Raw genomic sequence first — 144,179 nt, forward strand, 5'->3', positions numbered from 1 at the left:
ATTGGGACTATCTTAGGGGTTATAAAAAGGACAAGTTAGACCGAACGGCATGTTTTCATGCTGTAAACCTCTATGACTCTATTTGATAGCTAAGGAGTGGCATGTGTGAGGAAGTCATCAGTTTGCAGAGACTTTGGGGTGAGTCAACAACTTTCTGACAAGTTCTGTGCAGTTCCAGATACGTGGTTGACCACCGTGAAGGGGCAGACCAGTTCCAGGCCTCAATCTCAATGCTTCGGAGACAGTATTGTGCTGCTAGAGCCACATACCATCCTGTGTCATTGAGCCAGATCAGTAGAGTCTGGCATTGGCCGATACAGGGCTCTCCACCTCACTTGTGTAAATCACAGTGGGAATCAGGGGGTTTGCTGAGAGGAGGAGGGGCAGGTTGCTGAGGGGCCGGGAACTGTTGAGGGAAATGGTTACTGAGGGAGGATTACTTTTTTTAATTTCTAGGACATGGGCATGCTTGCTGGCCAGCATTTATTGCCCATCCCTAATTGCCCTTGAGAGGGTGGTGGTGAGCATTCAGAGGACCGTTAAGAATCAACCACTGTGGCTCTGGAGTCATGTGTGGGCCACACCAAGTAGGGATGGCGATATCCTTCTCTAAAGAATATTAGTGAATCAGATAGGTTTTTCCCACAATCGACAATGGTTTCATGGTCATCAGTAGATTCTTAATTCCAGACAGTTTTATTGAACTCAAATTCCGCCAATTATCATGCCCTCTCCCGTGACCATTCCCCCCTCCCCCAAAAAAAAGCTGTATTTCTAGGTTAATGGGTTAGCGATCATACCACTTGGCCATCACCTTCCACTAGTTGCTGAGGGAGGGTTGCTGAGTAGAGTTACTGCAGGGAAGGGCTGAGGAGAGGTGGAATTGGAGGGATAGGGTTGCTGGGTGGGCGGTTACTGAAGGGTGTTATAGTTGGGGGTTGTTGAGAGGGGATTGCTGAGCGGTGGGTGCATGCTGGGGGGGGGGGGGATGGTGTAGGGCTTAGGGTTACCAAGGGGTGCATATATGCAGAGGAAGGTGTGGGGGGCATTTAGGGTTGCCACAAATGGCTGGATGTGGGGTGGGAGTAACTCAGGGGGGATTACTGAGGATGGAGTGGGGGGTTTCTGAAAGCTAGGTTTGCTGAGATGGCTGTTATTGAGGGGCAGGTGGAAATAGGAGGGAGTTTGCTGAGAGGGATGGATGTGGCTGGGAGGGCTGTTTCTGAAGGGTAGGGTTGCTGAGCAGATGGTTACTGAGGGGCAGATGGGTATGAGAAGAGGGTAAGGCATTGTGTAGGTACAGATGGGGCGATTGCCAAGGGGTGGGGGGGGGGGATTATTCAGAGGATGCCAAACCAATTCTGAGTGTAAGGACAGTGGCATTGCTGGTCAAAACCTCGCCCACAGCAAATGAACCAATTTAAATGGACGAGTTGCATCCAACACCCCGACTGGCACTGGCCACCATTAGGCCCAAATTGAAATGATATTTGAACTTTGACCAGTGTCACCTGGACTCAAAACGTCAGCTATTTTCTCTCCTTACAAATGCTGCCAGACCCGCTGAGATTTTCCAGCATTTTCTCTTTCGGTTTCGGATTCCAGCATTCGCAATAATTTGCTTTTATCGAAATGATGTTAAGCGCTCGCGCTTTCTACTGGGCATGCCCAAACTGCTGCTGCCGGCCATCTTGCGTTGGTAACAGTAACAGCAACAATGACGGCGCAGTGTCGGGCGCCTTCCGTGCCGCGCCGGCGCAGTGTCGGGCGCCTTCCGTGCAGCAAAGTTGGGTGTTTATGTGCGAGCGGTGCTATGAATAACGGTAAGAAATAATTAGAGTTCCAGTATTAAATAGAGATTGTTAGTGCACATTGTGTGGTACTTTATACTGTTAATGTACTGTGAGCATTTTATGGCGAAAATAAGTGGGTTCTAGAAAATGGCGTATTTGTTTTAAAATGGGGGCAGTCAAACACGGAAGTCGGATCGACTCGGATTGGGAACTGCGTGCTTTCCAAATGAAAACAGTTAAACTTCCCTGAGAACAGCGGAGGCAAAAATCATTCAATATTTTTAAGGCCGAGTTAGACAGAAAGCAGCCAGCATAATTAAGGACCCCACGCACACCGGACATTCTCTCTTCCAGCTTCCTCCTTCGGGGGGGAAAAAAATACAAACGCCTGAAGTCACCTACCAACTGACTCAAGAAGGTGGCGTGGGAAGGATGCGTTTGGGTGGGGGACTAGGGTTCCCACGGGCGAGTGGATGTGAGGGGAGTAGTTGAGGGGGATTGCTGAGGGTGGAGTGGGGGGTTTCTGAGCAGGTGGTTACTGAGGGGCTGGTGGATACGAGAGGAGAATTTGCTAACGGGGCGGTGGCTGTGGGATATGGGCTTTCTGAGGGGTAGCAATTAGATCTGACACTGAGGTAAATTTCTACAGGAGTTGGAAGGTCTGACAGGATGCCTGTGATGTGGAGATGCTGGCGTTGGACTAGGGTAAGCGCAGTATGAAATCTTATAACACTAAGTTAAAGTCCAACAGTTCATTGGGTAACACAAGCCACAAGCTTTCAGAGCACTGCTCCTTCATCAGGTGAGTGGGAGTTCTGTTCACAAACAGGGCATATAAAGACACAAACTCAATTTACAAAATAGTTGGAATGCACGTCTTTACAGGTAATCGAGTCTTAAACATACAGACAATGTGAATGGAGAGAGGGTTAAGCACAGGTTAAAGAGATATACATTGTCTCCAGCCAGGACAGTTAGTGAGATTTTGCAAGCCCAGCCAAGTAGTGGGCATTACAGGTAGTGTGACATGAACCCAAGATCCCCGTTCCCCAATGTACCATGCCTCTTGCAACTCAGCCAACGTTGTCTACCTGATACACTGCAGGAAAGGATGTCCTGGGGCATATTACTTTGGGGAGACCATGCAGATGCTACAACAACAGATGAATGGACACCGCTCGACAGATGTCAGGCAGGAGTATTCCCTTCCTGTCGGGGAACACTTCAGCAGTCACATGTATTCAAGCGGCCTTCACGACACACAACGCAGAATTGCTGAGCAGAAACTGATAGCCAAGTTCCGCACACATGAGAACGGCCTCAACCGGGATCTTGGGTTCATGTCGTATTATCTGTAACCCCCACGACTTGCCTGGGCTTGCAAAATCTCACTAACTGCCCTGGCTGGAGACAATACACATCTCTTTAACCTGTGTTTAACCCTCTCTCCACTCATATTGTCTGCACCTTTAAGACTTGATTACCTGTAAAGATGTGCATTCCAACTATTTTGTAAATTGAGTTTGTGTCTTTATGTGCCCTTTTGTGAACAGAACTCCCAATCAGCTGATGAAGGAGCAGTGCTCTGAAAGCTTGTGGCTTGTGCTATTAAATAAATCTGTTGGACTTTAATCTGGGTGGCACAGTAGCACAGTGGTTAGCACTTCAGCTTCACAGCTGCAGGGTCCTGGGTTTGATTGCCGGCTCGGGCCACTGTCTGTGGAGTTTATATGTTCTCCTCATGTCTGTGTGGGTTTCCTCCCACAGTCCAAAGATGTGCAGGTTAGGTTGATTGGCCATGCTAAGAAATTGCCCCTTAGTGTCCAGGGATGCGTGGGCTAACATACTGGCAACAAAAATTATTCTCAAACAGCACACACATAGACAAGGAAACTATAGAGCTTTTAAACCGGTTAAGGCAGTAAAACAGTCAGTCTGCACAATATCGCCATGCTGTCACTGGGAATCCACAAAGTGGTATAATATGTAGGGATATGGGGATAGGGCCTGGGTGGGATTGTGTTTGGCGCAGACTCGATGGACCGAAGGGCTTCTTTCTGCACTGTAGGGTTCTATGATTCTATGATGTTGAGAGACTTCTTATTAAGGATACCAGTGGGCAGCTGTTTTGATAAGCATTCATGAGATACAAATGAATGCAAGTTGACTTTTGAGAGTTACAATGGGATTTTACATTCAGGGTTTCTGACTTTTTGGCTCCATCCAGACTTAGCTATGCCCGCATGCCACCAAATCCACCCTGGGCTGGTTGGGAGAATTCCACCATTTGTTTCTCTCTGGCTCACAATTCTTCTCTCTGGCTCCATCATCTGTATCCTTCACTCTCTCCATCTCTATGTCTCTTTAACCTCAGCCACATCTACCCATCTGTCTCTATCACTGTATCAATCCTCCATCTGTGCCCCTCTACTTTGCATGCTATTTCATGTCCTCCACGCACTACCTTGTCTTCTCACTCCATGCTGACTCATAGCGCCACAGTGCTTAGCACTGCTATCTCACAGCAGTGGAGACCTGGGTTCAATTCCAGCCATGGGTGACTGTTTGGAGTTTGCAGTGTTCGCCCTGTATCGGTTTCCTCCCACACTCCACAGTTATGCAGGTTAGGTTGATTGGCCATGATAAATTGCCTCTTAGTGTCAGGGGTTTAGCTGGCTAAATATGTGAGGGAGCGGCCTGGGTGGAATTGTTGGTGTGCGCTCAATGAGCTGAGCAGCCTCCTTTTCCACTCTAGGAGTTCTGTGACACTTTCAAACCAATTCACTAACGCACAATAGCATTCATGGCACTGCTTCAAAACACACATTCATATTTTTATTTTCAGCCACATTGCTGCTGATACAACTCCATGAAGGTATCAAACAAACTGACCATTAAATATCAAATACAGATCTGTGAACACTTTACACCTTTTTATCTTATGCAAATAAACATTGCACCATTAACCAGATCACAAAAAAAGCTTCTTATAAGATCATAAAGCTGTCAATCAGGGAAGGTTTTGCCCTCTCCCCGACTTGTTAAAGAGAGGTGATGCTTTTTGTGGAATCTTGGCTCTCAGCCAAGCACACACAAGGTTACCTGTCTCACTAGTGAAAATCCCACCCAATAAGTTGGAAAAGGGATATCGATAAGTTGTGTTAGTGGCAAAACATTTGGTAGATGTGGGGAAAATGTGAAGTTTTCTAATTTGCCAGACTAACTGGAAAAGCAAAATTTTACTTAAATGGGGAAAGAATGCAGATTTTTGTAGGACAGAGGAATTGGATGTCCACATACCTGGATCACAAAGCATTAGCGAGCAGGTACAGCAAGTAATTAGTAAGGCAAATGGAAGATTGGCCTTTATTGCAAGGGAGGTGGATTATTAAAGTTGTGAAATCTTGTTGCAACTGTGTAGTGCATTAATGAGACCATACTGAGTTCTAGGTTCACTCGGCTGATTCCTGGGATTTTGGTCGCCACACTTAAGGATATTTTGTCCTTGGAGGGAGTGCAGAGGAGGTTTACTAGGCTGATACCGGAGTTGAGGGGGTTGAGCTATGAGGAGAGGCTGAATAAACTAGGCTTGTACTCGTTAGAGTTTAGAAGAATGAGAGGAGATCTCATTGAGATGTATAAGATGATGAATGGGATGGATAGGATAGAGGTGGAGAGACTCTTCCCGCTCAGAAAGGACAGTAGGACTAGGGGGCACAGCCTCAAGATAAAGGGGGGGCGGTTTAGAACGGAGTTGAGGAGGAACTTCTTCACTCAAAGGGTGGTGAATCTCTGGAATTCTCTGCCCGTTGAGGTGGTGGAGGCTGCCTCGCTAAATATTTTTAAGACGCGGGTTGATGGGTTTTTGATAAGCGAGGGGATTAAGGGTTATGGGGAAAGGGCGGGAATGTGGAACTGAGCCACGACAGATCAGCCATGATCTTATTGAATGGCGGGGCAGGCTCGAGGGGCTAGATGGCCTACTCCTGCTCCTATTTCTTAAGTTCTTATGTTTCCCAACACTGAAGTGCAGCTATTCTGTGAGATGCAGTCAAACCATAATTGAGGCTAGTTCACTTTACGTTGGGGAATTTGAGAGTAAAGTACCCTTTTGTCCTCCACTAGTTGCCCACAGAACAATTTGGAGTGTTATTGCAGAAGAGAAAATAGTACACAAACTCTTGGGATCAACACATTCTGTATCAAAGGCCCTTATTCCTATTTTCAAACTTACAGTACAGGCACCGGGCTTGAGAACCTGTATTTTAACATTTGCATCAGTCGCTAACCTTCAATTGTCCTCTTTACTCAGGGCAGAAAGGTTTAATTCATTCACGCTGGTCTATTCTCTTCAAATGTCCTGGAAAATCAGCATCTGGTTAGCTGCTACTAGACTGAAAGTGATTCCGGTACAAACTAGGAGCAACTTCTAAAGTAAAACCTGTCTCCAATTCATGAAAATCAATTAATCATTTTTTAACATGGTATTGTCACTTTAATTTACCATGTGAATTAGCCTGGAATAGATGATGCTCAAATAATTTCAGGCCAATTATTGATTAACTTTGCAAAATCAAAACACACACAGTTCTTCTTACAGTGTAAGAGTGGATTTTCTTTTTAGATTTTTGAGAAATGTTATCTTATTTTGTAAAGAAGGCTCTGAGTTGTTGTTAATGGTACCGTGGGGACTAAAGCATGTTAGTCGTGGCATAATTGAATTGTTGTCCAGCCTTGAAACGGTTACTCTGTCCGCTTGCCACAGATGCTGTCGGACCAACGTTTTCTGTTTCTGTTTCTTATTCCAGCATCTGCAGTAATTTGCTTTTATATTAAAAACAACAAAACTAGGGCAAGAGTAGACCATTTGGCCTTTCGAGCCTGTACGACCATTGAGTATGATCGTGGCTGATAATGTGTGAGTATCCCAATCCCTCTTTCTCGCCATATCCCCTGAGCCCTTTAACCACAAGGGCCACGTCCAGCTCCCTCTTTAACATATTTAACAAAGCGGCCCCAACAACTTTCTGTGATAGAAAATTCCACAGCTTTACAACTCTGAGTGATGAAGTTTTTCCTATCTCAGTCCTGGATTGCATACCCCGTATTTTTAGACTGTGATCCCTAGTTCTGGACTTCCCCAACATTGGGAGAATTCTTCCTATGTCAGCCTGTCCAGTCCCATCAGGATTTTATATGTTTCTATGAGATCCCTTCTCATTCTTCTGAATTCCAGTGAGTGCAAGCCTATTCAATCCAGTTTCTCTTCATATGTCAGTCCTGCGATTCCGGGAATCAGTGGTGAACCTTTAGTGTAATTTGTCCAATGCAAATTCCTGACCAATAAGGATTTCTTTTAGTTCTTCCGTCATGCTAGATCTTCTGTCCCTCATATTCCTGGAAGGTTATTTGTGTCCTCCTTAGTGAAGATAGATCCAAAGTATTTGTTCAACTGGTCTGCATCTCTTTGTGGCCCATTTATGAATTCACCTGATGTAAGGTGTAAGGGACCTACATTTGATTTCATCAGTCTTTTTCTCTTCACACATCTATAGAAGCTTTTGCAGCCAAGTTTTATGTTTTCTGCAAGCCTTGTATTCTATTTTCTTCTTCTGAATTAAAACCCTTGTCGTCCTCCTCTGCTGAAATTTCAATTCCTCCAAGTCCTCAGGTTTGCTGCTTTTTCTGGTCAATTTATATGCCTCCTCTTGGCTTTAACATTATCCCTGATTTCCCTTGTTAACCATAGATGATCATCCTTCCCCATTTTACTCTTACGCAGAAAGGGATATAGAGTTATTGAAGTTCCTCCACGTGTCTTTAAATGTCTGCCATTGCACATCCACTGTCAACCCCCTCAAGGATCTTTTGCCAGATTCTCCTAGCCAATGCACATCTCATACCATCAAAGTTAGCTTCCCTCAAGTTCAGGGCCCCAGTCTCAGAATTAACTGTGTCCCTCTCCATCTTGATGAAAAATCCCACCCTACAATGGTAACTTTTCCCCAAAGGATCTCACACCACAAGGTTGTGAATTAACCTCTCTCATTACATAGTACGCAGTCTAGGATGGCTGATTCTGCAGTGGATTCCTTGACATATTGATTGAGAAACCATCGCTAAAACATTCCAAGAAATCCTTCTCCATCGCGTTATTACCAGTTTGGTGAGCCCAATTAATATACAAATTGAGGTCACTCATGGTAACTGCTGTACCCTTACTGCAGAATGTGTTAATTGGAGAACAAAGATCAGTGCTCAGTGGAAGAAAAGCTGAACAACACGGAGAGGCGGCAACATGGGGGAGGACTGGGGTTGTATTGGGACAAGTCAAGGGAACCAAACAAAACAAAAGATTCTTCAAGGTGGAGGGAAATGTTTGCAGTTTACACTTTTTGTCTTTTGGTCGCTTGGCTTGCACAAATACAACGCTACCACACTCTCACGTGGCCCCTTTTCAGTTTTACTTTTAAAATCAGAAGTGTTGTTGGTTTTGCTGCTGAGAATATATAAAATATATATCCCTATTTTCAGAATTTAAGAAAAGGACATGGTCCAGTAAGCCAAGTTTACCTCAGGCATCTGGTTTGCTCAGCTGGCCATGCTAAATTGATCCCAGTGTCGGGGGATTAGCAACATAAATGTGTAGGGTTGTGGAAATAGAGCCTGGGTGGGATTGTAGTGATATAGATTTGTTGGGCAGAATGGCCTCCTTCAGTAGGGATTCTGTGATGCTGTGGTACAGGTTTAAGACTAAACACTTCATATGCACAAGAGAATCCTGATTTTTTTTTGTCTTAATATAATTAACTACCGATAGCCAAGTTGTTCCATTGGTAGTGTCATGTAACTTGCCCTTTCGTTTAACTCTGTTCATGATTTTTTTACTCCAATCTTAACCTCATCCTATTGCATCAGTCCAGTCATGCTTCCATGTGTGTGGAGGGCAGCAGGGAGGGCACTCTGTGCCTATGTGTGTGATTGTGGCTGGGGTGTGCACGTGTAGGCGGTGCATGTGTGGGTGGGGTGTGCGCGCATGCTGGGTGGGGGCATGCATGTGTGTGGGGGGTGGGCGCGTGCACGCACATGGGGGTTATCTACGTTGTTCATGCAGTACTCATCCTTTTTCTGTTTTGGCTTCCATGTTTTTTCAATGTTTAAACTGCTGTTGATTTTATGTTTATTACACTTGTCATGCAAGCCCAGCAGGAGCTAACTGATTTTTTTACAAGGTCTTAGTCTTGGTTATCAATTAAAGCAGTTGAATAACTTCAACTGTAGTTCATAGAAACACAGACAATAGGAGCAGGACAAGACCATTTGACCCCTGCGCCTGCTGTGACGTTCATTATGATCATGGATGATCATCCAACTCAATAACCTCATCTCACTTTGCCCTCAAACCCTATGATCCCCTTTGCCCCAAGAACTGTATCTAATTCCTTCTTGAAAACATAGTGTCTTGGCCTCAGGTGCTTTCTGTGGTAGTGAATTCCACAGGCTGGCCGCTCTCTGGGTAAAGAGATTTCTCCTCATCTCAGTCCACAAAGTTTTACCGCTTATTCTTAGGTTATGACACCCCCCCCCCGTTCTGAACACCCCCTTAATTAGGAACATCCAGTCTACATCTCCCCTGTCTGATTAAATTTTATAGGTTTCTATGAGATTCCTTCATGCTTCTAAACTCCAGCTAATATAACCCTAAACAACTCAATTTCTCCTCACACGTCAGTCTCACCATCCTAGGAATCAGTCTGTTAAACCTTCTTCACACTCCCTCTAGAGTAAGCATATCCTTCCTTAGATGAGGAGACCAAAACTGCACACAGTTTTCCGGGTGTGGCCTTGCTGAAGCCATTTATAAATCCAACAAGACATCCCTGCTCCTGTACTTGAATCCTCTTGCTGTGAAGGCCAATGTACCATTTGCCCTTTTTAGCACTTGTTGCACTTGCATGCTTACCTTCACCTGGTGTACACGGACACCCATGCCTTGTTTCACATTTGCTTCTCTTAATTTATAGCCATTCCGATAATAATCTCTGTCCCTGTTTTTGATACCAAGTTGGATAAACTCACATTTATCCACCTGATTTTGCATCTGCCATGAAATTTCCCACTCGCTCAGCTTTTCCAAATCACACTGAAAAATCTCTACATCCCTCTGAAAGCTCACCCTCCTGCCCAGCTTCGTCACCTGCAAATTTGGAGATAGTAAATTTAGTGCTCTCATCTAAAATATTAATATACACTCTGCCACTCAGAAAATGAGAAATTTATTCCTCTTCTTTGTTTCCTGTCTCCTAACCAGTTTTCTACCCATCTCAACATTCCAAATCCCTTGCACTTTAATTTTACATTCTAATCTCTTATGTGTGGCTTCGTCAAAAGCTTTCTACAAGTCCAAATAAGCCATATCCACCGGCTCCCCTTTATCAAGTCTACTAGTTACATTCTCGACGAATTCCAGTAGATTTGTCAAGCATGATTTCCCCTCCATTCCATAAATTCATGCTGGCTGTGTCCAATTTTACTGTTGCTAATCAAATGTTCTACTTTGTAATCTTGATAATGGACTTACAAATTTTTTTCTCAATATCGATGTCGGGCTGACTGGTCTAAAATTCCCTCTGTTCTCTCTACCCACCTTTTTAAATAGTTGGATTACATAAGCTAACCACCAATCTGTAGGAACTGTTCCAAAACTTTTCGAACCAATACATCCACTATTTCTGGGACCAGTTCCTTGACTACTCGGAATGGCCTTCAATCCAATCAATTTCCCCAACACCAGTTCCCTACCAATGTGGATTTTCTTCTATCCATCTGTCTCACTAAATTCTGTGTTCCCCAGCAATTTTGATATGTAATTTGTGTGCTCCTATGTGAAGGCAGAAGCAATATATGGATTTGGTTGTTTAGCCATTTCTTTGTTCCAATTATAAATTCCCTTGTTTCTTACTGTCAGGACCTATATTTGTCTTCAATCTTCTTCCCTTACGCACTTAAAGAAGCTTTTAGTTAGGTTATATGTTCCTCACTCTGGTACTCCATTTTCCCCATTTTAATCAGTTCTGTGGTTGTCCTTCGCAAATTCCAAACTGCTCCCAAACCTCAGGTCTGTTGTTTTTTTTCTGGCTAATTTGTATGCCTCTCATTGGATCTAATGCTATTCTAATTTACCTTGTGTGTTTTCGTTTGGCCACCTTCCAATTTTACTTTTGTGCCAGAAAGGAAGAAGCAATTGTTGCAGTTCACCCTGAATAGTGGTAAATGTCCTAAGCTCCTATATTGTTCTTTGGTTAGGTGTTGATACCATGTGAAATATGGCAAATTTTTTCAAATGGAACTTAGCAGGTTGCATCATCTTAGACACAAAGACAATGTGACTGTCTATAGACTCCGCAGGGTTGACACCTGGTCATATATTGTGCATGTTGATCAGTATTATGTTCCTCATATGATGTTATCGGAACTTAAGATTAACGTAACAAATCGACAATTTAAAAATGTTAAACACAAATCTGAATGAACGTAATAGCAAGTCATTGGATTGTTTAACAGAATGAAGGCTCATCAGTGATCATCCACTCCAAGTTTACCTGCCGAACATTTTCCATTTGGGAATAATTTCAATGTTGGCCACGATTGCGTGAATAAATCCTACCAGTATACTTTTCTGGTACGGAGTTCCTGCCAAAGGAGCATATCTCAAGCTGGATTGTGGAGATCAGCAGGACTCGCTGAATTCACTGGGCAGCTGTTCTGTCACACTGACTATAGAGTTGATCTTAACATTCAGAAAATGCTCGATTTCAGAGCTAACAGCTGGTGTATTAATCGGGAGAGGAACTAATGTTTAACAACTAAATTATCCTTTTCAAGCTAATATTTCACCTAAATCTCCTGTCCATTTAATATTTGTTACAGAGCATACTTATTTGAGACACCTGTCAACATCATGGCTGAAGGTCAAACTATAGAAGATGATCCAACATCTACAGGTAGTTTCGTAAAATCCTTTCAAATATAATTCATTTCCTGATTTTGTAATGTTACTACCGAGCAAAGATGTTTTGAAATCATAAAAGATGAAATCACTTGGCAAATACAGCACATGAAAAACAAAAAGTGTGATGCACGGAGGAATTGAAGCTGGTGTTGAATGTTATGTATATCAATGTACAAAACATTCCAAATGTATTTGGCAAGTCAGGAGCATATTAAATTTAATGTAGCATCAGTGGGATGGGTCTGGTTGTTGTCACAATCAGAAAAATAATTCTGGAAACCAGTATTATTGAAGGCTTTATGAGAGATGTAGGATTCTCAGGGGGCTTAACAGATGAGAGGTTGTTTCCTGAGCCTTGTCGAAGAGTCTAGGACAAGAGGGCATAATTTCAGAGTAGGAGCGGCTCATTTAAGGTAGAGATGAGGAATCTGGAATTTTTGACTGCAGAGGACTGTCAAGACTAGTCGTTACATATGTTCAAGGCTTAGACAAACTTTTAGTTAATAATGGAATCAAAGGTGGGGATAAGGTGGGAAAGTGGAGTTCAGGATTATCATATCAGATCAGTCATGATCTCGACGAATGCTGGAGCAAATTTGATATGTTGAATGGACTATTTCTGCTCCTGTATCATCTTGTATTTTGTTTCCATGACAACATTATAAAAACAACCACAAACTTGTATTTATGATGTAACATTTTTAATACAGAAGTGCAGATTGACACTGAGCCACATAAAGACGTCAGAGCATCTGAATAAAGGTTTGGTGGCAAAAGTAAGCTTAAGTTAAAAGAAAGATACAGTGATGCGAGGAGCTTTAGAACATAAAGATGTTCCAGGGAGCTATGCTAAAGTCGAATTCTTGTGTATACATCAATGGAAAGAAAACAGCACAATTGTTGATTGGCTTTGCAGTCCAGCAAATCGTGGAAGATGGAGGAGGAAGTTGTGGAAACAAGTACTGGAAGATGATTACTTGCAAAGATACCAAAGATGCAGATAGCAGTTCAGCATCCTCTTCTCAAATGCAACTAGGGGTGGACAATGAATGTTAGCATACCCAGTGATGCAACATCCTACAACTGAATTTAAAAAACATCTTCAGCTTCCATAAGTGATGATGGAAGTGACTGTTGATGTACTGTGCAGTTACTGAGTCCATAATTAGCAGTCACTGTAAAGAGACAATGAAGAGTTGATCAAAAATAGCTCAGATGGATATGTTACTGAGTCTGATGATGGTGCATTCAAAGCTGTTAATTTTTCACCAGAGTCTGACTTAATTTATCAATTCATGTTTAACATTAAAAACAACTGAAATAATAATATTTTTAGCATAGACAAAAACAATCAACTAATAACTGGGGAACTTCTAATATATCTGTTGTGGGGAAATCCCTCCACCCTTAATTCAGATTAATTAAGCAGGCATTTAGTGATAGTTGCGTCTAAGGGCAGATTGGAATTGTTGTCTGTTAACAAATTGTATTTGACAATCCAATTGCAACTGTACAGGGTACTGGTGAGGCCGCAGCTGGAGCACTGTGTGCAGTTTTGGTCGCCGCACTTGCACAAGGTTATTTTGGCCTTGAAGGGAGTGCAGAGGAGGTTCACTAGGCTGATACTGGAGATGAGGGGGTTGGAGTATGAAGAGAGACTAAATAGACTGGGTCTGTACTCGTTGGAGTTTAGAAGGATGAGGGGTGGTCTTATAGAGACGTATAAGATAATGAAGGGATGGATAGGGTAGAGGTAGAGAGATTCTTCCCGCTTAGAAAGGATAGCAGGACTAGAGGGCACAGCCTCAAGATAAGGAGGGGGGTGCAGTTTAGAACGGAGTTGAAGAGGAACTTCTTCACTCAAAGGGTGGTGAATCTCTGGAATTCTCTGCCCGTTGAAGTGGTGGAGGCTACCTCGCTAAATATATTTAAGTCACGGGTAGATAGGTTTTTGACAGACAAGAGAATTAAGGGTTATGGGGAGAAAGCGGGAAAGTGGAACTGATCCACTTCAGATCAGCCATGATCTTATTGAATGGCGGGGCAGGCTCGAAGGGTTAGACGGCGTACTCCTGCTACTATTTCTTAGGTTCTTATGTTCAATGATCGTAAGAGCATTGGACAGATAAATACTCTGTGGTCAATCTTTCCTGTGCTATATAATTATAGTTGAGTTGCCTAACCACGGCACTGTGGTACAGGAAGTCATTGCAAGCGGGGGAACACATAAGAATAACTGGCAGTAGGGGAAGTGTCATGAGTGGGATTGACACAGTTCTTTGTAGCAAGGAGTGAGAGTCCAGATGTTTGCATTGCCCACCCACTGTCAGGGTTCAGAAGATCTCTGGACTGGAGAGGAAATTTCAGTGGAAAGGGGATTCGTGTAAGTTCATATAAGGACCATTAACAGAGGTGGTCCAAAGAAAAGTTCTGCATCGAGTGTTTGTGGTGCCAGGCACTAACTTAAGCCACAAGTCCTCCAAGATTATAATCTCTGGATTATTACCTTAGCAGTGTGCAAATTGATACAGGGTACATAAAACTAGAACGAGAAATGCATGGTTCAAAGACTGGTGTAGGAAAAGTGGATTTTGATTTGTTAGTCACTGGCACCAGTACTAAGCAAAGCGGATTTTGTAATGTTGGGACAGCCTACATCTGAAGGGTGTTGGGAACAGTCTCTCTACAAATCCTAAGACTGAAGTAGAGAGGGCTTTAGACTAAATAGAGAGGGGGAGGAGGGGTTCTGCAGAGGGGATGTCTAGGCTTACAAAACAAAAAGATATGGCAGCATTACAAGACAACTATTTAGGTAATGATACCCAGAGTGTTACAGAAGGGATAGTGCGCAAATGTTAAAAAAACAAAAAATAGGAAAATAATGACAAAGCAAAAGTAATTGCTCTTTATTTAAATGCACTTAGTATTCAGCACAAAATAGAACAATATGTTGTGGATTCCACCAGCGATCAGGCTATTTTGGAAATGGTAATGTGCATTGAGGCAGGTTTAATAAACTCATAGTAGAAGAACCCTTTGGAAACAGTGACCATAGTATTGCAGAATTTAGCATTCGGTAAGAGACTGAGAAACATGGACCAGAAACAACTGTACAACACTTAAGGGTATTTATAAAGTAATGAGGGCAGAATTGGGAAAGAAGTCCAGCAGGAAAGATGGTTGATCAGCAATGGCAGATGTTTGTGAAAATAGTTTATGGCTCATAACAAAGATATATCCCAGCAAGGCAGGAAGAGGATAAATCAAACATAGTTTACAAAGAAAGTCAAGGACAGTATTAAACTGAAAGAAACAAAAATGTAGTGCAGCAAAAAAGTAGTGGTAGGCCAGAGGATTGGGAAAGTTTTGGAAATAACAAAAGATGACCAAAAGAAGTGATGAGGGAGAATATAAAGTATGAGGGTAAACTAGCAATTAATATAAAAATGGATAGCAAGAGCTTAAATATATATAAAATGGAAGAGAATGGACAAAGGAACACATGCCTATGAGAGAAGGAAAGTGACAAATAATAATTGGGAATCAGGAATTGGAACAGGAGTTAAACAAATACTTTGTGTCATTCTTCACAATAGAAGATACTAATATTTATAATAACTATATCTGGAGGAAAAGTTACTAGGGAAACTAACAGGGCTAAAGCCTAATTAGTCCCAGGATGTTAAAGAAAGTAGCTACCGAGATAGTAGATAGACTGGTAGTAATATTTCAATAATTCTTAAATTCTGGAAAAGTCTCAACAGATTAAGAAACTGCTGATGAGCACCCTTACTCAAAAGGGCAGAGAGACAAAAAAACAGGCAACTGTCAGGCAATTAGCTTAACTTCTGTCATTGGGAAAATGTTAACATCCTTTATAAAGGATGTAATAGGAAAGCGTTTGAAAACGCAAAATGGAATCAAGCTGAGTCAGCATGGCTTCGTGAAGGGGAACTCATGCCGGACAAATGTATTAGAATTCTTTGAAATGGCAATGAGCAGGATGGATGACTGGGGACCAGTAGATCTAATATACTTGGATTGCAAAAAAAGCATTTCATTAGGTACTGCACAAAAGTGTACTTAATATGAGTAGAGTCTATAGTATTGGGAGAGTGGGTGCTGATTCAGTGAGCAGAATGGCCTCCCTCACTGCAGTTATTCTTTGATTCTATGACCTTCTTGAGACATACAAGATGCTCAGAGGTGTTGACAGGGTAGCTGCTGAGAGGTCATTTCCCCCTGGGGAGAGTTGAGGACCAGAGGGCATAATCTCAGAGAAGGGGGTCACCTATTTGAGACAGATGAGGATGAACTTCCTCTCTCAGAGGGTAATGTATGTGGATAATTTGCTGCAGAGAGCTGTGGAGGCTGGATCATTTTATGTTCAAGGCTGAAATGGGCAGATTTTTAATCAAGAGGGGGATTAAGGATAAAGGGGATAAGGCGGGCATGTGAAGTTGAGAATTCTCAGCGCAGTCATGATCTCATTGAATGGTGGAGTAGACTTGATGGGCTGAATGACCTAATCCTGTTCTTTCATCTTTTGGTCTGACACATTATCCACTCCACACAAAACCATCTAACCATTTTGGAGGGACAAAGCTTGAAACAAAAGTATAAGTAGATCAATTTGGGGAATATAAATTCTTCTCTGATCTGTGATCAAAGCTTAATCCGTGAAATCACACTTGCCCCTGATTTATCTACTTTTTTTAATCAGTGGTGATGTTCTTCCCCGCTCTCGCTTGAAGGGTGTCAGTGACAATTGTACAACGTTTCCGCCTTTTCCAGAGTTTTATTATTCACTGGATAATGAACCATTTCCTGATATCAGACCTTACACAGCTTAGAATTGTAGTCCCCCTTCTTCCCGATGACACATTTTATGGGGAAAAAGATTTTGCTGCAACTCGCTCCTCCCTGCATCATTTTATAACATCATTCAGATCATTTAGGCTTTTTTGCAGTAGAGTCCCAACTTGACCAGATTTGATTATTATTATTTTGATTATTGATTAAAGTTTTGATGCTTTTTTTGGAAATTAGCCATGCTTCCCTCCTCTGCATCCTTTCCAAAGTCTGTGTTCGTCGCCAGAGTTAAAGACAAAGATTAAACACAGTTTTTCAAGTGAGGATGACCAGTGTATTGTACAGGACAAAATGGTATGTCTCAAAATCAGTTATCCCATGAATACACCCGAATGACTCTGGTGCTTCATGGCTTTCTCTATGTGCTCTTATAGATGTACACACCAGTATTCTGACTAGTAGTATTGTATAGTAATAAATGATTGTAATGCTTTTCCCTAACAGTATATAAATCTCAAGTATTCATCCATAACGCTTCACTTATCCAAAGCCAAAACATTGTATGTTTTCATGCAGATGTTAGATATAATTCTTGGGACTACAGTGATCAAGGTATATGGGGGGTGGAAAGCAGGAACAAGTTATTGAGTTGAATGATCAGTCATGGTTTTGATGAATAGCGGAGCAATATCAAATGGCTTACTCCAGCTCCCATTTTCCAAGTTTCTGTAATTTCCAATTATAAGCCCAATCTACCAACACAAGATGAAACATTGTGAAGATGAAAATAAATAGATTGACAAAGTGGATTGCTGCACGTGTTTATATGGATTTTCAGAGCGTTTGATAAATTTATGGATTTTCAAAATGTTTGTTGTATACGGATTTTCAGAGTGTTTGATAATGTAGCCTACAGATATCATTTCGTATAAGGGGAATGGAGCAGCCTGATTAGAAAATAAAACATTTTGTTTTGTGCATTTTATCTCAGATCAAATCTTTCCAGACACTGAACTCTTGGCAAAGTACAATGAATCCCAGCTGTACCAGTTTACAAAGTTGTACCGGGACAGACTGGAACAGGCCATTGAAGAAAGGGTGGATGGAATCAGCTCGTTGTTAACAAAGGAGAAGTATATGAGTGAACAAGAGCATCAGGTATGTTGTGGCGCAGAGAATGAGTTTTGATTATTTAGTTTGTGGTTTTCCTAGAAAGCCATGGTTGGGAAACTCACCCCAGGTTCAGAGAGCTGTCCCGCACATATTTGAAACTTAAAAGAACGGTAACTTGCTTGAGCAAGGTTTGCTGTGTCCATTAGGAGAGGGATTCCTGTCTGAGTTTTTCTGGTTAATCAGATGGCTGGCTGTAGCAGGTCTCTGGTCCCAGTCATCCAAAGAATTGTGGATAGAAATCTTTTTGGTAGCTTTAAAAAGTGGCAGGGGACTAAACTTCAGGAATAATCGAGGAACAATGGATTGGAGCTTCAGAAGAGGCTTGCAACATCGTTATGTGATGAACTGTCCAAAATAGAAGAATTTGATTTTTGAAATTGAATTATTATTATTAAATTATTATTCAATTATTCACAGTTGAAAACTGTGCTGGGTGGTTGTACTGCAGGCTTGCGGTGGACTGAAGAGATTGAGTATGTGGACATTAACAAAGAGGATGTGTTGGAAGTTTTGAATAGCATCAAGATAGATGGGGAGGGGAGGTGGCGTTGGCAGGGATTCAGAAAGGAAGTGGGAGTGTACAGTTACAACATGTTCCCTATAGGGAGAAATGTAGTAGCAATACGTTCACAGAAGTCTGGATGTCTAAGGCAATTCAGGATTTGATGTGGAAGAGGATGAAGGCCAAATGGAGCAATTCAGCTGTGGCCCTGGAGGAATATAGGAAGTGCAAGAAGGAACTTAAAACAATTAGGAGAGCAAAAAAAAGGGCATCAAAAAAGACTCGCAGACGATATTAGGGAGAAGCCTAAGATATTCATAAATACACTAAGGTGAACAGATTAACCAGGGAAAGACTAGAGCCCACTGGAGACCCATGAGGCAATCTGTGCATGAAGCTGCAGGACATTGAAAGGGTGTTAACATTTTTCATTGGCCTTCACTCAGGAAAATGTGAAATTAGATACAGAATTCAGGAAATGGGATTGTGAGGACCTCGAATAGTTTGAGGTAGGAAGTGAAGAGATGTTGGAGGCTTTGGCTTCAAATGGAGCCTTCAACATGTCATCGATGAAGGCGGACCTCTCACCAAGGCCATCCCTCCACCCCTACTTCTGGCCTTCAAACGACCGCACAACTTCAAACAGACCATTGTCTGCAGCAAACTACCCAGCCTTCAGGAGAACAGTGGCCAGGACACCACACGACCCTGCTACAGCAACTTCTGCAAGACGTGCTGGATCATCGATATGGACACCATCATCTCACGTGAGAACTCCATCCACCCACTACACCGTACATAATTTTACAACTCAGCCAATATTATCTACCTGATTCGCTGCAGGAAAGGATGTCTTGAGGCATGGTACATTGGGGACACCATGCAGACACTGCAACAATGGATGAATGAACACTGCTTGACAATCACCAAGCAGGAGCGTTTGTTCTCTTCCTGTCAGTGAACATTTTAGCAATCACAGGCATTCAGCCTTTGACCTTCAGGTAAGCGTTTAGCAAGGTGGCCTTCACGACACACGACAACGCAGAATTGCTGAGCAGAAACTGATAGCCAAGTTCTGCACACATGAGGACAATCTCAAACAGGATCTTGCGTTCACGTCACACTATCTGGGCTTGCAAAATCTCACTAACTGTCCTGGCTGGAGACAATACACATCTCTTTAATCTGTGCTTAACCCTCTCTCCACCTCACGTTCTCTGTACCTTTAAGACTTGATTACCTGTAAAGACTCGCATTCCAACCATTATCTTGTAAATGGACTTTGTGTCTTTATATGCCCTGTTTGTGAACATGGCTCCCACTCACCCTGGTGAAGGAGCAGCACTCTGAAAGTTTGTGGCTTGTGCTACAAATAAACCTGTTGGACTTTAACCCGATGTTGTGACTGTGCTTACCCGAGTCCAATGCCGGCATCTCCACATCATTAGTAGTAGAACACAAGGACTGGTGGTAGAAGGCAATTTGAGTAACTGGAGGCTGGTATCTGGCCGTGTACCACAAGGTTATGTTATGTCATCATATGTTAAATGATAACGTGGGTGGAGTGAATACCAAGTTTGCAGATGACAGCAAGATTGGTGGGGTGGTTAGTAATATAGAAGGTCATAGGTTACAGGAAGATAGAGATGGGCAGAGCAGTGGCAGATAATATTTAACCATGATAAGTGTGAGGCGATGCATTTGAATGACATAACAGGATGAGGGAGTATTTAATGAATGACAGGATACTAGAAAGTTCAGAGGAACAGGTGACTCTCGGGGGTACTTATTCACAGATCTCTGAAGGCAGCAGGTGAATATGGCAGTTAAGAAGGTACGTGGGATACTTGTTTTTATCAGCCATGGCACAGAGTGTAATCTGCATAACAGGTTTGAGGTTCTTGCTTCCACTCTGGAAGAGGACGAGGCAGGTGAGGTTGGTGAGCAAACTGCACACGGTACAGTGATGCAGCAGGACATAGGCAAAGAGAAGGGGAAAAGGAACGTAGTAGTGATTGGGGATAGTGGGATGAAGGGTATTGACACTGTCCTTTGTCACAATGACAAAGTGCACAGAAGGGCGTGTTGTCTGCCTGGTGCTCGGGTACAGGATGTCGCAGCTGGGCTGCAGAGGAATCTGGAGTGGGAGGGTGAGAACCCGGTCGTTGTAGTACATGTGGGTGCCGGCGACGTAGGCAAAGTGCGGACTGAGGATCTGGGGAGGGAGTATGAGAAGCTGGGAATGGAATTAAAAAGTAGAACCGACAAGGTGGTCGTCTCTGGGCTACTGCCTGAACCGAGTGCAGACGGGCGTAGGGTTGACAGGATAAAGGAAGTGAATGGGTGGCTCAGGGATTGGTGTGGGAGGAATGGGTTCGAATTTATGGGGCATTGGCACCAGTATTGGGGTAGGTGGGACTTGTTCGGGCGGGATGGGGTTGGTCTGAACCGTGCTGGGACCAGAGTGCTGGCGAATCGAGTAAAGAGGACTGTAGACAGGGCTTTAAACTAATTGGGGGGGGAGGGTGCGAGCGTGGGTGACGTTACGAGGTCTAAAGTTAAGGATAGGGTACAGGTAAGGGAAGAGGCCGAGGATGTCCCAATTGGTGGCGTTACGGCAAATAGGGTCCAGGTGAAGGCTGGGATGAAAGCGCTTTATCTGAATGCACGATGCATTCGGAATAAAGTGGATGAGCTGGTGGCGCAGATCGACACAAATGGATACGATCTGGTGGCCATTACAGAGACGTGGCTGCAAGGTGACAGGGACTGGGAGATGAATGTACAGGGCTATCAAGTGTTTAGGAAGGATAGGCAGGAGGAAAGAGGGGGTGGCGTAGCTCTGCTGATTAAGGATAGTATCAAGGTGGTAGCAAGGGATGATATCGGAGCCAAAGAGCAGAAAGTGGAATCGTTGTGGGTGGAGATTAGGAACAGCAAAGGGAGGAAGACGCTGGTGGGTGTCGTCTATAGGCCCCCCAATAATGATCTGGAGGTGGGGCGGGCTGTTAACGCGCAAATAAGTGCGGCGTGCAGGAATGGGACGGCAGTAGTTATGGGGGATTTCAATCTGCATATTGATTGGTCGACCCATGTTGGACGAGGTGGGCTCGAGGAGGAGTTCTTGGAATGCTGCCGGGATAATTTCCTTGAACAGTGTGTGTTGGAGCCGACGAGGGAGCGAGCTATCTTGGATCTGGTGCTATGTAATGAGGCGGGTAGAATTAGGGACCTTGAGGTGAAGGATCCTCTTGGAGAGAGTGATCATTGTATGGTGGAGTTTCTGTTGCAGATGGGGGAGGAGAAAGTGGGTTCCCGGACACGCTTCCTTTGTTTGAATAGAGGGGAGTATGGTAGGATGAGAGAAGAATTGACGAATGTTGACTGGGGGAGCGCGTTGGAAGGTAGGTCTGCTGAGGAGCAGTGGAGGATCTTTAAGGAGATCTTTCTTGGTGCTCAGCAGAAATTTATTCCGATGGTCAAAAAGGACCGTAGGAGGAGAGGTAATAAGCCGTGGATAACGAAGGAGGTGAAGGAAAGTGTTAAATTAAAAGCGGAGGAATTTAGAGTAGCTAAGAGCAGGGGGCGAGAAGAGGATTGGGAGAGGTTTAAATGTCAACAAAGATTGACAAAGAAGTTGATAAAGGAGGGTAGGAGAAGCTATGAAGCTGGGCTAGCACTTAATATAAAAAAGGATAGCAAGAGTTTTTATAAATATATAAAAAAAGAAGAGGCTGGCTAGGGTGAACGTTGGTCCTTTAGAGGATGAGAAAGGGGACCTAGTGGTAGGGGATGGGGATATGGGTAAGGTATTGAATAACTTTTTTTTGTTTCTGTCTTCACGGAGGAGGACGTGAATAATTTGCCGGGTGTTAGCGATGGAAAGGTGGTAGGACTGGAGGGTCTTAATGACATTACTGTTACTAGAGAGGTGGTGCTCGACAGACTGGAGGGGCTGATTGTGGACAAGTCCCCAGGACCGGATGGAATGCATCCGAGGGTTCTGAAAGAAATGGCGGAGGTGATAGTGGATGCCTTGGTGGTTATTTTCCAGACGTCGCTGGATTCCGGGGAAGTGCCGGAAGATTGGAAAACGGCTAATGTTACGCCGTTGTTTAAGAAGGGTGCCAGGAAAAAGGCGGGGAATTATAGGCCGGTTAGTTTAATGTCTGTGGTAGGTAAAATGTTAGAATCCGTCATTAAGGAGGAAATTGCGAGGCATCTTGAAGGGAATTGCTTGATAGGGCAGACGCAACACGGTTTCGTTAAAGGGAAGTCGTGTCTGACAAATTTACTTGAGTTCTATGAGGGTGTGTCTAGGGCAGTGGATAGAGGAGAGCCGGTGGATGTGGTCTTTCTGGATTTTCAGAAGGCGTTTGACAAGGTACCTCACAAGAGGTTATTGCAGAAGGTCAGGGGACATGGAGTTGGGGGTAGGGTGTTAGCGTGGATAGAGGATTGGTTGTCAAATAGGAGGCAGAGAGTGGGGGTCAATGGGTGCTATTCGGATTGGCGGTTGGTGACTAGTGGGGTGCCCCAGGGGTCGGTGCTGGGGCTTCAGCTATTTACCATTTATATAGATGATCTGGAGGAGGGAACCGAGTGTAGGGTGTCGAAATTTGCTGATGACACCAAGATTGGGGGAAAGGCAAATTGTGCGGAGGGTGTGGAGAGTCTGCAGAAGGATCTAGATAGGCTGGGCGAATGGGCCAGGAAATGGCAAATGGAATTTAATGTTGGCAAGTGTGAGGTGGTCCACTTTGGTAGGAAGAATGGTAGGAAGGACTATTACTTACTTGGCGAAAAACTGCAGCAGGCGACGGTGCAGAGGGACCTCGGGGTCCTTGTGCATGAGTCGCAAAAACCCAGCTTGCAGGTGCAGCAGGTGGTCAGGAAGGCGAATGGGATGCTGGCCTTCATAGCGAGGGGGATTGAATATAAAAGTAGGGAGGTCTTGCTGCAGCTGTATAGGGCATTGGTGAGGCCGCAGCTGGAGTACTGTGTGCAGTTTTGGGCGCCGCACCTGCGCAAGGATATTTTGGCCTTGGAGGGAGTGCAGAGGAGGTTTACTAGGCTGATACCGGAGTTGAGGGGGTTGAGCTATGAGGAGAGGCTGAATAAACTGGGCTTGTACTCGTTAGAGTTTAGAAGAATGAGAGGAGATCTCATTGAGACGTATAAGATGATGAATGGGATGGATAGGATAGAGGTGGAGAGACTCTTCCCGCTCAAAAAAGACAGTAGGACTCGGGGGCACAGCCTCAAGATAAAGGGGGGGCGGTTTAGAACGGAGTTGAGGAGGAACTTCTTCACTCAAAGGGTGGTGAATCTCTGGAATTCTCTGCCTGTTGAAGTGGTGGAGGCTGCCTCGCTAAATATTTTTAAGAAGCGGGTTGATGGGTTCTTGATAAGAGAGGGGATTAAGGGTTATGGGGAGAGGGCGGGAAAGTGGAACTGAGCCACGACAGATCAGCCATGATCTTATTGAATGGCGGGGCAGGCTCGAAGGGCTGGATGGCCTACTCCTGCTCCTAATTCTTATGTTCTTATGTTCTTAAGAAGCTTATGTTGGAACTGTACAGAACGTTGACTAGACCACAGCTGGAATAATGTGTGCAGTTCTGGTCACCTCACTATAGGAAGGATGAGATTGCACTAGAGGGGGTTCAGAGGAGATTCACCAGGATGTTGCCTGGGATAGAGCATTTGAGATATAAGAAGAGACCAGTCTGATTGAGTTAGCCTTTGATTGTTTTCTTTAGAGCAGAGATTGAGGAGTATGGACAAAGAGAATACGAAGCAAATTTCCTCTTAAGAGGTCAGTAATGAGGGAGCATAGTTTTAGCACGAGGGTCAAGGGATACAAGGGGATTTCAGAGAAAAAAAAAATCACTTGGAGGGTGGCAAGAACCCAGAATGCACTGATGTTTCGAGTCCAGATGACCCTTTGTCAAAGCTAAAAGGCATAGAAAGTGGCAGATATTTATACTGCAGCGTGAGGGAATGAACAATGAGTCATAGCCACAGAAACCAGCGTAAAGGGCTGTCAATTGCAATCCACAGAGAGAATAAAGGATGTGAATAGCCAAATGGCAGAGAAGATGAAATAAGAGGATAAGCTGTGACAGATGAATGTATGGGGGTGGGGTGGGGGGGGAGTGGTGTTGGTAGGGAAAGGGTAGAAGAGGTAAAATTAGAAAAAGGGGGAGAAAGGGTGAGGAAAAGGGGGAGGGGGATAAAGCAGGTGAAAGAGTATGGGGGTGCAGAAAAATGAAGAAAAACTAAAGAAGTAAAAGGTCAAGAACAGTAAAAATAAGTAAAATGAAAGCAAAGGGATCAAGGTGGGGTGGAGCTAATTGCCATTAAGAGTGCCATTAGCAGCCCATTACCCTGGTTGTTGTGGCTTTGACTAACCTTTCATTCCCTCACGCTGCAGTATAAATATCTCCCACTTTCTATGCCTTTTAGCTTTGACAAAGGGTCATCTGGACTCAAAATGTCAGCTCTTTTCTCTCCTTACTGATGCTGCCGGAACTGCTGAGATTTTCCAGCATTTTCTCTTTTGGTTTTGGATTCCAGCATCCATAGTAATTTGCTTTTATCTGGAATGCACTGCCTGGAAAGGGCTTGGAGGATGTAAACCTTACAACCTTCAAAACATTTGGCAGAGCACTTGAAATATAACATTCGTGGATATGGAACAAGTTCTGAAAATGGGATTAGCGCAACTTTAGTGGTAGTTATTGTTGGTGCAGATTTGATGGACCAAAGGGCTTTTCTGTGCTATGAAAACAAGGGAGGAACTTAAGGTTGGAAACTAGGCTTTGGTGATCTTTTAAAAAAAAGAAATAGAGTTAGACGTTAAGCAGAATAAGTCGAAAGTGAGTGACTCCACCAGTCTTATTTAGAAAACAATGTTAACACCCCAAGTAATTGGGGTAGGGCTTCACAAAAATAGAATCATACATCCAAGGAAGAAATAGACTAATTAGATATTTGAATTCGGACTACACCTGTTACTAGTTTATTTAAAATTTACTTGCGGGGTGTGGGTGTCACTGGTTAGGCAACCATTTATTGCACGCTTGGGCAATCCAGAAGATATAGGACTTATGGTTGTTAGCTGTGTTTTCCAGATGGATATTCGGAGTTTATCGTGGAAATAATGAATGATAAATGTGTCCTTTAGCCTGGAAAGTGAAGAAAGTTAAAAAATAATTAAAAGCCCCTCAGCTGCTGAAAAACTGCTGTTAGCGCGAGCGGGCGAAACGACCACTACAGACGCGGTGAAGTTCAGTAACGGCACAGCTTTATTTTCTTTTACTTCGATGGAGAAGCGCAGTCAGGACATCCAATCGGACTGTCCCAAAAGCGCTCTAACGGTCCCTGGCAGCAGGCTATAGTTATACCTGAACTTCGGTGCAGTGTGCGATTCAAATGCTAATACTTTATTTACAGTATTCGACCTTAGCCACCCTGTCTCGATGTTTTCAAGTGTTGAGGAAATTGTTTTAAGTGTGTGTTAATCATTTTGTCTGGTTATTAATGGTCTAGAATCTCTGAGGTTTGAACTATAGGTGTGTCATTGATCTCAAAAGAGGTTTGAGGGACCAGGAGCGTTTCCTTAGCTATGCTAATTTTAGGTGTTTCCATGGGTTGTTTGACTGTTTTAGAAGTGCTGATTTTGATGGGGTGGGGATTTAGTTCCTGTAGGTGCCCCCTTGTCCAGCTTCCCCTGTGTGCTAGCCCTCATTTGCATTCTAAAAGCGTGCTCTTGCCTGCTACTCTGTGTCTGTTACTTTGTGATTTTTAGTGGAGAGGCTCTGAGTGTAACTTTAGTCTGCTTCCATATTGTGTGGCCAACTTCATAAAATCTGTTGTCCGATAACACTGCTATACTGAAGGAAATACTACACAAGGGGAAATGTGAGAAATGTTTCCTCTTAGAATGCTATATGGAAAACCATTCTCTTTGGGATGGTAAGTGTTCCTTTGACAAAGGATGTCACTGAGAAAAGGTTGAGAATTGACCTTCGTAGTATGAAAGAAATGATGCAGAGATCTGTAAGATAAAATTGGTGGATGGCAGTCGTCAATTGTCACACTGGTTTACAAAAAGAAGTGCTTGCTCAAGAAATCGTTAGATATACGGGAAGAGGGATTTCCTATGCTGTAATGAGTTGTTTCTTTGCAATTGGTTTGAAAGATTGTTAGTGATTTTGTAAAATGTTTTAATCCAAAAGAAAGGGAAATCTGTCAATTGCTTATTGATTCCATTGTTATGGTTTAATTGCAATGACATCATCTAAACAATTAATGAGTATTTGTACAGCCAAAAATGGAAATAGCTGGGACACTGGAGAATGTTATCTAAATCAATAAACTCCAGTAAAAAAGTAGTTTTAACTCCACCAAACAATGTGGATCTGATTCATAGTCTAGGTCTTGTTGCACATGGTTAAAGATGGTTGATCCTAGAAAGTGACCTAAAGTAAAATCGCTGTAGTCCTAGATGACCAATCGCTCTCTGCTTTGAGGACAAGAGTGGACTAGTGGTGACTTAACCTGAGGATCACCACACTTCAGGCGAGTGCAAATATAAGAAGGTGGGCCTTCTTGAATAACCTTAGTTGGTATGGGAATTGATCCCATGCTGTTGGCAACACTCCACACCAGCCATCCAGCCAAATGAAGTAATCAATCATGCAACCTCAAGGAAGTCTTTCTGTGCTGGCTTCTAGCTGAGATATCTGCCCTCTTAAATAACAACCATGTTCCTTTGCGTAGGGAATGAGTCTCAACAAGTGAAGCATTTCTTTGAAGAAGGGCCATTAAGTCTGAAGGGCAGAATAGGCTGTAGGGTTTGAATAGCATTCTTCTGTTCCCTATCTGAAGTTTGCTGAATATTCAGCTAATAGTCAGAATAGTTAAGTGCAGTCCATTGATTACTTTGTGTTCAAAACAAGTGGGAAATCGCATCACTGATCAGATCCTTTCTTTCTCATTCTCAGTGTTTATCGTTTACTCTGCTCCTCAATATATTCATAATTATTCTTCACAGGAAGTCTATGAGCTCATGGAGAAGGGAAACCGGGCCGCAAGTTCCAAACTCCTCCTAAATCTGGTGATGGAGAAAGGATCTCGGGCCCGAAGGGTGATGTGGGAATCCTTTCTGAAAATGCGCCATGAGTTGCCAAAGCTGGATAAAATACTGAAAGAAATAGAGGAAATCGGTATGATAAAATGACAGAGATTTCTATTTCACATTTAAACACTGCAGACTTTATAATGATAAACAGTTCTGATTTCACAAAATCTAAACTTATTTGAACAGGACCTGAATCACTGAATCACATGAGCATTTTCCGAAGATTCACTGAAACCCCCAGTGAGCTGAAAGGTAAGAGATGACATGGAGATTTTGCACTATTTAATATCACTTCTGAGAATCAGAATGTTTGACTGTAACTATTTGAGTTGCCAAATCTGGGAATCAGAGGCTGGAGGCACAATTCAAAATTATTTGGATTCAGAAATGTCATTGCTAGCAGAGAAACTATAGCAACCTGCAGTGCAGAAGGGGGCTATTCGGCCCATTGAGACTGCGCCAACAACAATTCCGCCGAGGCCCTATCCCCATGACCCCGCATATTTACTCCGCTAATCCCTCTAACCAACTCATCTCAGTATACTAAGGGGCAATTTAGCATGGCCAATGCACCTAACCTGCACATCCTTGGAGTGTGGGAGGAAACTGGAGCACATGGAAGAAATCCACACAGACATGGGGAGAACGTGCAAACTCCACACACACCAAGCTGGGAATCGAACCCGAGTACCTGGCACTGTGAGGTAGCAGTGCTAACCACTGTGCCACCATGCCATCCCATATTCATGTTCATATTCATTCCTCAAGTATTTTGCATCATTTCAACTTAGAAGTCGTACAACTTCTATACGTTCTGTAAATGTCCAAATGTTCCATTATTTGACTGAATCAAAATGCTGATTGCGAGTGCTTACGAATGTTGCGCACAGGCTCCTGATATACTGTGAAACCCCTTACACGCTTGGCAGGATCATTGTACACTGAAACTGGAGCAGTTACTAGAGTCCATTCTTAAGGATTTCATTGATCAGCATTTGGAAAACAGTAGTATATTCACACAAAGTGAGCGTGGATTTACAGACAGGAAATTATGCTTGTCAAATCTATTGGAATTCTTTGAGGATGTAACTAGTAGAGTTTACCAAGGAAAACCAGTGGATGTAGTTTATTTAGATTTCCAGAAGATTTTAGACAAGATCTCACATTGCAGATTACTATGTAAAGTTGTAGGAGCGTTTTTCAGAGACCATGCATCATGCTGGCTTTCAATGATTAACAACTCAGCTAATACAAATAGCTCACGAAACAGTAATTCTGACTGAAGACACACTTTATCACCCAGGCCTGATCCATGCATGTAAGAGAGCAATTTGAGGCAGCCCACATTACTCAAAATTGCATTGCTTTTGATAATTATAATTATATGATTTGCAAAAATCATTTACCCATCCCCCTCTGCTCATCCTGCCAGACGGGAGCCAATTGTTATGTTTATAGGACATTTATCTTGACACTCTACTTTCTGATGACATGGGAATACATAAATAAAATTATTTCCCTCTGTCTCCTTGCAATTCTTTATTGGGAAGTATTGCTCTATTCATTCTCCTGTCTGGAATAGTTTGGACTGTCTGCAAACCACACTGATGAAGACTCTTTTGCTCCTCTCAGTAACTATATTGTTTTCAAGAAATGTGTTTCTTCTCACTTAGCTATATCCCGTCATGCTTAGAGCAGCACATAATTGGCCAAGATGTCATCTTTTAATAAAGACTATAAAGGTTCAAAAAATACATATTTAAATTCTCTAACAGTGGTTATATGTGCTTCTATGAAGCAATGCCTTTAACTTTGTACTTTTAGTACGGTATATTCACTCTAAATTAACCTATTCTGAGCTATTAGTCTTTTATCCCAAATTATCCCAAATCCCCTTGAACAAAAACTAAAGCACATGGGACTGCGAGTAGTGTCTTCAGGTAGACAGAAAGTTGGTTAGCAAAAAGGAAATGGAGTTTGCAGAAATGGGTCTTCTCCTGATTAGCAGGCAGGGACTAGTAGGTATGAGGGATCTGTTTCCGGCCTCCCAACTAGTCACATATATGGAAGTGGGAACTAATTGTTTTATCTCCATATTTGTAGATGATACCAAATTGGGTGAGAGGGTGAGCAATGAGGAGGATGGACAGGTGCCTCAGCATGATTTGGACAGGCTAAGTGAATAGGCATATAAATGGCAGCTGCAGTACAATGTGGGTAAATGTGAGGTTAGCCACTTTGATAGCAATAATTCAAAAGCAGATTATTATTTGAGTGGGTTTAAATGGTGAGAGGTGAATAAGAATATAAGAAATAGGAGCAAGAGTAGGTCATCTAGCCCTTCGAGTCTGCCCCACCGTTCAATAAGATCACAGCTGATCTGAATAAGAATACTGAGCGGGACCTTGGTGTCCTCATACATCAGTCAGTGAAAATAAGCACGCAGGTTCAGCAGGAATTAAAGAAGGCAAATGATATGTTGGGCTTCATAGTGAGAGGATTTGAGTAAAGGAATAGGAATGTTTTACTCCAGTTGTATGGGGCATTGGTGAGGTCACATCTGGAGTATTGTGTGCTGTCTTTACCTGTCCTTATCTTAGGAAGATTGTCCTTGCTATAGAAGGAGTGCATCGAAGGTTTGCCAGACTGGTTCGTAGGATGGCAGGTTTGTAATATGGAGAGACTAAGTCGGTTAGGATTATATCCACTGGAGTTTATAAAAGTGAAGGGAGATCTTCTGGAAACGTGTACCATTCTAACAAGGCTAGACAGGGTAGATTTAGATTTCAGGAATAAATTAAATGTAGCTGTTGGGGCTAAATGGATCTAAAGCAATGGGGTGAAGGCAGGATTTGGAATTTGAATTTGATGATCACCATTGATCACCAAATAATGAATGGTGGAACAGACTCGAATGGCCTCCTCAGCTTCTTTCTTTGTCCTAATGTAATTTGAGTTTGTTTACTTGTTTTGACCCGAAAGACACCTCCAGCTTCTATTTTATATGCTTCTATGAAACTCCATATGCACCTGCCAGGATTGTGATACATTTAACACACCAGTCCAAGTGATGAACAGATATACAATTTCAGCAACTGCATTGTAGCGAACCCAGAGCAAAATTTAACATGAGAATGACTGGAGGAAGCATTCTACTTTAGAAGTCATAGTGAGTGAAGTGTGCAGTTAATTTATTTTTTAATCTAACGAATAAGACGAAAGGACAGTTGCATCACCACATTTATTTGTTGTATGCATGATAGAACTGATGCATACGACTGTTGAGAAAATTGAATATGTGGAGAATGTTGCAGGACAGGAAAAAATCTTATTTTCCTAAGCAGATCTGTGCTGTCGCAGTGAAGAACTAATCTAGCCCAACAAACGGGTTCATTTCTAGAAACATATTCCAAAACAATATTTGTTTTGAATTTATGTTTTAAGTTGGCTTGAAGACAGAAAACAGAGTGTGGTTGTAAAGTGTTGTTTTTCAAATTGGAGGCCTGTGCCCAGCAATGTGCCTCAGGGATTGGTGTCGTGTACACTGTTATTTGTCTTTTATATTAATGATTTGGATGAGAATTTAGGAGGCATGGTTCATAAGTTTGCAGATGGCACCAAAATTGGTGGCATAGTGGACAATGAAGAAGGTTATCTAGGATTGCCACGGGATATTGATCAAATGGGCAGTGGACTGATGAATGGCAGATGGAGTTTAATTTAGATAAATGTGAGCTGATGTATTTTAGTAGATTGAATCAGACAGGACCTACTCAGTTAATGGTAGGGCATTGGGAAGAGTTATGGAACAAAGAGATCTCAGAGTACATGTTCAAAGCTCCTTGAAAGTGGAGTCACAGGTTGGCAGGGTGGTGAAGGGATCATTCAGCATGCTTGGTTTTGTTGACTCTTCATGTTGATGTTAGTTGGGAAGGCCCCTCAATGCTGTGTCACTGAGTAAATGAAGCCATTGGTTCCCAGAACAAACAAGCAATTCCCTCTCTTTCCCCACCCACTCCAGGGCTCAAGTGCCAGCGTGCATGAGGAGCCCAAATAAGAGTCAGAATAGTTTGTACCAGGGCATCGTCGTAAGTTTTTATTTATTTATTAGTGTCATAAGTAGGTTTACATTAATACTGCAATTACGTCACTATAAAAATTATCTAGTCGCCATACCCCAGCGCTTGTTCAGATACAGTGAGGAAGAATTTAGCACGGTCAGTACGTCTAAGCAGCACATCTTTCAGACTATGAGAGGAAGCCGGACTACCCGTAGGAAACACACACACACACACACACACACACACACACACACACACACACACACACAGGGAGAACATGCAGACTTTGCACAGACCGTGACCCAAGCTGGGAATTGAACCTGGGTTCCTGGTGCTGAGATGCAGCAGTGTTAACTACTGGGCCACAATTGTACTTAGCGAGTTGTCATCGCCAATGTGCCTGACAAAGAAATGTGCTAACACAGCATACCCAGGCCCATCATGTCTGGTGTAACAATGTTGCAGGAGATAGTCAGATTTCAGGGGTGGGGGGGGATGGAACCCAGGTGCACAGACACAGGCCACTAGTAAGCGAAGTGCCTGGTGATCAGGGCTTCACTTGGTGCCGTCGCATGTCACATTCTTGCTACCAGCCCTCCAGTGCCTGGGTGGTGGTGTTTGGTGTGTTCTTCATTCTCACCCTCCTCTCCAGTGACAGCTGGCTGGTTGGCCTCCACATCCACCACTTCCTCAAAAACTGTCCTGTCTGCTGTACCAGCTTGTGAAGGGCATAGCGCATCGCCACAATGCAGGAAGAAATTAGGATTGTCTATTGTAGGGCCTCATCAGAGTGGTCCAGGCATCTGAACCACAGCCCTGTGCAGACTTATAGAGCTGGTGGCAATGTGGGTCTCTGCCTCAATCACAGGCCTCCACACAGGCGTCATCAGCTGAGTCTGAATTGGGTACCCACTGTCACCCATGAGCCATCACTGCAGCCTGGGCTCCTCCTCAAAGATTTCCAGGATGTCTGAGCACCTCTGAATAAAACTATCTGGGGTGGCTGGGGCAGACATGATGTTCATCTTGTGGTCACAAATCAACTGGACATTTAGGGAGTGAAACCCCTTTTTATTGACAAATCTTCATGGATTCTGAAGTGGTGCTTTGAGGGTGATAACCCTCTGCACATTAGGCATCCTGTCAATGGCTGTGAATCCTGCAGCCCGAGCTTCCTGCTGGGCCTAGTACAGGTGAAATTTGATGTACTGCCCAGCCCCAGCATACAGGGCATCTGTGACGAGCTTCGCACAGGCGTGGACAGCTGACTGTGAAATGACACATACATCTCTGCTGAGGTCCTGGAAGGAGCCAGTAGCATAGAAATTCAGAGTGGCCATCAATTTATAGCCACCGAGAGTGCCCCCACGTGCCAAGTTGTGCAACAAGTGGCATAGGTGTTGCACTCTCTCTGTTCGGAGCTGGAGCCATCACATGATGTCTGACATTTGTTCAAACGACACTCATGCAGAATTGCTGGGGTTTCCATTTTCTCCTCCTGCAAACTCCCGTCTGGGCGAATGGTGGCCACTTCCTGCTTCCAGTGTCCATCTCCCTTTACTCCTGCAAGCGGTAAGGCTTCCTCTGCCGCAATTCATCTTCCTGTTCCTCCTCCTCAGTTCCAGCAACAACCAAAAGAATAGCATGATAAATCTGTTGCATCGCAAAAGCCATCTCGTCAATCTGAAGGAGGGCAGTGTGGGATTTGGAGAAGGGGAGAAACACGTGGAGAGGTTAAGGAATGCTGCTTGTTGCCAGCCCAGCAATGCACACTGCCCATAGGCCCCCCACCAACACAACTGTCCCATCCCCCACCCCCCAGCAACAAATACCCAGAATGTATGCAGTAGTGAGTATAGGCACTGCCGCTTCAAAGGTTCTGAGGCTGCAGCAGTGCAATTTCAAAGGGCTTTGGGCACATACTTCAGCTGGAAGAGTGCTGTGTGCACTTGGACCCAGCAGCCTCTCCAGGACACAAGGTCAGATCCATGTAGCAAACTAATTGTCAGACACCCTGCTGAGAACAGCCCCTCCACCCCCTTCATACACTTGCAGAGCTCTCTCAACTCGAAATGGAACATGGCTGCCATGTAAGGATCCCTGCAGCACGGAGCCATCCGGTATGGACTTACCCCTTCATGGAATGCCCAAATCGGACTTTTATCAAGCATGTCTTTCCAGGCTGATTCTGGATTGGGCGAATGCTGTGGTAAAGACAGACGTGCTGGTGAAGTGGAACTTGCAACTCATTAATGTGGATTAAAATATGTACAAAAGTATTTAAATTGACATCACAGCCATCTTGGGTGGGTTCCCAATCGTGGCCATTTTCGGACTTTGCTATTATGAGAATTGGCAGATTGCATGACTTTTCTCCTTCTCAATTTTTACCAAATGTTCATACTTGAAAACGCGATGGTAAAATTGTATCTTGAGATTTTTTTCCCCTAGAGAGTAGGAGGCTTAAGGATGATCTTACAGAGGTCTATAAGATAATGAGGGGCATCGATGAAGTAGCTAGTCAACATTGTTTCCCAAAAGTAAGAGAGTCTAAAACTAGAGAGCATAGTTTTAAGGTGAGAGGGGAGAGATACAAAAGGGTCCAGAGGGGCATTTTTTTTTCATGCAGAGGGTAGGAATGTCTGGAATGAGCTGCCAGAGGCAGTAGTTGAGGCAGATACAATTTTGTCCTTTAAAAAGCATTTAGATAGTTTCATGGGTAGCATCAGTTTAGAGGGATATGGGCAAATTAGGACTAGTTTATTCGTTAAAAACTTGGTATTGTGGACAAGTTGGGGCCAAAAGGCCTATTTTCCTGTTGTAAAGCGCTATGTTCAATTGACTCCACTTGCCCTGACCATTTATCATAGAATCCCGAAAGTGCAGAAAGAGGCTATTCACTCATTGAGTTTGCACTAACGTGAGAAACAGCTGACCTTCCACCTGATCCCATTTACCAGCACTTAGCCCATAGCCTTGAATGTAATGATGTGCCAAGTGCTCACTCACGGTACTTTTTAAAGGATGTGAGGCAACACCTTTGCCACCCTCACAGGCAGTGAATTCTAGTCTGAAACTAACTTTTGGGAAAAATGTTTTTCCTCATATCCCCCTAAACTTCCTGCTGTCATCTTGAACTTGTGATACCTCTTGATTGACCCTTCAGCAGCTAATGCTTACCCACTCTGTCCATGTCCCTCAATCTTGTTCATCTCAATCAGGACACCCCTCAGTCTTTTCTGCTCCAACTAAAACAACCAAAGCCTATCCAGCCTCTCTTCAGAACTTAAATGTTCCATTCTAGGCAGCATCATGATGAATCTCCTTTGCACTCCCCAATGCAGTCACACCCTTTCTATGATGTGGCGACCAGAACTGCACGCATAGCTATGGCCTCAGCAAAGTTCTGTACAACTCCAATATGACTTCCCTACTTTTGTAACGTATGCTTCGATTGATAAATGCAAATGTCCCGTGTGCGTTTTTCACCACACTACTAACATGCCCTTCCATCTTCAGACATCCATGGACAAACATGCCAAGGTCCCTTTGCTCCATAGAACTTCAGGGTGTCTTTACATCCATTTAGTAATTCTTTTTCAAATTACTCCTTCCAAAGTGTATCACCTCACACCTTTCAGGGTTAAATTCCATGTGCCACGTATCTGCCTATTTCACCTCCCATCTATATCATCTTGTAGCCTAAGATACTCAACCTCTTTGTTTACCACCTAGCAAATCTTTGTGTCATTCACAAATTTACTAATACTAGCCCCTACATAATCATACATGTCATTTATATAAATAACAAATAATAGGAGACCCGGCACAGATCCCTGTGGTACACCACTGTACACTGGCTTCCAGTCACTAAAGCAGGCTCCACCCATAGAATGCTTCCTTCGTCCCTAAGAGGCCCTATTCTTTGTCTGGTTATCCTCTTCCCATCGATATATTTATATATCTTGAGATATTCCCGAGGTTTACCGACCAGAGCTTTCTCATATTCCCCTTTGCTTTCCTGATTACTTTCTTAAGCTTCACCCTGCACTCTATGTACTTCACTAACCTCTCTGCTGATTTGCTCCCCTTGTACCTGCTAAAAAGGCTTTTTTTTAGCCTTTTCGTTGCATCCTGACTATCTCTGGTAATCCATGCCTCTGTAGGCTTGTTACTCCTTACTGTCATCCTAGAGGGTTCTACCTAATGTTGGGGAATACCCTCCCAATTTCCCTCCCCCACCACTGCTGTTCTGTAGATTTTCCCACTAGTCAGTGTTTCAGTCTACCTTGGCCAGATCCTGCCTTATTTTACCAAACTCCCCTCTCCAGTACAAAACATATTTTTGCACCTTTCTCCATAAATTGTACCAGGTTATGATCGCTATCACTAAAATGCTGCTGCTGCCACCCCGCCGCCGCCGCCCCCCCCCCCCCCCCCCCCCAGCCGCTTACATAATGGCCAATTTCTCCTGTACACATTTCAAAAATCCATTGTGTCCAAAGCCTTAACCTATATTTAGCTGAACTAATGTTAGGATAGTTGACATCTATAATTATTTTTACATAAGTCTGCACATTGTGCATATATTTGCTCCTTAATTTCCCATACACTATCCTGGGCTCTAAAATAAACATCTACTAATGTCGCTGCCCGTTTTGTTTTCTTCCTAAGCTCAAACCACAAAGATTAATTCAATTCCCCATCCTTCCTAATGTATGGTGCCCAAATCTGCTTAGAGTATTCCATATGGAGCCTAACTTTGCATTCTTATACTCCAGTCCTCTAGATATAAAGGCCAGCGTACCACTAGTTTTCTTAATTATTTTCTGCACTTAGTGTTGGCATTTTAAAGATCTGTGGACCTGAGCCCCCAAATCTTTTTGGACATCTGCTGTGTTCACATTACCATTGAGAAAGTACTCTGTGTTATCTCTTTGGTGCAGACTGCATAACCTCAAATTTGCTTGGGTTATAATCCATGTTCCACAGTTTTGTTCATTCACCTCATCTATCAATATCACTTTGTAATTTTATGTTATCATCCACACTGCTTATATTGTGTCATCTGAAAATTTAGATATGACTTTCTATACCATTATCCACGTCATTAATAAATCATGTGAACAAATGAGCCACAAAATAGCCTTGTGGAAACCATTAGTTCTATCCAGCCAATTTGAGTACCTACCCACTTTCTGTTGCCTGCCACTCAATCAATTCTCCAGCCATATTAGTAATTTGCCATCAATTCCATGAGTTTCTACCTTACTTAGTAGTCTCTCATGTGGGACTTTATCAAAGGCCTTTGTCAGTCCATCCAAACAATATCCATAGACATTGCCCTGTCCACTCCTTAGTCAGGTATTCAAAAAAAAAAGCAATGAAGTTTGTCAGACATTATCTACCTGTCATAGATCCATCTTGGCTCTTTCTGATTAACTGAAAATTTTTGAGATGTTCCATTCCCTTATCATTCATTATAGACTTCCAACAATTTCCTCACCACACTGAGCTACACAAAACCCTGGTTAGGCCAAATGGTCTGCAAATCCTGGGTGTTCTCTTTCTGCCGTCTTAAAAAACGGAATTACACGAGCAATTGTTCAGTCCAAGAGGACGATTCTTGAATCTAGGGAGCTAGTTAAGACATAAACGGTGACTGGGATTGTCAAAGTTGTGCAAAAGCTGAAGTAAATCCTGCTGTTTTTTTTTTCAGCGGGGGTTTTCAAAATTAATCTCCCACACTCGGTCCACTGCAGAGTGTATTACTTTGAATCTCATTAAAACTTTTCGGGAAGGGTCCTATATCCACTAGAGAGGCCAGGAGCATAGCACTGAGCACGCCACTGCACATGCGCCAAACTGTCAACACCGAGATCGGTGCACACGCAGTAGTCCCGCACTGCCAACCACCTGCTTGATGGCCAGCTCGATTGCTGACTGACACCTTCTCCCCCCACGTACTCACAAACCGATCGCTGGCCCCCTGGTGTGTCCAGGAAGCCCCACCCCCTCCTGCCTGGCAGTCCTGATCTCCTGACCACCCCGCCATCCAATCGCCTCCTTCCCTCCCTCCCTCCTTCCCTCCCTCCCTCTGTCACTGATCACAGTTCAGAGTTGCAGTGAGACCCCCCCCAGCCCTCAGAGGCCCTCGCCCCATCTGACCTCGTTCATTTGGCACTGCCTGATAGACAGTACGAAGGTACCTCTTGGACATTGCCAGGTGTCAGACTGGTGCTGACAAGTGCATGGCGGCCATCTCTTTCCCCCTCCTTATCTCTGCGCCCCTTGGGGGCCTGCGTGGACCCCCTTCACTCTAGCAATGTCGGGCCACCAGCTCCCCATAAGTAGGAAGCAACTGTAAACGCCGCTGGAGTGAAACACTCCTGGTGGGCGGAAGGGGGAGGGAGTGATGACGCTTGGGGGCCCAAAGACTTGAGTCTCAAGCCTGCTAATTACGAGCATATCCTGATTTGAATTAACTATACAGCTCCGCGCCGATTTCTAATGCAGAGCTGATGACACAGGAAATCCGGTGGCCGGAGACGTACGGAGGTAGTGGCGTCCAGCGGGAATTTCACAACACGCTTTCTGCTTGAGTCTCCTGGCCTGCTGCCAGCAGGCTGGGAGAACCGCCCCCACTGTGCTGTCCTACTTCCTTTAACTCCCTCAGATGGAAGCTGTCAGGTCCTGGAGATTTGTTGCACTTCAGTTCATTTAATTTCCTCATTATCAGTGATTAACTTGCATGAATTGTATTTATTCCCTGTTCACAATCCACTGTTAATTTCCTTGGGACACGCGGCAAGCTATCCCCCTCTTCTACTGTTAATACTGAGGCAAAGTAATCATTTAACATGTCATCATTTTCCCATAATGATATCCCAATTTCAGTCTTTTTAGTGGGCCAACATTACTCTTGACCACCTGTTTTCCCTTCATGTAACTATGAAATTTATTCTCATTGATCTTGATGTCCCTTGCAAGTCTCTCGTCATAATTCCTTTTAGAAATTCTTATGAGCCGCTTTGTGACCCTTTGTTGGTCTTTGTATCTTCTCTTTTCGTAGGATTTGTGCTGCTTTTTACTTTTTTGTAGCCCCTTTGTAGTTTAATGCTGTCCATTATCTCTTTAATTGTCCAGGGCTTTTTTTTTTGGTGAGGTAGAACATTTCCTTTTCAGAAGTATAAACTGGTTCTGTATTGCATTAAATGTTTCTTTAAACATCGTCCACTGTTTTTCTGTTGTTTTGCTCATTCACTGATTTTTGCCAGTTTCTGTCTCGCCACATTAAAGTCAGCAATACCAAAATCTAAAATGCTAGCAGTTGATTCATGCCTTTCGCTTTCAAATGCTACATTAAACTTGATCATGTATGACACTATTTGATAAATGGTCCCGCATAACTGTGTTACCAACTAAATCAGGCTCGTTATTAAAAAATCCAATATTGTTTGTCCCCTTGTTGCGTCCAGGACATAACACTTGGGAAAATGTCTCAGACGTATTTCAGAAGTTCACTTCTATTTTGACAGCTGCTTGCCTGCCTCTCCAAACTATATTAAAATTAAAGTTCCCCCATTATTACTGCTCTGTCTTTGTAACTCAAAGAACAACACAGCGCAGGAAACAGGCCCTTCGGCCCAACGAGCCTATGCCGCCGTTTTAACATTGTGAGTGCCCTGTTCTATCTATGACCTTTGTCTACACCTATTGGACTCTACAATAACAGAACCATAACCAGATTGAGGGTCGACTAATTTAGGGACAATTTTTTAGCTCCAATCAGCCTAAGAGCACGTTTTTGGGGTGTGGGAGGAAACCAGAGCACCCGGAGAAAGCCCACGCAAGTACGGGGAGAATGTGCAAACTCCCACAGACACTGGCCCAAATCCATATATCTGCACAACAAACAGTGATAGTCACTGAGCTGTTGCCCGTCAGCTGGTCCAGTTTAAGCGTACACTTAACGACGTGAAGCACTAGGCAACTCTCGAAGCAACATCCAACAGCAGCTCTCACACGACCCACCGCGTGTATGCCCCTTTTTGGACAACAAGGCGGACCGAATCACCTGTGGATCAAAAGAAAAGACATCAATAAACATGCACAACTTATACAGACATTCACAGAATCCCCAGAAGCTCAGAAGTAAGACAAGTGAGCCATAAAATATGTTGGAAGGTCCATAGGAATCAGTTGATTCCCAGGAACGTCCCGAGGCTCATGGTCCTTATTTAGAACAGTCTCCTGTATCCCTCCATCTCTAGTCCACTCATGTGCCTATCTAAGTAAACCTTAAACAACTCTAGCGTGCCTGCCTCCACAACCCTCACTTGCCTAATTTCTGCATTTAACAATCTAGCACTTCAGAATTGCTCCCGAGAGAGACAGCACCTATTACAGTTTCAAATAGAAAAGAGTAAGAATTTTTGATGCGTTTTCAGGTGAATTTTCTTGATCAGTATGTTCCCTGCCAATTAATGTTGGATCGAATCCTGGGAAATAAACTAGATCAATTCCATACATCCAAAATTGTGTATGAAAAATTTCAATGAGGTATGTAGAGAATAAGGCCGATTGTGTTTAAAATTAGAGAATTTAAGACTTTTTGTAGAAAGCTCTACATTCAGTAAATACTAGAATCAAGTGAAAATTTGCATTTTTTCTCATCTATTATTCATTTTTGAGTGACTGTTCCATTAACTGAAGCTTAAATTTATGTGAGCCTCTCTTGAAGCTGTGAAATCTATTTGATAACATACATCGAGACAGGATGTAGAGGTTCTATTTATTCCAGTACAACTGACATTGAAAACCACTTTCTATCTGTTTGAATTGAAGATGTTCAACAGAAACACAAGGATATACTCCAGAAAGAAACAAAAACACTGAAAATGAACACTATCCTAATGAAGAAGCAGGTTAAGCATTTCCCATTGGTTGATCGATACGCTGAGCTAACAATCATTTCTAATGTTCGAGATCGGACACTTGTAGAACATGAACTGCTGGCAAGAGGCCGAGACCATGAAGAGTGGAGAAAGAAACATCTCCGGAGAGAACTGGAAAAAATCCGTGCGGATCAGTTGTTCCAGAGTAGCTTTTCTTGGATAGGCTTTTTGTTCCAGAAAGTAAAGAGTTTATTTTGGCAATCCAACTCCGGAAGTTCTGCAACAGTGAGTGGAGTCCCAGGAATTGGAAAAACAACAATGGTACAAAAGATTGTTTATGACTGGGCCAGTGGGAAAATATACTCGCACTTCCAATTTGTTTTCAGTTTCAGGTTCCGGGATTTGAACATTATTAATTCTAGAATAAACCTGAGGAATCTGATACTTGATCAATATCCTCACTTTGACAATGTTCTGGGAGAGCTCTGGAAGAACCCAGAGGGATTACTTTTTATATTCGATGGTTTGGATGAATTCAAGGACAGGATTGATTTTGCTGACAGTCGGAGAAATACAGAACCTCAGTATATGTGCACAGATCCCGAACACTGGTGTGAAGTGTCTGACATTGTGTACAGTTTAATACAGCACAAGCTGCTCCCAGGATGTTCAGTGCTAGTGACCAGCCGTCCCACTGCATTACATTTATTGGAAAAGGCTGAGATCAGTGTCTGGGCTGAAATCCTGGGATTTGTTGGTAATGAACGAAAGGAATATTTCTACAAGTTTTTTGAAGATCAGACAGTGGCAGCAGCAGTCATCAAATATGTGGAAGAAAACGAGATTCTTTACACCATGTGCTATAACCCTTCTTGCTGTTGGATCCTCGGTCTGTCACTGGGCCCCTTCTTTAAACACGCCGACAGGAAAGAGGAGAAAGTTCCTAAGACCGTCACCCAATTATATTCTTACTATATTTACAACATTATGAAAAACCATAGCCCAGAGATTGAAAACCCCCGTGATGTGTTGCTGAGGCTAGGTGAAATGGCCTTCACAGGCATCTCCGAGAAGAAGATTGTGTTTAGCAATGAAGATTTAATCAAATACCATCTGCAACCTACCCAGTTCCTGTCTGGGTTCCTGGTGGAACTTTTGGAGAGAGATGATTCTGACCAGAGCGTGGTTTACACATTTCCACATCTCACCATGCAAGAGTTTGTAGCTGCACTCGCACAATTTCTGATGACAGATACTGGGGACATCCCGAAACTCCTCAGTGAATACCACAATGAAGAAGATGGGCGATTTGAGATATTTCTCCGTTTTGTTGCTGGTCTCTCCTCCCCACACGCAGCTCAGCCCCTGGAGAAGTTTCTGGGTCAGTTTTCGCATCAAACAACCTGCCAAGTGATTGACTGGGTGAAGAAGCAGGTTGAAGGACAGATTGGAAACACAGAGCGTGAAGCTGATAAAACAAACCTCCTGAACACATTCCACTACCTGTTTGAGTCTCAGAATAAAGTACTGGCTCAGACCACGGTGGGATCTGTGGAAAAGCTTACATTTAGTGAACTGCGACTGACCCCGATTGACTGCACAGTTCTGTCTCATGTTATTGGACTCTGTGATACAATAAAACACCTTGATCTGCAGAACTGTTACATTGAGCGTGAAGGACTTCAACGGCTAGAACCTGTACTGCACAAATGTGTTGTGTTGAGGTAATTTTTTTTTGTCTTTAACTTTTTAGGCTATTGTGGAAAAGTCATGGATTGAATTATTTTGCTGGGTAAAAGTAAATCCGAGAGAAATGGATTCAGAAATTGGATTGGTGATTGTGGTGAATCTAAAATGAATCCTGTAAACAATATTACAGTATATTCAATAAAACCTGAGTTCCTCGAATGTTAGCTTCCCATTCAAGGGTGGTTTTGACTCTCAATACACTCAACTGGATTAAGAAACTCTTTAAAGGTTCACACAGACTGTACTTCAGTTAAAAAAGGCAAAATTTTCTGTCAGTCTCAATATATTGGGAGTCAAATACAGTGACATTGTCAATGATAGAAAAACTTGATCATTAACTTCTAACATCTTTTCAATGCATTTGATAACCTCAGAGAGAGATCTTAGCCAGAGATTTATTCAATTTGTTTCTCAATTTGTTTGTATTCAGATTAGGGATTAATGAGCTGCACGATTCAGGAGTGAAGCAACTGTTAGCAGCTTTGTGCAATCCGGTCTGTAGAATACAGGAATTGGGGTAAGTAACAAACTGTATGTGAGGTTTTTTTCTTAAAATCTGGGGCATCACATGATGTAAGCATGGGAGTGGCTGTATTTTTGAGAGCTCTGGAGCTACTCATCTTTTAACCTTTTATTTAACAACACGGAATTATTTGACAGGGAGCCGAGTTTAACTAAAGAAAATTGTTTGAGGCAGTCAGAGACAGTTGGCAAGGAGCCCAGTTTGCAGTGGCTGTTTCATGTGTGAGCGGGCCTTTGCTTTGGCTGTACTGTAGGCATCAAAATGATGGCTGCCATTGTGAATGAAGTTATGGACAATGGTCTTGATGCCCCAGCATAGATTATTGGTGCTCACTTTGATAAGATGCAAGATATCTGGATGTGAACGGATAAAGCAGAGAAAAGAATCCTATCAGTCGATGGGGCATTTTTGTCGGAAGGAGCTCATGATCAGTCCTTGTCAATCCTGCTGCAAGGTATGTCAATATCCTGGTTGATTCGGGTATTTGGGGCTGAAGAAGGAGTATCCATGTTCTGAGTCTCCAGACCAGAGCTCTAGGTGAATTCCCAGTTGACTTTGAGCACTGGCTGTTAGGCTTTATAATGTCAAGTTGAGACTGAGCCTTTTGAGGTTGATAGAGCACTTGCTATTTGATTTTTGATACCTGGGGTCAGTCAAAGACTCCGACCTCTGTTCCCATGTTGTCTTATCCTCTATCAATTCAACGGAATCTCGACAGTGCAGAAGGGGGCCATTTAGCCCACTGAGTCTGCACTAACTCTCTGAAAAAGTGCTCTGTCTAGGCCCACTCCCCCACCCTATCTCTGTAACCCTGTTCATTGATCACGGTTAACTCACCCCACGCAGTCAGCCAAAGTTGGAATTGAACCCGAAACCCTGGTACTGAGGCAGCAGTGCTAACCACTGTGCCACCAAGAAGAGCTGGAGGTGACTGGACATGACGAGTCTTTGCCACCCACTGGGGCCTAGGTTTCTTTTTACCAGAGCTTCAGGGCAATGATGTGGTAGAGATCTGCAGGCTTTGCTGAAATTCTGGATGGGTCCTGGATATTCGTCCATGAGCTTGTCACACATTTAGGAGGGAACCGAGTGTAGGGTGTTGAAATTTGCTGATGACACCAAGATTGGGGGAAAGGCAAATTGTGCGGAGGGTGTGGAGAGTCTGCAGAAGGATCTAGATAGGCTGGGTGAATGGGCCAGGAAATGGCAAATGGAATTTAATGTTGGCAAGTGTGAGGTGGTCCACTTTGGTAGGAAGAATGGTAGGAAGGACTATTACTTACGTGGCGAAAAACTGCAGCAGGCGACGGTGCAGAGGGACCTCGGGGTCCTTGTGCATGAGTCGCAAAAACCCAGCCTGCAGGTGCAGCAGGTGGTCAGGAAGGCGAATGGGATGCTGGCCTTCATAGCGAGGGGGATTGAATATAAAAGTAGGGAGGTCTTGCTGCAGCTGTATAGGGCATTGGTGAGGCCGCAGCTGGAGTACTGTGTGCAGTTTTGGGCGCCGCACCTGCGCAAGGATATTTTGGCCTTGGAGGGAGTGTAGAGGAGGTTTACTAGGCTGATACCGGAGTTGAGGGGGTTGAGCTATGAGGAGAGGCTGAATAAACTAGGCTTGTACTCGTTAGAGTTTAGAAGAATGAGGGGAGATCTCATTGAGACGTATAAGATGATGAATGGGATGGATAGGATAGAGGTGGAGAGACTCTTCCCGCTCAAAAAAGACAGTAGGACTAGGGGGCACAGCCTCAAGATAAAGGGGGGGCGGTTTAGAACGGAGTTGAGGAGGAACTTCTTCACTCAAAGGGTGGTGAATATCTGGAATTCTCTGCCCGTTGAAGTGGTGGAGGCTGCCTCGCTAAATATTTTTAAGAAGCGGGTTGATGGGTTTTTGATAAGAGAGGGGATTAAGGGTTATGGGGAGAGGGCGGGAAAGTGGAACTGAGCCACGACAGATCAGCCATGATCTTATTGAATGGCGGGGCAGGCTCGAAGGGCCAGATGGCCTACTCCTGCTCCTATTTCTTATGTTCTTATGTTTCCAAGCTCCATTGATCGTTGTATTATCCTGTAGTTCGTCATTAACCCTTTTCATTGTACCGCTGATTTTTTTTGTTATTGCGTTTTATCCTGACAAAGGTGTATGAACAAAGAAAACTACACCGCATGATCAGCCCTGTTGGCCCCCCAAGCCTGCACCGACCACGCTGCCCAACTTAACTAAAACCGTCTACGCATCCAGGGACCATATCCCTCTATTCTCATCCTATTCGTTTATTTGTCAAGATGCCCTTTAAAAGCCACTACTGTATTTGCTTCCACTACTCCCCTGGTAGTGAGTTCCAGGCACTCACCACTTCTGTGTAAAACATCTGCCTCATACATCTCCTTTAAATCTTACCCCTCGCACCTTAAACCTGTCCTCCGAGTAATTGACACTTGCACCTTGGGAATAAGCTTCTGACTATCCACTCTGTCCATGCCTGTCATAATCTTGTAAACTTCTATCAGGTCACCCCTCAACCTCCGTCATTCCAGTGAGAACAAACCAAGTTTCTCCAACCCCTCTTCATAGTTAATGCCCGCCATACCAGGCATCATCCTGGTAAATCTTTTCTGTACCCTCTCCAGCCTCCAATTATTTCTGGTAGTGTGGCAACCAGAATTGAACACTCTATTCCAAGTGCAGCCTAACTAAGGTTCGATAAAGCTGCAACATGAGTTGCCAATTTTTTAATTCAGTGCCCTGGCCTATGAAGGCAAGCATGCTGTACGCCGCCTTAACTATTTTCTCCACCTGCATTGCCAGTTTCAGTGACCTGTGTACCTGTACACCCAGATCCCTTTGCTTTAAGAACATAACATAAGAAATAGGAGCAGGAGTAGGCCATCTAGTCCCTCGAGCCTGTCCCGCCATTCAATAAGATCATGGCTGATCTGTCGTGGCTCAGTTCCACATTCTCGCCCTCTCCCCATAACCCTTAATCCCCTTGCCTATCAAAAACCTATCAACCCACGTCTTAAAAATATTGAGCGAGGCAGCCTCCACCACTTCAACGGGCAGAGAATTCCAGAGGTTCACTACTCTTTGAGTGAAGAAGTTCCTCCTCAACTCTGTTCTAAACCGCCCCCCCTTTATCTTGAGGCTGTGCCCTCTAGTCCTACTGTCCTTTCTAAGCGGGAAGAGCCTCTCCACCTCTATCCTATCCATCCCACCTCTATCCTATCCATCCCATTCAACATCTTATATGTCTCAATGAGACCTCCCCTCATTCTTCTAAACTCTAATGAGTACAAGCCTAGTTTATTCAGCCTCTCCTCATAGTTCAACCCCCTCAACTCCAGAATCAGCCTAGTAAACCTCCTCTGCACTCCCTCCAACGCCAAAATATCCTTGCGTAAGTGCGGCGACCAAAACTGCACACAGTACTCCAGCTGCGGCCTCACCAGTGCCCTATACAGCTGCAGCAAGACCTCCCTACTTTTATCTTCAATCCCTCTCGCGATGAAGGCCAGCATCCCATTCGCCTTCCTGACCACCTGCTGCACCTGTAGGCTGGGTTTTTGCGACTCATGCACAAGGACCCCGAGGTCCCTCTGCACCGTCGCATGCTGCAGTTTTTCGCCACGTAAGTAATAGTCCTTCCTACCATTATTCCTACCAAAGTGGACAACCTCACATTTGCCAACATTAAATTCCATTTGCCAGTTCCTGGCCTATTCGCCCAGCCTATCTAGATCCTTCTGCAGACTCTCCATGCCTTCCGCACAATTTGCCGTTCCACCAACCTTGGTGTCATCAGCAAATTTCGACACCATACACTCGGTTCCCTCCTCCAGATCATCTATATAAATGGTAAGTAGCTGAGGCCCGGGCACTCCACTAGTCACCAACCGCCAATCCGAATAGCACCCATTGACCCCCACTCTCTGCCTCCTATTTGACAGCCAATCCTCTATCCACGCTAACACCCTACCCCCAACTCCATGTCCCCTGACCTTCTGCAATAACCTCTTGTGAGGCACCTTGTCAAACGCCTTTTAAGGGTTCTGTCATTTACTATATATTTCCTATCTGTATTAGGCCTTCTAAAATGCATTACCTCACAATTGTCTAGGTTAAACTCCATCTGCCATCTCTCCACCCAAGTTTCTATATCCTTCTGTATCCTCTGATGGTCCTCATCACTATCTGCAAATCCACCAATCTTTGTGTCATCCGCAAACTTACTAATTAAACCAGTTACATTTTCCTCCAAATCATTTTCTATATTACAAATGGCAAAGGTCCTAGCACTGAACCCTGAGGAATGCCACTTGTCACAGCCCTCCATTCAGAAATGCACCATTCTACTGCTACCCTCTTCTTTGACAGAGCCAGTTTTGTATCCACCTTGCCAGCTCACCTCTGATCCATGAGACTTCACCTTCTGCAGCACTCTGCATGAGGGACCTTGTCAAAGGCCTTACTGAAGTCCATGTTAACAGCATCCACTGCCCTACCCTCATCAATCATCTTCATCAAAAAACTCTTTCAAGTTAGTGAGACACGACCTCTCCTTCACAAAACCATTTTACCTCTTACTTCCAAGTGGGAATAAATCCTGTCCCGAAGAATCCTCTCCTATAATTTCCCTACCACTGATGCAAGAAGGCTCACTGACCTGTAATTACCTGCATTATTCTTGCTACCCTTCTTAAAAAAAGGAACAATATATGTATTATATGATATATGAACTCAGAGACATTTGTTGCCTACCACCCTGAAAATCAGGATTGCCCTTTTTTTCTCTCTGATCTCATCCACTGGTATGCTCTGACAGTGGAGCAAGGAAGGCCTTAGTTTACTGTGCATTATCATTTGCATTCAACGTTGATATTGATGTGTGGTGCTGGGGGAGCAGGGTGGGTAAGGGATCTGCCCACTCTGTTTCTGGCCCTGAGGTAATTTCTCATCCTTGGAATTCAATGTTTGCAAATCAAGATATTTTGTTTTGGGGGTTGTTGTTGGCCTTCATTCTAATCAGGAGAATGCTAAATTAGTCGTATGATATGAGGGTTGACTGATATTTACCTGGTCTTTTTTATGTGCTGTAAGCATTGTGGGAGTATTTTATAGATGATACCAGTTGCACCACAGCAGGGTGGCAGGTTGGTGGTCGGTATGCAGCTGGTTGTATGGCCTATAAGTACTGATGGGGGAAGGAGGGAAAGTCTGTTGCAGCTATTGGTGTTGCTTTTTATGTACTTTTGTTATTTTGGGATTAGGTGTTTTAGGGTTTTATAATCTCTGAATAGCTCCTTTTATGGTTCAGACAGACTATACATCCTGGGAAAAGATGTTATATTTTGGCTTTAACACCTTCAAGGTGGCTGGAATGGGGAAGCATTCTTTAGTGCTTGCCCAAGTATGGCTTAAAACTCCCTGGTGGTCTAACTGTCATTTCACCCTTGTTAATATCCTGAATTTTTTGTGGTTGAATAGTGGCAGTAGCTAATTTGAAGTAGGCTTTTTCAAAGTGGGAGCCATGATCTGCATATGGGCTGTGTGCAGGTGCTAAAAGGATCGTGGCGTTCCCCAAAGATCATTTAACTGAGGTGCCAAGAACCACACACTACTCTAAATGCAGCCAAACCCTCATTTTTTTTCCTCCATTGGAAACTATGCACCAAACAGGGGATGTATAGAGTGAAGCACTGAGACCATTAGCAGCTTGTCTCAAGTAGAAGAGATTTTGTCTCATGTTCTGGCTGGAGAAGCTGACTGCTGTACACTGAGAGCTGAAATAAACATAATTAATAGTAGTCTCCGACTCTGAAACACAACAGTTGAGGTGGTCAGCATGCCCTGCACATACATGTGGAGCCAAGTGCCCTGAATGTGTGTGCTTTTGACATAGATTCACTTGGAGGCAAGCTTCTTTCATGAGCCGCACAAGGACTGTGAACATGGATCATTGGAAACGACCAAAGATAGTGTACCAATCGACAAGGATCCCACATCAGAATCTACTGCAGAGAGTTGCTTTACAGAGTCCACAACAGGACAGAACAGTGCTACTGTTAGCACTGTACAGAACACCAGGGCCTCTGGAGATGAACATCTACAAAGAAAAAATTAAAAGCAAAAAAAAAAGCAGTGTAAAAATAATTTCTTGAGGTATGGTTTTGATAGTTGTGCAAAATTAGGATGCAAAGCCATAGAATCGTCGAGATTTCAAGCAGAGAAACAGGCCCTTCTGTCCAACTTGTCCATGCCACCCTTTCTTTAAACATTAAGTTAGTCTCAATTGTCTGCATTTGGCCCATATATCTGTGTATCCATGTAAAAGTCTAAATGCTTTTTAAAAGACAAAATTTTACTCTACTACTACCTCTGGCAGCTTGTACTCACCACCATCTGTGTGAAAAAAATGCCCTTTGGACCCTTTTTTAACTCTTCCCTCTCACCTCAAACCTATGATCTCGTGTTAGACTTCCTTTGGGAAAAGATGTTGACTGTCCAACTGATCCATGCCCCTCATTATTTTATAGACTGCTATAAGATCACCCGTATGTCTCCTATGCTCCAGGGAAAAAGTTTCAATCTATTCAACCTCTCCTTATAACTCAAAACGTCAAGTTCCAGTAGCATCCCAGTAAATTTTTTCTGCACTTTTTCTAGTTTAATAATATCCTTTCTATAATGGCATGACCAGCACTGTCCAAAGTATTCCAAATGTGGCCATACAATCAAAAAGTTGTACAAGACACAAATGTGTCTTGTACAACTTCAAGTTGTCCCAACTCCTGTATTCAGTGTTCTGAACAATGAAACCATGCGTGCCGAGTGCCTTCTTCACAACCTTGTCCAGCTTTGATTCCACTTTCAAGGAGCTATGTACCTGTACACCTAGACCTCTCTCTTCTATAACTCTCCCCAGCATCATACTATTAACTGAGCATATCCTGCCCTGGTTCGATCAACCAAAATGCATTACCTCACATTTATCAAAATTAAACTCTATCTGCCATTCATCAGTCCACTGGCCCAATTGATCAAGATCCTGTTGCAATCCTAAATAACAGTCTTCACTTGTCCATTGTGCCACTAATCTTGGTGTCACCTGCAAACTTACTAACCTTGCCTCTTAAATTCTCTTCCAAATCAATAATATAAATGACAAATAACAGTGGATCCAGCACCGATCCCTGAGACACACCGCTGGTCTCAGGCCTCTGTCTTCTTCATCAAGCCAATTTTGTATCAATTTGGCTACCTATCCCTGGATCCTGTGCAGTTTGACCTTATGCAACAACCTGCCATGAAGTACTTTGTCAACGGTCTTGCTTAAGTTCATGTAAACAACATCAACTGCTCCGCCTTCATCTTCCTTCTTGGTTAGCCCTTCAAAAAACTCTATCAAATTTGTGAGACATGATTTTCCACTCTCAAAGCCTTGCTGACTCTCCCTAATCAGTCCTTGCACCTCCTAAATGCCTGTAGATCCTCTCAGAATACCTTCTAACAACTTAGCCACTACAGATGTGAAGCTGACTGGCCTGTAGTTCTCAGGCTTTTCCCTGCAGCCCTTCTTAAACAAAGGGAAAATGTTTGCCACCCTCCAGTCTTCACGCATATCACCTCTGTCTATTGATGATTCAAATATCTTTGCAATTTCCTCCCTAGCAGTAGGTGTTATAGGTAGGAAAATACTGGCGTATAGCAAAATCCTCAAAACTGCAAAAACATCTGAAGACTAAGCATGGAGATCTAGGAAACAAATCCTTGTTTTTTTTTAAATAAGGTGCGCCAATAACTGAAATCATCAGCTCAAATTCATAGCAGAAATTTAACACCGAATGACAAAGAACAATTAGTCTTGTACATGGTAGCTTACCACATACCTAAAGAGAACGTGCCCCATGCTGTTGCAGGGAGATTAATTCTCCCTGCAGCATTAGACATGACTCTCACAATCCTAGGTTTTTCAGCTGACCTCACATCTAAATGCATCCCACTTAGTGATAACAGTGGCTCAGCAAATTAGTGATATAGGTGAGAATTTAGAAATATAGCTTATTTCTCATTTAAAGCCAGCACAGTCCTTCTTAATACAACTGTGGGAAAGGACAGACGTTACAGATTGTGCAGTGTTGCTAGTTTACATTAGATATGTTCGGCACAAGTTTTTGATATGCTGTGCTATTTGGCATTACCAACAAACACATTTGCCACACAACTCTTTGAAGCATTGAGTAGTTGTGGTTGGAAACTGAGTGCTTTACTGGGTTAATTGTCGAGGAATCACAAGCGATTGGGTTGCCAATGTGACTGGGCAAAAAAGTGGAGTTATAAGGATGAAGGGAGCAGCTGGTGAGGGCATTGTCTGGAAGCATTCCTTCATTCGTTGCGAAGCATTGGCTTGAAAAGGAATTCCATCCAATCTTGAAGTGGAGTTGAAAGGAACTATGGAAGTTGTGAATTTCATTAAACGCAGCGCACTCTATACCACGCTTTTTGAGTCTTTGTGTTCCGAAATAGGGGTCGAGCACGCACACTTATTGTTCCACACTGAGGTACGTTGGCTGTCAAGGGGTCAGCTGCTTGGCAGAATTTATAAACTGAGCTAAGAAATCCACACTTTCCTCCTCAAGAAATTATCCCCTCAGATTGATTCATTTGCTGAGGAAAGTTAGATGCTAACTCACCTTGCAGACGTCTTTTCAATTCTAAATGAACTGAACCTAAAGTTGCAAGGGAAGGATGATTACTTTTGGCACTGGGAAAAAAATAGATGCTTTCCAGAAGTCATTGAAAGTTTTGCAAGTGCAAGTAAAAAGCCAAAACTGCTGCATGTTCCACACAACGCTACGGCACATTGAAGTAAACAGTTTAGTAAGGGAACTGTCAATAGACTAACAGGTTGTTTTCAGTCACGTCTGACAGTGCCGAGCGAAAGTTTTTGTTGCTACTTTCCAGAGAAGAAGTTTCAGATTTTGAAAGCAGAGGTGGGTGGAAAATCCCTTTGCATTTGAGACCACAGAATCAATTATCATCTTGCAACTGATTGCAGGTAAGGAGTCTGAACTGTTCCACCTGACCTGTGACAGCGCATTAAAAACATGCCACAAATCCATGAGGTCATCAGCATTCTGGATTACTATCTCCCAGAAGTCAAGTGCTGAGTAAAACAAGCATCATGTTGCTATTGCTGTACATAATGTCCTACATGTGTAAGTTGCAATTTTCTATTCTCACAAAAGTGAAGACTGCACAGAGGAACTGAGCTCTGCACCTAAGATGTGTGTTGCCCTCTCATTTTATGAACCTGATTTGAGAGTGATTGTGCAAACCAAACAGACTCATCTGTCTCATTAAATGTAGGTGAACGTGGCGCGAGTCCCGAAGGTTGGACATTTGGCAAAAGTGGGCCCCGAGGAAAACAGTTTGAAAAACGTGACTTTAAAGATTTGCTCCGAGGATGTACGCCTAAAGATTTTCCATGAGTTCTGTAACACTGTTGCAGTTATCCTGTCTGGTTGTTTACCACTGAGCCAATTGTGGCCAGGCCCTGAAGGACTCAGCTGCTGGACTGGGACTGTGGCGGGTGATGAGGCGACCAACAAGAGGGGAAAAACATACTTGACCTCATCCTTATAAATCTGCCGGCTACAGATGTTACCCTGATTTCTCTCATCCTATAATGTATCCTTTCATTACTTGTATGATGGGAGCTGCTGGACGCGAGGAATAATCCAAACCATCTGAGTTTTTTTTATTCTGTCTCTTCCTACACATACATCTTTGAAAATGATCTTGCTGAACTATACCTATCTTTGAGAGTTTGCATTATTTTTTTCAAAATTAAAATATTCAATAAAATATTTTCACAAAATCTGAAAACCTAATGTGGTACTTAGTAGCAGTACATTTAAAATTGAGTAGTTACCCTCATTAATGCTATTTGTTCTCCACCTCCTCCATCATCCCAACCGTCACTTTATCTCCTTTCATCTTCAGACTGGAGGAAAACATTCTCTCAGATTGTGGTGCCAAGGACCTGGCCTCTGCTCTCAATACAAACCGGTCATTGACATCTCTGAATTTGAACAATAATAAATTGGGAGATTCAGGAGTGAAACTATTGTCTGAGGCTCTGATAAATCCAGATTGTAAAGTACAAAAATTGTGGTAAGTTACCAGATTTTGTTTATAATTTCTGGATATCTGACACTCGTTCATATCAGTAATAATGTTATTCACAAATAATCGGATGTATCCAGATTCTTACTGCCTCTGATTTGCAGGCTGGCTGATTGCGGTCTCACAGCGTCTTGTGCCAAGGATCTTGCCTTTACTGTCAGCAAAAATCAGTCATTGATTGAGCTGAACCTTAGTAGCAACAAACTGGGAGATTCAGGAGTGAAACAACTGTTTGCAGCACTGGCAAGTCCGGACTGTAAAATACAGAATCTGGTGTAAGTACCTGATTGTGAGAGATTGTGTTTATTAACTGGAAGTCTAATATTTCTTTACAATTGAATCGTAACTAACGTTGATAAATTACAATATCAGTGAGTGCTATGAATAAACAAATAGTAGCTTGGTAGCGGAATACTTGAGTATTACCCTGGGACACCTCAACATCAACTCTGGGTCCCATGAAATCTCATGGCATCAGGTCACACATGGGCAAGGAAACCACCTGCTGATGACCAGGCATTGTCCCCTTCAGCTGATAAATCCTCCTTGTTCAACACCACTTGAAGAAAACACTGAAGGTGGCAAGGGCACAGAATGTACTCTGGGTGTAGGGACTTCAAAGTCCATCACCAACAGGGGTTCAGTAGTACCACCACAGGACGAGCTGGCCAGGTGCTAAAGGACATAGCTGCGAGACTGACTGTGGCAGATGTTGAGAGAATCAACAAGAGGGAAAAACATATTTGGCCTCATCCTTACAAATCTATCGGCTGCAGATTCATCAGTCATGATGTATCGGTGAGTGTGACCACTGCATAGTCCATGTGGAGACAAAGTCCCATCTTCATATTGAGGATATCCTTCAATGTGTTGTGAGGCACTTCCAATGTGCTAAATAGACATGGCAACTTAAGACTGGGCATCTATTTGGCTCTGTGGGCCATGAGTAGCAGCAGAATTATACTCAATTGCACGTTGTAATCTCACGACCTGGTATTTCCCAATTTACCATTACTGACAAGTGGACGGATTAGACATGATTGAATCAAGAGTGCAGGAGGGCGTGCCAGGAGCAGCACCAGGATAGCTAAGAAGTGTCCACCTGGTGAAGCCACAACATAGGACTACTTGTGTGCTAAACAACATAAGAGTCCCTCAGCTCCTGACTTCATTACTGCCTAATTCAAACATGGTATAAGGACTGAATTGGGGAGGTGAGAGTGACAGCCCTTGACATCAAGGCTGCACTTGACCTAGTGTGGCATCAACTAGCCCTAGCAAAACTGGAGTTAAGAGGATCCAGGGATAAAAACCTTCTTGGTTGCGGTCATACCTGACAGAAAGGAAAATGGTTGTAGTGGTTGGAGTTCAGTCATCGCAGCTGCAGGACATTACTGCAGGAATCCCCTAGGGTAGTGTCCTAGGCTCAATCCTCTTCAGTTGTTTCATCAACGACCTTCCTTCCATCGTAAGGTCAGAAGTGGGATGTTTGCAGATGACTGCACAATGTTCAGTACCATTTGTAACGCCTCAGATTCTGAAGCAATCCATGTCCAAATACAGCAAGACCTGGACAATATCCAGACTTGGGCTGACAAGTGGCAAGTAACATTCACACCACACAAGACCCAGGCAATAACTATTTCCACCAAGAGAGGAGTTAACCAGTAGCCCTTTACATTCCATGACATTCCCATTGCTGAATCCCCCACTATCAGTATCCTGGGGGTTACCATTGACGAGAACTCAACAGATCTTGCCATATAAATAAAAGAAAGTCGGTAGTCCCAAATAAATGGCAGGATGTGATTCAACCTAAATCACATTAGGTTAAATGCGGGGAGCAAGGTTGAGAAGACTTGCTTTCGTGAATGACCTTGGCCGGTATGGGATTTAAACCCATGCTGTTAGCATTGCTTTACATTATAAAACAGCCAACTGAGCTAAGCAACTCCCCAGCCATATAAGTAATGTGAGACGAGAAACTAGGAATCCTATAACTCACCTGACTCTCAAAGACTGCCCGCTACACAGGACATAAGCCAGGAGAGTGATGGCATACTCTCCACTTGCCTGGATAAGTGCAGCTGTCATAACACTCATTACCATCCACAACAAAGCAATTCATTTGATTGACATCCCTCCACAAACATGCACTCCCTCCACCAATGATTCAGTGATATCTGTGTAGCATCTTCAAGCAAAACATAGAAATAGAAACATAGTACAGTACAGCACAGTACAAGCCCTTCGGCCCTCAATGTTGTGCCGAGCTATGTCTAAACCCAAGATCAAGCTGTCCCACTCCCTATAATTCTGGTGTGTTCCATGTGCCTATCCAATAACCGCTTGAAAGTTCCTAAAGTTCCAACTCGACTATCACAGCAGGCAGTGTATTCCACATCCCAACCACTCAGAGTGAAGAATCCACCTTGGATATCCGTCCTCTCTCTACCCCCATGAATCTTATAGTTATGCCCCCGAGTAACAGCTACATCCACTAGAGGAAATAGTCTCTGCACATCCATTTTATCTATCCCCCTCATCGTCTCATAAACCTCTATTAAGTTGCCTCTCATCCTCCTCTGCTTGAAAGAGAAAAATCCCAGCTTCCTCAACCATTCCTCATAAGACCTACCCTCCAAACCAGGCAGCGTCCTGATAAATCTCCTCTGAGCTCTGTCCAATGCTTTCACTTCCTTCTTAGAGTGAGGTGACCAGAACTGAACACAATATTCCAAATGTGGTCTCACCAACGTCCGGTAAAGTTGCAGCATAACCCCACGGCTCTTAAACTCAAACCCCCTGTTAATAAACGCTAATACACTATAAGCCTTCTTCACGGTTCTATCCACTTGAGTGACAATCTTCAGAGATCTGTGAATATGAACCCCAAGATCTCTCTGTTCCTCCACGCTCCTCAGAACCCTGCTGTTGACCCTGTAATCCACATTCAAGTTTGTCCTACCAAAATGAATCGCCTCACACTTATCAGGGTTCAACTCCATCTGCCATTTTTCGGCCCAGCTCTGCATCCTATCAGTGTCTCTTTGCAGCCTGCAAGAGCCCTCCACCTCATCCACTACTCCACCAATCTTTGTGTCATCTGCAAATTTACTAACCCATCCTTCAGCCCCCTCTTCCAAGTCATTGATGAAAATCACAAATAGCAGAGGACCCAGCACTGACCCCTGTGGTATACTGCTGGTAACTGGCCTCCAGTCTGAAAATTTTCCTTCCACCACCACCACCACCCTCTATCTTCTATGAGACAGCCAGTTACTTATCCAGTCAGCCAAATTTCCTTCTAGCCCATACCTCCTTATCTTGTTCCTGGGCCTACCATAGGGAACCTTATCAAACACCTTACTAAAATCCATGTATATGACATCAACTGCTCTGCCTTCATCTACATGCTTATTTACCTCCTCAAAGAATTCAATCAAATTTGTGGGGCAGAATTTACCCCTCACGAAACCTTGTTGACTATCCTGGATTAAACTACATCTTTCCAAATAGTCATAAATCCTAACTCTCAGGAGCCCTTTCCATTAACTTACCGACCACGAAAGTAAGACTAACTGGCCTATAATTACTAGGGTCATTCCTATTTCCTTCCTTGAAGAGAGGAACAACGTTCACCACTCTCCAGTCCTCTGGCACAATCCCCATATACAGTAAGGACCCAAAGATCAAAGTTAAAGGCTCCGCAATCTCATCACCTGCCTCCCAAAGTATCCTAGGATGTATCCCATCTGGCCCAGGGGACTTATCAACCCTCGGGTTTTTAAAAATTGTTAATACATCTTCCCTCCAGAATATCTAACTCCTCCATCCTATCAGCCTCTATCACACACTCATCCCCAAAATCATGGCTCCTCTCCTTAGTGAACACTGAAGAAAAGTATTCATTTAACGCCTCACTATCTCTTCTGACTCCATGCACAAGTTCCCACTACTATCCTTGACTGGCCCTAACCTCACCCTGGTCATTCTATTTCTCACACAAGAGTAAAAAGCTTTGGGGTTTTCTTTTATCCGACCGCCAAGGACTTTTCATGCCCCCTCCTGGCTCTCCCTTCTTTAACTCATTCCTAGCTACCTTGTAACCCTCAAGTGACCCAACTGAACCTTGTTTTTTCATCCTTACATACCCTTCCTTTTTCTTCTTAACAAGACGTTCAACCACCTTTGTGAACCATTAGGCCAGACTAGTACTTGAAACCAGGATCCTCAGATTAATAATCTGAAGCGCTACTGACTGAGCTACCCAAGCACTGCTAAAATTCATTAAAGTTTATTTACTAGTCACAAGGAAGCTTGCATTAACACTGCAATGAAGTACTGTGAAATTCCCCTAGTTGCCACACACTGGTGCCCGTTCAGGTCAATGCACCTAACCACATCTTTCACAATCTGGGAGGAAAGCCATGCAGAGATGGGGAGAAGTGGCCATCTCCACAGACAGTGGCCCAAGCCTGGAATAAAAACGAGTCCCTGGCACTGTGAAGCTAAGCGTTATGTGAAGCAGCAGTGCTAACCACTGCTACAATACACTACAGGAACACAGGCTTCTTGTACAATAAATGCTGGCCTGGGTCCCATGAGTGAATAACGTAAAAAAAATTGCAAGTCCAACTGATCATCTGGAATTTGTTGTTAGTATAATTCTGAGTTTGCCAAGAATTGCACTAACAACCAATTTGTGATTCTCAGACAGACTTGCAAGGTTCCTTACTTAGATTTGTTAGAAGCTAAATGTTCATATAAGAGCCAAGTCCTCTTCAGATAAAAGGAATTTATCCAGCAATTACACTTTTTAATTTTAACTCAGGCTTTGTGGTCTCTGTTCCTGAGTGCATTATCCATGGCAACACCTTGACCAATCGGAGTCCACTTGCCATCCGACCATCAGTTTTTCATGCGCTATAGATTTTTCTTCACTTCAAAACTGGTGATCTTGCGCACCTGTCCTCAGGAATGCAAGACCAAATGCTTTGACACATATTTTTTGTTTTGAGAAAAATTAATAAACATTACAATATTAGCAATAGCTGTCTTAATAAACACTCTCCATTATTACTAGCGTTATCAATCTTGATTGATGCTAATCATGATCATGATCAATTGATGCTAATAAATCATAATGGTGTTATTAAGCACTGGGGCTTATCCAAATTTGAATTATCTATGTTTTTCATCTTCAGACTGAGTGAAGTGGGTCTCACATCTTCTTGCGCCGAGGATTTAGTTTCAATGTTGAATGCAAACCGAGTCCTGATGTATCTTAACCTGGGTTATAATAAACTGGGCAATTCAGGAGTGAAACAATTGTTTGTGGCTCTGAGTAAACCGGACTGTAAAATCCAGAGATTGCAGTAAGTACCAGAATTTGTAAGATTGTTTTGGTGATGTTTGACAATAACCATTTATTGATATTATCAGTAAGAATGGCATTTTATTGGTATAAATATGTTTAATAGCACAATTAATTATGATGGTGTAAATGATGTGATTGCACTGGAGAGGGTACAGAAGAGATTCACCAGGATGCTGCGTGGAATGGAACATTTAAGTTATGCTGAGAGCTTGGGTAGGCTTGGGTTGTTTTCACTGGAGCAGAGAAGACTGAGGGTGACCTGATCGAGGTATACAAGATTATCAGGAACATGGTCAGAATGAATAGGGAGTCGCTGTTCCCCAGAGTTAAAGGGTCAGTCACGATGGAACATAGATTCACGGTAAGGGGCAGAGAAGTTTAAGGGGGATGTGAGGGAAACATTTTTACCCAGACAGTGGTGAAGGTCTGGGATGTGCTGCTTGGGATGGTGATAGAGGTGAATTGCCTCACATTCTTTTATAAAGTACCTGGATGATGAACTGTTTTGGATGAACCTTTCGGGGGAAAACAGCAACAGCCAGATCCATTGCACCATCGTTGATTCTGCTGCAGAGGGGAGGATTAAAAAGTGTGGGAATGCAATAGTTATAGGGGATGCAATTGTAAGGGGAACAGATAGGTGTTTCTGTGCCCGCAAACGAGACTCCAGGATGGTCCCTATTGCAAGGCTGAAGGATGTCTCGGAGCTGTTGCAAGACATTCTGAAGGGGGATGGCGAATATGCAGTGGTTGTAGTACACGTCAGTACAAATTACCTGCATTAAGAAAAGGGATGAGGCCCTAAAAGCAGAATATAGGGAGCTAGGAAGCAAGCTGAGAAGTAGGACCTCAAAGATGGTGATCACAGGATTACTACCCTTGCCACATGCTAGTCAGAGTAGAAATAGTAGGATACATAGGATGAATACATGGGCTGAAAAGATGGTGTGAGGGGGAGGTTTTCATACTCCTAGGGCATTGGGATCAGTTCTGGGGGTAGGTGGGACATGTACAAATTGGGCAGGTTACACCTAAGCAGCATCGGGACTGCTGTCCTTGGGGATACTTGCTAGAGTGGTTCGGGAGGGTTAAAATGGATATGGCAGAGGGATGTGAGCATTTGCAAGAATTGAGAGCAGGGGGAATTCAGAACAAGAGGAAAAGACAGTATGGAGAAAAAGAAAGTGATAGGCAGAGAACTCAAGGGCCAGACTCAGATAAGGACTGAGTAAAAAATAGTAGGAAAGGGAAAATAAACATTAAAAGTGCCCACCTCAAAGTCTTGTACCTAAATGCTCGGAGCGATCGAAACAAAATGGATGAATTAGTGCACAGATAGATATAAAGGGGTATGATAGAGTTGGCGTTATGGAGATGTGGCTCCAAGTTGAGCAAGGATGGGAACTAAACAGTAAGGTCTATTCAGTGTTTAAGGAAGGGCAGATGGAAAGGAAAAGGTGGAGTTGCACTGTTGATTAAAGATGATATTGATGCGATATTGAGGAATGGTATTAGCATAGATGATGTGGAATCCTTACAGGCCGAGTTAAGAAACAACAGGGGGGGGGAAGAACATTGGTGGGGGTGGTATACAAAGCACCAAACTAGTGGTAATGTTGGACAAAACATTAGACAGGAAATCAGAGACGCATGTGTTAAAGGAACATCTGTGACTTTAGGTGACTTTAATTTGCACATAGATTGGGAGAGTTAAAATAGTCACAGTACAATCGAGGAGAAATTTCTGGAGTGCATATGGGATGGTTTTCTCGAGCAATACGTTGAGGAACCAACAAGAGAGCAGGCCGCCTTGGACTGGTGTTGTGCAATTAGAATTAGTTGGCAATCTTGTTGTGAGAGAACCCTTGGTGACAAGTGACCATAATACAGTAGAAGGTAGATAATGATGTTGTTGATTTTGAGACCAGGGTCCTGAATAAACGTAGCTATAATAGTATGAGACATGAATTGGCCATGAAGGACTGGGAAACTGTACTGAAAGGAAAGACAGTGGACAAGTAATGGCAGGCATTTAAAGAACAAATAGGTGATCTCCAGAAGTTGTTTATTCCTGTTTGGCACAAGAGTGGCAAGGGAATTTTTATAAATATATAAAAAGGAAGAGGCTGACTAGGGTGAACGTTGGACCCTTATAGGATGAGAGGGGGGACTTAGTGGTAGGGGATGGGGAAATGGCTGAGGCCTTGAATAACTTTTTTGTATCGGTCTTCACGGAGGAGGACGTGAATAATTTGCCGGGTGTTAGCAATGGAAAGATGGTAGAAGTGGAGGGCCTGAATGACATTATTGTTACTAGAGAGGCGGTGCTCGAAAGACAGGAGGGACTGATGGTGGACAAGTCCCCAGGACCGGATGGAATGCATCCAAGGGTTCTGAAAGAAATGGCGGAGGTGATAGTGGATGCCTTGGTGATTATTTTCCAAACGTCGCTGGATTCCGGGGAAGTGCCGGAAGATTGGAAAACGGCTAATGTTACGCCGTTGTTTAAGAAGGGTGGCAGGCAAAAGGCAGGGAATTATAGGCTGGTTAGTTTAACGTCTGTTGTAGGTAAAATGTTAGAATCCGTGATCAAGGAGACAATAGCGAGGCATCTTGAGGAGAATTGTTTAATAGAGCAGACGCAGCACGGTTTCGTTAAGGGGAAGTCGTGTCTGACGAATTTACTGAAGTTCTATGAGGATGTATCTAGGGCGGTGGATAGAGGAGAGCCGGTGGATGTGGTGTTTCTTGATTTTCAGAAGGTGTTTGATAAGGTGCCGCACAAGAGGTTATTACAGAAGGTCAGGGGGCATGGAGTTGGGGGTAGGGTGTTAACGTGGATAGGGGATTGGTTGTCAAATAGGAGGCAGAGAGTGGGGGTCAATGGGTGCTATTCAGATTGGCGGTTGGTGACTAGTAGAGTGCCCCAGGGGTCGGTGCTGGGGCCTCAGCTATTTACCATTTATATAGATGATCTGGAGGAGGGAACTGAGTGTATGGTGGAAGATTGGTGGAACGGCAAATTGTGCGGAGGGTGTGGAAAGTCTGCAGAGGGATCTAGATAGGCTGGGCGAATAGGCCAGGAACTGGCAAATGGAATTTAATGTTGGCAAGTGTGAAGTTGTCCACTTTGGTAGGAATAATGGTAGGAAGGACTATTACTTACATGGCGAAAAACTACAGCATGCGACGGTGCAGAGGGACCGTGGAGTCCTTGTGCATGAGTCGCAAAAACCCAGCCTGCAGGTGCAGCAGGTGGTCAGGAAGGCGAATGGGATGCTGGCGTTCATCGTGAGGGGGATTGAATATAAAAGTAGGGAGGTCTTGCTGCAACTGTACAGGGCACTGGTGAGGCCACAGCTGGAGTACTGTGTGCAGTTTTGGTCGCCGCACTTACGCAAGGATATTTTGGCCTTGGACGGAGTGCAGAGGAGGTTTACTAGGCTGATACCGGAGTTGAGGGGGTTGAGCTATGAGGAGAGGCTGAATAAACTAGGCTTGTACTCATTAGAGTTTAGAAGAATGAGGGGAGATCTCATTGAGACGTATAAGATGATGAATGGGATGGATAGGATAGAGGTGGAGAGGCTCTTCCCGCTCAGAAAGGACCGTAGGACTAGAGGGCACAGCCTCAAGATAAAGGGGGGGCAGTTTAGAACAGAGTTGAGGAGGAACTTCTTCACTCAAAGGATGGTGAATCTCTGGAATTCTCTGCCCGTTGAAGTGGTGGTGGCTGCCTCGCTAAATATATTTAAGACGCGGGTTGATAGGTTTTTGATAGGCAAGGGGATTAAGGGTTATGGGGAGAGGGCGGGAAAGTGGAACTGAGCCACGACAGATCAGCCATGATCTTATTGAATGGCGGGGCAGGCTCGAAGGGCTAGATGGCCTACTCCTGCTCCTATTTCTTATAAGAACATAAGAACATAAGAAATAGGAGCAGGAGTAGGCCATCTAGCCCTTCGAGCCTGCCCCGCCATTCAATAAGATCATGGCTGATCTGTCGCTGCTCAGTTCCACTTTCCCGCCCTCTCCCCATAACCCTTAATCCCCTCTCCTATCAAAAACCCATCAACCCGTGTCTTAAAAATATTTAGCGAGGCAGCCTCCACCACTTCAACGGGCAGAGAATTCCAGAGATTCACCACCCTTTGAGTGAAGAAGTTCCTCCTCAACTCTGTTCTAAACCGCCCCCCTTTTATCTTGAGGCTGTGCCCCTTAGTCCTATTGTCTTTTTTGAGCGGGAAGAGTCTTTCCACCTCTATCCTATCCATCCCATTCATCATCTTATACGTCTCAATGAGATCTCCTCTCATTCTTCTAAACTCTAACGAGTACAAGCCCAGTTTATTCAGCCTCTCCTCATAGCTCAACCCCCTCAACTCCGGTATCAGCCTAGTAAACCTCCTCTGCACTCCCTCCAAGGCCAAAATATCTTTGCGCAGGTGCGGCGCCCAAAAATGCACACAGTACTCCAGTTGCGGCCTCACCAATGCCCTATACAGCTGCAGCAAGACCTCCCTACTTTTATATTCAATCCCCTTCGCTATGAAGGCCAGCATCCCATTCGCCTTCCTGACCACCTGCTGCACCTGCAAGCTGGGTTTTTGCGACTCATGCACAAGGACCCCGAGGTCCCTCTGCACCGTCGCCTGCTGCAGTTTTTCGCCTCGTAAGTAATAGTCCTTCCTACCATTTTTCCTACCAAAGTGGACCACCTCACACTTGCCAACATTAAATTCCATTTGCCATTTCCTGGCCCATTCGCCCAGCCTATCTAGATCCTTCTGCAGACTCTCCACACCCTCCGCACAATTTGCCGTTCCCCCAATCTTGGTGTCATCAGCAAATTTCGACACTCTACACTCGGTTCCCTCCTCCAGATCATCTATATAAATGGTAAAAAGCTGAGGCCCCAGCACCGACCCCTGGGGCACTCCACTAGTCACCATCCGCCAATCCGAATAGCACCCGTTGACCCCCACTCTCTGCCTCCTATTTGACAACCAATCTTCTATCCACGCTAACACCTTACCCCCAACTCCATGTCCCTCGACCTTCTGCAATAACCTCTTGTGAGGCACTTTGTCAAACGCTTTCTGAAAATCTAGAAAGACCACATCCACCGGCTCTCCTCTATCCACTGCCCTAGACACATCCTCATAGAACTCCAGTAAATTTGTCAGACACGACTTCCCTTTAATGAAACCGTGCTGCGTCTGCTCTATCAAGCAATTCCCTTCAATGTTCTTATGAATTGTGGCCAAACCATAGCTTACAAGGGAAAATAGAAATTATCAGATTCAAGGAAGAAGCAAACAAATTGGCAAGAAAAAGCAATGGGCCTGAGGATTGGGAGCAATTTAAAATTCAGCAAAGGAGGACCAAAGGATTGACTACTCAGGAAAGAATAAAGTATGAAAGTAAACTTGAAGGGAACATAAAAACTGAGAGTAAATGTTTCTGTGGATACGTAAAGAGAAAAGGATAGACAAAAACGAATGTGGCCCCCTTATAGTCAGAAATGGGAGAATACATAACGGGGAATAAAGAAATGGCTGAGTAATTAAATTTGTACTTTATATCAGTCTTCACAAAGGAAGACGTGAATAAGGTACCAGAAGTGCTGAAAGAAACATGTTTTAGTGAGCAGCTGAAGGAAATCAGCATTCGTAGAGAAATGGTTTTGGGGAAATTGGATTGAAGATGGATAAATCTCCAGCTTCTTTAATTTCCACCCCAGAGCACTTAAGGAAAAGGCCCTGGAAGTGGTAGGTCCATTGGTGGTTATTTTCTAAAATTATTTGAACTCTGGAATGGTTCCTACAGATTGAAGGGTAGCTAATGTAAGCCCACTATTCAAAAAAGGGAGGTAGAGAGAAAACAGGGAACTATAGACCAGTGAGCCTAACGTTGGTACTGGGGAAGTTGCTTGAATCTGTTATCAAGCATTTCATAATTCAGCATTTGGAAGGCAGTGGCGTAATCAGACAAAATCAGCATGGATTTGCAAAAAAGGAAATCATGCTTGACAAATCTGTTCGAATTTTTTGAGGATATAACCACTAGAGTTACATAAGAACATAAGAACATAAGAAATAGGAGCAGGAGTAGGCCATCTAGCCCTTCGAGCCTGCCCCGCCATTCAATAAGATCATGGCTGATCTGTCGTGGCTCAGTTCCACTTTCCCGCCCTCTCCCCATAACCCTTAATCCCCTCTCTTATCAAGAACCCATCAACCCGCTTCTTAAAAATATTTAGCGAGGCAGCCTCCACCACTTCAACGGGCAGAGAATTCCAGAGATTCACCACCCTTTGAGTGAAGAAGTTCCTCTTCAACTCCGTTCTAAACCGCCTCCCCTTTATCTTGAGGCTGTGCCCCCTAGTCCTACTGTCTTTTTTGAGCGGGAAGAGTCTCTCCACCTCTATCCTATCCATCCCATTCATCATCTTATACGTCTCAATGAGATCTCCCCTCATTCTTCTAAACTCTAACGAGTACAAGCCTAGTTTATTCAGCCTCTCCTCATAGCTCAATCCCCTCAACTCCGGTATCAGCCTAGTAAACCTCCTTGACCAAGGAGAACCAGTGGATGCGGTTTATTTCGACTTCCAGAAGGGATTGGAGGTAATGCCTTGAAATGGATAGAAAGTTGGTTAGTAGATAGGAAGCAAAGATTTGGCATAAATGTTTTTTTTCTGATTGGCAGTCAGTGATGAGTGGAGTTCCACAGGGGTTTGTACTTAAGGCCCAATTGTTCATGTTATATATAAATTATTTAGAAGAGGGAACTGAATGTATCATTTCCAAATTTGCAGATGACAAAGTTGGATGGGAGAATGAGCTGTGCAAAAGGTGCAGGGATGCTTCAGCATGATTTGGGCAGGCTGAGTGTGGGCACCTGCATCACAGATGCAGTATAATGTGGATAACTGAGAGGTTATCCACTTTGGTAGCAATATTCAGAAGGCAGATTATTACTTGAATGGGTGTAAATTGAGGAAGATGGATGCTTAACGAGACATTGGAGTCCTCATGCATCAGTCGCTGAAAGTAAACGTGCAGGTACAGCAGGCAGTTAAGAAAGCAAATGGTATGTTGACCTTCATAGTGAGAGGATTTGAGGATAGGGATGTTTTGCTGCAATTGTATAGAGCATTGGAGAGGCCACACCTGGAGTTTTGTGTGCAGTTTTGGTGTTCCAATCTGAGGACAGATGCCCTTGCTATAGAGGGAGTACAGCAAAGGTTTATCAGGCTGATTCCTGAGGTGTCAGGTCTGTCATATGAGGAGAGACTAAGTCGGTTAGGATTATATTCACTGAAGTTTGGAAGATTGAGAGGAGATCTCATAGAAACTTTTAAAATTCTAACAGGGTAGATTCAGAAAGAATGTTCCCAATGGTAGGGGAGTCCAGAACTGGGGTTAGGGGTCCATAATTTGAGAATAAGGGGCAAACCTTTTAGAACTGAGGTAAGAAGAAATTTCTTCACCCAGGGGATGGTGAATGTGTGAAATTCACTACCACAGAATATAGCTGAAACCAAAATGTTGTCTTATTTCAGGATGAAATTAGATACAGCTGTTTGGGCTAAAGTGATCAAGGCATTTGGGAGGAAGGCAGGCGGCATCAGGATATTGAATTTGATCAGTGATGATCAAAATGAATGGTGGAACATGCTCCAAGGGCCGAATGGCCTACTCCTGCTTCTAGTTTCTATGAGCACTTGTCACATCATAGCCTTCAAGGCTGTGGGCCAAGTGCTGGTAGATGGGTTAGGTGGGAATTCAAACGTTTCCCATGTGCTGGTGCAGTTGACCGTTCCGTGTTGCCACTTGTGAGGTAGTGGTACAGTGGTATTGTCACTGGACATGGAATGAAAAGTCTAACAATGACTATGAAATTATTCTTCATTGTTGTAAAAGCCCATCTGGTTCAGTAATGTCCTGTCTGGTCTACATGTAACTCCAGACCCACAGCAATTTGGTTGACTGTCATTCAAGGGCAATAAATGCTGACCCAACCAGCAATGTCCGGATCCACGAATGAATGCTTTAAAAAAAAGCATATGTTGGGGTAAGGATCCCAGAAGAAAGGTCCTGCTCAGTGTACATTGATGACACAAATACGAATCTTGATAATCACTTTAGAATTATAGAATCATACAGTGCAGCAGAGACCTTCAGCCCATCGTGTATGCACCAATTCTCTGACAAACTATCTTACCCAGGCCCTCCACCATGCCCTAAACTTATAACCCCACACATTTACCCCTGTAATCCACTGAACATACATACCTTGGGACATTAAGGGGCAATTTAGCACAGGAAGTCCACCTAACCTGCACAACTTTGGACTGTGAAAGGAAACCCGAGCACCTGGAGGAAACCCAGGAAGACATGGGGAGAATGTGCAAACTCCACATAGACAGTCGCCCAAGGCCAGAATTGAACTAAGGCCCCTGGGGCTGAGAGAGAGCAATGCTAACCACTGTGCCATCATGCCACTCCTGACATACTGGAAATGATTTAGAAGAGGCGCCCAATTAAGTGGCTGCTTCCAGGAGCGCAGACAATTAATGACAGCAGTCGGGCAATTGAGTCTGTAGAACCAATAGGAAATCTTTGAGTATCGACAACATTGGCTGCCTCACCATCAGGGGTGAGAGCAGTCGGTGCATGTAATGGAGGTGCTCACTGAAGATTTAAAAAAAAGTATAGAAAGTGACCATAACTGCCAGATTATCATTGTGGAGGTGAAATTCCTTTGCAGTGTCGTCTGTGGCAGTGGCAGAATCCATGGGTCACACACGGGTGAGGGAGGGGCAGACTGGTGAATGGAGTGTTGTCCTATGCCTCGTACTAACCAGCCCTTCCCCTGCCATCCTTCCACTCACGTCTGTTGCTGAAATGATGACTCCGTTCATTGGCTGGGTTATGACCACGAAGGAGGCCACAATTACAACTGTGAGAGAGGGGCCTCAGTGAGCCATTTCAGAGGTATTATTAACTACTTGCTGTTTCTGAGTGAGTAGTGGCCACCACCCCTATTCCAGTTGCAACAAAAAAAAGTCTGGCGGTGAGACCATGATGGTTAACTGCTGCTGGCCAGTAGCAGGAGTTTGTGGCCTCCACCCAACTTTCCTTCAGCTTTTGAATTCAAGATTGATCCCAATTGTACACCATACATCAGTAATAGTTTTATTACTAATTACGTCATTTTTACTGTCTCTCTCCACGTGTATGTCTTTCCTTATTGCTGTCTTCTATCTAGGCTTTGTGATAATGGTGTCTCAGCTGAAAGTATGAAAGATCTCGCCTCCGCTTTCAGTACAAACCAGCTGCTGACAGAATTGGACCTGGGTCATAACAAGTTAAAGGATTTAGGACTGAAACTGCTGTCTGCAGGTCTGAAGAACCCAGATTGCAAAATACAGAAACTGCGGTGAGCACGTGACTATGTAATTGTGTTTGTCTGGTTCTGTACACTATAGTCTAATTAATAAAATGCAAGTGATGCGAGGACCAGGGCTGGCACTCTTGCTGCTGAGTCAGAATCTTGTGGGTTCAAGTGTTACTTCAGAGATTTGAATACAGAATCTAGACTGGCACTCCCGTGCAGTATTGAGGGAGCACAGCATGGTCATAACTGTTCTTTCAGCAGCGACTTTAAACAGAGTCTCTATGTGCTTTCGGGTGAATGTAACTGATACAGTGGAACCCCTTTAGAGACTAGCAGGAAAATTACCCCCACCCCACCCCACTGCTAACCACTCGCTTAATCCTGGCTGCTCGCTCCCAGCCTCCCTCTGTCGCTTGCTCCCAATCTCATATTTGCCATGGCAGTGTTACGTGGTGAATAATTTTGTGATACAAGAACCATTACAGAGATATGTTAGCAAAGCAAACCATAGCTAGGATCTGGATATTCAAGGGTATTTGACATGTCAAAAGGACAGGTAGCAAAGAAAAGGAGGTGAGGTAGCTCTGTTAATAAACAATGAAACCAAAAGAGTACTGAAACATTATCCTAGTTTGAAGGAACAAAAAGTAGAATCAGTTTAGGTGGAGATTAGTAATAGCAAAAGAAATAAGTCATTGGTTTATAGGCCCTCTAACAATAGCTTAATATTAGGACAAAGTATAAATCAAGAAGTAAGGGTGGCTTATAAGCAAGATATCGCAATAATCAAAGGTGATTTTAATGTTCAGTTAAATTAGACAGATGAAATAGGTAAAACTAGCCTGGAGGATGAGTTCACTGTATGCATTCAAGACAGTGTCTTAAAATAACTCACTCTGGAACCAAAAAAGAAATTTGTCATTGATTTCATAGCAAAGGTTCCTCTAGATAAGAATAGTCATAACATTCAGTTAGAGGATGAGAATTGTGGGGCTGAAAAAGTAGCATCCTGATCTCAATTAAAAGCAATTGCAAGGGAATGAAGACATTAGGAAAACACTAAAAGAGAAGATAGTGAAAAACAGTTCAGAGAGTTATGGAGCTATGTTGTAACTCTCTCAGTAAATATATATTATATTGAGAAAGAAAGAAACTGAGGAGGATGTGCATCATCAGTGGTGAATGAAAGAAGTTAAGGATTTTGTCAATTTGAAAGGAAGGATGGACAATGCTGCAAAAAAAATAGTGGAGGCCACATTATTGGAATATTTTTTAAGAAACCAGCAAAGGATGACTAAATGAATCAGCAAAGAACAACACAGCATGGGAAACAGGCCCTTCAGCCCAATGAGCCCACTCCGCCATTTTAACATTGAGTGCCCTTGTCTACACTTATTGGGGAGATTGAGGGAAGACTAATTTAGGGACAATTTGTTACACCAATCAGCCTAAGAGCATGTTTTTGGGATGTGGGAGGAAACTGGAGCACCCGGAGAAAACCCACACAATCACCTGGAGAATGTGCAAACTCCCGCGGACACCGGCCCAAATCCATGTATCTGCACAGCAAATGGTGAAGATCACTGAGCTGTCATGTTGCCCATCAGGTGGTCCAGTTTAAGCGTACACTAACGATGTGAAGCACTAGGCAACTCTCGAAGCAACATCCAAGAGCAGCCATCGCACGACCCACCACGTGTATGCCCCTTGTTGGTCAACAAGGCTGACCAAATCACCTGTGAAGTAAAAGAAAAGACATCAATAAACATGCAAAACTTAGACATTTACGGAATCCCCAGAAGCGCAGAAATAAAGCAAGTGAGCCATGAAATATGTTGGAAGATCCATAGGAATCAGTTGATTCCCAGGGACGTCCCAAAGCTCTTGATCTTTATTTAGAAAAGTCTCCTGTATCCCTCCATCTCTAGTCCGCTCATGTGCCTGTCTAAGTAAGCCTTAAACAACCCTAGCGCGCCTGCCTCCACCGCCCTACTTGGCAGTGCATTCCAGGCCCCCACCACCCTCTGTGTGAGAAACCTCCCTCTAACATCTGAGTTATACCTCGCCCCCCTCACCCTAAACCCGTGGCTCCTCGTAATTATTTTGTGTCCAACCTAGGAAAAAGCTTACCACTGTTCACTTTATCTATACCCTTCATAATCTTATACACCTCTATTAGATCTCCCCTCATTCTCTGCCTTTCTAAGGAGAACAGCCCCAATTTGCCCAATCTTTCCTTGTAGCTCAGACCTTCCATACCAGGCAACATCCTGGTAAGCCTCCTCTGCACTCTCTCCAGGGTCTCCACATCCTTCCGATACTAAGGCAACCAGAACTGGACGCAGTACTCCAAATGCGGACGAACCAACGTTCTATACAACTGCAACATTATACGCCAGCTTTTATACTCTATACCCCTCCATATAAAGGCAAGCATACCATAAGTCTTCTTCATCACCTTCTCCACCTATACTGCCACCTTCAAGGACTTGTGTACTTGCACCCCCAGGTCCCTCTGCGTTTTTATACTCTTAATAGGCCTACCATTTATCGTGCCCCCTTTTCGCCCTCCCCGTTTGAGCTCTCTCCTACTCTCTATATTCCCCTATGCTCTCTCCGTTCCCAGTTGTAGACATTGACATGGTAAAAGTTCGAGAAGTATATAAAAAGGAAACAAATTCCCAAAGTAAACATTTGTTCTTTAGCAGGTGAGAGTGGAATTTTAATAATGGAGAGAAAGGAATTGGCAGTTTTGAGAAGTATTTTGTATCTGTCTGCACAATCGAAGATGCATTAAAAAATCTCAAGGACAGTAGAAACGCGGACAGCAGAAGAGAGAAGGAACTTAAAACAATCATGAAAATGTATTAGAAAAGCTAATGAGACCGAAGAAAGACAAGTCTCCTGAACCTGATGGCCTGCATCCTCTTGAAGGAAGTAGCTCAGATGGTAATCTAGAATTGTTGCCTATGTTCTGATTTTTAAATCAGTCCCTGGCTGCTGATCAGAGCCTCTTTTGCTTCGTGATTGGTAGCCAGGCGGACTACAATAATTGAATTCTTCCTCTCCCGCTCCCAAGTTCCTTTCCAGCCCTGAGGGGTCTTAACCCTGACAGATAGCAGACAACACACCCTTTGGGATTCATACAGTTGACTGGAGAGAGCAGTTTAGCACCCGCACTCCCCCTAATTAAACTGTTTCCTTTTAGAGCTATATTCCTATTTTATTCACACACCCGCCTGAATGCCCCATGCAATGTAGTGTTGTGGTCAGTGTAGCCACCCTCATCCAACAAAGTGCAAGAACATGGAAACTGTTGGATAATTTCAAGGGCTCCTACATTACTGCCTTCTGGGTCCCCCTATATGCTTCTATTTCTGTTGCATCCTCTGCTTAATTACATGTGAAGTGCCGAGTCTAAGGGGTGTGACTGTCTCCTGAAACAAAATGTCCTGGTAACTTTCCCCCTAATGCAACACAGTGTCTGAAGTTCAAAGTCAGCTCATCAATTCTGAGCTGACATGCAGAAAATTAATACGGATGTGGTTGCCACAGGTCACACAGGTGCCCACCACCTCGCGTGTTACAGCTACAACACACCAGCTGTCTTACTCCATTGATTTAACTAATTAGGTGTCGTGTCTAGAAATTTCGAGCAATTTTCTGTACTTACTAACTAGTTCAGTTACAAATGTAATATAATGCGTTATATTATGCTTATTTTTCCCTACCGCTAGTTAAAATTATTGCCCCAGTTTATAGAGAGAGAAACTCCCCAACCAGTCAACTTTCAAATTAACTTATGTTTTTAACTGTCTTTTAACTCTGTCCTTTGACATTTGACACTCTCTTGGACCATTCCATTTTCAAAAGCCCAGAACAGCACTACTTCCGTCTCTTTTCCAAATTCTGAGTTTAGAATTCAGTCTCAACCTGCTAGCTTCATGCAACTTACATTGTGCATCTCCTTATCTTGCTCTATTATACCAGCTGAAATTCCCATGACTTCAATCAGCCACTGTTTGCTGAGGAATCAGTTTGAATTGGCTAATTAACAAATGCATCTGCCTTTAGCAATTAATTTATCATTTACTGGGACTGAAATAAACTTAAGTTTATTGTTACAGTCAAGTTAAATGCTAAGTGCATATTTCACCAGATTATAAAGAGATCAACCCTTAAAATTTCCTCACGTACAAAATAATTCCCCGACTCAAACATTCTTTCTCACAACTTTGAGCTGCCAGTTTTGTGCAGCTTACTGTGCCTTTGTGTGATACTAAGAACACAACATAAGAAATAGGAGCAGGAGTAGGCCATCTAGCCCTTCGAGCCTGCCCCGCCATTCAATAAGATCACGGCTGATCTGTCGCTGCTCAGTTCCACTTTCCCGCCTTCTCCCCATAACCCTTAATCCCCTCTCTTATCAAAAACCCATCAACCCGCGTCTTAAAAATATTTAGCGAGGCAGCCTCCACCACTTCAACGGGCAGAGAATTTGATTTTTGATTTTGAATATTGAATTTGATATTGAAGAAAGGCAGTGTGGAGATTTGGGGGTGGGGGGGGGGGAGCGAATGCACAGTTGTGGGGGCAAGGTTGGATTGTATACTTAAACTGGACCAACTGATGGGCACCACGACAGCTCAGTGACTATCACTGTTTGCTTTGCAGATCCATGGATTTGGGCCAGTATCTGTGGGAGTTTGCGCATTCTCCCTGTGCTTGCATGGGTTTTCTCCAGGTGCTTCCGTTTCCTCCCACACCACAAAGATCTGCTGTTAGGCTGATTGGTGTAACAAATTGTCCCTAAATTAGTCTCCCCTCAATCTGGTTTCCAGTGTGGAGTGCTATAAGTGTAGACAAGGGTCATGGGTGGAAGTGGGAACTAACAATGTTAAAATGGCGGTGCGGGCTCGTTGGGCCGAAGGGTCTGTTTCCCATGCTGTGTTGTTCTTTGTTCTTCGTTATTAAGCAGGAGCAAGGAATTCAGCCATGACACGTTATATTGGAGTGGTACGGTGGACAGTGGTTAGCACTGCTGCCTTAGTGCCAGAGACTGGTGTTCAACTCCTGTTTGGGTCAATATCCTTATACAGTTTGTACATTATCCCTATGTCTGCGTGGGTTTCCACCAGATGCTTCAGTTTCCTCCCACAATCCAAAGGTGTGCAGGTTAAGTTGATTGGCCATGCTAAATTGCCCCTTAGTGTCAGGAGACTAACTAGGATAAATGTGTGGGATTATGGGGATAGGACCTGGGTGGGATAGTGGTCAGTGCAGACTCAATGGGCTGAATGCCCTCCTTCTGCACTAGGACTCTATATTGCAATGACGTTTTAGATCAATAAGAATGGAACAGGTGAAAGCAGTTCCAACCAGCTGTAACCTGGAGAGTTCCAGGGGTGAATAGTGTGGTCAGCAATGTCAAAGACTGCAGTCAAATCAAGAAGAACAAGAAGGAAGATTTATTTTTGCATAATCAAATCGGATACCATTTGTAATTTTGAAAATAACTTTGTTGACATTGTGGCTCAACTGAAAACCTACCGGGAAGCAATTTGTTAGTCAACAATGTGTTCACTGAAGTTAGTGTGTGTAGGAGTTTTTCAAACACCTATGTATTTTGCTGGCTTTGTGCAGGAGATTTATCTTTATCAGTACATCTCAGCAAATACAAATAACTCTGAGACAGTAAATTCTGATTGAAGACATACTTTATTGCCCAGAAATGGAGGGAGAGCATTTTGTAACAGCTCAAATTACTTTCATTACATTATCAAGATGTTCTGTAATGACACTTTTTTTCAGAAATTATCTGCCCGCATACTCTGTCCATCTTAATAGGATGGACCAATCATGTTAATATGGATTTATTGCCTTGGCCAATTACACTCTTCTCTGGTAGCATGAGAATTTGTTGGTCCATGAAATCTGGAAGCTCCCACCCTCTTGTCTCTTAGCAACTTCAATTGCGTAGGTGACAGAATTCAAAGATACCTTTCCCAATCTCTCAATTGTGTAGTTCGTAGTGTTCAGAAATTCCCATTCCTCCTATCTGTTAAACGTTTTTTTATCAGTAGAAATTGAATTGCCCCATTCATGTTAATGTATGGGAACTATAATAACTGAGCTCTGGCTGTATTGTTCTTAAAAAGTGTGGTTCATCTCACTTAGCTTCCATCCAATTATGCCTTGGGGCAGCCTGCATTTGGCCAAGGTGTACAGAATATTTTCAAAAACACCCATTTAAAATTTCTAACGACGGTTATCTGTTTCTATGCAATGATGTCTTTGTAATTCCAGGTACATCATACTTCTTTCTGTACTATATTCATTTCTAAATTAGTTCATCCTGATTTATTTGTCTTTTAGCCCCACACTATCTATATTTCTTCTAACAGAGTAGTAAGGGAGGTTGGAGATAAATTAGTGACTTGCAAGGTCAGGGCTTCATAGAATTGTTTTAGGAACTGTGATGATGGCAGATTTAAAGGGGAGGGAATATGTACAATATCAGCTAACATAGGGATCAGGAGATGGAAGTTGGGTGATCAGTTTAGTGGGATTAGTATCACAGGAATAGCACATGGTTTGAATGGACTAGATTAACTCAGAACTGAGATCAGAAAGTTCTGAGGTAGAGCAGGGAGGAGCACTGAATTAAGTTTCTCTAGTTGGGCTAATGGAAGGGAGAGACACGAAATAGACAGCTGATAGTATGGTCTCGATCTTAATGACAAAAACATCCATGACTATCTCATACTTTTTATTGGAGGAGATAGGTGGGAGGGTGTAATAATTCCACAGAGGTGAAAGTCCCGTCACCAAGTCACTTTATTTACACTATACATCTATACACAGCCAGTTCTCCAGTTGCTCCCTGCTGAATGCAAGTTGGGAGACTGACACACCTGCTTTAAATAAGGAGCATGAGGCTCCTTGAGTTAACCATCAATTAGGACTCATCAGATGGTTCAAATTCTAACAAGCCAATCTCATTAGCTTGGCTGAAGTCATCACATTCCTCTTTCCGAAAGTCTGAGCAATATCCTCGCTTTGCTTCCCCAGGGATATTTTCCTCTGCTTGACCACCGAGTCAGGATACTGCAACCCGGCCTCTAATGTCAGCAGTGTGTAATGGATAGGCGCCCATCTCTCCCACCGCAAACACTGGAAGTCTGGCTCCTCGTCCAATTCAGGTGGTAGGGGAATCGCTGCAGCTTCAACCTTTGTGTCCATTTTGGACCCTCAGGTCCCAATCAAGGGTGCAGGGGAGGCAGTGCTGGCTTGTCGAGGGGGGACTCTGCTCGTGCCTATGGCAGAAAGAAATCTCATGACACCAGCTTAAAGTCCAACAAATTTCAACTGTTTTACCCCAGTCCAGTGCCGGCATATCCACATCATCCCAAGGGCTGCAGGGTGGACTTGGCTCTGGAATGGGTGGAGAGCTTTGAGGCCCGGACCTGGTCCAGATGTTTCCTCACCGCTGCCTCGCCTACACATCCTTGTAGGGTACTGGTCTGGTCCTGGACTCAACTGTTCTGGTTACCCAGGTGGGCCAATTTGCATAATTCCTGACCCAAACACACTCCGCCACTTCAATGCGCCTCTTTCGGCAAGTGTTGTTATGGCCCCTGCATTGGGCTCCCTCGTGTCTTTCTACTTTCCTCCCAAGTTTGGCAACAACAGGCTTAGTCTGGTGCAGGGCCGTCTGCCCATCAGTAATTCTGCTGGTGCAGTTCCTGTGGTCGCGTGTGGAATGGCCTTATAACAATCTTGGAGAGTTTTGTCTCTAATGAGGCTGCTGGCTGAACCCAGCCTTTAACATCTGGACTGCTCTCTCCGCTCACCCATTTGATGCCAGATGACAAGGTGTCGTCTTGATGTGCCAGATCCAATTGATTTCATAAGTTTTGTGAATTCTAGACTGGTGAATACTGGACCATTATCAGAAACTAATACCTCTGGGATCCTGTGTGTTGCGAACGAGGTCCGCAGTTCTCAACGGTTGCCATTGTGTTTGCTGAGTTTAGTTGAGAAAGATGCACCTAATAAACGGGCCTGCAAAATCAAGATAGAGTCGCGACTGGTCTGCCTCGCCATTCCCATGGATGGAGCGGGCCTGCCAGTGGAGCCTTCTGCCCCTGTTGGCACTTCTGGCACTGCTTCCCCAGTTTCGCTAAGTCTGCGTCCAGACCTGGCTTCCAGACATAGCTCCATGGGTGCCCATGGTGTAGTTCGGCCAGTATATCCCGACAGCCCTGCCTTCGGGCCGTGACCTGTGCTCCCCACGGCAGTATCCATTTCCCACTGTGATCTGCTCCCTTTTCTTCAGTATGGGTGGAACTGTGGATAGACCGGTCTTTCCAGCTGTCCTGTTAGCACCAGGAGCTTTCCAGCTGTCCTGTAGCACCAGGAGCACTGAATTAAGTTTCTCTAGTTGGGCTAATGGAAGGGAGAGACACGAAATAGACAGCTGATAGTATGGTCTTGATCTTAATGACAAAAACATTTTGTACCTTCACCAGTACAGGGTCTCTGTGTCTCCACTGGCGCATATTGTGTGCATCCACCAGGAAAGTATCCATGAAGTTTAGCCTCATCACAGTCTCCTCTATTCTGGATACCAATGGTGGGATGTTCAGTAACAGTAGCCGGTTTAAGAACATAAGAAATAGGAGCAGGAGTAGGCCATCTAGCCCTTCGAGCCTGCCCCGCCATTCAATAAGATCATGGCTGATCTGTCGTGGCTCAGTTCCACTTTCCTGCCCTCTCCCCATAACCCTTAATCCCCTCGCTTATCAAAAACCCATCAACCCGCGTCTTAAAAATATTTAGCGAGGCAGCCTCCACCACTTCAACGGGCAGAGAATTCCAGAGATTCACCACCCTTTGAGTGAAGAAGTTCCTCCTCAATTCCGATCTAAAACCTCCCCCGCCCCCCCTCCCGTCTTGAGGCTGTGCCCCCTAGTCCTACTGTCCTTTCTGAGCGGGAAGAGTCTCTCCACCTCTATCCTATCCATCCCATTCATCATCTTATATGTCTCAATGAGATCTCCCCTCATTCTTCTAAACTCTAACGAGTACAAGCCTAGTTTATTCAGCCTCTCCTCATAGCTCAACCCCCTCAACTCTGGTATCAGCCTAGTAAACCTCCTCTGCACTCCCTCCAAGGCCAAAATATCCTTGCGTAAGTACGGCGACCAAAACTGCACACAGTACTCCAGCTGCGGCCTCACCAATGCCCTATACAGCCGCAGCAAGACCTCCCTACTTTTATATTCAATCCCCCTCGCTATGAAGGCCAGCATCCCATTAGCCTTCCTGAGGCATCAGCATTTGCCACTCTAGGCCCTGGTCGGTGCTGCAATCAATACTAATATGCCGCTAGCAATAATGCCCAACGTAGATTAGGCCTGAAGCTATTGGCAGCACTGCTTTGTCTTCCTTCAGTAGGCTCAGCAAGAGTTTATGATCTGTTACGATCATAGATTTTTGCCCGTATGTATACTGGTGCAATTTTTTGACTGTGAAGATTACAGCCAGTCCTTCCTTTTAAATCTTTGCTCTGCCATTGCCAGGATCCTGGAGGCATATGGCCGCTCTTGTACGTTCTGCCACCCGAGGTGCTAAAAAGACACATTTCTTCCTTTTCAGACACACTCCCGCTTCTGCAAATCTCCTGAGAAGTTCCTCCAGGTTCTGCAGATGTTCCACCCTTGTTTTGCCCTTAGACAATGTCTTCATTAAGTAAATGGCAACCTGTGGTAACCCCTGTACATTGCTCGCTATGATCCTTTGGAATATGGCACCAGTTGACAAAACCCCTAAGGACAATATTTTATACTGGAAGAGACCTTTCAGTGTCTTTATTGTAGCAAAATTTTGTGAATCCTCGTCCAGCCATAGTTACAGATATGAACATAAGAACATAAGAAATAGGAGCAGGAGTAGGCCATCTAGCCCCTCGAGCCTGCCCCGCCATTCAATAAGATCATGGCTGATCTGTCGTGGCTCAGTTCCACATTCCCGCCCTCTCCCCATAACCCTTAATCCCCTCTCTTATCAAAAACCCATCAACCCGCGTCTTAAAAATATTTAGCGAGGTAGCCTCCACCACTTCAACGGGCAGAGAATTCCAGAGATTCACCACCCTTTGAGTGAAGAAGTTCTTCCTCAACTCCGTTCTAAATCGCCCCCCCCCTTTATCTTGAGGCTGTGCCCCCTAGTCCTGCTGTCCTTTCTGAGCGGGAAGAGTCTCTCCACCTCTATCCTATCCATCCCATTCATCATCTTATATGTATGCATGGTTCATGGTTCATGACCAGTTTTGTGAATAGGAGTCCTCCTGACAACTTTCCGCACAGTTCCTCAATCCTGGGAATTGGGTATTTGTCTAGCTGACAGTAACGATATATCGTTCATTTGAAATCGCCGCAAAGGCACACTAAGCTTTAAGATAGGAACCACAGATGCCATCCATTCCACAAACTGAATCCGCTTTATTATTTGTTCATGCTGTAACCTTTTGATTTCCGCATTGACCTTTTTCCATAACGCAAATGGTACTGGTTGGACTTTGCAAAACTTTGGGACAGCCTCTGGGTCAACAAGCAATTTTGCTTTGACTCCTTTGATTATTTCTCGGCCTTACCTTCTTTGAGAAGGTGACCAAAGAGGTGGATAAGGGTAAAGCTGTTGACGTGGTGTATATGGATTTCAACAAAGCGTTTGATAAGGTTCCCCATCGGAACCATTGGTAGAGGGATTGAATTTTGGAGCCATGAGATCATGTTGCAGCTGTACAAAACTCTGGTGCGGCTGCAGTTGGATGATTGCATACAGTTCTGGTCGCCGCATTACAAGAAAGATGTGGAAGCATTGGAAAGGGTGCAGAGGAGGTTTACCAGGATGTTGCCTGGTGGGAAGGTCTTACGAGGAAAGGCTGAGGGACTTGAGGTTGTTTTCGTTAGAGAGAAGAAGGTTAAGAGGTGACCTAATTGAGTCATACAATATGATCAGAGGATTAGATAGGGTGGACAGTGAGAGCCTTTTTCCTTGGACGGTGATGGCTAACACATGGGGACATAGCTTTAAATTGAGGGATGATAAATATAGGACGGATGTCAGAGGTAGGTTCTTTACTCAGAGGGTAGTAAAGGCATGGAATGCCCTGCCTGCAGTAGTAGTGGACTTGCCAACTTTAAGGGCATTCACATGGTCATTGGATAGGCATATGGATAATATTGGAATAGTTTAGATTAGAGGGTCATTAGATTGGTTCCACTGTTCGGTGCAACGTTGAGGGTCGAAGGGCCTGTACTGCGGTGTAATGTTCTGTGTTCCCGACAAACCTCCGGATATTTGCTCAGGGCCTCACTCAGGCAACAATTTTCAGCTGGAAGATATTTGTCCAATCTAGCTTAATCTCTTTCAGCCAATTTCGTCCTAGTAGGCTCAGTCTCGTAGCCTCCACTGCCATTGACGAGAGGCTAGTTAATTCTTTTCCATAAGCAATTGGCACATGGTTGTACCCATCACTTCCAGTGGTTCCCCTGTATAGGCCCTCAGCCTTGCTGAAGTTTTGGTCAGGGCTAAGGGTTGGAGTCCAGTTCGTGTCTTCTATGAACGATACAGCTGTGGCTTTGTTGACCTCCATTAAAATTGCATGTCCGTTCTGTCTCTCTGACGAGGAACAGCTACTGAGCATAGTGATGACAAAAATCAGAACCCATCAAATTGTCAGAGGTGGGGGAGCTTCCAGACTGTGCGTTCTCCTGTCCCTCAGCCTACGTGTACGTTTCGGCCATGTTTGTTTAGAAGACTTGGTTTTCCTCTGTGCATCGAGACACTGACAACCGTAGCAATGTCGTGTCAGGAAGGGCTCTGCAGGAACTGCTGTCACTCTGGGCTTAACCTGACCTTGTCTAGGTCTGGTTCTATAGACAGACTTGGGCTCTTTCATATCTGAATCCTTCCTGAGGGCTACTATGTAGTGGCTTGCCCCGTAGTGGTGATCCCGTAACCTAGTCTCCATGGTATTGGCCTCTACCTCCATTGGAAGACCTTGGAGCTCATGTGCTCTGCTTGCTGCTTTTTGTAACGACAAGGCCATCTGTAACGCCTGTTTACAGACTAACTGGGCCTCTGTCAACAGCTGTTTTTGTAGAGCCATATCATTAATTCTGCACACCACTTGGTCTTAGAGCATCTCATTTAGTGTTGCCCAGTATTCACGAGCCTCCGCCAGACGTCTTAGCCTTGTTAGGCAACTGGTAATTGACTACCCCACTTCTCTAAATGTGGAGTAAAAACGGTACCTCCACAGAATACGGGGTGGCTTCGGGTTATAATATTCTTGAACTAAGTTTGATAATACGTGGAAAAACTTTGTGTTTAGTGCCTCTGGATAAGTTAAACTGTGCACAATTGCAAAACCCACTGGTCCACAAGCTCTCTGCAGGATAACTCTTTGCTTCTCATCTGAGGTTATGTTTTTGCTCTGAAGAAATACTTCATCCTTTCCTTATATTGGGCCCAGGCCTCCACTGCGGGGGCAAAAGAGTCCAATTTCCCAAGCAGCGGCATGTTTTGTCACAATGGCTTACCTTCAATATGTGTGGTGGCTCAGCAAGTTCTTTCAGTTCACTCCTTTTTCCTCGTCGCCACTATAATAACTCCACGGAGGTGTAAGTCCTGTCACCAAGTTACTTTATTTACAACATACATCTGTACACAACCAGCTCTCCAATTGCTCCCGCTGATTGCAGGCTGGGAGTCTGACATACCTACTGTAAATAGGGGGGTGTGAAGCTCCCTGATTTAATCATCAATTAGGACTCATCAGGCACATCTTTTTGGGTAAAAGGACTCATCAGATATCTCTCTTGAATACCAAACAAATAAACAAACTCAAATTAACTTACGTCATCAGGTATTTCTTTTGATACCAACCAAATAAACTAACTCAAATTAACTTAAGTCATCAGGTAGTTTGTACTCTAGTAAGCCAACCTCATTCATCTGGCTGAAGTCATCACAGAGGGGTTTAAAAAGGCAGCTGTCAGTAGACAAAAGAAGTTTTGCATTCCAAATGAGCCTGGAAAGGCACCCTTTTCAAGAGGTGGTGGTGTGGTATTGTAACTGGACTCAATGCAGAGACTCAGGGAAATCCTCTGGGGACCCATCATAGCAGATAGTGGAATTTAAACTTAACAAAACACCTGAAATTAAAAGTCTAACGATGATCATGAAACCATTGTTGATTTTGATAAAAATCCACCCAGCTCAGTAATGCCTTTAATGAAGGAAATCTCTCCTTACCTGATCTGACCTGTATGTGAGTCCAGACCCACAGCAATGTACTTGACTCTCAAATGCCCTTTGAAATGGCCTAGCAAGCTACTCAGTTGTATGAAACTGCAACAAAAAAAAACATAGGAATAAAACTAGACAGACAACCTGGCATTCATCTACGGACCAGAAATGACCGGCAAATCCAGCCCTGTCGACTCTGCAAAGTCTTCCTTGCTAACAGCTGGAGGCTGGTTCCAATATGGGAGAGCTATCTCACGGATTAGTCAGGTAAGAGCCTGACATAGTCACAATCACAGAATCATACCTTAGAGATAATATCCTAGGCACCACCATTTCTATTCCTGGATATGTACTGTCTTACCAATGTGGCAGCACAATGGTATGCAGTCAGGAAGGAATTGCTCTGGGAATCCTGAGCATTGACTCTGAACCACATGAAGTATCATGAAACCAGGTTAAACGTGGGTAAGGAAACCACCTACTGATTATTATGTACTGTCCTCCTCAGCAGCATTCCTCCATGTAATGAGGTCAGGAGCTGAGTGATCCTGGTGATCTAAAGCAGGCTTTGCTGAGCAGCTCCTGCTTGATAATACTGTTGATGACCCTTCCCGTCACATTATTGATTATCAAGAGTAGACTGATGTGGTGGTAATTGGATGGGTTGGGTTTGTACTGGTGGTGTATATAACATACTTGGGCCGTGTTCCACATTGTCGGCAAGATGCCAGTATTGTACTGAAAGAGTTTGGCCAGGGGAGCAGCAAGTTCTGGAGCGGTCTTAAGTACAATTGCCAAATGTTATCAGGACCCATTGCCTTTGCAGTATCCAGTACCTCCAACTGCTTCTTGATATCACGTTGAGCGAATCAAACTGGCTATAGAGAATAGCATTTGTGATATTGGGACCACTGGAGGAGACCAAGATGGATCATTTACTCAGCACTCCTGGCTGAAGATTGCTGTGAATGCTTCAGCTTTGTCTTTTGCAATTTATGTGCTAGGCTCCTCCATCTGAGGAGTGAGTTGTTTAATTGTCCACCACCATCTATGTTCAAGTAGTCCTGTTTGCTAGCTTCATCAGGTTGGCACTCATTTTTAGGTCTGCCTGGTGTTGCTCCTGGCTTGCCCTCCTGCACTCTCCAGAAACTGAACTGGGCTAGCCAAGTAAATACTATGGCTACCACAGCAAGTCAAAGGCTAGGAATCCTGTGGTGAGTAATTCACCTCCTGTACACCAAAGGCCTGTCCAGCATCTACTAATCAGGAATGTAATGGAATGCTCTTCACTTGTCTGGATGAGTGCCAACAACATTCAGGAAGCTTGACACCACCCAGGCTGAAGCAGCCCACTTGATTTATACCCCTTCCACAAACATTCACTTCCTCCACCAGAATCAAACAGTGCACACGGCTGTCACTATCTATAAGATGCATTGCAGGAATTCATCAACGTTTCTTATGCTTTTCTGAACCCCCAACCCTTACTATTTAGAAGGACAAAAGCAGCTGATACCTGGGAATACCACCCACCTGAAGCTTCCCTCCAAGTCATTCATCATCCTGTCTTGAAAATATATAACCATTCCTTCTGTGTCACTTTGTCAAAATCGCAGAACTCCCTCCCTTTCAGCATTGCTGGCGAATCTGCACCTCAGGCTCTGCAGCTGTTCGAGAGAGAAGCTCACCACCACTGTCTGAAGGGCAACTAGAGATGGGCAATAAATGGTGGCCGAGCCAGCGGCACCCACATTCTGTAAATGATCTTTTTAAATATCAGTCTGTCTGCTTGATGTTATTTATTAAAACTACACTTTATTGTTGGCATTCCCAATAATGACACCAATAAAACTTTGGGATTTTCTGCAAATCCTGTTGTTTCTGTTCCATAGGCTGGATGATACCCGTCTCACAGATTCTTGTATCGATGATCTCGCCTCTGCTCTGAGTACAAACCGATCACTGACAGGGCTGAACCTGGAGTTAAACTCATTCACAGACCAATCTGTTCCTGCAATTTGCCGCCTCATAAAGAACTGTGGCAGTCTGGAGCGGATCGAGTGAGTGGCTTTAATTAATGTTTAAATTGATAATTAACGTATCAGTGGTATTCATTCACTTTTGCATAATATTTATCTAATTATTATTGTAATATCTCAGTCTCACTTTTTTGTTATTCCATCTATTGATGCTTGTTTAATCTAAAATCTGTTACAGGCTGTGGAAGAATCGGTTTACTTCAACTGGAGAAAATCAACTGAAGTCGCTCCAAGATATGAGACACGGATTGAGAATCATAGAATCATAGAATCCTACAGTACAGAGAGAGGCCATTTGGCCCATCGAGGCTGCAGTGACCACAATTTGAGTGGTCATTGCTCAGTTTGAGTTCAGCCAGGGTCAGCCAGCACCTGACTTCATTAAAATCTTAGTTCAAATGTGAACGAAAGAACTGGATGCAGAATGATGTGAGAGTGACTGCCCTTGATATCAGGACAGTATTTTACCAAGTTTGACATCAAGGAGCCCTGGCAAGAGTGGAGTTAGTGGGAATCAGGGAGATGTTTTTGCTGATTGTAGTCATACCTGGCACAAAGGAAGATGGTTTTAGTTATTGGAGGTTAGTCATCCTACTTCCAGGACATCATTGCAGGAGTTCCTCAGGGAAGTTTCTTCAGCCCAACAATATCAATTACCTTTCTTCCATCATGAGGTCAGGAATTAGGATCTTTGCTGATGACAGCATAATGTTCAGATTGAATTGGCTTCATGTCACATATTCTATGGAATATCCGTCAGTGTCTCTTCATCCCATTTAAACATTTGAATGCCCGCAGTTTATCAATTAGCTGAGTAGGTCCCATTCTGCACCATGTACTTTTATTTGTTAATTGGTCCACAAGTTACAAATCGCTTCTGCACTCTCATATCTTGTCTCCGCCAGTGTCAAGGCCGTCTTGAGAGCTGGTGCAGGAAGCAGGGATTTAGATTTTTGATCATTGGGATCTCCTCTGGGGAAGGGGTGACCTGTTCAAGAGAGACAGGTTACACTTGAACCGGAGGGGGGCTAATATCCTGGTGGGGAGATTTGCTAGAGCCATTCAGGAGGCAGAACCCAAAGCAGTAGGGAGAGAGGAGTGAAGGTTGTGAACAGCACAGAAGTTAAAGAGAGCACATTAAGTAGTAAAGGCAGTATCAGTAATCTTATCACCGGACAGATCAGGCAAAAGCAGAGCAGAGAGCAAGGGAAGTCCAGATTGAAATAAACGCAGTTCAATGCAAGAGGCCTGACGGGCAAGGCAGATAAACTTAGGGTGTGGATGGGTACGTGGGACTGGCATATTATAGCAATTACTGATACGTGGCTAAGGGAGGGACAGGTCTGGCAAGTCAATGTTCCAGGGTACAGACGCTACAGGGAAGATAGAACAGGAGGTATGAGAGGAGGGCAGAGTTGTAGTTTTGATTAGGGCAAACATCACAGCAGTACTGAGAGGGGATATATCCAAGGGTTCGGCCACTGAGTCTATATAGGTAGAACTGAGAAATGAGGGGGATATCACTTTGGTAGCATTGTACTATAGGCCCCCCAATATCAATAGGAAATTGAGGAGCAAATGTGTAAGGAGATTGCAGATGACTCCAAGAAAAATAGGCTGGTAATAATAGGGGATTTTAACTTTCCCAACATTGACTGGGACTGCCAAAGTATTTGAGGGTTGGAGGGAGAGAAATTCGGGAGGAATTTCTCATTCAGTATGTGGATGGCCCAACCAGAGAGGGGGCAAAACTTGACCACCTTTTGGGAAATAAGGTATGGCAGGTGACAAGAAGTGTTAGTGAGGGCTTACTTTGGGATCAGTGACCATAATTCTATTAGTTTTAAGATGGCTCTGGAAAATGATCAGTCTGGCCCAAAAATTAAAATTCTAAACTGGGGCAAGGCCAATTGTGATGGTATGAAGCAGGAACTTTCAAAACTTAATTGGGGGAGTCTGTGGGCAGGCAAAGAGACGTCTAGTAAGTGGGAGACTTTTAAAGTGTGTTAACCAGTGTTCAGGGTAAGCACATTTCTCTTAAAGTGAAGGGCACGGCTGGCAGAAGTAGGGAACCCTGGATGACTCTGGACATTGAGGCTCTGGTCAAGAAAAAGAAGGAAGCGCATGGCATGCATAGGCAGCTGGGATCAAGAGAATCCATTGAAGAGTATAGGGAGTGTCGGAGTAGAGTTAAGAGAAAAATCAGAAGGGCAAAAAGGGGACACAAGATTGTTTTGACAGATGAGGCAAAGGAGAATCCAAAGGGCTTCTACAAAAACATAAAGGCCAAAAGAGTAACTAGGGAGAGAGTCGGACTTCTTAAGGATCAACAAGGCCATTTATGTGCAGATCCACAAGCGATGGGTGGGATCCAAAATAGATATTTCCCATCAGTATTCACGTTGAGAAAAGCATGGATGTTAAGAAACTTGGGGAAATTAATAGTGATGTCTCGAGGAGTGTACGTATTACTGAGAAGGAGGTGCTGGAAGTCCTAAAGCACAACAAGGTACGTAAAACCCTGGGACCTGATGAAGTGTATCCCAGGACATTGTGGGAAGCTAGGGAGGAAATTGTGGGTTCCCAGCAGAGATATTTGAATCATTGTTAGCCACAGTTGAGGTGCCTGAAGATTGGAGGGTGGCAAATATTGTACCATTGTTTAAAAAGGGCTGCAGCGACACAACCTGGGAATGACAGGCCAGTGAGCCTCATATCTGTGGTGGGTATGCTGTTGGAAGGTATTTTGAGAGACAAGATCTCAGGCATTTAGAGACACAAGGACTGATTAGGGACAGCATGTCTTTGAGAGTGGAAAATCAAGTCTCTGAAATTTGATCGAGTTTTTTTTTGAAGAGGTAAACAAGAAGATAGATGAGGACATTACAGTTGGTGTTGTCTATATGGACTTTAGCAAGGGTGAGGTAGCTAAATGGATACAAAATTGGCTTGGTGACAGAAGGCAGAGGGTGGTTGTAGAGGGTGTTTTTCAAACTGGAGACCTGTGACCAGCCGTGTGCCTCTAGGCCACTGTGGTCCACTGTTATTTGTCATTTATATTAATGATTTTGATAACATAAGAACATAAGAAATAGGAGCAGGAGTAGGCCATCTAGCCCTTCGAGCCTGCCCCGCCATTCAATAAGATCATGGCTGATCTGTTGAGGCTCAGTTCCACTTTCCCGCCCTCTCCCCATAACCCTTAATCCCCTCTCTTATCAAGAACCCATCAACCCGCTTCTTAAAAATATTTAGTGAGGCAGCCTCCACCACTTCAACGGGCAGAGAATTCCAGAGATTCACCACCCTTTGAGTGAAGAAGTTCCTCCTCAACTCCGTTCTAAACCGCCTCCCCTTTATCTTGAGGCTGTGCCCCCTAGTCCTACTGTCTATTTTGAGCGGGAAGAGTCTCTCCACCTCTATCCTATCCATCCCATTCATCATCTTATACGTCTCAATGAGATGATGAATTGTTAGTATGCTTGCAATGACATACTGGATGACATATTGGTGGCATACTGGACAGTGAATAAGGTGATCTCGAATTGCAACTGGATCTCGATCAATTGGGCCTGTGGGCTCACGAGTGGAAGATGGAGTTTAATTTAGATAAATGTGAGGTGAAGCATTTTAGTGGATTGAACTAGGCAGGACTTAATCAGTTAACGATAGGATGTTGGGGAGAGTCAGGAACAAAGAGATATAGGGGCAAAGGTTATAGCTCCTTGAAAGTGGAGTCACAGATGGACAGAGTGGTGAAGAATGCATTCAGCATGCTTAGTTTCATTGGCCAGACCATTGAATACAGGAGTTGGGAAGTCTTGTTGATGTTGTACAAGACATTGGTAAGGCCACATTTGGAATATTGTGTACAATTCTGGTCACCCTATTATACAAAGTATATTATTAAACTAGAAAGATTGCAGAAAAGATTTACTAGGATGCTACCAGAACTTGATGGTTTGAGTTATAAGGAGAGACTGGACAGAGTGGGGCTTTTTTCTCTGGAGCGTAGAAAGCTGAGGGGTGATCTTAGATCTATAAAATAATGAGGTATAGATCAGCTAGATGGTTAATATATTTTCCCAAAGGAAGGGAAGTCTAAAACTAGAGGGCATAGGTTTAAGATGAGAGGGGTGAGATTAAAAAGGGTCCAGATGGGAATTTTTTTTTCATGCAGAAGGTGGTGAGTGCCTGGAACAAGCTGCAGAGGTGGTAGTAGAGGCTGGTACAATGTTGTCTTTTATGAAGCATTTAGACTGTTACATGAGTAAGATGGGTATAGAGGGATATTGGCCAAATGCAGGCAATTGGGGCTAGCTTAGGGGTTTAAAGAAAAGACGGCATGGTTAAGTTGGGCCAAAGGGCCTGTTTCCATGCTGTAAACCTCTCTGACTCTGATATCGCAGTTCGAGTTGTTTCTTTACTCCCCTGTTTGAATCTCATGTTTTCAAGTCATCTTTGCAATTTTCTCGTTTAATGTATTTCCTCGTGTTTCTTTTTGAACCAGACCTTCTATTCAGACAGTGTTGTTTTGCAATGCTTGGTGGCATCTCTCTGTCACCTCCCACAAAACCTTTGTGGAAAGTATTAACAGTCAGGTCTATAGGGATTGTGTGTGTAATTTATCAGTTTCATCATCCTGGACTTCTCTGTCTTTAAAAATGTACTACTCGGTAATTCTTCTGGAATGATCAAAAAGAAATCAAAGGTCTCAAAATCTTTGCTTATTTCCCTTTATATGTTCCCAATATCTCGGGTGCTGGCCAGATTATCAGATTCAGTTCCCTGAGAAAGTTCCTTGGCATAAACAAATATCTCCAAAAAAAAGTTACCTGATTCCTGTCATTTATACTTTCACTCACTTCATCAGTATGCAAATATATACTTTCCACTGAACTACACCGAAGGTGCGTTTTTTATTATTCCTTTTAGGCATTCTGGAGAATCCTCACAGTCAGAATAAAATATTCTCGCAATATCTTTAAGACAGAAATTAAACATTTCTGTTTGATTCCAGACATTAACAAATTTGCTTGCTTACTCTTTTCCTTAAACAGTAGGCAAATTTCCATCAAATAGTTGAAATAGCAACTCATGTCCAGGTATTTATCAATTCCAATTTTAAAAGCAGTCTTGCTTGTAAATGGTAGTTTTGTTTCAAAGACAGAAACATTTCCCATTTTTGAAAGATAAAGTGTTTTATTATGTGCTTTAATTCTCAAAACTGCTGGCCACATTCAGATATGGAAGTTGTATAGAACGTTGGTTAGGCCGCATTTGAGTACTGCGTCCAATTCTGGCCGCCTTACTACCGCAAAGACATGGAGACCCTGGAGAGAGTACAGAGGATGTTTACCAGGATGCTGCTTGGTGTGGAAGGACTGGGTTATGAGGAAAGATTGAGCAAATTGGGGTTGTTTTCCCTTGAAAGACGGCGACTGGGGGGAGATCTAATAGAGGTATATAAGATTATGAAGGGTATAGATAGAGTAAACAGTGGCAAGCTTTTTCCTAGGTTGGTCTGGTATTTTCTGACCCATAATGAATGTTTTGTTCCAGTCTGCAGTCTTTAAAAGTAGTTTCTTCTTCAGTGCAATGGACCTAGTGTGTGCCTCCTGTTCCCAGTGTAATGGATAGTTCAGCACAGACATACTCAGTATTTACCACTCTCTAATATAGAACTGTTAATATACAGTGTATCATTTAATAGAAATTTATTATTAAACCTACACCCAGAAACAGATTATCATCTGCTTGGACTTGATTCTCATCATTTGACACAAAGCATCCAAGGCCTTGCTGAAGGGTGCTTGCTGATCTCAGGTCCCTGAGAATGTGTATGTTCATCAGACAACTTTTATAACCAATATGAAACTTTATGTTGTGTAAAGGTCACTGGAGTATAAGATTTGACTAGCACATGATTTATTCTATCTGATTTTACGAAATGTGTACATTTCCCTGAACACTGGGCATCGTCATTGACCAGAAACTGAACTGTACTGACCATGCCAATACTGTGGTTTCAAGAATAGGTCAGCGACTCTGAATCCTGCAGTGAATAACTCACCATTCTTACTCCTTAATCCTGCGCACACATTTACAAGACACAAGTCAGGAGTGTGATGGAATACTCTCTCCTTGTCTGTATGTGTAGCTCCAAGAACACTTATGAAGCTCTATACCATTTAGGAAAAGGCAAACTGCTTGATTGGCATCTCTTCCAGAAACATTCATTCCTTCTACCAACAACAAACAGTGGCCATGTGTATCATTTACAAGATGAATTACTGGAATTCACCAAAGCTCCTGAATTAGCACCTTCCAAACCCACAACTACTACACCTTTAAGCACAAATGCAGCAAACATGAAACACCACCTCTTAAAAGTTACTGTCCAAGTCACTCATCATTGTCACTTGGAAATATTACTGTTAATTTACTGCTGCTGGGGCAAAATCCTGCAATTCCCTCCCTAACAGCAGTGTGAATATATCTGCACCACAGGCTCCAAAGGTTCAAGATGGCACTTCCCACCTTCTCAAAAGTGATTAGGAATGGACAGTACATGCCATTTTAGCAAGTGACACCCATAAACTATATTTCTTTTGCTGACCTGGTCTAAAATTCTGGACTCCCTTCTGAAATCTCATGACTTCTCTTGCCCCTTCTATTTAAGATGTCCCTTAAAATCTATATCTTTGAACACGTTTTGTCACCTGACCAAGTATTTCCTGTGGCTCAGCATCAACGTTGTGTAATATTTAATGCCAGTGCTATTGATACGTTTCCTAGGACATTGTGGTACTTTAAAGCCACCCTAATGTGCAATGGTTGTATAGTGGTGAGCACAGTTTTTTTTTTCCAAGCCGTTCTCCTGAGTTTGTTTTCTGGCCATTGGAGTTTGTTGAATTTTAAATGACTCAAAATAGAAGCCACGAGCACAGAGGTTGAACTTGAACTGTTTCTATGAGATTTTGTTCAGAAAGCACGCAGGTGTGTTGGCCAGGGGCTGAAAGGGGCAGCTAAAGTCTGCTTCAACTGCACTAACCTGAAACTTAAAGCTGGCTTGAACTGGTTGTACTGTTTTGTAAAAAGACAAAGGAAATATTATGAGGCATAAATTCTAATTTAGCCAGGGAGTGATGAGGTAATCCTACCTAGGACCTTGGGCTGGGGCCAATGAGGGCAAAACACAAAATAAGCTTGAAAGTTCAAACCAAAAATGAAGAGACAGCATATCTCAGAAAAGATAAGGGGCAGGATAAGAATGGAGGTTCTTGAACTAGCTGCAGTGAAGCTCTGAAGATTAACCACACAGAGGTAGAAGATCCTATGTTGAAGACATGAGGGAAGGTGAACGCCTGGCCAGTGTTGGCTCTCCTTTTTGGGTATTATCTCTCATATGCTGTGACTACTTGGTGTGTCATTTCATCTAGTGGGTGTGCTTAGACTGCATAGTTTTGATACATAGTGCACGCTTATGTTGGTGGTCTGATAGAGAATGGAACTAACATTTTGAGTCTGGATGATGGAGCTCTCACGAAGAGTATGATTTCACAATATACCTTAGAGTTTCTGACCTGGTGCCCTAACGGACCATCGTCAGACTGAAACTGGGATTCTGGAATTCTTGTCTGGTACCTGTCGATGCTAATGCTTCCATCTAAAATCCAGTCTCAATGATTGCAGTAATTTGGAGAAGAACAACATATCTACAGCATGACCTCTTGTGTGATGTTGCTTGCCATGGCTATGTAATATTATCCTGAGATCTTTGATGCCAGTTATTTGTTAGGAAAGAATGGAGGCCATTTTGCCCAATGCAGAGAGAACCAAATCTCTGCTGGCCCCCCTCTCAGTTGCAAAGCTGCGAACACAGAGCTCATGTAAAACTCCGCTGACCATATTGAAACTGACACCGAATCCCATTGACCCATCACTCTTCTGCCCAATGATATATATCACTAATCTAGTAATGACATTGATTTGATAGTCTCAGATCTGTGAGAATTACTAATTCTTTCCATGGCATTGCTGTTTAATTGCTCATCTCCCCATCCATTTCTGATCATTTTCCAGTTGTTGACTTTTAAATGAATGGCCCCTCACATCCCCCAATGGTACGAAGAACAGCTGAACTATAGAATCAAAGAACTCCATTTGAAATGGGTTTTCACTCCTACAGAGTAGTCTGTACGTCTGGTCCTGCAAAGCAGGTAACTTCATTGGCCTCTTAATGTAACATCAGTATCCTTCTTAGCCATGATCACCACTTTCTCTTCAGTATAGTGGTTAGTATCTTTGCCTGCATGCGGAAGACCAGGGTTCAGTTCCCCTATAGGGAGTTCATTGTCATTTGGTGGCATGGTGGCACAGTGGTTAGCACTGCTGCCTCATAGCACCAAGAACCCGGGTTCGATTTGAGGCTTGGGTCACTGTCTGTGTGGAGTTTGCATGTTCTTCCCATGTCTGTGTGGTTTCCTCTGGATGCTCCAGTTTCTTCCCACAGTCCAAAGATGCATGGGTTAAGTGGATTGGCCATGCTAAATTGCCCCTTTGTGTCAAGGTGACTAGATAGGATAAATGCATGAGGTTAAGGGGATAGGACCTGAGTGGGTTTGTGGTTGATGGAGACTTGATAGGCCTCCTTCTGTACTGTAGCATTCTCTGACATTTATGACCATTTATATTCCCTGTTGTTTTGTCTGACATTTTTGTCAATCTCTCCCGTTCTCTACCAATCGCTGGCTGTCTCTCCAGCCCTCATAGCTCCGCCCAGTGCCCTACCTCACCAGCAGTATATATCTCATCCTAGTTTCTATTGTCTTCAGCTCTGATGCAGAGTTGTCCAGACTCGAAGATTGAGCTGTCTTTTGTGTCCATGGATGCTGTCGGACCTCCTGAGATTTCCCAGCACTTGTTTTTTCCTTTAGAGCAGAGAGTTTGTCCAAGTCTACAGTGCAAGTGTCAGAAACATGAGAGCAGCTAAAATGGGTAGCATCAATTTAACCATATATAGATTTTAATATTTCCATTCCTGTATTTGTAAATTTCCTGTACCTTAACTCTCTCCATATCTCTGGGAACTGGTAACAATTAAGTATTTATCCAATTCCTGTTTTGAAGTGAATTCCTGAATATATCTCTCTTTTCCTGACTTTGATTTTGGGCTCTAGAGAGCCTCTGATTTCAGTACGATAGAGAACAAAAAAAAGCACAGAAACAAGCCTTTGGCTCTCCAAGCCTTCACCGATCATACTGCCTATCTGAACTACAATCCCCTACCTTGCTGGAGAATATTCCCTCTATTCCAAAGAACAAAGAACAACCCGGCACGGGAAACAGGCCCCTCTGCCCAATGAGCCCGCGCCACCATTTTAAAGCATTTTCCTACACCTACCTTGCCCCGTGTGTATGCCAATGGTACCCCTATTGTAGCCAGATTCAGGGGAGAATAGTGTAGGGTCAATTTGGTACATCAATCAGCCTAAGAGCACATCTTTGGGGTGTGGGAGGAAACCCACGCAACCACAGGGAGAATGCGCAATCTCCCACAGACACTGGCCCAAATCCATGTATCTGCACAGCTAGCAGTGATAGTCACTGAGCTGTTGTGGTGCCCGTGTGCTGGTCCAGGTTTAAGCACACACATCGACACAAAGTACTAGGCTACTCTCGAAACATCCAAGAGCAGCCTGCACAACCCACCATGTGCATGCCCCTCGTTTGACAACAAGGTGGACCGACCCGTCCTATTCATGTACTTGTCAAGTCACTATTTTATCTGCTTCCACTTTGTCCCCTGGCAGTGAATTCCAGGCACCCACCACCCTCTCTTATATAATTGCCTCATAAATCTCCTTTAAACCTTGACCCTTGAACCTTAAACCTACACCCCGAGTAATTGATTCTTCCACATGGTCAAAGGCTTCTGACTATCCACTCCATCCATGGTCTTCATGATCTTGTAGACTTCTGTCAGGTTGCCTATCCCACCCCGCCCAACCACCCCAACCCCACCCGCACCCCTCAACCTCCATTGTTCCAGTGAGAACAAACCAAGTTCTCCAACATAACTAATACCCTCCATACCAAGCAACATCCTAGTAGATCTTTTCTAAACTCACCCCAAAGCCCCTACATCCTCTGGTTGTGTGGCGCCCAGAATTGAACATTAGTTAGGCCACACTTGGAAAATAAAGTTCTATAAACCTGCAACGTGACCTGCCAATTGTTAAACTCAATGCCCTGGACAATGAAGGCAAGCATGCAGTATGCCTTCTTGACTACTATCTCCATCTGTGTTGCCACTTCCACTAACCTGTGTACCTGTACATCCAGATCCCTACTTATCAATGCTCTTAAGAGTTTTGCCATTTATTGTGTTTTTTTCCCATCTGTATTAGACCTTCCCAACTGCACGATCTCACATTTGTATGCATTACCTCACATTTGATTCAATGAAAATTGAATCCTCCAGTTTCCCCTGCTGAATTCTCCCACCTTGTGCCCCATGTGGGCCTTGAGGTTCCAACAACTCTGAAAAATGTAGCTGGAACTTAGCTGCGGCACACATTCAGGGAGGACAGGGAATTAGGCAATCCAACTCTGGACAAAGCATGCAAACTGTAGTCACAGTGCACTGTATGTGTGTAACATGGCTAGTAAATGGAGTAGAGGCTGAAGTGAGAAATTATGTAAAGAGGGAGGAGAAAGTGGTGTTGTGCCTTACCAGCCTGAGATTTTATACGACAGAACCAATGAACACCATACCCAGGAAGAGTGTGTGGTAACTCTTGTTACCTTTGAGGTGATTACAGAGGTAGTCACCTCCTTCAACATGAACTGGCTCTTGACAACAGAGTGGGGATGGTGGTGTCCATGGACATTAAATTCACAGATTAATTTTAATCCCATGGATCTGGAATTGAAGAACTATTCTCAGTCTTGGTGCTCATGAAGTCATCTTCAATTTTGATTTAGGAAAAAAAACTATTTCTGGTGCAGGAATAGCCTTTGTGGAACAAAATCTGCTGTTGTTACCTGGGCTGATCTACATGATTGATGCACAGTGGTTGTAAATTTTAGGTACATTTCATTATTCATTGTTGGATGAAATCATTGTCTGACGGTTTTTGTTGTTACCAGCTACTAAATGATGTTGTCCAAAGAGATTTTCAAATGGGGAGTCTGAAATGGATGTTTACTGAGGGAATGGCTGAAGACAATTATTTTCCATTTTTCTTAGGCTTCAGACAGCATACGGCACTGGCAGAGCTAACAGTTAAGAGTTAGATAACTTACACAAATGTAGATGCAGAAAGAGAAATAATCAAGTAACTGATTTGAAAACCAGTAGCTACGAGATTCTAAATGTATTTCAAATATTTAACTGTGACTGTAAACTTTGGCTAATGTAAGTTACCAAAATGTGTGATGGGAAAGATATAAAGTTTTCGGCCAAAGGCGTGGGAATCCATTCCCTACCAATCTCATATCTAGAAGATCCTTATGAGGAACATATTTTGCCCCATAATGATAGGTCCAATCACAGCGTAGACACAGAATAGGTAAGTGCCTAGCGCAGGAATACATGTCTAGACAGGTTGGCAGTGAGCTGGCGGAACCTCCACTTTGAATCTTGCAATGGCGTCAACCGTAAACGAGGCAACGGGGTTAATGGATCAATGAGAAAGGACCACGCTGGAAAGGACAATGCAGTCGGCTGAGGCGTTTGACAAATATTTGTGTTGGCATGTTGACATTTTTAACGAATGGAAGGCGGGGAATCTGATTAAGTAACTGCATAGCCATTCTGTTTTTACTGATAAGTTCAGAACGTGTCACAGTAGTTTGGGTAGTCTGTATCTGTGACCAAAGAGATAACTTCTTTCATTGATCACTGTTTCTTTTTAATGAAGTTTTACCTTTGTACTGTGACATTGGTTTCCTGAATCTAATTGATACCTCGTAGAAAACCCCACGAACAACTGTTTTGGTGATAAGGATGGGATTGAGTCACGGGAGCATGACAACTGGATGCGCCTCTTTGGATGGATGAATATTGTTACATTGCTACCCCAGTTAGAAAGAAGTAATGCATCTGGTTGCCGGATCCATAAACTGACCAATCTGAACAATGAAAGGGGTTGCGGAAGCATTGTCACAGTGGGAAAGATCCGTGCTTAATGCGGGGCTGCGATAATGTAATTTCAATGTTTGCTTTCTTAGCAGAACTACCTGTTTAGGAGTCACGCTGTCAGTTGAGTGTTAGCGCACTAATCCGAAAAACTAAGGACCCTGATATTGTCCAACTCAGCACAGCGTACAGAAACCGTGCTCTATGGACGTAAGACGAGAAAGCTCGGAGAGGTGGGGGATTTCGGTCTAGGCATCTGTGGCAGAGTTTTAGATCTTAATTTTTGAGGAGACTAAAGTCTTATTGAGAAATCCCAGTGAGAGGGTTAGAGGATTTTTTTTTAGTTGTTAGTTATTCTCAACAGGGGCTGGAGACTTCAATCTCCAGGGATCGGGGCGAAACCTTCAAAAAATCATTAAAATTGGATTGATAATCAAATTGGTAACTAAACAGTTAATTGTAATCGGATAGAATGAAAAAACAAGAGCGGAGTTGCGTAGAATGCAGCGGCATCTAGTGAGGTAAAGAAAGTATGGCAAACAGAACCATTTTCCAGGTGGGGGCCAGACGCATCACTTATTCAAGCGGTGGTCACAGAAAATAAATTAACTCAAGGAGATGATAGACAATGGGGACAATTCAGTTGCTTCCGAGACAGAACAGAAATCATGGTGGATGGGGCAGACACAAAAATGAATTGGCCACTGTTAACTTGGTAGCCATAGTGTGCAAGCTGCCTTCAGAAAGAAGCAGTAGATATGCAGTTAGCTCCAGTGAAAACGGCCCAGGATGAGCCTAAAGTTATGACTGGAGGAAGATTAATAGCACCAAAGTTGTAGGCGGCGATTCCCAGGTGATTCGACTGAGAAAGACGAAACTAGGGAAGAACCGCCGGGACAAGTAATAGCGGGAGATAGAAATCCCCCTCTGAATGAGAAATTGTTAAATAGTCACCAATGCATACTATAATTAAACAGACGGGCAGGAGAAGACATGCAATAACTACAGTCAGCTCACAAGAAGTACTTTTGTCAGCGACTGAAAAGAACAAGTGTTCTTAGAGAAATTAGACCCTTGCATATAAAATCACCAAAATTCGGCCTTTTGGAAAACTATGGAAGAGTTGAAAGAAGTTCATCACTTTACTTTTGACAACATAAAAGTTTTAGTAAAGGCAGTGTTAGCAGGACCAGTGAGGGAGATGTTACCCGAAAATTTAAAAATGAGAGATGGGATACTTTAAAACGACAGTGAGATTGAGAGATATGCGCATTTTAAATGGGGAATCGGACGAGCCTTAGCTAAAGCATAGGTAAATTGGACTAAAGTGACTGTAGTTAAACAGGAAGCAGATAAACCTGTTGAGGAACATGGAGAGCAAAAGTCGAGAGCTTGTATAGACAATGGAGAGGTGTCGGACCCTGACCAGTTTTTTTCTTGGAATATTTCAAAGAGGGATTTAATGCAGGTCTGACCAGAATCATGGATGTGGGAATTCTGCTAGGAAACATTTGCCGAGATGTAATGGGTTGGGCCATGAAAACAGAAGGCAAGTCAAGAAAAATCTTAAAATCACTCCAGTGCAGGTAGACCAACCACAAGCCCAACAGTCACAACCCAGGGCTAAAACATGTTTTTGTTTTGCATGGAAAAAAAATGGACATATTGCTAGATACTGCCAAACGGAAATAATCAGGGTAATGGGGAACAATGCAGTAATTATCATAGAATGGATCTTGACATTACCCACTATTGGTCGCTAGGGGAGGAAAAGAAGCACAAGATCCAAACAGAGCGAATCCACCCATGGAGCAGTATCCTGTAGCAGCGCAGCACAGCACGCACCACAGACTGTAATGTAAATGGCAGTAGAGGATTTACAGAAATTGTTGGGTCAGAAGTGACAAATTAGCCACTTTCGGAAATAGAAGTAATGATCCCTGAATGTATGTGGAACAGTGATAGTAGGGCAACCCTGTAATATGTTGATAGACACCGAGGCATCTACACCTATCATTGATTTAAAACTACTGACAACTGATCAGATCATTATTTTGCAGGTGGTAACAGGAGTGATAAAAAACTGCATTATTGAGTGAGCCGACAGTATTGGAGACAAGAGGTAGGGATGGAGCGGTCCAGATATGCTCAACAGAAGAAGGAAATATTTTGGGGATAGATTTGTTAGAACTAGGGGCTATAAATTGATACCAAAGCAAGCAAAATCAATTGGCAAAGCTCCTACCAGTGACATCGATGGGGTCAAAGAAAAGGAGAGAATATTTCTAGATCAGCTCCGCAACCAAATTGGGAAGAAGGAACAATATGGGGAACCTAGCTAGACGGTACTCACAGGTTTGGGCAAAACACAAGCAGGATTGTGGGATGTCCCTCCAATACATTGATGTAAAATAGGCCTCTGACGAGAAAAAACAGAATTGCAAGAGAAAAAGGGAGCAAGGAAGACAAAATGGAGTTTGGATAAGGAGAGGGAAAATATTAGCTCCAGAAGCAATACAGCTTGTTACAGATATATCATGGTTTAGCTCACACAGGATGGAAGAAAACAATCAGCTTAAATGGGAATCGTTGGTTGTGGAAGAGAATGGGAGAAATTATAGTCAAATTCTGCCAGAGATTTATTCAGTGTGCAAAAGTAGAACCAGATCAACACTATAAGGTTAAGATGGGAAACCATCTAAGACCAAAAGGACAATGGAAATATTTGCAAATGAATTTCACAGGACCACTACCTAGAGTAAAAGGGATTTTTTTTTCTGTCTAATGATTATTGATCAATTCACTTGATGGATAGAAGCATTCCCATGTTAAGATTCCTCAGTTAAAACTGTAGCTATGATATTGGGAAATGAGATCATTCCTAGGTGGGGAAGTTTTTTTTTCAGTTAGACTGAGAACAGAGAACTCAATTCACAGGAAAAGTGTTAAGGGAAGTTTGTAGTGTGTTAGGGATAAGACAGAGATGTCACATACCATGTCACCCGAAGAGTTCAGGAATGCTGGAATGAAGAAACAGAACACTGAAAATAGCTTAGCCAAAGCTATTCTAGAAGAAGGAAACAACTGGGTACAGGCTTTTCCTGCAATACTGTTATGACAGAGAGCTAGTCCCTCCGAGGAACAGGGTTGACACCTTTTGAACTGATGACGCGCAGAACCATGCAACTTCCAGAAAATGTGATAGCAGGAGGAGGAGGAGAGTTAATAGCAGTGTTTAAGTGCATAGAGATTTACTGGATGGTTTGCATTCTTTCAAACAGCAGGTAATCAATCAACAACAGTGCAGAGTCTGGATAAGATTGACAGAGAAGAACCCTCCTAAATTGCCAATACCTGGAAATAAGGTAATGGTGAAATTCACGACTGACCTGAAAGGGTTATGAGTCAGATGGGAGGGTCCTTTCAGTGTAGTCGTCACATTGATTGATGAAAGATATGGTCCACAATTGAGACACTAAACACCATTAAAACCATATCCCAATGAACAGCCCAATAACGATGAGATTCTCCCAGTGGATGGATAATTTTGCAAGAGAAGGAATCACGGTTTTAAGTCGGTCCGCCTTGTTGCCCAACGAGGGCTTCTCTTGGTTGTTCGAGATTGGCCTAGTGCTTCATGTCGTTAGTGTGTGCTTAAAACTAGACCAGATTCTGGGCAAGACAACAGCTCAGTGACTATCACTGATTGCTGTGCAGACACATGGATTTGGGCCAGTGTCTGTGGGAGTTTGCGCATTCTCCCCGTGCTTGCGTGGGTTTTCTCTGGGTGCGCTGGTTTCCTCCCACACCCCAAAAGATGTGCTGTTAGGCTGATTGGCAGTAATAAATTGTCCCTAAATTAGTTTCCCTCAATGTGGATGGCCATAAAACAATAGATGGAGGGGTGGACTGGTGGTGTTAAAATGGCGGCACGGGCTCGTTGGGCCGAAGGGCCTGTTTCCCGGGCTGTTTTCTTTTGTTCTTAATATTGGATAATTCAGATTTGTAAATAGATACCAGATTAGATAAGATTACAGTATAACTGTATATTGGGGGGTGGGGGAGTGGGAATATAAATAATTTGCTACGTTGTTTTACAAGATGCTACCTTTAAGACCGAAACACACCCTGTTTTTATTCACAGATTATTGAGTTCAAAGTTATCCAGGAGTTCCAGGTTGCGTGAAAAGAATAAAGAGAAGCTACAATCAAATAATTAATTTCAAGATTTAGGACCAAGATTGATGTGGTAGTGCAGAATTGTCGATGAACTTTTATCTTTTCTTTATTGTTCATAACCTGGCAAATACAAAAGAATAATGTTGAAATGATCAGTTAAGAATTACCAGAATGATTGTAAACTTCCCTGATCTTTTATCGTTGCATTTAATATATTTAATACAGTCCATCAAGAACTGCACACTGATACTTACCTGTACATGCCAAAGATGTGAGCAAAAGTTGTTAATGTATCTAGATTTTGAGTATGTTCACACATTCCTATACATGCTGGGGAAGGGATGTCCTTTCATGGGCAGATTTGATTGTGTGGAATCAGCGTACTCAGTCTTTAAGATATCATAAGGCATTAGCGTTAGATTTTCTGAGGAAATGTGATAGAGTAGACTTTTATAGAAATAGATCTTGTATAGGTGGGCCAGGTCACAAGAACAGGCATTCACCTGTCTTGAACACATCCAGTCCAGAACTCAGCCTTATTTTAAATGAAGCAGAATTAATGCAGCAAGGCATATTGTGTGTGGCGAGTAAAAGATGCCGTAGAGGGAATTTGGGCACAAGCAAATTATCGAAGTCGTAGAATCCCTACAGTACAGAGAGAGGCCATTTGGCTTATCGATTCTGCATCAACCACAATCCCACCCAAGCCCTACCCCCATATCCACCCAGTAATCCTTCTAACCTAAGCATCTCAGGATAGTAAGATCATTTTTTTAGCTTGGCCAATCAACCTAATGCGCGCATCTTTGGACTGCGGGAGGAAAATGGAGCACTTGGAGGAAACCCACACAGACATGAGGAGAATGTGTAAACTCCACAAAGACAGTGACCCAAGCCGGCAATCAAATCCAGGTCCCTGGAACTGTGAAGCAGCAGTGCTAACCACTGTGCCACCACACTGCCCTGTCAACATCAGCAGATGTAACCAAACATGTTTGCCCGAATCCACCCAGTAACGATCGATCTTGCAATATTCCATATGCCTATCCAACCCTTAAATGGTACTTATTGGAATCGTGGAAACAAAGCATATCTGTGGTTGCCTATCAGATGAAAGGGGTCATGTTACCTTGGATATGTAATCATTCTTACCAGCTTCCAACAGAGAGAAAACCATGTGCCTTTGTGGGACTAGACAACTTTCTTGCTATAATGATGTCCCGCATGCATATATAAGATTGATATTGAAGCCATTCTCTCTGTTTTGGAACAAGTTGCCAATGATACTGTTATAGCCCTTAGGGAGATCAGTGATGAGATAGTGGCAACGTGCACTGTTGTGTTACAGAATCGGATGGCATCAGACTTCATCTTGGCAGCTAGGGGTGGAGCATGTGCTTTAATTAGCTCAGGGGTTGCACATACATACCTGACACTTCAGAGAACATAACTAATTTGATTGCATACATTCGGAAGGACATTGAGAAACTTAAATGACTTTTTCTTGTGGGGTTGGGCAACTGGCTGGATGGGTTCACTGCGGACAAATATAGTACAAAAGATATTGATTATCATGGTAGTCACTTTGATTTTCTTTATGATTGTACAAACAATCAAATGTTGATGATCTTTGGCAACCAAATATGTGGGAGGTATAGCAGAAGTTGTATCACTTCAAGTGGAAGAGGACTTAACCAGAATCCCAAGTGCCCCTCCAGCATATGAGAATGTGTACTGGCAATCATCCATTTGAGGGATAACATGGAATGAGATACAGCATTGTCGAGGACAATCAAGGATAGGATAGTTATTTAGATGTGTCATAGCTGGCCTATTATTGGACCAGCCGAATTGCCAGAATGGGGAATATGCAAGAGATTATTTTATATTCATCTTTGGTTTTAGACAATATACAGGCACTGGCAGAGCTAACAGAAAATAGATAAAAGACAGTTTATGCACATGTATATAAGAACATGACATAAGAACGTAAGAACATAAGAAATAGGAGCAGGAGTAGGCCATCTGGCCCTTCGAGCCTGCCCCACCATTCAATAAGATCATGGCTGATCTGTCGTGGCTCAGTTCCACTTTCCCGCCCTCTCCCCATAACCCTTAATCCCCTCTCTTATCAAAAACCCATCAACCCGCGTCTTAAAAATATTTAGCGAGGTAGCCTCCACCACTTCAACGGGCAGAGAATTCCAGAGATTCACCACCCTTTGAGTGAAGAAGTTCCTCCTCAACTCCGTTCTAAACCGCCCCCTCTTTATCTTGAAGCTGTGCCCCCTAGTCCTACTGTCCTTTGAGCGGGAAGAGCCTCTCCACCTCTATCCTATCCATCCCATTCATCATCTTATACGTCTCAATGAGATCTCCCCTCATTCTTCTAAACTCTAACGAGTACAAGCCTAGTTTATTCAGCCTCTCCTCATAGCTCAATCCCCTCAACTCCGGTATCAGCCTAGTAAACCTCCTCTGCACTCCCTCCAGGGCCAAAATATCCTTGCGCAGGTGCGGCGCCCAAAACTGCACACAGTACTCCAGCTGCGGCCTCACCAATGCCCTATACAGCTGCAGCAAGACCTCCCTACTTTTATATTCAACCCCCCTCGCTATGAAGGCCAACATCCCATTCACCTTCCTGACCACCTGCTGCACCTGCAAGCTGGGTTTTTGCGACTCATGCACAAGGACCCCGAGGTCCCTCTGCACCGTCGCCTGCTGCAGTTTTTCGCCACGTAAGTAATAGTCCTTCCTACCATTCTTCCTACCAAAGTGGACCACCTCACACTTGCCAACATTAAATTCCATTTGCCATTTCCTGGTCCATTCGCCCAGCCTATCTAGATCCTTCTGCAGACTCTCCACACCCTCCGCACAATTTGCCTTTCCCCCAATCTTGGTGTCATCAGCAAATTTCGACACCCTGCACTCGGTTCCCTCCTCCAGATCATCTATATAAATGGTAAATAGCTGAGGCCCCAGCACCGACCCCTTGGGCACCCCACTAGTCACCAACCGCCAATCCGAATAGTACCCATTGACCCCCACTCTCTGCCTCCTATTTGACAACCAATCCTCTATCCACGCTAACACCCTACCCCCAACTCCATGTCCCCTGACCTTCTGCAATAACCTCTTGTGAGGTACCTTGTCAAACGCCTTCTGAAAATCAAGAAAGACCACACCCACCGGCTCTCCTCTATCCACTGCCCTAGACACATCCTCATAGAACTCCAGTAAATTTGTCAGACACGACTTCCCTTTAATGAAACTGTGTTGCGTCTGCCCTATCAAGCAATTCCCTTCAAGATGCCTCGCAATTTCCTCCTTAATGACGGATTCTAACATTTTACCTACCACAGACGTTAAACTAACCGGCCTATAATTCCCCGCCTTTTGCCTTCTTAAACAACGGCGTAACATTAGCCGTTTTCCAATCTTCCGGCACTTCCCCGGAATCCAGCGACGTCTGGAAAATAACCACCAAGGCATCCACTATAACCTCCGCCATTTCTTTCAGAACCCTTGGATGCACTTCGTTGGTTGGTGTCATAGCTGGGAATCAGAAGATGGTTTAATTGAGGGGGTAAGTCATCTCATCTCCAGGACATCACTACAGGATAACCTCAAGGTAGTGTCCTAGGCCCAACCATTTCAGCTGCTTCACCAGTGCCTTTCCCTCCATCATACGGCTGAAAGTAGGAATGTTCACCACTGACTGAACAATGTTCAGCACTATTTGCCATTCCTCAGACATTAAAACAGTCCATGCTCAAACGCAACATTATCTGGACAAGATCCAGGCTTGTGATAACAAGTGACAATTACTATTTGCAGCACACAAATGCCAGTCAATTACCATCACCGATAAAGAAACAATCTAACCACTGCCCAATAACATTAAATGGTCTTACCATCACTCAGTCTCCCACTATCATCATCCTTGGAGTTACCATTGACCAGAAACTCAACTGGAATCGCCACAGAACCACTGCGGCTACAAAAGTGGGTCAGAATCTAGGAATACTGCTGCAAACAACTCACCACATGACTCCAAAGCCTGTCCAACATCTTCAAGGCACAAGTCAGGAGGAGACAGGAGATGGAATAACCTGGATGGGTCCAACTCCAACAACACTCAGAAAGCTTGACACCATCCAGGACAAAAGTCTATTTAATTTACACCAAATCCACAAACATCAACTCTGTCCACCACAGACGCTCAGTAGCAACAGGGTGTGCTATCTGCAAGGTGCACTGCACGATCTCTCCAAATTTCCTTAGGCAGAAACTTGTCAGCCGACAAACACTTCGATATAGAAGGCCGAAGGCAACAGATTCTTCGAAGCATCATGACCTGCAAGTTCCCCTCCAAAAAACTTGCAATCCTGACTTGGAAATATATCACTGTTCCTTCTCTGTTGCTGTGTCAAAATCCTGGAATTTCCACCCAGACCACATTGTGGGTCAACCCACAGCGCATGGACTGCCGCGTTTCATGAATGCAGCTCACCAAGGGCAACTTGGGATGGGCAATAAATAGTGGCCAGCCAGCGATGAATATATCCCATGTTTGAATTTTTGAAAATGGTTTGTTTTGCTAGCTCTTTGCAGGGCAGAGTTGGTTGGGTGAAGGGATTGATTTTCCATAAAGATGCACCCCCGTACAATTTGTGATTAGCAAAATTAGGAATGTAGCTCCCAATGTCAGTCATTAACACTCTGCCTCAACGAATACTATTAGGAACTCTTTACCCGCTCATGAAATCCAGCATTGTGCTTATGTGGATTCCCATTCCAATTTCAGCAAATTAAGAATGTCCTTTGAAATTAATTCAAAGCTGTGAAGGCCCAGTGCAGATACCTGGATAATATTTGTCCGATTTCACGCCATTTGGTATGAGCGAGTAGTTGGTGCAAGTTAGAGGGTTTGTGAAATGATGCCCAAATGAGGTTACCGTCTGTTTGTGAGGGAAATGCGCTGGAGAGGGTAAACTATGAAAGAGGGAAATAAGAGTCTCTGATGCTTTCATCAGACAATGCAGGGAGCCTTGCAAAAGTTACGAACCTGGGCCTGCATAGCTTACCTAGTCCAACACCTAATTTTTAACCTGAGGGTCTTGGGTTCCAGTCCCTGTCTGGACATTGTTGTTGGCTGAAACATAATGTAGACTTCAGTGAAAGTAGGAGAAACTTAACAACAGCATCTTCAGTGCATTGCAATGGCATGTTCAAAACTTTTTCCTCGATTTTAAGCCAAAGCATTCCTAATTTTGGACAGAAATCATTTTCTGTCAATCAGCGGCAAAATCAAATTACCATGCAACCCTTCCTTAACAGTTTCTCAGGTTTTTAAACCAAATTATTTGCCTTAACAAGATGCAAACCACAGACAGCTCAACCTGCATACTTCTATATAGAAGCAAAGAGAAAATTTGAAAATCCTTGAAAAAAAACTTTATGCTCAAGGGTGAAGGCGCCACATTGACACTGGGTAAAGTCCTCCCTGATAGAACCATCATAGAGAATATGGGAGGACAGTCCTCCTTCGATGCTGTACCCAAACATGATTATACAATTCTAGCATAATGGAACTTTGCATAATGGATCCGAATACAACCTCGAAAAAAAACATGAGTACCACTAGTGAAAAACTCCAAGGTCAACATAATTCTCATGTTTTCTCTGATTAATGTCTGTAAGATAATAAGACATAGGAGCAGCTACTCTAACATTTCAGAACTTCCTGGCTGACCTTCCGCCTCAATTGAACTATCATACAGTGCTAGCACATGATGAATTCCCCAGTGGCATCGCAGCAAAGTAGTGGGATACAATTTTAAATAATGCATTCCGATGCTCGCTTGTTTACTGACGCCGTGCGTTAGTGGGTGAAAGTTTCTTTCTAATAAACAGGAGATCCTAACTTAGAATCTGAGCAGGATCTCAACCTGTGTCTCCACGACATGGTTTCAAATTCTGCTCCTATCGTATGTTCACATTTTCTCTTTATCAACTTTCGGACCTCGATTCAAATTAATCTTTCAAACATGAGCAAGGACTTACGTTAACTGGCAGAAGTTTGGTTTATGTGTGGAAATGAGGAGACTTTGGTGTGAGCCAAAGCAATTGGCAAGGGATAGAAAACTGAAATATTGAGGAGGAGAAAGAGGGAATAAGCATTTTAGCCAAGTCCCTCATAACCTCCCCGCTGAAATAATATGCAACTGGAACTCGAGCCACTCGCAGAAAGCCTCAGGCAATGGCACATTAACCAATGGCAACTATATGTAACACACCTATTTCAAAATGGGCAAGACCTGTTGACTAGCACTGAGGTTAAAACCGTGACTTCAGAGCTAACCACCTGATCTTACCAGTGGTCAAGCTTCTTGGAAGGCAAAGCGGACTCCAAGGGCTGAATTTCCTGCTCTTGTTCCTGTCGTATGTTTCTACGATCCTATCTGTCCGAATATTGCCATGATCAACTTGCTGTTTGGGCCATAACTTTTGTACCAAATGCTAATTTATGGGGAATATATGCCGCACAAGTGCAATGGAACAATACCGATGTAACAATACGATGCACAGACACGCACGTTGAAAACATTCAAACTTCCGATCCCCTCTTTTACTGCAAGCGTTGTGTTAATGCAACTGAATGCCAATAAGAAAAGAACAACGTTAGCTTCGCCTGCGTGCCGTAATGTTGGGTAGGGATTTACGTCTGACTGTTGATAATTTTTCTTTTATTCCAGACTCAGCTAGCAGAGCAGGAGACATACCTGAGTGGAGGTTTTAGTTACTATCCGCCCACAAATTCCAATCGCCAGCAGAAATGTATGGTCTGCCAAAAATATTTTTTTAAAAAAATGCACATTTATGTTTCCTGAGCAATTCCGCTGAAACTACGAATATACGCGGAAGTGTCAGACCCACAGCAAAGTAATCTGACCATACCCAGAGCGTCGCAAGAGATTGATAACTACGCCTCTTATGACATGGTAAGCTGAGAACACCCACTGGAGGTCCAGGTTCCGAAAGGTAGATTTATATTTAAAGGGGAACCATTCTCTTACGAAAGTATCTATTTGTATTTATATTCCATTGATTTTGCTAGTTCTTTTAAGCAGTTAGTATATCTAAGCAGCCATTGGATCACTCAAACTTTTTTTTATTCATTTTTAATTATTGATCATGAGTATTATTTAACATGTATAAATAATTGTTTTATTTGTTTCAAATTTATGAAAGTACTGTAACAATGGAGATGTTGACTCCCCTTTTGAGAAGGAATGCCGAATCTCCCAAAGAGGAACACCTCACTTCACAATCTGTTGAAAGTGTGTGGGAAGGTATGAATTGTTCTTCATTAACCTTGAATGATTAACTAACTGAAATACCTGACGCTAACTTCAAAAAGAACAGTTCATTTACTTATTTAACTAACCGTGACTTTTAACTAAACAAGTAACGTGCCAAATAAAATATGATTCTAATGGAATGTTGTTCAAATAAGTACAATATTTATTCATTAACCTATGATAGAATTCAGTCACTGTCAAAATATAATCAGCTTTGTGGATTGTAGAATCATTTAGAGCTCCTCTGTCGATTCCTCTGTCTGTAAGTTTTTTTTCCCCCCTATTTGGTACATTTCGCTATTTAGATGTGCATTCTCTTAATGGATATCTGAAGCTGGCAGAGGAGCGAGCTGTTCTCTCCCTCTCGAGGTTTGAAAGCGGGGTGTTCTGTTGCTCTCTTATTTTTCCCCCTGCATTCATTTTTATACCTGTGCTGACCTATCAATTTCCCTACAATAGGAGTGGGCTGATGTTGTCAACACAATCAAATTCAAATTTAATATGATCCTGCTAGCTGAATGTCTGCTGTAAATTGTTTCGGCTTTTTTGTTTAAGTCCTTGTACTTCCAAGAATGCTGCCTTACTTTTTGGTACAAACGCTTCAGCTTGGACTCTGTATGTAATTTGTACTTTAAAACTCCAAGCACTGAAAACAAACAGCAGCCTTCAAAGTGACCACACAATGTTTTTTTTCTCTTTCGAGCATTTTTTCTCCATCTTTACAAACATCAAATTGCAATTTCACAAACTCAACTTTGTAACAACACCATTTGGAGCTATACACGCATCAGGGCGAATTTACCATTTCCACCCCTCCAGCAAATGAGGGACAGACAGCACAAATGTCCACTGATCTCAGACAACTTTTGTCATTTTCAGGGCGAACAGAACTGGAGCATTTCATCTATAGAAGTGTACAGTGCAGAAGGACGTCATTTGACCCATCATGCCTGCACCGAAAACAGTCTCACCCAGGCCCCATCCTTATAACCCCATGAATTTATGTTGCTCATCCAGTGACACTAAGGAACAATATAGCATGGCAAATTAAATTACCCGCACAGTTTTGGAATGTGGGAGAAAACCAGAGCGCCCAGAGGAAACCTACTCAGATACAGGGAGAACATGGAAACTCCACACAGTCACCCAAGCCCAGAATTAAGCTCAGGTCCCTAGAGGTGTGAGACAGCAATGCTAACCACTGTGTCATCCAAAATCTGTATTGTATTATTACTATTAGTATGTAAATTATTTTTAATGCTTGGCATGCCTTGAGGTGTTTGTGTGTTTTATTTCAGAATATGGCCACTGAAAGTTTTGCTGGGGAAAAGAGAACTCAAAATTGCTTTGACCATGATTTTGAAAATCTAATGCATGAAGTTGTGACACTTAGAAAGGAAATGCTGGGAGAAAACTCAGCAGGTCTGGTAGCTTCTGTAAGGAGAGAAAAGAGTTGACACTGAGTCCACACGACCCTTTGGTCAAAGCTAAAAGGCATACAAAGTGGGAAATATTCATACCGCAATGTGAGGGAATGAAAGATGAATCATAGTCACAGAAACCAATTGTTAGCTGTCCACAAAGAGAATGCAGCGTGTGAATAGCCAAGGACAGAGAAGCTAAAATCAAGATGTTGGGGGAGCAGGGGTGGCGAGGGAGGAGTGGGAGGAGGAAAATGAATGGAACAGAAGCAAGATTTAGAAAAGGAAAGGGAGGGGGGAGGAAAGGGAAATGGCATCAAGTAGAGTGGGAAGAAAAATGAGGAAAAACAATAATTTAAAAAAAAAGACAGGGAACAGTAAAGACCTAAAAAAAAGTACACGCGGTGGGTCGTGCGAGGGCTGCTCTTAGATGTTGCTTCGAGAGTTGCCTAGTGCTTCACATCGTTAGTGTACGCTTAAACTGGACCAACTGACGAGCAACACGACAGCTCAGTGACTATCACTGTTTGCTGTGCAGATACATGGATCTGGGTTGGATCTCCGACTTGGGTCGGTGTCTGTGGGAGTTTCTCCCTGTGCTCGCAATGGTTTTCTCCGAGTGCTCCGGTTTCCTCCCACACCCCAAAAACGTGTTTTTAGGCTGATTGGTGTTAACAAATTGTCCCTAAATTAGACCTCCCTCAATCTGGCACACATATAATTCTGTAAATTTGCACACCTTTATTGTGGAATCCTAGAGGCGTAGGCAGAAGTCATAGGTAGAAGAGGGATTGGAATGAGGTGCTCACTGAAAGTTAAAATGGCAGCGCGGGCTTGTTGGGTCGAACGACCTGTTTCCTGCGTTGTGTTGTTCTTTGTTCTTTGAAAACAAAGGGGCCAAGGCTGGGTAGTGCAAATTGTTGCTAAGTTGTGACACCTGCTGCTGAACTCTATGAATAGGAGCCACCCATTCAGAGACAACTGGGCAACACCCGGCTCCACCAGGGATGAGGGAAAATGCGTCAAAGCCCATCCGTTTGTCTGTGTTTTTTTTTCCATTTAACCTGCTGCATGTAATTATCCCCTAATTTTATGCCCTCAACATTTGCTCAACTTGAATGTAGTCCCAAACCATTCATGGATTGTCTTCTGAAGAAAGATTGGGGCAGGTAGGTTTATAGTCATTAGAGTCAGAGATGACTTGGTTGAAATCTTTAAGATCATGTTGGATATTGACAGGGTGCCGTGGTGAGGGTGTTTCCTTCTGTCCGAGCATCAAGAACCAGGAGTCACTGCTTAAAAGTAAGCAGTTGCTTATTAAATTAGAGATTAGGAGAATAAGTTTCTCTGAGGGTCATGAGTCTCCAGGATTCTTTTTTTTTCCAAAATGCAGTGAAATTAGTGCCTTTCAATATGTTGTAAAGCTTAGCTAGGTATGCCTTGTATTAACAGGGCGGTGAAAGCTTTTGGTGGTACACAGCAGTGTGACGGTGACGATAAAGTCAGATCAACTATGATCCAATTGAAAGGTGAAGAAGGCTCCAGAGGCCTAGTGACCAATAACTCAGAATTCATATGTTTCTGCCTAAGTAGAAAGAGTTGATAAAAGTAAAATTTAGAAACTTTTTCTTTTTGAAATGAAGACAACAGAACAGAAGCAATAATGTTTTGCCAGATATATTGTAAATCTCGATACGTGTTTGCAAAAAAAAAGTACTTAAGATAGAAAACTCAATCTGCAGGAGATCCAAAACTAAACAGTAAATTATCCAACTCGAACATTAAAAAGTGCAGCTGAAGTACGCATTGGCTCTTTCGAGATGGGTTATTGACGAGAAACAAAGTAGTGACAGAGAATGTAGGGGGAATTCTGTTTAGGTTGCCGCATTACTGCGGAAATACTAAAACAATTTGTTTAAGAACTTTCACAAATGTAAATGGAACTTAGATTTAAAGCGTAACAAATGTATTTCCAAAACTAGTTTAGTTATAAACATGCAAGGCCGAAGGGGATCTGATGATATGACAGCACCTTTAGTTTCCTCCGCAGATCTTGACTTTTGTACTAAAAACGTGAATAATTATACAATTCAGTTACCTTAGATACTGCACAGCAATTAACGTAACATGATCTCATTTAATGTTCAACTTGTCATTCCAATCTAGGCAACATTCTAAAATCGATTTAAATCTGACACCTTAAATAATAGTTTGACTTTGTTCATTCAATTATCGGAACCATACTTCTAAATGCCCTCTAGTTTTGGACTCCGTACCTGGGGAAAAGACCTTAGCTATTCACCTTATCCATGACCTTCATGTTTATATAAGGTCATAAATATTATCTCTCATCCTCCTACGCTGCAAGAGGAAGTCCCAGCCTATTCAGCCTGTCCTTAAAATTCACATGTTACAGCGCCAAGTACATCCTTGTAAATATTCTGTGTGCTTAATAACATCCTTTCCATAACAGAGTGACCAGAATTACACGAGTACTCCAAATATAGCCTTAGCAATATATGGTACATTTGTAACATTACGTCCCAGCACTTGCGCTCAATGTTCTGACTGACAAATGTGCCAAAAGCCTTTTTCACCACCCCCTTTACTTGCTATGCCACTTTCAAGGAACTATGTAACTGCACTCCCGCAGTCTCTCTGTTCTACAGAACTTCCGAGGGCCCTATCATTGACTGTGAATGTTTGCCCTGGCTTGTTCTTAGCCAAATGCAACACCTCTGTTTATCTGAAAAAAAAAGAGCCCCACAGTAATTTCCTTGGCTCACTGGCCCTGTTGATGAAGATACCACTGTCACTGTAGAAAACCACCTTCACTGTCCACACCACCATGCATTTTGGTGTCCTCTACAGCTCACTAACAATGCCTTTATGTTCTCATCCAAATCATTCTTATAACAAACAACAGTGGACACAGCACCAATCCCTCTGGCATGCTGCTGGTCACAGGCCTCTAGACCAAAATATAAGCCTTTACTACAACTTTGTCTCCTACCAGCTAGCTTTTTTAAAATCCAAATAGCAAGTTCTCCCTGGATTCCATGTGCTCTAATGTTACTGACCAGTTTGCTATGTAGTAACTTGTGGAACGCCTTGTGGAATGTCGACTGACCTCAACTATTTTCTTTGTCACCCCTTCCAAAAAAAAACTAGCAAAATTGAAGGACAGGATTTGCCATGCACAAAGCCATTCTGACTATCCCTATTCAGTGCATGCATTTCCAAATGCATGTAGATCCTGTCTCTCAGAATACCCTCCAACGTCAGGACAGGTACATGGATCAGAAAGGTTTAGCCAAAACACAGACAAATGGAACTAGTTCAGTTTAAGAAACCTGGTCGTCATGGATGAATTGAACTGAAGGGTCTGTTTTTTGTGCTGGATATTTCTATGACTATATGAAATTATGAAGCCTAAATGTTCATTTGGAGAATTGGTGCAGACAAAATAGCTGAATGGCCGATCGGTACTGTGACAATTCTGTGATCACAATCTGTTCTGCCTCTCCCGGCAGCTTTACTCAACAGCAGAAATCACGACGCAATTCCATCACTTCCTGATTGTAAAGAATCCTCCATTTCTAGTCCACAGATATCCGATGTCCTGTCCTGACCAGTCGTTTCAGCATTCTGTATTTTGCTCACAGCAATTCCTTTCAGGCTCCATAATACAGCTGAGGGAATGAATTAATCTTCTGATCCATTTATCTGTCCAATTGTCTTTTATGTTGTAATTGCACCCGCCTCGCAATCTCCTCTCGTACGCACAACCACCTGTGTGAAAAAAGGCACTGCTCAGATCCCATTGAAATCCTTCCTCTCTCAACTTAATCCAATGCCCACAGTTTTGGGCACCCCATACCTCAAGAAAAGGCTATATCTAGGCCTTTCATGATTGTATAAGTCTCTAAATATCAACTCTCATCCTCCTACGCTCCAACGAATACGTCCCAGCCTGTCCTTAAAAATCATACCTTGCACTGCCGAATACATCTTTGTAAATATTGCGTGCACCCTTGCCAATTTGATAACATTATTTCTAAAGCAGCGCGATCAGAATTACATGCAGTACTCCAAATTTCATCTGACCAATGTCTTGTATAGTTGGAATATTACGTCCGAACACTTGCGCTCAATGCTCTGACCGACAAACATGCGAAACGCCTTTTTCATCACTCTGTCTACCCGTGATGCGACTTTCAAGGAATAATACAACTGCACCCCCTCGGTCTTTCTGTTCTACAGCACTTCCCTAGGCCCTATCATTGACTGTGAACGTTTGCCGTTTGTCTTAGCAAAATGCAACACCCCAGTTTGCCTGAATACAAACTCCATGTTAAACGTCTCGGCTCACTGGCCTAATTGATTATGATACCATCGCAGTCGGAGATAACCTTCTTCACTGTCCACTACACCATCCATTTGGGTGTCATCCACAAGGTATTAACTATGCCTTCTATATTCTCATTCAAATCGTTCATATAAATGACAAACAACAGTGGACCCTGCATCAATCCCTCCAGCACGCCGCTGGTCACAGGCTTCCAGTCCGAAATATAACCTGGTAAGAGACAGGGGGTTTGTAGTAAGAGAAAAGAAATCTTGTATCCGATTGGCTTGTTCTTCCCGTATTCCATCTGAACCAACCTCACTGACCAGTTTACCGTGGAAGAAGTGCGGAAAATTATCAAGACTGTTCTTTATGCCTGGATGACTGAAGTATCAGAAAGCCCATGTCATGGTGCAGCTATACAAAATCCCCCTTAGATCACACTAGGAAGGTTGTGAGCAGATCTGGGCACCACATCTAAGGATATATTCGTCTTGAAGTTCGTGAAGCATTGATTTACAAGGATGGCAAACTGGATTTATGAGGCTAAATTAAACAAATCAATTCTGTTTTCTCAGGAATCCGAAAGTTTAAGGGGTGATTTAATTGAAGTCTTCCAGAAACTAACAGGAAAAGGAAAAGACCGGGTTCAAAAAGTAAATTATTTACACTAGTTGCAAATTCTAAAACAAGGGTGCGTAGTCGAACGTTGTGACCAGACAGTTGAGGAGAGATGTCAGGAAGCATTTTTACACGCAAAAGGGCGAGAGAGATTTGGAATACTCTTCCACAAACGGCAGTTGATGGTATATCAGTTGCTAGCTTTAAATATGATTTTTTTCTTAAGCAAATTCTTAAGGATATGGGCCAAACACAAGTATATGGACTTGTGGCACATATTCCCCATGAACTCAAATGGTGGAACTGGTTTGATAGGCTGAATAGCCTATAATTTTCAATGTGTTCTATTATAGTGCAATCAGTACAATATGATTTTGCCGTATGCAATTTCACTCTGCAGTCAGGGCAATGCTATTTCACAAGATGTGGTTTTAGAGTAAAACCAGTATTATACAATTGTACAATATGTAATGTAAGACAGGATCAGTGCAACACAGTGCTGCGACGTATGTTAGAGTGGGATCGACACCAAACATGTAAAATTAGTGTCACCATCAAAAATAGAGGAAAGAACATAAGAACATAAGAACATAAGAAATAGGAGCAGGAGTAGGCCATCTAGCCCTTCGAGCCTGCCCCGCCATTCAATAAGATCATGGCTGATCTGTCGCTGCTCAGTTCCACTTTCCCGCCCTCTCCCCATAACCCTTAACCCTTAATCTTATCAAAAACCCATCAACCCGCTTCTTAAAAATATTTAGCGAGGCAGCCTCCACCACTTCAACGGGCAGAGAATTCCAGAGATTCACCACCCTTTGAGTGAAGAAGTTCCTCCTCAACTCCGTTCTAAACCGCCCCCCTTTTATCTTGAGGCTGTGCCCCCTAGTCCTACTGTCTTTTTTGAGCGGGAAGAGTCTCTCCACCTCTATCCTATCCATCCCATTCATCATCTTATACGTCCCCCATTTTTTTTAAAAGTAAGATTATACCAGTCATTTCAGGTAATATTATCAACAGTAGTATTTGGGGACGGTCAATACGCAGTAATGTCACAGCCGGCATACTGTCAATGATTGTCAATGAGAGATAGGATTACCGATAATGAATTTGATTTACTAAAAAAAACAGGTTAATTAAAAGTTCAAGTAACCTAAAGCAGAGTCCCTTCAGAGTGAATTCTCCCTGGGAAAACATCATTGATTTGAATACTCAGAGATTGGTGGGCTGAGTTGTAAACATTCCCACTGTCCTGGCCGCACTGAAAAGAAAATCCTACTTCATTTTTTTTTTCAGTCACTGTAATTAACGACAATTATTCTGTAAACTGATCTAATGGGGCACAGATTATAATTTTAAGGGTAGAATAGACGGAACTCAAATGAAATATAGTCTGGGTCGTAAACTGGTACAGGATTCCATTTTCCTCTGTAATATGGCAACTGTTCTACAGATACAGGAACCGAGTGTAGGGTGTCGAAATTTGCTGATGACACCAAGATTGGGGGAACGGCAAATTGTGCGGAGGGTGTGGAGAGTCTGCAGAAGGATCTAGATAGGCTGGGCGAATGGGCCAGGAAATGGCAAATGGAATTTAATGTTGGCAAGTGCGAGGTGGTCCACTTTGGTAGGAATAATGGTAGGAAGGATTATTACTTACGTGGTGAAAAACTGCAGCAGGCGACGGTGCAGAGGGACCTCGGGGTCCTTGTGCATGAGTCGCAAAAACCCAGCTTGCAGGTGCAGCATGTGGTCAGGAAGGCGAATGGGATGCTGGCCTTCATAGCAAGGGGGATTGAATATAAAAGTAGGGAGGTCTTGCTGCAGCTGTATAGGGCATTGGTGAGGCCGCAGCTGGAGTACTGTGTGCAGTTTTGGGCGCCGCACCTGCGCAAAGATATTTTGGCCTTGGATGGAGTGCAGAGGAGGTTTACTAGGCTGATACCGGAGTTGAGGGGGTTGAGCTATGAGGAGAGGCTGAATAAACTGGGCTTGTACTCGTTAGAGTTTAGAAGAATGAGGGGAGATCTCATTGAGACGTATAAGATGATGAATGGGATGGATAGGATAGAGGTGGAGAGACTCTTCCCGCTCAAAAAAGACAGTAGGACTAGGGGGCACAGCCTCAAGATAAAGGGGGGGCGGTTTAGAACGGAGTTGAGGAGGAACTTCTTCACTCAAAGGGTGGTGAATCTCTGGAATTCTCTGCCCGTTAAAGTGGTGGAGGCTGCCTTGCTAAATATTTTTAAGACGCGGGTTGATGGGTTTTTGATAAGAGAGGGGATTAAGGGTTATGGGGAGAGGGCGGGAATGTGGAACTGAGCAGCGACAGATCAGCCATGATCTTATTGAATGGGGGGGCAGGCTCGAAGGGCCAGATGGCCTACTCCTGCTCCTATTTCTTATGTTCTTATGTTCTTATGTTCTTATACAGGAGACCTACTGCCCTATTCTCCAGTTAGTCTTTTTTTTGTCGAATCTTTGTTGACTGCATCAGTGTTAATGACCTCGTTGTATATTCCGATAATGTTCGTGTTGCAGTTATTCCTTTATTGGCTAATTTGGTGAACATCAGTAGAGGTTTTATTTGATATTAACACAGCAGCTGAGGCAATTGCAGCCCAGTATATTGCGGGCACAGCGGGTTTAACATTCTCGCCGACACAAAGCATGCGAGACTGATTCCCACCCCTCCAACCCAGTCATATTTATTAACCAAGATGTTGAGTAGTAATCATAGTAGTAATTTAATTCCCGCTTTTGTTCTGTGTCTACGCTACACCAGCGTAACAGGGGACATAAAGATACTTCAAGAAACAGTTGCCGTTCACAGAGTCACGCCTGTTGTTGCCGCCCGTTGCAAAGCTCCTTTGCTGTTATGTTCCAGTTCTGCAAAACTCTCTCGGGTAATTAAATATAAAAATGGCTCGGCGTTTCTGTTCAAAGTAAATGTGTTGTCCCCACTTAAAATTTTATTTGAAGGCATATTTTACAGTATCACTTTGATTGGACATCCATGGCAAGGAGGAGGCAGTTTGGGTGAGAGAACTAGAAGTGGTTGATAGGGGGATGCGATTGTGAGTGGTATTACCACAATTTTATTCATCCAGAAACTCGGCTAATGTTCTGGAGATGAGGATTTGAATCTCGAAATGACAGCTCATGGAATTCGAATTCAACAAAATAATATCTGAAATTATGAGTCTACTGATGACCACAAAATCATCTGGTTCACTAATGTCCCTTAGGGAAGGAAAACTGCCATCCTTATCCGGTCTGGCTTATGTGTGATTCCAGAGTCACAGCAATGTGGTTGACTCTCACCTCGGGCAACAAGGGACAAGCAATAAATGCTGGCCAGCCAGCAACTCCCATGAATCAATTAAAAAAAGGCGTAGAATATCAGAGGAAATAAGAATCTAGGTGAGAAGGCGGTGGACAAGAGAAGGGAGATTGGATTCAAGATGGGAAGGATTTATTTCAATTTGGCAGGAACAGGCTGGCATTACAGGCCTGCTGCATAGTCCTGTTTGTGGATTTTGGGAAGGAGATAGATACAGTCCATCCAGGAATGGGGCACTATAAGTTTGGAAGCTGTGGAGCAAAGATCTCCGGAGAAGATGAGGTCAGTGGCAGTCCAGGAAACACTGGCTTGACATTCGGAGGTGAGGTCATGGTCCAAAGGGAGGTACGAGGTGGTGTCCGAGAGTTGGCACTTAGGATCTGCTAGATAGACGCCAATGAGCCAAACAACAGCAGCACCACCTTTGTATAATGACAAAGTCAGTGTTGGACATGAGAGATTGAAGTGCAAGTTCGGAAGGAGACAGGTTTGAGTGAATCGGATGAGCAGGGATATCCAGCATTGCAGCCTTTTGCGTTTGAAACAACCCTTTTATTTACAAAATGTAAGGAGCAGAGCATCGAATCAGCGGAGATATAAGAGAGACTGTGTCTGCTGCTTCAAATCATAACCTTTAGACCTTTTTCTTTCTCTGACTATCCTCTCGGCTTCTTAATGTCCGTACCTCCAGATGCCAATTCTTGTCACTTGGTCACGGTGTTCTTCTCCGAAAAGTTCTCCTGTTAATTTACTTCTGGGAATTTGCACACCACATCTCATCATTGTCTCACTGCCTTTTGTTGTTTGTGACTCCGACTACAGAATTACTGCTGGTTGTCCCGGAGTTAGTCTGTGTTTGTACCACTGCACATTCGTGTGTCCAATTGCTTCTACTCATTGCAATCCGGTCCTCCGAAAGCCTGTCCTTCCTCCTGACTCACTGTTCTTCCCATCTAAAGATACCTGCTGCTAATTTTGTTCTGATCACTCCAAGTCGTATCATTGAAGGGGAGTACGATAGGATGAGAGAGGAATTGGTGAACGTTGACTGGGGGAGCGCTTTGGAAGGTAGGTCTGTTGAGGAGCAGTGGAGGATCTTTAAGGAGATCTTTCTTGGTGCTCAGCGGAAATTTATTCCGATGGTCAAAAAGGATCGTAGGAGGAGAGATAATCAGCCATGGATAACGAAGGAGGTAAAGGAGAGTATTAAATTAAAAGCGGAGGAATTTAGAGTGGCTAAGAGTAGCGGGTGAGAAGAGGATTGGGAGAGGTTTAAATATCAACAAAGAATGACAAAGAATTTGATAAAGAAGGGAAGGATAAACTATGAAGCTGGGCTAGCGCTTAATATAAAAAAGGATAGTAAGAGTTTTTATAAATATATAAAAGGGAAGAGGCTGGCTAGGGTGAATGTTGGTCCCTTAGAGGATGAGAAGGGGGACTTAGTGGTGGGGGATGGGGAAATGGCTGAGGTCTTGAATAACTTTTTTGTTTCGGTCTTCACGGAGGAGGATGTGAATAATTTGCCAGATGTTAGCGATGGAAAGATGGTAGGAGTGGAGGGCTTGAATGACATTATTGTTACTAGAGAGGCGGTGCTCGACAGACTGGAGGGACTGATTGTGGACAAGTCCCCAGGACCAGATGGAATGCATCCGAGGGTTCTGAAAGAAATGGCGGAGGTGATAGTGGATGCCTTGATGATTATTTTCCAAACTTTGCTGGATTCCGGGGAAGTGCCGGAAGATTGGAAAACGGCTAATGTTACGCCGTTGTTTAAGAAGGGTGCCAGGCAAAAGGCAGGGAATTATAGGCTGGTTAGTTTAACGTCTGTTGTCGGTAAAATGCTCGAATCCGTAATCAAGGAGGAAATAGCGAGGCATCTTGAGGAGAATTGCTTGATAGAGCAGACGCAGCACGGTTTTGTTAAGGGGAAGTCGTGTTTGACGAATTTATTGGAATTCTGTGAGGATGTGTCTAGGGTGGTGGATAGAGGAGAGCTGGTGGATGTGGTGTTCCTTGATTTTCAGAAGGCGTTTGATAAGGTGCCTCACAAGAGGTTGTTACAGAAGGTTAGGGGGCATTAGCGTGGATAGGGGATTGGCTGTCAAATAGGAGGCAGAGAGTGGGGGTCAATGGGTGCTATTCGGATTGGTGGTTGGTGACTAGTGGAGTGCCCCAGGGATTGGTGCTGGGGCCTCAGCTATTTACCATTTATATAGATGATCTGGAGGAGGGAACTGAGTGTAGGGTGTCAAAATTTGCTGATGACACCAAGATTGGTGGAACGGCAAATTGTGCGGAGGGTGTGGAGAGTCTGCAGAAGGATCTAGATAGGCTGGGCGAATGGGCCAGGAAATGGCAAATGGAATTTAATGTTGGCAAGTGTGAAGTTGTCCACTTTGGTAGGAATAATGGTAGGAAGGACTACTACTTACATGGCGAAAAACTGCAGCAGGCGACGGTGCAGAGGGACCTCAGGGTCCTTGTGCATGAGTCGCAAAAACCCAGCCTGCAGGTGCAGCAGGTGGTCAGGAAGGCGAATGGGATGCTGGCCTTCATAGCGAGGGGGATTGAATATAAAAGTAGGGAGGTCTTGCTGCAGCTGTATAGGGCATTGGTGAGGCCGCAGCTGGAGTACTGTGTGCAGTTTTGGTCGCCGCACTTACGCAAGGATATTTTGACCTTGGAGGGAGTGCAGAGGAGGTTTACTAGGCTGATACCGGAGTTGAGGGGGTTGAGCTATGAGGAGAGGCTGAATAAACTAGGCTTGTACTCGTTAGAGTTTAGAAGAATGAGGGGAGATCTCATTGAGACGTATAAGATGATGAATGGGATGGATAGGATAGAGGTGGAGAGGCTCTTCCCGCTCAAAAAAGACAGTAGGACTAGAGGGCACAGCCTCAAGATAAAGGGGGGGCAGTTTAGAACGGAGTTGAGGAGGAACTTCTTCACTCAAAGGGTGGTGAATCTCTGGAATTCTCTGCCCGTTGAAGTGGTGGAGGCTGCCTTGCTAAATATATTTAAGACGCGGGTAGATAGGTTTTTGATAGGCAAGGGGATAAAGGGTTATAGGGAGAAAGCGGGAAAGTGGAACTGAGCCACTTCAGATCAGCCATGATCTTATTGAATGGCGGGGCAGGCTCGAAGGGCTAGATGGCCTACTCCTGCTCCTATTTATGTTCTTATGAATGTTTGAGCTGCTCTATTGTTCATTAATTTGACAACAATTGGTAACGTAAATCAATATGTCGCCACATTCTTCAACTGCTCTCTGAATTTGGACCGAGTCGCCATGTAAACCAATATATTTGCACAGCAAATTAAACTTGCAGTGAAAATGCGACTTCTTCTAAGTTGCAAGAATAATCTTCGAAGCAATCACCAACGTCAAAAATTGTGAAACACACACAAACCAGTTCAGTATGAAACCTCCCGATATGGTAAAGAGTAAAATGATAGACTCCCTTCTGCTCGCTCTCTTTTGGTCACTGGGATTCACTCCCCTGTTCTGACCTCTCAGTCCTTTACAGATTCTATTGTCTAACTATTAGAGCATTGTGTAACAAAATTAAAATGAATAGATGCAATGGCGTTAAATCTTTTTCTTCAAACTATCTAAATCCGATCCATCTAGGGTCCCTGAAATAACTCTGCTTATTATCACAACACGATGGTAGATTGTCAATAATTCTTTCAGGTTCAAATCTAAAGTCAATGGGAATTTTTTTTAAAACAGTGCAGAGTTCCCATTTTTCCTAGGGCAACGGATGCAGTCTTCATGGTGCAATATTTAAATGTTAGTTTTTGACAACAAATGGTGACAACTCATTCAAAAGTGAACGTGATGGTGAGCCAGACAGAGCAATGTGCGGCTACACAATGTCACGTAACGAGCACTGCAGAGTGATTCTCAGGAAATTTTGTGGCAAATAATAATCATTGATTCGCTTCAGTATAACCTCAATGATAATGACCAGGAGATCCGCCACAGACATGGCTACCAGATAGCGAGTTGCACAGATGGAGGGGTTGCACTTTCCATGAGACATTGCCACTTTCCATTGCCACTAATTACTGAAATAAGTTTAGGAAAATATTGTTATCAGAAAAGAACATAACATCACAAATATGTGGGTTGAGATCAGATCACTGCAAAAAGTATCCGACCTATAATCTCAGCCTACCTCTGAAACGTCCAGTTCCAGGTTTAACACATGCCAGATGAGAGTGGTCTGCAAACTTTCCCCAAGGGCAGATGATATAAAACATTTTCACAAGAAAGCAAAAATCAAGTTTGATCTAGAGAGCTACGTCTGCTCCTACCACTGTAAGAAGTCTCACAGCGCCAGGTTAAAGTCCAACAGGATTATTTGGTAGCACAAACTTTGAGTGTCTCTCCTTCTTCGGGTGAGTAAGGAGTTGAATTCACCAGCAGGAGATATACAGACACATTTTACAAAATAATAGTTGTAATGCGAGTCTTTACAGATAATCAAGACTTAAAGGTTAGGAAAATGTGAATTGAGAGGTCGTAGCACAGGTTGAAGAGATGTGTATTGTCTCCACCCAGGACAGTTAGTGAGATTTTCCAAGCCCAGGCAAGTTGTGGGGGTTACAGATAGTGTGACATGAACCCAAAATCCAGGTTGAGGCCATCCTCATGTATGTGGAACTTGGCTACCAGTTTCTGCTCAGCGAATTTGCGTTTTCCAGTGTTGTGAAGGCCGCCTTGGAGAACGCTTACCCAAAGAACACAGGCCAAACGCCCGTGACTGCTGAGGTGTTCCCGGACTGGAAGGGAACACTCCTGTTTGGTAATTTTCGAGCAGTGTTCATTCATCCATTGTCATAGCATCTGCATGGTCTCCCCAATGTATCAAGCCTCGGGACATCTTTTCCTGCAGCGTATCAGGTAAACCACATTGGCTGAGGTGCAAGAGTATGTACCTTGTATCTGGTTTGTGATTGTGCAGTAGTTTGAAGGCAAGATGTGGGGGTGTCTCCTACCACTCCATCGATAGGAACTCATCTTCGGTTTGAATCACATTTGGCATTAGGAGATCCTTTTCCTGGTATGGTCCCCTTCTGCTGCTATGAAGCCATCACCTCAAATGGGAGAGCTCGATCCAGTTCAGATCACTGTTGTGTGATGCTATGGATACATAAAGTTTAATGAGACAGTGCAATTGTGACCAAAATAGGATTATCTCTACAAGAAGATCACGATGAGAAGAGGGGTTATATTAACCTGTACAGACAACTGAATTATAGCTCACTTAAAGTTTTGGTTATAACTCTTGGCCTCACATCACACAAATAAAAACATTTGGCACGGACAAATTGACGATGCAAAAATAATACCAGATAACTCATTCTGTGATATGCTCAGTAGTATTCTAAGTGGACAGGTAATCCTAGTAAACCTTCAACTCAGTCAGTTTCTTGCTTTGAGGCTTTACTCAACAAACGGAGCATTCTAATGAATGCAACACCTTTGCAATAGTGAGTGCTTCAGAACTAGGTTAAGTTGGAACGACAAAATATAACTGCACAGATAATTCAGTAAATGTAATTAACAGTTATGTTATGAGATATGTCTACAAAGCTCCATTCCAATGAATGTAACATTAATTTTCTCAATGTGATTGCAAAAATTAGCTCAAAGGTTAAACATTTGCATTAGCTTTAGACACTTACCAGGAACACAAAATATGGCAATGACCATGTAGTATACTTTCCTGATCCATTGAATTGGTCGATGCATTTTGTGTTTCAGATGAAACTGTCCCTTTTTTGCAGCAGACGATTTGTCCAATTTGGAGTTCATTATGCATTGATGTATGTCGTCTATAATTTCCACAAGGATACTAAGATTGCAAAATCGTTTGTTAACCCCCACCACCTCCTCCGTCCCAACCCCCAGCTAATCTTTGAGTAGAACAAAGAACAAAAACAGCCCGGGAAACAGGCCCTTCGGCCCAACGAGCCCGCGCCGCCATCTCAACACCACCAGTCCCCCTCGCCACCCACGACCCCTGTCTAATGTTTTATGGCCATCCATAATCATATTACAACAGTTATTTCAATTCCCTGTTCAGAGACTGTATGAAGCATGGAGATTTACCTGGATCCAGACCCCCAGCCGCAAGACAGGAAAATTCTGATCACACCCAATAACACAGTATAATTGAAAGGTGTGTTAAACAGCAGTGGAAATGTTCCTTCCAACACCATGTACAAATCTCATGTTGCTTCAATGACGGACCTTTCATTACAAGTCAATAATTACATTTCTGACCTCAGAATGCCAACACAAGTTTGTTCCTCTGCGTTCTGGAATCTGATATTCTATTTACCTGCCGCAATTCAGTCGAATAAATCACAAAATCAAGTAAAATGTCATTGAATGTTTTCAGTACTGATCTCTATCATATGAGCTGCGATTTCCATTTCTGCTCGCTGCAAGATCATGTTGGAGTATAGAATTGGTGAGGCCAAAGCAAGAATATTGTGTGCAGTTCCAGTTACCACATTATAGGAAGGATGTGGAGCAGGAATGACAGAGTGGTGAACTGATTGAGACGCACATGATTATGACGTACATGAGCTATTGGATAGGGAGCAGTTGTTCCCCTTAGTTGGACAGTATGTCCAAGGCAAGAGGCAGTGAGTGGGGAGAGTGATAACCTTTTCTACCCGACGGTGGTGATGGTCTTGACTGTGCTGTCTGCGAAAATATTGGAGGCGTGTTCTCTCACATCCCTTAAAAAGTTTCTCGATGAGTGCACCTAGTAGGTCCAAACTTTCAAAACTATTGGTCAATTGCTCGTAAATGGAATTAGGTATGTAGGTCAGGTCTGTCTCATGTGTAGGTACAGACTCGATGGGCCGATGGGACTCTCCTGCACGGCATGATTCTATGACTGCTCATGACTCTGTGACAGATGCAAAATCTTCATCAGCATTAAAACAGAAAAATGCTCAATTCACTCAGTATGCATAGTTGCATCTGCAGAAAAACAGTGAACGTTTCGTGTCCGCGAAATTCTTGTTCAGAGATTCATCAGCACTGTGTACTTTCTACATGTGAATAATTATCATTTGGAACTCTGTCTTTAATTTGTAAATTTCTAAATTAAAATCAAAATTCACCCAATTAGAGAAACTGAATCCTGGTCTCTTGTGGTAATGGTTATTAACTATTATATTAATAAGAAATGCTTGCATCGGTGCCTGTCTGTTTGATATAATAATTCGCTCAAATTCAACAGACATGTGGGTCAATGGCTATTAAATATCACTAAATGAAATTAAATTCCGTTCACTTAGTGAAAATATCGTGTCATCGTTCTAGTCTCACTCCGAAGTAACAGGGGAATCCGCAATCCCTCCAGTCTCAGTTGGTGCTTAATTCCTGAGGGGGCTGGCTTATCCCCTCAGACTGATACAAAGCTGTTAACGCCTGACATAACCCTGAATGTATTTAGCTTTTTTTTTTAACATTATGACATTCCTCGCCCAAATACAAATTAATGTCCCAGCTTGTAAATGGGAAACTGGAGTTCAAAAGCACGAGAATTTTAATACATTGAAAGAAATCGCACAAATTGGATCTGATATTTCATGTGGGATGCATGCCAATAAAGAACAAAGAACAAAGAACAAAGAACAACACAGCACGGGAAACAGGCCCTTCGGCCCAACTAGCCCGCGCCGCCGTCCCACTGTCTCAGTGACCTATTCATGATTTTAGTCTACACCTAACGTGCGAGGATCAGGGAGGTCCAATTTAGGGACAATTTAGTACCCAATCAATCAGCCTAAAAGCACATCTTTGGGGATGTGGGAGGAAACCAGAGCACCCGGAGGAAACCCACGCAACCACGGGGAGAACGTGCAAACTCCCACAGACACAGGCCCAAATCCATGTGTCCGCACAGTAACAGAGATAGTCTCTGAGCTGTCATGTTGCCCTCGAGATGGTCCAGTTTAAGCACACTAACGACATGAAGCAATAGGCAACTCCCGAAGCAACGTCCAAGAGCAGCCCACTACAACCTGCCGCATGCATGCCCCTTGCTGGACTTAAATGCCTGTGGAGACAAAAAAATTCATTATTAAACAGGCAAAGACTAACATCCCTGAGGCAAAACGTATTCCCAAGCCTACAATGTTTAGTAAGGCCTACTATATCCCCCTATATGTAGCCCGCTCATGTGGCTGTCTAAGTGACTCTTAAACAACCCTAGCGTGCCTGCTTCCACCACCTTACTCGGCAGTGCATTCCACACCCCCACTACCCTTTGCGTGAAAAACTGCCCTCTAATATTTGTCTTATACCTAGCCCCCCTCACCCTAAGCCCGTGACCCCTCGTTCTATCCATTTCTAATAGCGGAAAAAGCTTACCACCATTTACTCTATCTATCCCCTTCATAATCTTATAAACCTCTATTAGATCCCCCCTCAGCCGACGTCTCTCAAGGGAAAACAGCCCAAGTTCATTCAATCTTTCCTCGTAAGACAGCCCTTCCATACCAGGCAACATCCTGGTAAATCTCCTCTGCACTCTCTCCAGGTTTTGTATCCACGCCAGGCAGAGTCAGAAACTTTGCTTTTCAGAGATCTCGGGATATGGGTTTCTCTGAGTAGGTGGACCTTTCACACCAACAGCCAGACGATATTCCCAGAGGCTCCTGAATACAGAAGCCAACTGTTTCACTTGAATTGGGCTGAATGGGACAACCCGTAAAAATCAGTAAATCGAATCCAGGGCAGTTTGCTAACAGAATATTCTTTCAAACAAAGAGGAACCCGCAATAATAGATCAGTAATGATGAAACAAGCCACGATTCAATCATAGTCTCACATAAACGTACATCTTGTAAATAGCGACATTGCAAAAGGGCAGGTTAATGAAATATTTTTTCCCCTCATTTTTGGCTGAATTCCTCTTTTGTAATCTTTCAGCTTTCCTTTTGTGTTCAGCAGCAACTATTTATCTTACCAGCCGCTAAATTTTGTTTCCTTACCGTTCACAATCTCTCTCTCCGATCTTAGGCCAATACTATCACAAATATCTTTAAATCTCTCCTGACCTCCAACCCACCGCAGATTGTTCATGCTATTTTTTTTTCCACCCTCCACCTGAGATACAAGGAACAATGCAGGCAGCTCCTTCTCACACACAGTAGCTAAAATATCACTCAGAGACACAGACAGCTCATCAGTTCCACAGACCCGCACAACAAAAGTATTCATTACTACTCAGGTACCACGCTGGTCCTCGGTTCCAGGCAGATATTTTTATTCTAACATTCACACAGAGCAGCAGAGAAAGAAATCGTTTCCATCTCACTCCAGATCAGTCGGACTGACAACAGCGCCCAAATTCTCGTTATAGAATTCGAAGGAACTGTGTCAATCTCATGAGAAAAAAAAAGAGCAATAAATTTAATACCAGATTGAAAAATACAAATTTAATCCAACTTACGTTTCAGTATCTGATTTAATATATCAGTATCATTCACCGTCGTGTCAATAGTTACATAGATTTACTAATGGACAAAAAAAAAATACTGTGGATGCTGGAAGTCTAAAATAAGAACAGAAAATATCAACAGCTCTGAAGATCATCCGTAACGATGCTGAAGGTATACTCTAATTCTCTGTCAACAGATGCTGCCACACATTCTGATCTTTATCCCCAACATATTCTTTTTAAATGAAGTTTCCCTACTGTCATAATTTTTTTAAATTCAATAAGTTGAGAATTCAGCATTCTTCTTTGCCGACTGGTGGCGCACAAGCTGGGAGGTCAGAACTATTGGATTTGCAAAATCAAAGCTTCAGTTTACCAGCGAACTGAAAGCACTTTTTTTCCCCTAGAGATACGTGAATGTTCCTGTCTTCACCAAGCTGCCCAGAAACAGCTATTCTCTCTTCCAAATGAGTTTTGTTTCAGTTTTCACCATCATACAGCACAGAGATCATGTGAATAATGATGTTTAGATGGTTTTTGTAAGAAAATGAGTCCTGAGGTCAAAGCTCATCTGCCCCTCAGTCCGAATCTCTACAGTGCGGAAGAACACCATTTGGCCTATCATGCCTGCATCGACTACAATCCCACCCAGGCCCTGTCCCCACAAACCCACGAATTTTAGTTGCTAATCCAGTGACACTAAGGGACTATTTAGCATGGCTATTAAATTACCTCCATATTTTTGGAGTGTGGGAGAAAACCAGAGTACTCTGAGGAAACACACACAGTAAAAAGTCTGACAACACCAGGTTTTAGTCCAACCGATTTATTTGATAGTAAACGCACAAGCTTTCGAGGTTTCCCTCTTCGTCAGGTGAATGGAGAGTTCTGGCCTCAGACAGAGCATATAAAGCACAGACAGTTTAGAGATTACTGATTAAAATGCGAATCCTTACACCTAACCTGCTGTTCAAGACCTGAAGTGGCTGATAATGTGAGTGGTAGGAGCACTGATCACAGTTTAAAGAGATGTGTATTGTCTCCAGACAGTACAGTAAGTGAGGTTTTGCAAACCCAGGCAAGTCACGGGGGTTACAGATAGTGCGACATGAACCCAAGATCCCTGTTGAGACCGTCCTCATGCGTGCGGAACTTGGCTATCAGTCTCTGTTCAGCGACTCTGCGCTGTCGTGTGTCGTGAAGGCCGCCTTGGAGAATGCTTACCCGAAGGTCAGAGGCTGAATGCCCATGACCACTGAAGTGTTTGCCAACAGGAAGAGAACAGTCTTGCCTGGTGACTGTCGAGCGATGTTCATTCATCCGTTGTTCTACACACACAGACACGGGGAGAACGTGGAAACTCCATGCAGACAGTCACCCATTCCAGAATTAAACCCAGGTCCCTGAAGCTGTGAGGCAACAGTGCTAACCACTGTGCCACCGTAAATCTGCATTGTATATTATTGCATTGTATTATTATTATTTTGCAATTTATTTGTAATGTGGGTGGCATGCTTATAAATGGTTGTGCGTGTTTAACTTACAATATAGCCACTGAAAAGTTTGCTGGGAAAACGGAACACTCAATTTTCCTGACCATGATTTGAAAAACGTAATGCTTGAAGTGGAACCAAGGAAAGTTCAAATTTTCGGCAATGGAGAAACAAAGCCACCAAAGAAAATACAAGTTATGTCTTGGAAGGAAATTGCAACCTTAATGTTTTCAGATAATGAAGTGACAAGAACCGTGGATCAGCATCACAAGATTTGGTTTCAGCCAGCGTCTGCAGTTTTGATTTGATGAAAAATTAAAACTTAAACAAAATCTCTCTCAAAGCAGGATTTCAGTCTGCATTGAGTATGGCAAAGAGCTGTTTCTCCTCACAGATTTGAAGAAGGATCAGACACTTTAAAAACAACGGGGATCTCTGAAGCTGTATAAATAGTTGTCTCCTTTCAAACCTGGAGAGGGTCAGATACTGCTGTTACCTTGAAGCTTATGATCATGGTCCCAGACCCAATTGATTGTAATTATTACAGACCTATAGGTTGAGAGTGGAGGTCAACGGGTGCTATTCGGATTGGCGGTTGGTGACTAGTGGAGTGCCCCAGGGGTCGGTGCTGGGGCCTCAGCTATTTACCATTTATATAGATGATCTGGAGGAGGGAACCGAGTGTATGGTGTCGAAATTTGCTGATGACACCAAGATTGGTGGAACGGCAAATTGTGCGGAGGGTGGTGAGAGTCTGCAGAAGGATCTAGATAGGCTGGGCGAATGGGCCAGGAAATGGCAAATGGAATTTAATGTTGGCAAGTGCGAGGTGGTCCACTTTGGTAGGAATAATGGTAGGAAGGATTATTACTTACATGGAGAAAAACTGCAGCAGGCGACGGTGCAGAGGGACCTCGGGGTCCTTGTGCATGAATCGCAAAAACCCAGCCTGCAGGTGCAGCAGGTGGTCAGGAAGGCGAATGGGATGCTGGCCTTCATAGCGAGGGGGATTGAATATAAAAGTAGGGAGGTCTTGCTGCAGCTGTATAGGGCATTGGTGAGGCCGCAGCTGGAGTACTGTGTGCAGTTTTGGGCGCCGTACTTACACAAGGATATTTTGGCCTTGGAGGGAGTACAGAGGAGGTTTACTAGGCTGATGCCGGAGTTGAGGGGGTTGAGCTATGAGGAGAGGCTGAATAAATTAGGCTTGTACTCGTTAGAATTTAGAAGAATGAGGGGAGAACTCATTGAGACGTACAAGATGATGAATGGGATGGATAGGATGGAGGTGGAGAGACTCTTCCCGCTCAGAAAGGATAGTAGGACTAGGGGGCACAGCCTCAAGATAAAGGGGGGGGGGGGGAGCGGTTTAGAACGGAGTTGAGGAGGAACTTCTTCACTCAAAGGGTGGTGAATCTCTGGAATTCTCTGCCTGTTGAAGTGGTGGAGGCTACCTCGCTAAATATTTTTAAGACGCGGGTTGATGGGTTTTTGATAAGAGAGGGGATTAAGGGTTATGGGGAGAGGGCAGGAATGTGGAACTGAGCCACGACAGATCAGCCATGATCTTATTGAATGGCGGGGCAGGCTCGAAGGGCTAGATGACCTACTCCTGCTCCTATTCTTATGTTCTTATGTTCTGCAGGCAAAATGGCACATAATGCCTGGGAGCGTTCACTGATTAGAGGCAGACTGACGGTGCATTAAGGAGCTGACTCCACAGAGGGCTTTGAGCCTGATGGGTCATTTGACATGAAGTTCAGGGTGATCAAGATGGTAGAGAGGATGAGGCCAGTGATGACACAGCTGCTGAAATGGGGGGAGAACGCCCAACATCTTCAGGAGGTGAGGAGTCTTCGTTACTGGCAAACGAAGACTCCAGACTTCAAAAAAGAGCAAAGTAAAACCAAGAAAATTACAGCACGGGAACAAGCATTTCAGCCCTCGAATCCTGCACCGACCATGCTACCCGACTGAACTAAACCCCCCTACCCTTCTGAGGGCCATATCCTTCTATTCACATCCTATTCTTGTACTTGCCCCTTAAGGTCACTATAATATCTTCCACTGCCTCCCCCAGCAGCGAGTCCCAGGCACCCGTCACTCTCTGTGTAAAGAACTTGCCTCTCACATCTCATGTAAACATTGTCCCTCACACCTTAAACCTATGCCTCCTAGTAATTGACTCATCCACCCTGGGAAAAAATATTCTGACTATCCTCAACTTCTTACGGGCAATGTCAGTGAGGAAGTGGTTACTTATAAACGGTAAGAGGTTGTAATGGTGATGACTGAAGTTTATACTGAAATTGGAGGGAGCCAAGCTGCAGCACTAAATGTTGTCTTCCAGCAGCTCCAAGTAGCAAAGGAACTACTGAGACGGCGTCACGAGAGTCGGTGCAGCAGAATGAGCTACTAAGACGGAGTTTGGTACAGCAGAATAAGTGTTGAGAAAACAAAATGAGCTCCTTCAATAGATGAGAACGGAAGTGGTGACACCTGCTGCTGCTACACCCTTTGAACAGGGGGCACGTGTTCAGGAACATTTGCTGCTGGGCAAGACCCACCTCTTTAATGATGCAGGGAGATGTTGTGTGGTGGGGAAAGTTCCGGATTGGAAACAGAAAGAATTAGGGTCTCTCTCTGTCGAGGAAATTCCTAGCTCAGAATAACTCAGGCAGAGACGTTCAGAGTCAGGCGTCAGGAGAGTTTATTGTCGTGATATCACGGAGAGTACACCTCAGTCAACACCGAGAGAACTCTGAATTTTTGAACAAACCCGCGCTATTTTTATACAGTGAAATAAACAACTTCTGCAAGCAGGTTACAATACTCCCTATTATCCTTACTATCTCTATTACCCCTTTAATCATTGTCCCATGAATTAAAACTATGGTCCTAGGACTTATCTATAGTGTCCTTGGTCTAAATCATCCTACAGTCCCTGTCCCTTGTGATTTACCGTAACTAGATAGAGAAGAAGAATGGTGGTTTATTTTTCTATCCTCCTAAAGGCAGATGGCCCGTTATCTGGCCTTTAGACCTTGAGTGTCTGCTAGGCCCTGTTTTTCTAACCCTGCCTGCTTCAGCTAGTTTCTTGATTTTCAGTATAATGGTGAGTATATAGTGAATCATTAACCCTTTAGCTACTGCTGCAGCTTTAGCCCCTACTATAGCAAGTCCGTTTAAAAACAGACTTACTTTTCTATGCGACCTAATTGCTTATATGAATCTAATTTCTTAGGTCGCATAGAAAAGTAAGTCTGTTTTTAAATGGACTTGCTATAGTAGGGGCTAAAGCTGCAGCAGTAGCTAAAGGGTTAATGATTCACTATATACTCACCATTATACTGAAAATCAAGAAACTAGCTGAAGCAGGCAGGGTTAGAAAAACAGGGCCTAGCAGACACTCAAGGTCTAAAGGCCAGATAACGGGCCATCTGCCTTTAGGAGGATAGAAAAATAAACCACCATTCTTCTTCTCTATCTAGTTACGGTAAATCACAAGGGACAGGGACTGTAGGATGATTTAGACCAAGGACACTATAGATAAGTCCTAGGACCATAGTTTTAATTCATGGGACAATGATTAAAGGGATAATAGAGATAGTAAGGATAATAGGGAGTATTGTAACCTGCTTGCAGAAGTTGTTTATTTCACTGTATAAAAATAGCGCGGGTTTGTTCAAAAATTCAGAGTTCTCTCGGTGTTGACTGAGGTGTACTCTCCGTGATATCACGACAATAAACTCTCCTGACGCCTGACTCTGAACGTCTCTGCCTGAGTTATTCTGAGCTAGGAATTTCCTCGACACTCTCCAACACCCTCTCCTCTTATGCATGTTCCATTTTTAATTGCTTATTTCAATTAGTTTAGGGTTATCTTCCTGCCTAGCGTACTTGAATTATTCAAAGAGTATTCTCGTATTTGAATGTTGCCTTTTGTTACGAATTAAAGAATTTGTACAATTTTGTCAAGTGCAAAACTTTTATAATTAGAACATTTTCACTATGTTCACATTTCACCTAAAACTAAAACAACTTTAAAGAAATGCGCTAAAATATGTTTTAAAACTTTAACCACATAAACAATAAAATGTGGTTCTAATTTAAAAGGTTCCTACCTTTTTGTAGACAAAGAGGTAAGCGGCTTGGAGTGTTTGAAGGGAACAACGGATGGAAGGGTGGGAAAGGGATAATTTGTGCATCTAAAGTAAACATTTTGTCATTATCCAAGAGCAACAGCTGGCAGGAGACCTCGGCTTGTCTTTGCATCACGTGGAGCTCAAGTTTCTCTATCAGGCTCCACATTGGCTCATCAAGCTCCTCCATCTCCATTGGCAATTGCTCTCCTTGGGGGGGGGGCCGTCTTTCAGGTGGCAACTGATCTTCTGGGTGAGTGGGTTTCCCTTATCACCCAATAGCCATTTTGTAACTCCAGGTGATGATAGACATTGAATTCTCAAAAACGAATCAGTCATGGTCTTGTCCCTGGTTGTTTGTCTTGACACTGATGATTCTCATTTGTGCAAAATAAACTATCCAGGCATTTAAAATGGAATCCATGCATGCTGATAAATGGAGCAACGTTATATTTTGCTGCCTTCAGTGCGATATGTGTTCCATCAGCAGTTCCAATCACCTCTGGAAATCCAACAGTCCTGTGGAATGCGATGGATATATTCTTCATGTTTGCAAGGGATGTGTAAAAAATAATAAACTCAGAAGACCTACTAAAAAATTACCTGCAGATCCGTGCAGCAATTTGTGAAATGTTACATTTTACATAACGTTTATATATATATTGAATGAATAACAAGACAGAAAGGAAATGTCACCATTGGAACAAAACGAATCTCTGGTTTCGAGAGAAGTATAATACTGTCTTTATTCAGAACACTGAATATAGAGGAAACACTAATCCCAGAGATAATGTACGTGTGTGTGTGTGAGAGAGAGAGAGTTGGGGTTGCTGAATGTGCTGTATCATAATTCAATGAATTAAATGATATATATTTGCTTAACAGGACAATCGCATTATGATCTGGGGGAAAAAAAGTAATTGGCTCTTGAAAAAGTATAGAGTAATAAATGAGAACCAGCATAGATTTGTTAAAAGTGCATTGTGTTTGACAAATTTTTGCAGAAGTGGCGGAGAGGTTGCGTCACAAACACAAACTGTTGTTCAAAGTCAAAATGGACTGAATTCCTTGTCTGAGCTGGAAACACGTTGATGAAAGCAACATTCCAGGGATCTGAAATAGTGAAACACACAGAAATGCTGGAAAATCTCAGGAGGTCTGACAGCATTTCTGGAGAGAAAATAGAGCCAACATTTCAAATGTAGGTGACTCTTTGTCAGCTCTGAAAGGGATGGTTGAGTGAAAATTTGGGTGGAGAATGTACCAGAGGCCATTGGATTTTAAGATGGGTGTGCCTAACTTCAGAATGGGTTTCCCTACTTCCCACTTGAGATTGAACGCTGGAGATTTCTGACTTTACAACAATCCTCCAGCCAGCCAGTAATCCGAGGCTTATTGGGAATCATCTCTTAAGTAGCCAGAAATTGTCAAAGTAAGGTAGTAATTGTGGCAAAGGCACATTATTAGCCTGATGTTATTGGAGCACCAATGTAAACTACCTGTGTTAAGAGGGTGTACAGGTAGATGAAGGGGGTTGGTCTGAACCGTGCTGGGACCAGAGTGCTGGCGAATCGAGTAAAGAGGACTGTAGACAGGGCTTTAAACTAATTAGTGGGGGGGAGGGTGCGAGGGTAGGTGATGTTACGAGGTCTAAAGTTAAGGAGAGGGTACATGTAAGGGAAGAGGCCGAGGATGTCCCAATAATAGAGGGAGTAGGGGGCGTGAGTATGGTTGGTGGCGTTGCGGCAAATAGGGTCCAGGTGAAGGCTGGGATGAAAGCACTTTATCTGAATGCACGAAGCATTCGGAATAAAGTGGATGAGCTGGTGGCGCAGATCGGCACAAATGGATATGATCTGGTGGCCATTACAGAGATGTGGCTGCAGGGTGACAGGGAATGGGAACTGAATGTACAGGGCTATCAAGTGTTTAGGAAGGATAGGCAGGAGGGAAAAGAGGGGGGGGGCATAGCTCTGCTGATTAAGGATAGCATCACGGTGGTAGCAAGGGATGATATTGGAGCCAAAGAGCAGAAAGTGGAATCATTGCGGGTGAAGATTAGGAACAGCAAAGGGAGGAAGACGCTGGTGGGTGTCGTCTATAGGCCCCCGAATAATGATCTGGAGATGGGGCGGGCTGTTAACGCGCAAATAAGTGCGGCGTGCAGGAATGGGACGGCCGTAGTTATGGGGGATTTCAATCTACATATTGATTGGTCGACCCATGTTAGACGTGGGGGGCTCGAGGAAGAGTTCTTGGAATGCTGCCGGGATAGTTTCCTCGAACAGCGTGTGTTGGAGCCGACGAGGGAGCGAGCTATCTTGGATCTGGTGTTATGTAATGAAGCGAGTAGAATTAGGGACCTTGCGGTGAAGGATCCTCTTGGGGAGAGTGATCATTGTATGGTGGAGTTTCTGTTGCAGATGGAGGAGGAGAAAGTGGGTTCCCGGACACGCGTCCTTTGTTTGAATAGAGGGGAGTACGGTAGGATGAGAGAAGAATTGGCGAATGTGGACTGGGGGAGCGCGTTGGAGGGAGGGTCTGTTGAGGAGCAGTGGAGGATCTTTAAGGAGATCTTTCTTGGTGCTCAGCAGAAATTTATTCCGATGGTCAAAAAGGATAGTAGGAGGAGAGGTAATAAGCCGTGGATAACGAAGGAGGTGAAGGAAAGTGTTAAATTAAAAGCGGAGACGTTTAGAGTAGCTAAGAGTAGTGGGCGAGAAGAGGATTGGGAGAGGTTTAAATGTCAACAAAGATTGACAAAGAAGTTGATAAAGGAGGGTAGGAGAAACTATGAAGCTGGGCTAGCGCTTAATATAAAAAAGGATAGCAAGAGTTTTTATAAATATATAAAAAAGAAGAGGCTGGCTAGGGTGAACGTTGGTCCTTTAGAGGATGAGAAAGGGGACCTAGTGGTAGGGGATGGGGATATGGCTAAGGTATTGAATAACTTTTTTGTTTCTGTCTTCACGGAGGAGGACGTGAATAATTTGCCGGGTGTTAGAGATGGAAAGGTGGTAGGACTGGAGGGTCTTAATGACATTACTGTTACTAGAGAGGCGGTGCTCGACAGACTGGAGGGGCTGATTGTGGACAAGTCCCCAGGACCGGATGGAATGCATCCGAGGGTTCTGAAAGAAAAGGCGGAGGTGATAGTGGATGCCTTGGTGGTTGTTTTCCAGACGTCGCTGGATTCCGGGGAAGTGCCGGATGATTGGAAAACGGCTAATGTTACGCCGTTGTTTAAGAAGGGTGCCAGGCAAAAGGCGGGGAATTATAGGCCGGTTAGTTTAACGTCTGTGGTAGGTAAAATGTTAGAATCTGTCATTAAGGAGGAAATTGCGAGGCATCTTGAAGGGAATTGCTTGATAGGGCAGACGCAACACGGTTTCATTAAAGGGAAGTCGTGTCTGACAAATTTACTGGAGTTCTATGAGGATGTGTCTAGGGCGGTGGATAGAGGAGAGCCGGTGGATGTGGTCTTTCTGGATTTTCAGAAGGCGATTGACAAAGTACCTCACAAGAGGTTATTGCAGAAGGTCGAGGGACATAGAGTTGGGGGTAGGGTGTTAGCGTGGATAGAGGATTGGTTGTCAAATAGGAGGCAGAGAGTGGGGGTCAACGGGTGCTATTCGGATTGGCAGATGGTGACTAGTGGAGTGCCCCAGGGGTCGGTGCTGCGGCCTCAGCTATTTACCATTTATATAGATGATCTGGAGGAGGGAACCAAGTGTATGGTGTCGAAATTTGCTGATGACACCAAGATTGGGGGAACGGCAAATTGTGCGGAGGGTGTGGAGAGTCTGCAGAAGGATCTAGATAGGCTGGGCGAATGGGCCAGGAAATGGCAAATGGAATTTAATGTTGGCAAGTGTGAGGTGGTCCACTTTGGTAGGTAGAATGGTAGGAAGGACTATTACTTACGTGGCGAAAAACTGCAGCAGGCGACGGTGCAGAGGGACCTCGGGGTCCTTGTGCATGAGTCGCAAAAACCCAGCTTGCAGGTGCAGCAGGTGGTCAGGAAGGCGAATGGGATGCTGGCCTTCATAGCGAGGGGGATTGAATATAAAAGTAGGGAGGTCTTGCTGCAGCTGTATAGGGCATTGGTGAGGCCGCAGCTGGAGTACTGTGTGCAGTTTTGGGCGCCGCACTTACGCAAGGATATTTTGGCCTTGGAGGGAGTGCAGAGGAGGTTTACTAGGCTGATACCAGAGTTGAGGGGGTTGAGCTATGAGGAGAGGCTGAATAAACTGGGCTTGTACTTGTTAGAGTTTAGAAGAATGAGGGGAGATCTCATTGAGACGTATAAGATGATGAATGGGATGGATAGGATAGAGGTGGAGAGACTCTTCCCGCTTAAAAAAGACAGTAGGACTAGGGGGCACAGCCTCAAGATAGAAGGGGGGCGGTTTAGAACGGAGTTGAGGAGGAACTTCTTCACTCAAAGGGTGGTGAATCTCTGGAATTCTCTGCCCGTTGAAGTGGTGGAGGCTGCCTCGCTAAATATTTTTAAGATGCGGGTTGATGGGTTTTTGATAAGAGAGGGGATTAAGGGTTATGGGGAGAGGGCGGGAAAGTGGAACTGAGCAGCGACAGATCAGCCATGATCTTATTGAATGGCGGGGCAGGCTCGAAAGGCTAGATGGCCTACTCCTGCTCCTATTTCTTATGTTCTTACGTTCTTATGTTATGAAGTGCGTGTTCACTGGAAACAGCAAACAGTCATATTTTAATATTTCATGCAAGAATATAATATTCAGTCAGTACAATCTGACTCTTCAGTGGCCAGGAATAGAACTTGAACAAACAAATGAATCACTCAGAGTCGAAGTTGCTACCAACTGAGGCAGGTGATATACTAGGACCAAGAATGAGTTAGTCCGATGAACTGTGAGGTCTGGTTCGATTTAGCTGCAGCAACATCTTCTTTTATTATTTTGTTTTATTTAATTTCACAATTTTAGTAAATAGAGAGTTCAACATATTATATAATTGATTTCTAAACTTAGTCTGTGTCACTGCATAAATACAAGTGTTTGTGCAGCAGCTAAGGAGCTGAAGCATTAACCCTAATTCTCGTACAAAGGGTGGTAAATATATGTAACGATAGCCTAGATATAACATCCGCAACCACATGTAATATAACATAAATACTGCCCATAAAATGATGAAATTCACTGATATAGCAAACAGTAAAATTATGGATTTTCTTCAGCCCTCCATCTCAAGATCTTTGGGGCTACCCTTGTTAACATGAACCCGGATTCTCCTACGGACTTTGCTGGCCATTAAAATGTCTCATACAATTAAAGCATTGAGCAACATAATCACAGAAAATGGGACGCATGGATTGAGAATGTAATGAATTAGTTCAGTTACTACCCCCACCTTGGAATACAAAACACCCAATTTTTCATAGCAAAACCAAGGGGCATTTGCGAACTTATATGTGCCACTCAATAGGAGGTACCAGAAAATATTCTTGAAAGAGCTCAATAATGACACAGTTCCAATAATCTCAGCTGCAGTCCTCTGTGTGCAGTATTTCACTTTCAAATTCTGCCACAAATAGCCACGAATCGATCAAAGGTGAACATGACGGTGAACCAAACTGAGCAGTCTGTAGCAGCATAAAGCAGTACAGCATGGATATTACACACAGGGACATCCTGCATTTTTGGTCGCCGCACTTACACAAGGATATTTTGGCCTTGGAGGGAGCGCAGAGGAGGTTTACTAGGCTGATACCGGAGTTGAGGGGGTTGAGCTATGAGGAGAGGCTGAATAAACTAGGCTTGTACTCGTTAGAGTTTAGAAGAATGAGGGGAGATCTCATTGAGATGTATAAGATGATGAATGGGATGGATAGGATAGAGGTGGAGAGACTCTTCCTGCTCAGAAAGGACAGTAGGACTAGGGGGCACAGCCTCAAGATAAAGGGGGGGCGGTTTAGAACGGAGTTGTGGAGGAACTTCTTCACTCAAAGGGTGGTGAATCTCTGGAATTCTCTGCCCGTTGAAGTGTGGAGGCTGCCTCGCTAAATATTTTTAAGACACGGGTTGATGGGTTTTTGATAAGCAAGGGGATTAAGGGTTATGGGGAGAAGGCGGGAATGTGGAACTGAGCCACGACAGATCAGCCATAATCTTATTGAATGGCGGGGCAGGCTCGAAGGGCTAGATGGCCTACTCCTGCTCCTATTTCTTATGTTCTTATGTTCAAAGGAAAGCAAATATTCATGAATAAGAAATCGGAATCTGCCTCAGCATCGCATCAAAGAAAGCGACCAGCACATCTGCTGTTGCCATGGCCACCAAGTAGATAGTGATACATTTGGAGAGACTGCACTTTCTTTTAGAGAGTATCACAATCGCAAGCAAATTAACTGTCAGGAAAGAAATAAGATGCCAATTTATAAACAATGCAAAGAGAGGATGTATATATTTGATGAAGGTACTGTGAATAAAAGTTTACATATGGTATCTCAATGTTCTGAAAAATTTGAAACCCTCACCGATGACATTGTTATCATTAATATGTTCACTGCCTTTTGCTATAAACATTAGGAGTTAGTAAGAAGCCTGCATAACGTGCTTTTTTAATGTATTCTCGTCGTAAATGTCAAAATATTGTTCAGTTCAGACTTCAAATATTGCATCTTCTTGAAGACAAACACCCGCAGTCAAATAGTGGTTCGTCTGAATATATGTATTAACATTTGAATGACAGTGGCTAGCATTAACATTGGTGAAATGTGGCATGTAAGCTTTCTCTAATCATTGACATTCTCTCAGAAATGTGCTGCTGTACTGACCCACATTCACAACAGACTGTAAATAAGGGCACTCTCAGGAACAACCTTCAATATTGACAAAAACATGTGGATGTTTTATATGTACTGAAGCTGATGCACGAATATGATAGATGCAGACACTCACCCAAGGAAATATTTCACGAACTGAAATTCACAAATAAACATCCCATGACATGACACTCACAAATAAATAGTAATAATGCTGACATCACTCAAAAACATTTGGCAAACACAGATGATCCTCAAACAAAAATAAAATTAAATACCGATCTTGACTAAGGAACACCCTTTCAGTATTCACAAACATCATCGCTATTTATGTATAAATGGACATCTTGAAGGTTCAGTACAAAGACTGAAGCACTCTCAGGAATAATTGTCGATTAAGAAAAACACTGCAAGAGTTTTTTTCGTAAATACTGAGGCACACCTAAGTATATTTCCAAATGTTGACATATTCTGAATATTTAGTTTAAAGACAAAAACTCTTCAGGACAGTCCACAAACTCTGTACAAACAGTAAAATTGTTCCAAGGATGCTTGTAAATGTGAAACAAACTCCAAGGGTTTGTATTAATACTGAAACAAAATCTTCCTTCACTCTGATAAATTGCATCATTCTTTATCACTAGTATGTTCAATCCTATGTGAATCTCTTTGTCAATGGTATGATATTTAATCATCTACTTGTGAACATTCAGATAATCCTCAGAGAATATACATAAATGTTGGCATTTTATCAGGAACTTGAAAATATCAAAAAAAGTAAAGTATATTCAGCCATACGTGGCACCCATTGGAGTTCAGTAAATGTTGTGTTGCGTAGAATATTTTCCAGGAACTCCGCTGTGAGGACTTGTGTATTTGTGACCAATTTGATAATTCAGTGCAATGTGTTTCAGAAAATTAGTAGCTGGGTAGAAATACTCAGCAGGAACTTGAACATCAATGAAGTCAAGATTGTGAGTAAGTAATCAGCAACAGTGTTAAACATGTATTAATCCATAATTGCTGACTATAGCCAAATTCTGGAAACAACTAAAAGCACAGCAGCACATTTTTAACGAGAAGAACACCAATACAGTTTATCACGGTTGTGAAAGTAACTGTTAAATCTTACCCGGAACACTAACAGCAGTGAGAAGGGGATAGTAAATCTTCTGGATATCATCAAGTATACCTTGTATCTGGAATACTAGATCCCAATTCATTACTTAGCCTTCAGTCAAACAAATGCTTCCTCTGTTGGTGATGCTTCTGCAGTGTGGTAATTTGCCAAAATAAAGCAGTTATTTGTAGTGCAAGAAATCCCTCCAGTGAAGTAATTAGGGACCATAGAGGCTGACATTAAATACAGTCAGTGAACAAACAAGCTCGGTTCAGAGATTCAAGATCATCATTAATTACATAACAAAGTGGATATATTGGTGATTTTCTTTGAAAATACTGTAGGTTTTGGAAAGTTTTTTTTTTCTGACTAAGAAGTAACAAATGTAACCGGAGTGTTTATGAATGGAAGTTAAATGAGAATATAGAACAGTAGGCCTGTTAGCTTGACATCAGTCGTAGGGAAAATGTTTGTGTCTCAGTTAAGACAAAAATGCATCCCGGATAACCAGGCTCCCTGTAAAATTATATATTGTTTTACTTTTAAAGAAAGGATTACCAGGAGCAGTCATGCCTCTTACCAGAAGAATCACTAACCTTCAGAAAGCGCACCAGACTCTCGCTATTTTTAATGTGACTGTGCGATTTCATGGTTGTGCACGAACCTTCTTTGCATTTCAAAGGGAAAATAATAGTTAACCAGAATCACTGCATCTCCGAGGTCAAGAGAAATTGATTGTATCTCCTAATAACTAATGCTATTAAATGGCCCGACCATTACTTTCTCAAACAACATTGGTTTCAACCAGAGGCCTTGGTAGTCAATCTGGAATAACGGTGACTTGATTGAGAGTTAAGCTCTCTGAGTTCAGTAAAAGAACAAGCTTTTGCATCTTATCTTCTCTACGTTCTGAATAACTACACTCCTGGAAAGATGGATCATTCCGTGACAGACAGTGAACCAACCTCGAATCAAGCAGTCGATTTGACCTTTGATCCTACATTCAGCTCTCATGTAAAACCATAGCTTAAATTTCTATGGTGGTCTGGCATGTACCACCTTATTTTCCTTAATCCATTTTTATTGTCTGAGTGCAAAAGGGCCACACATTGCAATACAATTCCCCATATTGTCCATATGTGTGTGTGTGTGTATGTGTTTGTGTGTTCTGTATGGAATAAACAAACCATTCAGTTAATTTCACTTCGATCTTGTTGAGCAAGCTCTTCATACAGGATGAGGACTCAAAATTTAACTTTTTTTTAATCAAAAACAAAACCACATTTGAAAAATCCCTTTTTTTATGGACGCATGAGGTGGGGGGGGGTGCGCTTATCAAGGGAGATAATCCCTTTCCTGTTATGAATTCATTGCAATAATTGTGAGAACTGGAAGCTAGGAAACTAATGACAGAATCATGATGGGTTTATGAAGTAGAAATGTTGTTTGATAAATCTGTTTGTGTTCCTGAGCTTGTTACTCATAACACACGAAAAAGACTAAGTGGATTTGGAATTTCTGAAGGCTTTGATAAGCTTCCACGGAGATTCATAAATGAAGTGAGAGTGCATGAGGTTAGGCTAATATAGTACAATGAGTTGTGAATTGATCAATGGACAGAAAATAGGGATATGGAACCAATGGTCCACTATAAGCAACAGTGCTACTGCCACAGATGTTCACAGTCAAAAAATGTTTTAGATAGCAATGTTTCTTTTTTTTCTCTAGTAAGGCAAAACTAGATGGGAATATCAGTTGTGAGGAGGACACAAGGAGGCTTCAGGTGGGCTTAGACAGGCTATGTGAGTGGGGAAAGCAATGGAATATGGACTACACACAATGACTGTGCAGTTATCTGCTTTGTAGAAAAACAGACAGAAGGAATACATATTTATTTAAATGGTAAGTGGTTGGGAAATCTTGGTGTCCACAGATTGTTGGCTGCTCTTGTTCATAGTCACTGAAAATTAGTATGCTGGTGTCAGGAAAGGAACTTATATATGTTGGTTTTCATTGCCAAAAAATTTGAGCACATAACGAAGAATATCTTGCTGAAATTTCTAGAACATTTGTGAGGTTGCTCCAAGAATATTGTGTACAATTTTAGTCTCTGTCTGTAAAAAAGAGATATAGAGGTAGTACAATCAATGTTCACCACTCTAATCCTTGGCACGACAGGGCTGTCTTATGTCGGGATATTAAGGAGACAGTGCTTGTACTGTTTCGAGTTTCAAAAACTGAGAGGTGACCTCATTGAAACCTACAAATTTCCTTTAGGGCATATAGTGCTGATGCAGATAAAGTGAATCCCCTGGCTGGTAAATTTAAAACAGGAGATATAAGAGAACATAAGAAATAGGAGCAGGAGTAGGCCATCTAGCCCTTCGAGCCTGCCCCACCATTCAATAAGATCATGGCTGATCTGAAGTGGCTCAGTTCCACTTTCCAATAACCCTTAATTCCCTTATAACTTCGGAATAATGGGTAGTTACATTTAGGAAAGCAATGGAGAGGAATTTATAACTTAAAGGGTAGTGAAACTTTTGCAATACTTTACCTCAGATGGTCAATAACTGAGCATGTTCAACACAGAAATTGGCAGACTTCTCGAGGGCAACGGTATAGAGGGATGTGGAGGTAGTGTGGGCAATGACGCTGAGGTAGAAAATTAACCACGACAATATTCTAATTGATGCCCAATGAGGCTAATCTTGTTCCATTGTTCCTAAAGCGATTCACCCAATTCGACTCAGGAGGAGAAATAAGCTATTCAGGTCTACTCAAAACAAACAGTTGAAAATGGGAGTTCCATACTGTATGTTCCCTGACTACAGAAACTCCTGTAGATCGCTTGATATAAAAACAAAATCTGAGCTATGGGATTTAGTGTAGCCACAAATGGCACAGAAAATAATCAATATCTCATTCACACTCTTCTAAAATCTGCTACTGAATTTGGGCTGCTGTAAACTGCACTGCCTTTCATACCTGTAATTACTGTTGCCATTGAAAGTGTCAACAATCGTCACAAACCCTCGAGCTGTCAATAAACATTGAGGGAATCCCTTGGCCAAATGCTTTATGACCAATGTAGGCATGGTATGTTGAATCCAGGTAGATATGTATATTTGAAGAAAATATGATCGTTAATTATTGCTTGCTCGTTTAATTGCTTCTGGCACAAGCTCTCTGCTGTCATATCTTGATACGATCTCTTAGTCATACAACATAGCACAAAAGGAAGCAAGCAGCTGGTGGATTGGTAATGTCTTTTGTGTAGCAGCAGTCTTGTGTTGACGTAGATCTTGTATAGGAGTGTTTGAGTTGCATTTTTATTTTCATATGAGAGAGAGTGAGATATGGCTCGGACTGACAGCCAGGGAAGTTAAGTTGTTTGAAGGCAGCCAAAGATGATAGCATTGGTGTGCTGAGCTTGTTGTCTACAAGGCCATTATGGGAGGAGTTGTACTATATTGGTGCACAGTGCCTGAGTCGAGTAGATAATAGTAAGAACTGAGATCTTTGAGGTTCGAGCAATTATATCTTACACAAAGCCAATAATTTTGCAGAGAGGGGTTGGTTCACGTTTTGATCTCTGCTTCCGCCCTGCCCAAATATATTGTGTATGTCAGTTTTCTGTCCCGAATTTCTCAGCCTCACACCATTCAAGGAGAAGTTCAGTTCGTTCCATTCTCCAGTACTGTGGAGGTAGGATATGCAGGACACAGTTGTGTTGCTGCTGAGCTGAAGGGGCTTTATTCTTTAAGGGTTCGGCAGTTTTGCAATGTCATGTTTGAGTTTTCTTCTAGTTTAGCAAATGCCCAAGTCTCAGAGGTACAACAAATACTGTCAGCATAGATGAACTTCCGAGACACGTTTGGAGAAAGATTGTTGGTATAGTGATTGAAAAAGGGTTGGGGAACATCAAGTTCTTGGGGAAGGCTGTTCGACTGTTCCCTCCAGGTGCTTCCCTCATCACCCCTGTTAACCCTGAACCATCTATCGCGGAGTAATTGTTCAATGGTGTCAGTAACCCAGAGGGGGAGGACTCTTTGGATTTTCACCAGGACACTAGTGTGTCAGAATGTGTTATATGCGATAAGATCAAGCAAGATAGCCCCTATTTTGAGATTATTTCCGAAGTCATTTTCAATTAAGATAGTTAGGGAAAGGAGATGGTTGCAGCTGCTACGCCCTTTTTCAGCTCTCAAGTTTTTCTCCATTTTTGGCTCTCTCTGCGTTAACTTAAGACACTCTCAGACCTTGTAGCACATAGAGAGCAGACACATTGAACGGTAGCTTGAAGGTAGGTTTTGGTCTTGGCTTTTTTTTTTGGGAAGGCGATGATTTTGGGCATGCATCAGAGTTTCGGCAGCCTTCCATCGGTAGATATTGCAAGGAATTGGGACAATAAACGACGGGTACATGGGGCAAGGTGATTGTGGAATTCAGGAAGAATGCTGTCATAACCGGCAGCAACGATAAGCAACAGTATTGGGCAATGGTGCCAAGCAGCTGTGTTGGCCATCAGTGGCAAGCAGCATTGCTGAAAGGCAATGCACAACAGTGGTGGCAGACTGCAGTGGTGGTAGCAGTCAGAAGAAACAGTACCAGGCAACAGTGGCGGGAACCAATGGTGGGCTTGATGTTTTGTAATATATTGCCCAACGCCACAACAGTGAAGGTTTCAGGACATGATCTGAAATCGGGATGCCT

The 144,179-nt window shown here is 43.3% G+C and overlaps 1 protein-coding gene across 3 annotated transcripts; it reads left to right on the top strand.

Moving 5' to 3' along the window:
* The first annotated feature begins 1,736 nt into the window (after positions 1–1,736).
* On the top strand, positions 1,737–88,739 carry LOC145351987 (NACHT, LRR and PYD domains-containing protein 3-like). Of its 3 annotated transcripts, none has more exons than XM_080201837.1 (13): positions 1,737–1,823; positions 11,724–11,797; positions 17,609–17,775; positions 27,354–27,525; positions 27,627–27,692; positions 40,349–42,122; positions 42,578–42,664; positions 52,674–52,844; positions 52,961–53,131; positions 58,064–58,234; positions 67,513–67,683; positions 82,854–83,021; positions 83,179–88,739. In XM_080201837.1, exons 2-13 carry the CDS (start codon positions 11,755–11,757, stop codon positions 83,267–83,269), a joined length of 3,252 nt encoding a protein of 1,083 aa, XP_080057963.1. In that variant the 5' UTR covers positions 1,737–1,823; positions 11,724–11,754; the 3' UTR covers positions 83,270–88,739. The 3 variants fall into 3 exon arrangements, with proteins under 3 accessions (XP_080057963.1, XP_080057964.1, XP_080057965.1); XM_080201838.1 differs by lacking the exon at positions 1,737–1,823 and adding an exon at positions 16,855–16,971 and having other exon boundaries at positions 11,723–11,797; XM_080201839.1 differs by lacking the exons at positions 1,737–1,823; positions 11,724–11,797; positions 17,609–17,775; positions 27,354–27,525; positions 27,627–27,692 and adding an exon at positions 39,115–39,177.
* The last annotated feature ends 55,440 nt before the right edge of the window (positions 88,740–144,179 follow it).

Source organism: Carcharhinus amblyrhynchos, chromosome 13 (assembly GCF_965287045.1).
Source record: "Carcharhinus amblyrhynchos chromosome 13, sCarAmb.v2.hapA, whole genome shotgun sequence".
NCBI lineage: Eukaryota > Metazoa > Chordata > Chondrichthyes > Carcharhiniformes > Carcharhinidae > Carcharhinus > Carcharhinus amblyrhynchos.

Bases quoted from the DNA above. Each gene is read 5' to 3' on its own strand.
- LOC145351987 (XM_080201837.1), top strand. From the start codon at position 11,755: ATGGCTGAAGGTCAAACTATAGAAGATGATCCAACATCTACAG. The intron at 52,845-52,960 runs GTAAGTTACCAG...TCTGATTTGCAG, and splicing joins TGTAAAGTACAAAAATTGTG to GCTGGCTGATTGCGGTCTCA. The intron at 58,235-67,512 runs GTAAGTACCAGA...TCTTCTATCTAG, and splicing joins TGTAAAATCCAGAGATTGCA to GCTTTGTGATAATGGTGTCT.